This window comes from Macaca fascicularis, chromosome 18 (genome assembly GCF_037993035.2).
Source record: "Macaca fascicularis isolate 582-1 chromosome 18, T2T-MFA8v1.1".
Taxonomy (NCBI): Eukaryota; Metazoa; Chordata; class Mammalia; order Primates; family Cercopithecidae; genus Macaca; species Macaca fascicularis.
This window is the reverse complement of record NC_088392.1, coordinates 77,694,322-77,828,815: the sequence shown is the minus strand read 5'-3', so window position 1 is coordinate 77,828,815 and position 134,494 is coordinate 77,694,322. Positions and strand designations below refer to the sequence as shown.

The 134,494-nt window shown below is 41.4% G+C and overlaps 1 protein-coding gene across 8 annotated transcripts; it reads right to left on the bottom strand.

Annotated features, from left to right (window-relative positions):
- Window positions 1-16,814: 16,814 nt before the first annotated feature.
- On the bottom strand, window positions 16,815-131,635 carry TWSG1 (twisted gastrulation BMP signaling modulator 1). 8 transcript variants are annotated; one of them, XR_012427343.1, is made up of 8 exons: window positions 131,516-131,635; window positions 129,078-129,237; window positions 121,675-121,797; window positions 106,535-106,634; window positions 71,631-71,897; window positions 68,760-68,870; window positions 18,901-19,034; window positions 16,815-17,442 (listed from the first exon to the last, which is right to left on the bottom strand). XR_012427343.1 is itself a non-coding variant. In XM_074022923.1 (6 exons), the coding sequence occupies exons 2-6, from the start codon at window positions 129,198-129,200 to the stop codon at window positions 18,961-18,963; spliced, it is 675 nt and encodes a 224-aa protein (XP_073879024.1). In that variant the 5' UTR covers window positions 129,201-129,237; window positions 131,516-131,635; the 3' UTR covers window positions 18,444-18,960. The 8 variants fall into 8 exon arrangements, 6 of the variants coding, with proteins under 6 accessions (XP_073879024.1, XP_073879025.1, XP_073879023.1 ...); XR_010582960.2 differs by lacking the exon at window positions 121,675-121,797; XM_074022923.1 differs by lacking the exons at window positions 16,815-17,442; window positions 121,675-121,797 and having other exon boundaries at window positions 18,444-19,034.
- Window positions 131,636-134,494: the final 2,859 nt, after the last annotated feature.

The window sequence follows — 134,494 nt, the reverse complement described above, 5'->3', positions numbered from 1 at the left end:
AAGCCTTTCACCCAGGCTTGTTGAGTTGCTCTGCTAATGCATAGCGAAGGCTGGAAACAGGGCTTCAGCAGTCTTCGTGTTTTCTGAAATGTGGCAGTTTATGAGGGGAGAGGTGGGACTTGGAATAGACGACCCTTCCCTGTCCCTGGCATTCCTACGTGCAGCACTCTCTGTGGCTCCTCGTTGCCTATTTAGATTGGCAGCTGCTGTCCATCTTGCTCTCTGCTCCCACATCAGCTTTCCTCAAAGCGGGCGGTAAATCTGTCTCTAGTACTCTGCGCTTCCTACCCAGTAAAGTTCAACCCCTGGGGCCTTACATTCATTTAGGGGCCTCCCACAAGTGGATACGGCATGGTCTCACATAGCCATTGGTCTTTGACTTTCGGAAAAGCCTTCTCATGGCCCGTTTCGCAATACAACAGTCTTCTCTGACCAGTGGGTTGGGCAGGTGAGCATGGCAGTGACAATTCTTTGCCTGTGACAGCACTGATTCGGCCAAGGGACAGGCATTGATCCACGCTGGGCCTTATGGAGGCCTTGCCTGAAATTGCTATATGGACGCAAGAGGGGGGCAGAGGGAGTTTTCTACTGAGGCAATTGCTGATGGACGTGTTTCTTGCAACCGAGTGGCCTAGCCAAACGTGAGGGTGGGAAAGAGAAGAAAGGGGAAATGGAAAGGGAGAAAGAGCTGGCAGAATGTAGACCGTGGTTTCATTTGGAGGCATGGTTTGTGCAGCTTTTTAAGTGCTGTGAGCACGTGAGCCTAAGTAAGTGGGCCCACTGATTGATTGATTTATTATTTGGAACCAATGTGTGTGGATATAGAATATATTTGTTGGCTGCCACCTGAGCATTTATTCCTCCCATTTAAGCCAGGCAACGTAACCATTCCCTCTAGCAGCAGAGATGGTCACAAGCCCAGTCAGAAACAATGAACCCACAAAGACTTGGGCTGGAACTTCCAGTAAACGGTAGCTTCCTTGCTTCTCTAGCATGGTGTAAGTATATGACGCCTGGAAATGTGGCAACCGTTTTCCTCCTATAAGGGGAAACCCTAGAAGGATGAGAGTTTAGAGGGAAGGCAACATGTAGAGCCTAGGGTTGAAGTCAGTACTGTCAAATGAACGCGGGAAAGATGGAGAAGAACCTTGTGTTTGGTGGCATGGTTTGAGCTGCAGTGTCAAACCTCACCTGTTTGATTATATGGACTATCCTATAGACTATTCGGGATTGTGAGCAAGGCCATCTTACAGACTATCCAGAATTGTGAACCACAAATTTCCTGTATTGTTTAAGCCAGTTCATATTAAAATTCTAAAAGTCCTAACTAAATCAGTTGGATTTCTTTTATATGACACTGAAAGGTCCTAACTAATACAGGTTCCTACGTAAAAAAACTTTGCAAGGGACTTTCAGCTATGGCTGTGTGGCATAGTCAGCAATTCTCTGCACACAAAACCAGTATAAAACTGGATAAATTGGCAAAAACAACCATTTCAGAGCACTGGATATCAAACAAATACAGAAAACAATTTGAGAAACATCTGTGCTTCAAAAACAGCTAGAACTTCTAGCAGGAACAGTGGATATCTGTGGCCTTCTGACCTGAGGCTGCTTCTCTCCCACCCTGTTGCACCAGAACTGCAGTTTTGCCAGTGTGGGTAGGAACAGCCAAGAAAACTAGCAGCTTTGTTGCCCAAGGGATGGACTTAATTTGTGGTGGGTGGTCAAAAACCCAAGGCTTTGCCAACTAAAAGTGACAAACTCATATGGAAATGAACAGGGCAAACCCACAGCTGTGCTTACCTGAGGTTACAGTCCCAGGTGGGGCAAATGGCAAGCCACTCAAAAATCTAACAGGGAGATTTTAGAAATAAGAGTCATTGAAGAATTATGGTTACACCACTGCACTCCAGCCTGTACTTTTTAACTCTGGAAATAACATTCTTTTTTATAGAGTCTACTTCCCCACAGAACTACTCTATTTGTTAATTACATCTCCACACATCTCTGACTGATTGGGAAACTATGCATCTGCCTAGGGTTGACCCAAGAGACCTGTTGAAAAGTAAAAGCAAAAGGAGACTTGAGAACTGGTGGCAACTGTGAATGTATTCCCTAATCCACACACAGATCCATTAGCAGAGGGAAGAAGACTCCCAAATCAAGGTGTTTGAGTGCAACCACTGCCAAATCATTGACTCTCCACAGCTATGCAAACACAGGGACAAAGCCCAGAAAGTCAGGGTAAAAATAAAAATGTGAATTTAAAAACAGAGCAAAGATACCAGCAGCCACAGGCCATATAGAGACAGATTTTAAATCTGTGTAAATCTAGGAAGATAAATTAAAAAAAAATAAAATAAAACTAAGAAAAATCAAACATCTAGAATTGCTGCAATATATAAAATATCTGCTTTTCAGCGGTGGCTCAAGCCTGTAATCCCAGCACTTTGGGAGGCCGAGACGGGTGGATCACGAGGTCAGGAGATCGAGACCATCCTGGCTAACACGGTGAAACCCCATCTCTACTAAAAAATACAAAAAACTAGCCGGGCGAAGTGGCGGGCGCCTGTAGTCCCAGCTACTTGGGAGGCTGAGGCAGGAGAATGGCGTGAACCCGGGAGGCGGAGCTTGCAGTGAGCTGAGATCCGGCCACTGCACTCCAGCCTGGGCGACAGAGCATGACTCCGTCTCAAAAAAAAAAAAAAAAAATCTGCTTTTCAACCAACAATCATGGTTTATGCAAAGAAACAGTGTCACCCACTCTGAGGAAGAAAATAGCAACCAATAGAAACAGACCCATTGGGCTCAGATACTGGATTCAGAAGCAAACTCTTGAAAGTAGCTCTTACAATTATTTTTTTAAAATTAAACATTTTTCAAAGAAAGGAAAATATAATGATAATTCTTTAACATATAAAGGATATCAATAGGGAAATGATTCTATAAAAAATGAAATTTCTAGAGTTGAAAAATACAGTAAGAGAAATATAAATTGTATTACATAATCTCAGTGAAAGATTTGAGATGGCAAAAAAAAGTGTACTTGAAGATAGAGAAATTATCCTATTCAAAAAACAGAAAAATGAAGCAAAAGAAGAAATATAATGACACATCCATAAAAGAGAGGATATTTTTAGCAATGACCCAGACTCAAGGACATAGACTGTAGCTTTAAATAGAAGAAGAAAAAACAGGGAATGTAAACTAGTACAACCACTATGGAAAACAGTATGGAGTTTCCTTAAACAACTAAAAGTAGAACTACCATTTAATCCAACAATCCCACTACTGGGTATCCATGCAAAGGAAAAGAAGTCATTATATGAAAAACACATGTACACACATGTTTATAGCAGCACAATTTGCAATTTGAAAGATATAGAACCAACCTGGGTGTCCATCAATCAATGAGTGGGTAAAGAAAATGTTATATACACACACACACACATACACACACACACACACCATGGAATACTACACAGCCATAAAAAGGAATGAAATAATGTCTTTTGCAGCAACTTGGGTGAAGCTGGAGGCCATTATTCTAAGTGAAGCAACTCAGGCATGGAAAACCAATACCGTGTGTTCTCACTTGTACGTGAGAGCTAAGCTATGAGAATGCAAAGGCATAATAATGATATAGTGGACTTTGGGGACTTGGGGTGGGGCAGGGAAAAAGGTTAGGAGGAGGGTGAGGGATAAAAGACTACATATTGGGTATAGTGTACACTGCTCAGGATATAGGTGCATGAAAATGTCAGAAATTACCACTAGAGAACTTACCCATGTAACCAGAAACCACTTGTACCCCCAAAACTATTGAAATAAAATAAAAATTATTTAAAAAAGAATATCTACATGAAGAAAACATGCAAACAAACAAAAATCTTAAAATTTTACCTGCTTATAGATAACCATTAATAATAGCTTGGTATATCTCTCCGCCTTTGGCGTGTGTATGTATATTTTTGAGCATAACATTTTAGTTTACTTCATTTGCTAAAACTAATGAAAACTGAATTTGGATTATTGAGACAAAAATCAACTGCAGAAAAGCACTAATTTTACGAAAATAAATATTGGTAGGGTCGTGGGGGTTTTTTATTTTTTATTTTTTTATTTTTTTTAGTGTTTTAGGTTTTTTGTTTGTTTGTTTTGTTTTGCTATGTGATGTTTGGGAACTACCACTTAATGAATTTGACAGATGAAGTTTGAACATATGGGTAGGGAAATAAGCCAATGATTTGAATTACTTATCTATACAGAATAAATAGTTTTAAGATTTAAGACCATATGAAATAAACTGGTTAAACTAGAAAAAAGAAAAAATGGTATTAATGAGAGAAAGAGCATGGTAGCACTTTTTATATTAGAGATCATAGGTAAATATCAGCTGTTATAATTTTTATTAAATATCAAACATCAACCGGGCATGGGTGACTCACGCCTGTAATCCCGGCAGTTTGGGAGGCCAAGGCAGACAGATCACCTGGGGTCGGGAGTTCGAGATCAGCTTGACCAACATGGAGAAACCCTGTCTCTAACCCTGTCTATGTATTTGCAGTCTCTAAAAAATACAAAATTAGCTGGGCATGGTGGCACATGCCTGTAATGCCAGCTACTCGAGAGGCTGAGGCAGGAGAATTGCTTGAACCCGGGAGGCGGAGGTTGCAGTGAGCTGAGATCGTGCTATTGCACTCCAGCCTGGGCAACAAGAGCAAAACTCCACCTCAAAAAAAAAAAAAAAAAAAAAAATCAAACATCATTTTACCAGAAAACGAAACAAATTATTGCATAATAGAGAATCATGAACCAAAATCAACTGTATTTACCTAATAAAGTTCTGGTTGGCAGTTAAAATAATAATAAGAGAAAGAGAGAGAGAAGAGCCTCAGAGACCTGTAAAATTATGTCAGATATCCCAACATACATGAAATGAGAGTTCTAGAAAGATAGGAGATGGAAAAAAGAGGGCCAGAATTTTTTGAAATAATAATGCTAAAAGTCCCCAAATTTGATTAAAAAAAAAAAAAACACCTACAAATACGAGAAGTTCAAATGAACACAAAGTAAGATAAACACAAAGAAAACTGCACCTAGATACATCATAGTCAAACTGCTGAAAGCCAAGGACAAAAGAAAATCCTGAAAGTGGCAAAAGAAAAATGAGTCATCGGGGGAAAAACAATGTGACATAGAGCTGACTTCTCATGAGCAACACAGGAGATCATAAGGCATTGAAATGATATATTTAAGATGCTAAGTGAGGGAGAAACTGTCAACCAAGAATTCTGTATCCAATGAAACTGTCCTTCAAAAAGGAAAGTGAAATAAAGACATTCCCAGAAAAACAAACCTGAGAGAATTTGTTAGTAGCAAACCTGCCCTCCAAGAAATATTAAAGGACGTTCTTCAGAGTGAAAAGAAATTACAGGAGAGTGTAACTCTGATATGTAGAAAAGAATGAAGATGAGAAATTTTAAAAATATGTAAAAAAGGCTATACACACAATTTTCTTAATTTCTTTTAAAAATATGATTAAAGCAATAATTTTATACTATATTGTTGATATTATATAAATGCAATATATATGACAGTGATAGCACAAAATAAGGGGAGGAAATGGTACTATATCAGAGCAAATTGGCTATAGTTTACTGAAATTAAGTTAGTATTAGCCTGAAAGAGATTGTGTTAAGTTAAAGATACAAGTCTCGGTTCATTTGGTGCAACTATAACAAAATACTACAGATTACATAATTTATAATGAGTAGAAATTATTCTCGCAGTTCTGGCATCTGGAAAGTCCAAGATCAAGGTGCCAGCATCAGTCAAGGGCCTTCTTATTGCATCATTACATGACAGATGGCAGAAGAGCAAGAGAGAAGAAAGACCTTGCCCTTCAACTTCTAACTCTTTTATAAGGGTCCTGAAACCACCTTTGCAAAAAATTATAGTAGTGAGAAAATTATGACTGTGAAAGAGATCTGACCTAACCAATTCCATCTTGCCTTTAACCTCCAAACTGCCCCTGATTATTCCTGGGCATGAGCTAAGCTAACTTTGGGAGAAATTTAGTTTATAGTTTAAATGATAATAGCCCCTTCCAAAACCAAATTGCCTTTGTAAAACTAATAAAAATCCACCAGGTTAGGAGGATGAGAGGAGCCTAAATTCTGCTAAGATATACACATAGTTAAATGATTACTGGCCATTATTCCGGAGATCACAAGACTTACAGCTTCCCCAATTACTAGAACCTAAGATTGGCCTTTTTGAGATGTCTTTTCAGGCTTTTGCATTTCTGATGACTGGATGGCCTCATCTGAACCAGTGGCTCTTCTGAGGCCCCCACCCAAAACTGGACTCAGCACTTTAGGACCATTTTCCACATCCCTACAATTGCATCCCCAACCAATTGGCAGCACCCATTCTGTAGCCACTGCCTGCCAAACTATCCTTGAAAAACCCTAGACTCTGAATTTTGAAGGAGGGTGGGACAGATTTGAGTAATAATAAAACTCTGGTCTCCTGTTTAGCCAAATCTATGTGTATTAAATTCTGCATTGCAATTCCCCTATCTTGTTAATTAGGCTCTATCTGGGCAGTGGGCACAATGAATCCTTTAAGCAGTTATAGCTCTCATCTTATCCATGAGGGCTCCACATTCTTGACTTAATTACCTTTTGTTTGTTTGTTTTGAGACAGAGTCTCATTCTGTCACCCAGGCTGGTGTGCAGTGGCTACTCACTGCAGCCTGCGCTTCCCAGGTTCAAGCAATTCTCATGCCTCAGCCTCCCGAGTAGCTGGGATTACAGGTGTACATCAGCACGTCTGGCTAATTTTTGTATTATTTTTTTAGTAGAGATAGGGTTTCACCATGTTGGCCAGGCTGGTCTTGAACTCCTGACCTCAAGTGATCTGCCTGCCTCAGCCTTCCAAAGTCCAGGGATTACAGACATGCACCACCGCACCCAGTCTCTTAATTACCTCTTAATAGTATCACTTTGGGAATTAGGTTTTAACCTACAAATTTTGGAGGAGACACAAACATTCAAACCATAGTACACATTGTATTCCTTAGAATAACCAATAAAAAAGTAATTTAAACTATTTTAGGTGAAATAAATAAATGCAAAACTGTTAAGTAAAATTAAGTAATTTTTTAATGAGATGATGCCTTATTCTGTCACCCAGGCTGGAGTACAGGGGCATAAACATAGCTCACTGTAATGTTGAACTTCTGGGCTCAAGCAATTCTCCCACCTCAACATTATGAGTAGCTAGGACCACGAGTATGCACCACCATATCCAGCTAATTTTTTAAATTATTTCAGAGATTGGGTCTCACTATGTTACCCAGGCTGGTCTTGAACTCTTGGCCTCAAGTGATCCTTCCACCTCAGCTTTGTGAGCAGTTGGGATTACAGGCAAATTAAGTAAAGTTAAAATGTTAAAAATATAGCTAAGAAATCAACAAATGAATTAAAAGTGTACACTAAGCTGGGCACAGTGGTGTGTGGCTATAGTCCTAGCTACTAGGGAGGCTGAGGCAGGAGGATTACTTGAGCCTAGGAGTTTGAGGCCAGTCTGGGCAATCTGGGCAATATGCAAAATCCCATCTCTAAACAAAGAAACAAACAAACCAGAAAAGGAGGAACAGAGGAACTCAACAACAACAAAAAACAAGCAATTCAATTAAAAAACAGACAAAGGACATGAATAGACATTTCTCCAAAGAATATATACAAATGATAAATAAACACATGAAAATATGCTAAACATTATTAGTCATTAGGGAAATGTAGTTCAAAACCACAATGACATACCACCATATATTCATTAGGATGGCCACTATTTAAAAAAAAAGAAAGAAAGAAAGAAAGAAAATACAAGTGTTGCCGAGGATGTGGAAAAATTGGAAACTCTGTGCACTTCTGGAGAGAATGTCAAATGGTGCAGCTGCTATAGAAGACAGTATAATGGTGCCTTTAAAAATTAAAAATAGAATTAGCATGTGATCCAGGCATTCCATTTCCGAGCTTATACCCAAAAGAATTTAAATGAGGAACTTGAAGAAATATTTGTACACCCATGTTCATAGCAGTATTATTTGCAATAGTCTAAATATGGAAGTAACCCATGTCCATCAGTGAACAAATGGGTAAGTAGAATGTGGTAAAGAGATACAAAAGAATATTATTCAGCCTTGAAAAGAAGGAAATTCTGACACACGCTACAGTATGGATGGGCTTTGAGGGCATTATGTTTAGAGAAATAAGCCAGTCACAAAATGACAAACACTTTATGATTACACTTAGATAAGGCTACTAGAGAAGTCAGATTCATGGAGATAGAAAGTAGAATGGTGGTTACCTGGGGCTGTGCACAGGAGAGAATTGGAACTTATTATTTAATGTGTATAAAGTTTCCATTTTGCAAGAAAAGAGAAATTAATGGTTGCACAACAATGTGAATGTACTGAACTGTACACTTTAAAATGGTTAAGATGGCAAATTTTATGTTCTGTGTATTATGCCACAATCAAAAACAGTAATAATAAAAAGGAGGAACAAAGAAACAAGAAAGAAAAGACATACAGAAAACAAACTTCAAAATAGCAAGTGTAAATCAAACTATGTCAGTAATTACATTAAATGTAAATGGACTAAACTTTGCAATCAAAAGGAAAAGACTGCCAAGCTGGATTCAAAACCAAAAGCAAGTCCCACTATAGATTGTCTAAAAGAGACATACTCTAGATTTAAAGACACTCATCATTTGAAAGAAATAAGATGGAAACAGATATACTGTGCAAGTAGTGATCACAAGAAAGTTGAATCAGCTTTTAACAACACACAAAATATACTTCAAGACACTGTACCCAGCCAATCATTTTTTTTTTTTTTTTTTTTTTTGAGACAGAGTTTCACTCTTGTTGCCCAGGCTGGAGTGCAATGGCACAATCTTGGCTCACCACAACTGCCGCCTCCCAGGTTGAAGCAATTCTCCTGCCTCAGCCTCCTGAGTAGCTGGGATTACAGGCATGCATCACCATGCCTGGCTAATTTTGTATTTTTAGTAGAGATGGGGTTTCTCCATGTTGGTCAGGCTGGTCTCGAACTCCCGACCTCACGTGATGTGCCCACCTCGGCTTCCCAAAGTGTTTCTGGCCAATCATATATTTTTTAACCTTGGCTAGGTCGTTTGCAAAAATGGTGTTAATGCTAACTACTTTTTAAGGTTGTTCTGGCACTTGGAAATAATATGAACCAAGGCAATGAAGTGGAGTCTCATAATCAAATAGACCTTGGGTTGCGTCTGGAATTTGCCACTTACCGGTTACAGGTGACCTTGAGTAAATTTTTAAAACTCTCTAAGGTCTGTGGCCTGGCTGGATTGAACAAGGCCTATGATAGTATAATTTGCAAAGAGTTGTTTACTGGAGCATAGACATTCTGGTTCACTGCTCTATGTGTGGTTCTGGCTCTGCCTGCAACATGTAGATATGCTATTTGTGACTCAGCCAAAAACATTCACTTTAGTTCCCAATCTTTCTAAAACACTTAATAGTTTTATTTAGTAATCTTTTCAAATAGATATTAGGTTGCTGCTCCTCTCTCCCTTCCCATTTTCTCCTTTTCCATTCATACCTAGCACAGAGCTTTCCAAACAGGAGAAGAGATGTCAGTCTTTATTTAAGGAATGCAGTGTTTCAGTCCTGTTGGATTCAGCTATGCTTGTGGAGACGTGTCTTGAATGACTAAATTTTTAGTTTTCAAGTAAAGCAATCAGGTATTTCATCTTTTTTACTGAAGTTGAAGCACAAAGAAAAGAGCCTTAACCAAAACAGGGCTTTGAAGTTTGCCATTAAAAGGATTTCCTTATAGTGGCTATTGCAGGCTTTTAAAATGATAGGCTTTTAAAACCACAGTGGGTTATCACTCCTTAGGAATTTTATGTGTGAGTCTAATTACGAGAAAAGATGATCAATTGAAATATCCTTCAATATTGTTGAAGTCTTTGATTTAAGTGGCAGTATCTGGCAAATGAAGGATGCGAAATGTCCTGCTAGTGAACATCTCAGAGTTCCTTTGTTAAGTAGTTTAAGTTGTGAAGTAGGAGCTGCAGGGTTCTAGAAGCTGAGGCAGTAGCTAAAACCTAACATGGTTGGTGGAACTGTAAATTGGTGTAGGCTTCCTAGAGAGAAATTTAGGATATCTAACAAAATTTTAAATATACACGGATCCAAAAATGTAGTCTAAGGTTATAATAGGACAAGTGTGGCATGCACAGGAATATTTAGACTATTGTTATTTTTAAAAATGAAAGCTTCATCAACAAGGGCTTGAGTAAGTCAATTAAAATATATCTATTGCAGTAGAATACTGTGTGTAGTTTTTAAAAGACAGATTTTTAATTTTTGCATGAATCATATTTCTGACATACAGCAAACAGCAAAGTGTTCATTATCTGGATGGAATATGTATGAGAACATGTTCCTGTCTCTATTGTTTGAACTATTGATGAAAGTGATGCAATATGAGGGAAGAAAACAATGATGGCTTCCGTTTGGAAGGGAAAAATCGGCTGTGATTTTTATTTTCTGCTGAGGAAACAGAATAAAGAATAGAATATTGGGCTAAAAAGATCTATGATCATCCAATCCAATTTCCTCACATAGGATATAAATAGTAGGACACTTTTCCTAACAAAAATTCTGTATTTAAAATATAAGTAGTAATTTATTTTCCCAAAACTGTTGCTGAGAACTGTGATATGAAATAAATTATATTTTTCCCCAAGGAAAAATATAATAATTTATTTCATCATTAAAAATATTACAGATATAGCCAAAATGATTTTTATAAATTAAAAAATACAATATGCAAAAAATATAATAGTATCAGAAATTGAAGTATCTAGCCTTGCACAATAATAATATATAATACATGTTCATAATGTAATAAAATTTCATTGATTTATCAGAATTTCGGTGGTGTTAGGGGATGATTTGTATGAATCATGTTACTTATAAACTTGTCCATGATAACTTTAAAAGATACTTTCTTTTTTATTAGTAAAGTTTTATGTAGCAAATGGACATACTTGAAATATTCCTTTTCTACCAAGCTTGAAATCTTTCCATCCTCTTTCATTTCTCTCCCTTCTCTGTCTCTTTCTTGCCTGGCAGACACCTCTGAATTTACAGCTTATTGAAAAGAATTGAAAAGACTGACAAACTTAGCTTTGAGGGCTATTTCCCAACCTTATTTTCATTAACAAACTCCTTTCACAGTACAGTATCTCTAACCCCATTCGAATTTTTATATGCCTTTTTCTCCAGTATTTTATTATGAAAATTTTCACATACATAGAAAAGTTGAAAGAGTTGCACAGTGATATACCCAATCATTAAATTCTACAATTGTCAATATGCTGTTCTGTTTGTTTCATCACCTTTCTCTATCCATGTACCCATCCATTCATCAATTCATCTTATTTTATTTATTATTATTAATATTTTTGAGGCAGAGTCTCGCTCTTATCACCCAGGCTGGAGTGCAGTGGCACGATCTTGGCTCACTGCAACCTCTGCCTCCAGGGTTTAAGCGATTCTCCTGCCTCAGACTCCCGAGTACCTGGGATTCAGGTGCCTGCCACCACGCCTGGCTAATCTTTGTATTTTTTAGTAGAGATGGGGGTTTCACCATGTTGGCCAGGTTGGTCTCAAACTCCTGACCTCAGGTGATCTACCCTCCTCAGCCTCGTAATTTATCTTATTTTTTAATGCATTTCAAAGTAAGTTGCAAAACTGGCTCACATCTGTAATCCCAGCTACTCATGAGTCTGAGGTGGGAGAATCCCTTGAAGTCAGGAGTTTGAGATCAGCACCTGGGCAACGTAGTGAGACTATCTCTACAAAAAAAAAAAAAAAAAAAAAAAAAAAAAAAAAAAAAGGACAAGGTGGCATGTGCCTGGAGTCCCAGGTACTCGAGAGGCTGAGCTGGGAGGATCACTTGAACTCAGGAGTTTAAAACTGCAGCAAACCGTGGTCATGCCACTGCACTCCAGCCTGGGCAACAAAGCAAGAGCCCATCTCTAAAAATATGAAAAATAAAAGAAAGAAAGTTGCAGACCTGAGTACACTATATCCCTAAACACTTCAGCTTGCAAATACTTATCTAGATCATTGTATTTTTATAGTGTTGTTTTATTTCAAAGTAAAACACATACAGTGACATAGACAGATATTAACTGCACCATTCTATGAGTCTTTAAAAATGCAAAACTCCACCCAACCCCTATCTGGAAAACATTTCATTACCCAAGAAGATTCCTTTGTGCCCTTTCCTAATCAGTCCCCAGCTTTGCCCATACGAAGAAATAACTACTGTCCTAATTTTTATACCATAGATTAGTTGTGCCTATTCTAGAACTTTACGTAAGTGCAATCACACAGCACTGTTTTATGTAAGGCTTCTTTTGCTCAGCCTGTTTTTGAGATTCATTCATGTTTTGTGTTTCAGCAGTTCAGATCTGATTTTGTTTTATTATTTAAAATTTTTTTAACTTAATTTTTTTTTTTTTTAAGATAAGATCTTGCTCTGTCATCCAGGCTGGAGGGGAGGAGCACAATCATAGCTCATTGCAGCCTCAACCTTCCTGCTTCAGCATCCTGAGTAGCTGGGACTATAGTTGCATACTGCCATGCCCAGCTAATTAAAATAATTTTTTGTTGTTGAGACGGGGTCTCACTGTGTTACCCAGGCTTGTCTCAAACTCGTGACCTCAAGCAATCCTCCTGCCTCAGCCTCCCAAAGCACTGAGATTACAGGTGTGTGCCACTGTGTCTGGCCAGTTCATTCCTTTGTCTGTTTTTGAGACAGGGTTTCACTCTGCTGCCCAGGCTGGAGTGCTGTGGCATGATCACGGCTTACTGCCGCCTTGACCTCTCCAGGCTCAGGTGATCCTCCGACCTCAGCCTCCTGAGTAACTGGGACTATAGGCATGCACCACCATGCCTGGCTAATTTTTGTATATTTTTAGAAACAAGATTTCACCATGTTGCCCAGGTTGGTCTCCATAGTTCATTCCTTTTTATGGCTGAGTGGTATTACATCATTGAAGTATGGCACAACTCATTTGATCTCTTCTCCAGTTGATGGACATTTGTTGTTTCCACTTTAGGGCTGTCAGAAGACAAAATTACAATAACTTAGTTTAAAGATTGAATTGGCTTTTATTTGCCATCCTGGAATCAGGCAACACCTCATTCTATAAAGTGGAATGAGTGTTTCAATGAGCTGAGTGGAGGTATTGACTTTATAGGCAGGAAAGGGCTAAAGAAGGCAGAAGCAAAGAAAAAAAGCAGATGGGTCTTTTCAGTTACTTTCCTTGTAGTACTAAACAGAGTGAAATTCCTTATTACACTGACTCAAGTTGCCTGGAATCTCCTGATTTTTAGGAAAACTCGCCCATGTCAATGTTCAGTTTGATTACGTGGCAGTTAGTACAAGTGACTTCATTCTGGTTTGATCTAGTCTCCTGGGGCCCAGTGCAGGAGGCTAGTCCAAAACAATGGCCTCCCATAAACCTTGTTTAACAGGACAATTAGGAAAGAAGCTGCTACAAACGTGTCAAGAACTACGCAGGGTCTGAATGTTACCCTATTTGCAAGATTACAAATTAGCCTGCTGCAATTTCATGGATGCTGGCAGATAACACAAGACTCCTGAGTGAGTGACAGTTTTCTTACAGCAATAGCAGTGGCCACAGTTACGGGAATTTGTGAGAGTTCCCCCTAAGCTCCCGTTTCCACAGGGTGACAGGCAGAGAGCCAAGTGACATCTGCATACAGTTACGCAGGTGTTACCAGAGAGGAACCGTGAGCTTAAGGATTCCTAATCTTTTATAATTGCCCTGGAGGGCGACATTATTGTTATCTTCCCAGGCTGTTCTCTGTGCAAACATACAGATACCTCAGAAAAAGGCAGCCCATTACTTCTGCTCACAACATGTGTAAAACACCAGAGACCTACAGAGAATTGTCTCCTGACAGAACATTCTTGTACAAATCTTTTTGTGAACATCTGTTTTTATTCCTCTTGAGTAAGATCCTAAGAGTAGTCCTAGCTACTTGGAAGGCTGGGGCGAGATTGCTTAAGCCGGGAATTCAAAGTTACAGTGAGCTATGAGCTACGATCACACCGCCGCACTCTAGCCTGGGCTACAGAGTGAGAATCTGTCTCAAGCGTAGATAACCCCTCATAGAGATGTTTATTGAACCTTTCCAGTGGTCATAAGTTTCACAAAAAGTCTGAGGTGTGACTAGCTACACGTTTTACCAGAAAAGCTTGTGGCAGTGGTTCATACCTGTTATCTATTAATAGCAACCCAGGAGGCTTAGGTGGGAGGATCACTTGAGCCCAGGAGGCCAAGACTTCAGTGAGGAATGATCGTGTCACTGCACTCCAGCCTGGGAGATAGAGCGAGACACTATCTTAAAATATATATTTAAAATATATATAAAATATATATAAAATATATATTTAAAAATATATAATATATATTATATATTTTTTACAAATATACAATTTTTTCCTGGAGGACTGTGGCAGGGTTCCACCATCTTGCAGCTGCCTGAGACATGGATTCTGTTTTTAAGTCCTTATTAAACGTTTCTTTCTGAGAAAATGGAATTGTCAGCCTCTTTCTTTGACCTGTCAGCTCCCTCAATCTTTGGGAGCAGGTTTGCACAGCCCGGCTTACTGCAGAACATTTGGTGAACTAGCCAGGAACTGAGATCAAGAAATGGGCGAAGGCACCGAAGCATCTTGTGGGGAGGCCCCAGGGTCAAACATTTTAGATGCTTGCAGACTATGGCGTGAGTACAGGGATGCTCCCAAATGCTGGCAGGCTTAGAATGACCTTTAGCCAAGAGCCACGTACCCCACTGTGGCAAGGGAGGGCAGAAAGGGGCAAGCAGCTCTGCAGTGGGGCAGCCACCTCCGTGGACAGAATGGAAGCCCAGCTAGCAGCAGAAGCAAAAGTAAAAGAACTTGAAGAGGATGCCAGGCATGGTGGCTCTCACCTGTAATCCCAGCACTCTTGGAGGCCAAGGAGGGAGGATTGCTTGAGCCCAGGAGTTTGGGGCTACACTGAGCCGTGATTATGCCACTGCAGTCCAGCCTGGGCAACAGAGCAACACCCTGTCTCTAAAACAAGAAATTTTAAAAATTAATTAATTAATGAACTCAGTGATCAGAACTCAGCTTAATTAAAAGCTGGTATTATGGTTGTGTTGTGTGGGGGGGAAAAAAGCTGATTTTTTTTATTTCTTATTTTTTTTAGACAGAGTCTTACTCTGTTGCCCAGGCTGGAGTAGAGTGTCACTATCGTGGTTCTCTGCAGTCCTGATCTCTGGGCTCAGGAAATCCTCCCGCCTCAGCCTCCCGTTGTATTTGGCAGTGCAGGAACATATTACCACACCCAGCTAATTTTAAAAACTTTTTGTGAAGACGAAGTCTCACTATGTTGCTCAGGCTGGTCCTGAACTCCCAGGCTCAAGTGGTGGTACCTCTGCCTCAGCCTTCCAAAGTGTTGGGATTACAGGTGTAAGCCACCACACCCAGCTTTCTTCTCTTTTTGCATCCTCTGTCTGAGAATTTGTTTTCAGTTGACTGAGCATCCCCCCTTTTAAAACAATTTATATGTTTGGTCCCTCTGTGTGGTGCCTTTCTTGTTGGTATGACTTTTGCCTTTTGGAAAGCTTGAAATTGCCCCAGTTTGGCTCCTCTAAGACTTAGTTTTCAATTTCCTTCCACTCCGCTCCTCCTTCATTTGCTATCTTCAAGACCACGTGAAGGAATCTAGAGAAGACTTCTAGCAACCCTGAGACCCCTTAAGAACATAGAAAAAGGTGTCACACATCCCCTTTTGGGGGTCTTCTGCCTTCCATATGGAGTCCCAAGAGTTGAGGGGAGGTTTCTCTTGGGTCTAGAGCTCTGTTCTCTTTGCAGTGATGTTGGATATAAAACACTCCAGGAATAAATGCTTGGTGCTGCAAAGTAAAACCAGCACTCAGGCAAAAGTTTAATCCTCTCAGCAAGGCAATTTACTTCTGCAGAAGGGTGTCACTCACGTCAATCAAGATCACAAGTGCACACAGAACAAAGGACACCAGGGGATTTTTATGCGTAATGCAGTCCCTGTCCCTGTGCCACAGCCACATGGGCTGGGGTCGGACTGCACAATTTGAGCTGACCTGATTGGCTACTTGTACATATTTTCCTAAATATAGCAGGGGAGGGGGACGTGAGGTACAGAGGTGGATTGAGTGAGACGTGCAGTTTCGGGGGAACAATGGGTACAGGTAACCAAGGGAACAGATGTGAGTTACTGATTAGAGCTGATGTGAAAGGGAAGGCTGTTTACGGTGAGTAGGGGCAAGGAAGAACAAGAACGTTGAGTTTGAGAACAAAGTGTAGGGAAGTCAACAGGCTAAACCCTTTGAAGAGAAACTCAGAAAGATTTATTGTTTCTTATGAGTCAGTTCTCTGGTCTCTTTAGCTTTGGGAGTACCAGGGATGCCTTTGTGCTATGAGAGAACATGATCTTTGGGTGTGCAGTGGCTGAAAAGTCACCAGTGAGGGCTGCAGTTTTGGAGGTTTATAATGAGTGGTTATGACTGCAGGGGGCTATTCGTTTCTCTGCATGTTTAGATAAGAAAAGCATGACTTGGACACCTAGAGGCTACGTATCTTAGTCGATTTTGCATTGCAATAAAATAATCACCTGAGGCTGGGTCGCTTACATAGAAAATAGGTTTATTTCACTTACAGTTTTGCAGGCTGTCCAAGAAGCATTGTGCTGGCATCTGCTTCTGGTGAGGGCCCCAGAAAGCTTCCACTCATGGCAGAAAGTGAAGGGGAGCAGGAGAGAGAAAGGAAAAGAGGGAGGGAGGTGCCGGCTTCTTTCACAGTCAGTTCTTTCTGGAACTAAGAGTGAGAACTCACTTTTGAGAGAATGGCACCAAGCCATTCATGAGGGATCTGCCCCTGGATTCCAAATGCCTTCTACCAGGCCTCACCTCCAACTTGGGGGATCAAATTTCAACATGAGATTTCGAGGGGACAACTATCCATTCTATAGCACTATGGAAACACTTGCCACCAAGGGACAAGACTCCCATGGGGGATGGGCTGATCACAGAATGGGCTGCTTGGCGCTGACTTGCCCACCAGCCTCAGGGGAATGTCCATGCAATGAGGTGCACTATGGAAGCATTGCACTGCCCAGGCCTGTGCTGTTTCCCTCTTCAGGGGAATGTGAAAAGAGACACAAAGTGAGCACGTGCTGTTGGGAAAATGGTACCGATACACTTCCTCTATGCAGGGTTTCCACAAACCTTCAATTTGCAAAAGATGGTGGTGTCTGTGAAGCACAGATAAACAACAAAAGTTGAAGGTTTGTTCAAAGCAAAGTGAAGCAAAATAAAACGAGGTCTGCTTGTTATAAGATTCATAAACGAAAACCCAGAGAGCTCTGCTCCAGTCACTATTGCTACTAACAACCTACCCCAAAACACAGTGGTTTAAAAGAGCAAGAATCATCTCATTAGCTCACAGATCTGTGTTTGGGGCTGAGTTTTATTGGGGGCGCTCCTCTTGGATCCGCGTGGTGTCAACGGAAACAGATTGAAGGCTGAAACTGATTAAACTCTTCTTAACTCTCCTTGTGATAGTAAAACTCTGTTTTCTATACTCACTGCCTCTGACTTTCTCCTGCCCTGTTCTCCTTTTAAAATTATTTTTAATGATTCATTTTGAAATAATTCCAAGCATAGAGAAAATTTGCCAGAAAGGTGAAAAGACTCCCATCCTCCCCAGTTATTAGTACAATTAATAATAACAGATTCCCCAGTTATTAGTGCAGCCACTATGGAGAACAGTATGAAACTTCCTTAGAAAACTACAAATAGAACTACCCATACCCACCAATCCCACTGCCACCCATTTACCCAAAGGAAAGGAAGTCAGTGTATCAAAGAGGCATCTGTGCCCCTGTGTTTATTGCAGCAGTAATCATAATAACCTGGATGTGGAATCAAACCAGGTGTCCAACAACAGATGAATGCATAAAGAAAATGTGGTGTATTTACACAATGCAATGCTATTCAGCCATAAAAAAGCGTGAAATCCTGTCATTCATGGCAACATGGATGGAACTGGAGGACGTTATGTTAAGGGAAATAAGGCAGGAACAGAAGGTTAAACACCACATGTTTTCGCTCATATGTGGAAGCTAGAAAAAGTTGATCTTGGTTGGGCACGGTGGCTCACGCCTGTAATACCAGCACTTTGGGACCCTGAGGCAGGAGGATCCTTTGAGTCCAGGAGTTCAAGACCAGCCTGGGTAACATAGCAAGAATCCTGTTTCTATCAAAAAAAATTTTTTTTATTTCATAGAAGTAAAAAATAGAACAGAGGTTACTAGAGGCTGAGAAGGGTATGGGGAAGGGGGGATAGAGAGAGATTTGTCCAAGTATACAAAATTACAGTGAGATAGGAGGAATGAGTTTTAGTGTTCCATACCACTGTAGTATGACTGTAGTTACAAATAATACATAGTTTCAAATAGCTAGAAGGAGGATATTGAATGTTCCCAACACAAAAAAATGATAAATGTTTGAGATCATGGATCTTCTAATTACCCTAATCTGAGCACTACATATTATATATATCAAAACATCACTATGTATCCCATAAATATGTACAATTATTATTCAATTGAAAAAATAAAGTTAACATAAAAAACCTTTTAAAAGTTATGTTTACACTACACTGTAGTCTACTAAGTGTGCGATAACATTATGTCTAAAAAAGTACATACCTTAATTTTAAAATATTGCTAAAAAATGCTGACACAGAGATGACAAGTGAGCATATGTTGTTAGAAAAATGGTGCTGATAGACTTGATTTATGCAGGGTTGCCACAAACCTCCAATTTGTGAAAAATGCAGTACCTGTGAAGGGCAATAAAGCAAAACACAATAAAATGAGGTATGCCTGTATAAGAGAGAAATTAAGTATAATGACACAAAAAACATTTTAATAGCTATTTTATAATTTTCATAATTATTTTATATTTCATAAACCCATTGTTATAAGCCCAAATTTGACTTTTAAAATGTAACAGCTGATATATGCCATGTTCTTTGGTTAAAATTAATTAGGCAAGAAAAACATAACAATGTGATGTTATCTAGCTGTGTTTGTTATGTTTTGATCCTTTAGAATAAGATATTCTAATTAGTCTGATTAGACTGATTAGTATAGCCTGATTTGAATAGTCATGCTCTAGGAAGACTAAGAATGAAAAAAAGTTTAATTAAGAACAAATTAAGTAGTCATTACTTTGTTGATTCTTGTCTAATTATAATATATAATTGAATCTCTCACCTAAATTAGCATTTCTTTCCTTCTTTCTCTTTCTCTCTTTCTTCTTCTTTTTTTTTTTTCGGGGGGGAGACATAGGGTCTCACTCTGTCACCAGGCTGACGTGCAATGGTTCAATCAACAGCTTACTTCAGCCTCAACCTCCTGAGCTCAAGCAATCCTCCTGCCTCAGCCTCCTGAGTAGCTAAGACTATAAGGCACATGCCACCATGTCTGGCTTAAACTAGCATTTCTAACTAAAGAATTTGTTCATTTGTAAACAACATTAGAAACAAAAAAGATATGCAAATAATTGAAGAATCATTAGGAGTTAAACATGTACTTTTGAAAGTTTGACATTGGAAATATCTAAAATCATGAAATATGTAATAGGCTAAAATTTAAAAATCTATGCTTTAATAAATATCAAGGATACGAACAAATTTGCTTATCCAGAAGTTGATCTAGATTCAAAAGATAGGAGATACAATGCCAATATAAAGTTTTTCTGTCATTTTATACTACTTTCCTGTTTATTTTTTAAAAGTTGCTTAATATACATTTTCTCATTTGTCCCTTTAAAACCTGTATCTTGAAAACAATAATTCATTTGTCGTTTTGAAATAGCAGGCATCTCAGCTATTATATTTATTATTATTATTACTTTTTTTTTTTTTTGAAACAGAGTCACCCAGGCTGAAGTGCAGTGGTGCGATCTGGGCTCACTGCAACCTCCACCTCCCAGATTCAAACGATTCTCTGCCTCAGCCTCCCAAGTAGCTGGGACTACAGGTGCATGTCACCATGCCCAGCTAATTTTTGTATTTTTAGTAGAGACGGGGTTTTGCCATGTTGGTCAGGCTGGTCTCAAACTCCTGACCTCAGGTGATCTGCCTGCCTCTGCCTCCCAAAATGCTGGGATTACAGGTGTGTGCCACCACACCTGGCCATTTATCTTATTATTGAATGAAATTTACATCCTCATGAAATACTATTTTAGTTATCTTAGCAATTTCTGGGACTTTTGATGCATTAATGAGTTTGTTACCTTACTAGCTACAGAATGTTGTGACATGCAGTGGTAGAAAGTCAGGGGTAAGGTCCCCGATTGCAAAGCTACTAGTCCACTAGATATAAGATAATCTTTTCTGTCAGAGAACCTTATCAATGGAAAAACGACTTGACCACCAAAACGTCTCTGCTACCAACACAGCAGCCCTTAATGAAGGATAGCCTTGAGGCATAGTCGTTGGCTAGACAGCAAATATGAGCAATTAAGGACCCCTGGATATACAAGAAATAAACTGCAAAAACGAAAATACTAAGGTAGACAAACAGACAAACTGTTTTTTGTAGGAAAAAGTGGTAAGTCAGGGTTTTCTATTATATCAATTTTAAATTATTTTCAATTTAAAATGCCATATATAGCCAACCTATCAATTGAATGAGAAAGCAAAATTAGGATATTTGTACACGTCCAAGAACTTAGAAAGTATAGCACCCACACATTCGTTTTTAGGAAGATTTTGAGGATGTATATATTAGTGAAATATGTAGACAGCCAAGAGAAAGGAAGATATGGGATACAACAAAGATTTAAACTGACCTAGAAGCCTATTAAGAAGAAGACATGCTTCTTTTTCAAATCAGATAAAACAAAGGCACTTAGAGGCCGGGTGTGGAGGCTCATGTCTGTAATCGCAGTACTTCGGGACGCTGAGGCCAGTGGATCACTTGAGGTCAGGAGTTTTGAGACCAGCCTGACCAACATGGTGAGAACCCCTCCTCTCATCTTTACTAAAAATACAAAAATACTCAGGTGTGGTGGTGCATGCCTGTAGTCTCAGCTACTCGGGAGGCTGAGGCAGGAGAATTGCTTGAACCCAGGAGGCGAAGGTTGTAGTTAGCCAAGATCGTGCCACTCTATTCCATCCTGGGTACCAGAGTGAGACTCCATCTCCATTTCAAAAAAAAAAAAAAAAAAAAAGCAAAAGGCAATTAGAAATGCCAAGCAAAACAGAAGATTGTACAGGATAGTCCTGATTCAAACATGAAACATGCTAAAATGTAATTGTAACATTTTGAGCAATTGATAGTGTTTTAGAAGAGAGTATTTTTTGCCCATGATTCTAGAACTTCTTTCAGTTGACACTGGAGTGCTGACATTGACCATATAGAGGAGGAAACAGAATCTTAGCATATTTTTTAAAAGCTCTCTGATTAATAATACCTACATATTATTATAATGTGCATGCTATTTAATGGTTTTCAACTTTAAAAAGTCAACCAATAGACAATTCACAGAAGACTTAATACTGGAACCCAAGTTGCAGAGAATCTTATATCCTGGATTGGCAAGGAATATTGTATAAAGTTAATGGATCACGAAATAGAGGCTTAAGTGTTTCATTTCAAATTACAAAGATTAAAAAAAAGAAAAAGACATAAGCAAAATAATAATAAAAATTGAGAGGAGAAAGGCAATAGTATGGGTTAAATCCTCATCTTTTAGAGCAGGGACTTGTTAGATGTTATCCATCTAATCTAAAAATAGTAGTATGGAAATATAAAATTTAGAATCCTGAAGGTAATGATCAAGAGAACAAAATATAGAAAAATGATTGCCTATGAGGGTAGGCCTAGGGTGGGAAGGAGACATAGACTTTTCATCACAAACCCTGCTATACTCTGATTTTTTTACTTTTTATTTTTTTCATTGCTCATCAGCTGACTTTAAGCTGTACTCTTTTTTAAAAGTAATTTACATATATCATGTTGATACAAATTTGTTTAAATGAGAAAAAATTTAGATGGAAATGTATTTGCATGATGGCATCAGAAAATAGACCAAAGCAGCTATTTCAAATGCTTGCAATTTTTGGTTTTAGAAAACCTGGTTGGCTTATTTTTGTAATTTTTCAGTTTTGTTTCTAAATGAGGAGCTAGAGAAGATCTCAAACTGCTATTGGTGCTATTGGTTGTCATTTGTTCAGAAATCATACATTGTGAGTACAGATCTTCTTTTCTTTGTAAGTAAAAAGCCAAATTGATTTTTTTTTTTTTTACTATATAGTAGTATTTTCTCTTTTAACATCAATGTTTGAAGAACCAGAGATAGTTTGATATGCTATGTAAGAATTATGACCAGATAAATATATGGTATAGATCTAGTGGAAAATATCTTGACAGGAACTTGAAAAATTATCATTTTTGTGTTCCTTGTTAAATTGTTTGTGATTGAACAAAGCATTCCTTATGCTTCCCCACTTTTAAAAAATTGTGGTCAAATATATGTAACATTAAAATTAGCCATTTTAACCATTTTTAAGCATACAGATAGTGGCATTAAGTACATTCACATTCTTGTGCTACCATCACCACCAGACATTGCCAGAACTTTTTTATCTTCCCCAGCTGAAACCCTGCACCCATTAAATAACTTCCCACTGCCCCTGCCTTACTCCTGTGACCACGCCTCTACTTTCTGTCTCTATGAATTTGACTACTGTAGGTATCCAATGTAAGTGGAATCATACAATATTTGTTTTTTTGTGTCTGGCTTATTTCACCTAGTATAATTCAAGTCTCCTTTATGTTGTAACATGTCAGAATTTCATTCCTTTTAAAGATGATTTCATGATATGTACATACTACTTTTCTTTTGTCTTTTTTTTTTTTTTTTTTCTTTTTGTGGAGAACGGGGTCTCGCTATATTACCCAGGCAGGTCTCGAACTCCTGGGCTCAAGCTATCCTCCCGCCTCTGCCTCCCTGAGAGCTGGGATTACAGGCGTGAGCCACCGCGCCCGGCCCATACTACTTTTCATTTACTCATTTATCAATGAACGTTTGGGTTATTTCCAAAGGCTGTTGTGAACATTGGTGCATAAATATCTGTTTGAGTTTCTGCTTTAAATTCTTCTGGGTATATACCCAGAAGTGGAACTGCTGGATCGTATGGTAATTCTATGTTTGACTTTCTTTTTTTTTTTTTTTTTTTTGAGACGGAGTCTCGCTCTGTCGCCCAGGCTGGAGTGAGTGGCGCAATCTCGGCTCACTGCAAGCTCCGCCTCCCGGGTTCACGCCATTCTCCGGCCTCAGCCTCCCGAGTAGCTGGGACTACAGGCGCCCGCCACTGCGCCCGGCTAATTTTTTCTATTTTTAGTAGAGACGGGGTTTCACCATGGTCTCGATCTCCTGACCTTGTGATCCGCCCGCCTCGGCCTTCCAAAGTGCTGGGATTACAGGCGTGAGCCACCGCGCCCGGCCGACTTTCTTTTTTGAGATGGAATTTCACTCTTGCCACCCAGGTTGGAGTGCAATGGTGTGATCTTGGATCACCTGAACCTCTGCCTCCCAGTTCAGGTGATTCTCCTGTCTCAGCCTTCTGAGTAGCTGGGACTACAGGCATGCACCACCATGCCTGGCTAATTTTGTATTTTTAGTAGAGATGGGGTTTTGCCATGTTGGGCAGGCTGATCTCCAACTCCTGACCTCAGGTGATCCGCCCGCCTCAGCCTCCCAAAGTCCTGGGATTACAGGTGTGAGCCACTGCGTCCTGCCTGTTTGACTTTTTTGAGCAACCAACATCTTGTCTCCCATAGTGACTGCACCACTTTACATTCCCACCAACAGTGCACAAGGGTTCCAACTCTCCACATCCTCACCAACACTTGTTATTTGCTGTATTTTTAAGAAAGAATAGTCATCCTAATGAGTGTGGAGCGGTATCTAATTTGGTTTCGCTTTGCATTTCCCTAATGATGAGTCCTGTGCTTATTGACCATTTGCTTTTTGTTTTGTTTTGTTTTGTTTTTGAGAGTCTTGCTCTGTTGCCCAGGCTAGAGTACAGTGGCATGATCTCGGCTCACTGCAACCTCCACCTCCTGGGTTCCAGTCATTCTTGTGCCTCAGCCTCCCGAGTAGCTGAGATTCAGGTGCCTCCCGCCACTCCCAGCTAATTTTTGTATTTCTAGTACAGATGGGGTTTCATCATGTTGGTCAGGTTGCTCTTGAACCCCCTGACCTCAAGTAATCCACCCACCTCGTCCCCCAAAGTGCTGGGATTATAGGTGTGAGCCACCGTGCCTGGTATTTATTGGCCATTTGTATATCTTCTTTGGAGAAAGGTCTATTCAAGTCCCTTGACCATTTTTAAATTGGGTTGTTTCAGGTTTTTGTTTTTGTTGTTGAGTTGCAGGAGTTATTTATATATTCTATATGTTCATCCTATAGCAGACACATGACTTGAAAATATATTTTCCTATCTGGTGGGTTGCCTTTTCACTCCACTTCTCACTTTGAGCAGTAGGGTTTTGCTGTTGTTTTTTGTTTATTTTGAGACAGGGTCTTTCTCTGTCACCCAGCCTGGAGTGCAGTGGTGTGATCATGACTTACTGCAGCCTCCACCTCCCTGGGCTCAGATGATCCTCTACCTCAGCCTCCTAAGTAGTTGGAACTACAGGTGTGCACCACCATGCCCAGCTAATTTCTCTATTTTTTTGTAGAGATGGGGTTTCATCATGTTCCCCAGGCCGGGAGCAGTAGTTTTATATAAATTAAACCTTATAGGCCAGGCGCGGTGGCTCAAGCCTGTAATCCCAGCACTTTGGGAGGCCGAGACGGGTGGATCACGAGGTCAGGAGATAGAGACCATCCTGGCTAATATGGTGAAACCCCGTCTCTACTAAAAAATACAAAAAACTAGCCGGGCATGGTGGCGGGCGCCTGTAGTCCCAGCTACTTGGGAGGCTGAGGCAGGAGAATGGCGTATACCCGGGAGTCAGAGCTTGCAGTGAGCTGAGATCCGGCCACTGCACTCCAGCCTGGGCGACAGAGCGAGACTCCGTCTCAAAAAACAAAAACAAAAACAAAAACAAAAAACCTTATAAAATTAAGGGTAAAACAATGAAGAACTGTGTAATAGTCCACCCAGCAAATAAGCCCACTAACAGGAGTAACTAATATTTGAACTGGGTCATCTGATCCAATTATTGGAAAAGCATTTGGTGGGGCTCAAACTTTCTGTTTTAGGGTTGAAAAAAAAATTTTTTTTTTTTTTTGTGAGATGGAGTCTACTCGCATTGTTGCCTAGGCTGGAGTGCAATGGCGTGATCTCGGCACACTGCAACCTCTGCTTCCTGGGTTCAAGCGAGTCTCCTGCCTCAGCCTCCCAAGTAGCTGGGATTATGGGCACCCTTCACCATGGCCACCTAATTTTTTTTTTGTATTTTTTAGTAGAGACGAAGTTTCACTATGTTGGCCAGGCTAGTTTTGAACTCCTGACCTCATGATTCACCCGCCTCGGCCTCCCAAAGTGCTGGGAAATTTTTTAAAAGTAATTACTGCATTATTTTTAACAGTTGGGGCTGGGTGCAATGGCTCATGCTTGTAAACCCAGTGCTTTGGGAGGCTAACATGGGAGGACCAGTTGAAGCCAGGAGTTTGAGACCAGCCTGGGCAATATAGCAAAACCCTGTCTCTACAAAAAAAAAAAAAAGCTTTTTAATTAGCCAGACATAGCAGTGTACACCTACAGTCTCAGCCACTAGGGAGGTTGAGGTGGGAGGACTGCTTAATGCCAGGAGTTTGAGGCTGCAGTGAGCTATGATTGTGCCACTGCGCTGCAGCCTAGGGGAAAGAGTGAGACTCTGTCTTTAAAAAACTGGAATAAAAACAATGACCGTTCTATTGTCATCAAGTATATGCCCTTTAGCCCTCTGTTGGGGTAAATAAAGCCCTGCTCTATTAAATAAATAAATAAATAAATAAATAAATAAATAAATAAATAAAGCTCCAATAAACCTGATTGCCAAAGTCACTGCTTTGAAATCATCCCAGGACTCACCAGGAGCGCCCTCTTCAGGACTGGGAAATCCTGCTCGAAAATTCTCAGGCTTCCCCTTTCCCCCAGATGAGCCATTCCCCCTGGATAGCTCTATCACCCTATAGTGGGGAGGAGAATTTGAAATTCAGTTTTACAGTAGTCAATATTAAATAGTGAAATTCAGAAAATAGGATGAAAGTGTAGAGTTTAGTGCAAAGCTTGAGGATAGCCACCCGGTAAATGCAGACTCCAGATGAATAGGGTCAGCATTTTAAAGTAGAGATGTTGGCTGGGCGTAGTGGCTCATGTCTGTAATCCCAAGGCTTTGGGAGGCCAAGGCGGGAGGATCACTCGAGGCCAAGAGTTTGAGACCAGCCTGGGCAACATACTGAGACCCCATTACTAAAAAAAGTAAAAAAAAATTAGCCAGGCATGGTGGCACGTGCCTGTGGTCTCAGCAGCTACTCAGGGGGCTGAACCAGGAGGATCACTTGAGCCCACGAGTTCAAGGTTATAGTGAGCTATGATGGCACCACTGTACTCCAGCCTCGGTGACAGAGCAAGACCCTGTATCTAAAATAAATAAATAAATAAATAAAGTGGAGAAGCTAATGTCTCCCTTATATAGGCAGAGACAGAAAAGTTTTAGCAGGATTGTAACATTTTTTATACAAGATCAGAGCATATATTACAGCAATTTGATTGACTACAGATTGCTACATTCCAAAGAAGATGATTTCTTTGTGAGGAGGGGTAATGGTCTGAGGGGCCCTGATTCTGGTGCTACCTGGTCTTCCTAATTATTTACAGGAAAAAAGGCAGAAGTTGCAGCTGCATCACGTAACTTAGACCACATAGCCACATTCTTCTCAAGGCTCAGAATAATTTAAGGTTCTAATAGCTTTAAGTTTGCATGATTTAATTTCACACAATTTAAAAATGACATCAGCCCTTCTTCCAAGAGAATTACACTTTGTGAAATCCCCTCTGTGCTAACTTTAGAAAAATTCAAATTTTGACTCAGTATCTGGCTCACAGGGTCTCCCATCCACGAGGCAAGCCACGGCACTTGTGTGGCCATGAAAACAGAGCCGGGACCACGAAAGACACATCTACTCGGCTTCCTGTCTTTGACCCTGCTCCAACATTCATGGCATTGTCAAACTTTATTAACTTATAAAAGCTAACTAACTACTAAGGAAATTCAGCGCTGCCCTAGGAAAAGCAAATTGCCAGTTATTTTGATATCAGAAGCTGTTTGATAGTTCTGTGAAAGGAAAGCCCAACTGTGATCTTAGGGAAATTAATTTTAAGAAACATAATTTTCAAAGGTGATAATTATTTTTCAATAATATTGCTGACCATTGACATCTGAAATAGGCTTTTGGGTTTTTTGTGTTTGTTTTTTGTGTTTTGCCTTTCACAAAGATTATTTCGACATTTTTGCTTCTGGGAATTTCTTTCTTGGCAACACATATAAAAGCATTAAACTGGATGAAGTTGACATTCTCAGCATTTGAAGTTTGTCTTTGATTCCTTCAAAAAAGAGAGCAAATGACATAAAAGGGAAGAGGAAGGCCATTTAACATCATTAAACCTTCTTTGAAAGTTTAATAGGCTTGTGCAATGGAAAACTAAAATGAAACAAAAGTATTTTTCAAAATGATGGAATTTGGGGATCTCCACTCAACATTCCCCAATCTCTCCTTTGCAGAGATGCAGGGGCTGAGGACATGCAGGTTGCTCCCCCAGGACATGGGCTGGTTAGTAGGAAAGGGGGTTTTAGAGGCAAGCTCCAGCAGGTCACTGCAAGTCTGGGTGAGTGGTCTCACCGAAGGCCTCACTCTCCCTAGCCCTCCCCATCCTTTACACAGACTGCTTCTTAATCCTAAATCCGCTGCAGGAAACAAAGGAGCACCACCAACAGCCTTTTGTTTCTTTCTCTCTTTTTTTTTTTGAGATGGTGGCTCCCTCTGTCACCCAGGCTGGAGTGCAGTGGCCAGATCTTGGCTCACTGCAACCTCCACTCCCAAGGTTCAAGTGATTCTCCTGCCTCAGCCTCCCCAGTAGCTGGGAAACGCCACCATGCCGTAATTTTTGTATTTTTAGTAGAGACAGGATTTCACCATGTTGGCCAGGCTGGTCTCAAACTCTGACATCATGTGATGTGCTGGTCTTGGCCTCCCAAAGTGTTGAGATTATAGGCGTGTAATCCCACCATGCCCGGCCCACCAACAGCCTTCTTTTTTTTTTTAAAGACAGGGTCTCACTCTGTCACCCAGGCTGGAGTACAGTGGAGCAATCCTGGCTCACTGCAACCTCTGCCACCCGGGTTCAAGCGATTCTCCTGCCTTAGCCTCCCGAGTAGCTGGGATTACAGGTGCGTACCACCATGCCCAGCTAATTTTTGTATTTTTAGCAGAGATGGGGTTTCACCATTTTGGCCAGGCTGGTCTCTAACTCCTGGCCTCAAGTGAGCCGCCTGCCTGGGCCTCCCAAAGTGTTGGGATTACAGGCGTGAGCCACCGCGCCCCGCGGAGCCTTCTAATTATGAAAGATAGGCAGCTTTCCTTTAAAAAAATCCAAGATGGCTCTACATCTAGCAATGTGAAATGCTGTAGTCTATTAAGGGCAAAAGCAAGTCACAGAAAAATAACAGGATTCCATTTACAGTTTTTAAAAATTATATATCTGTGTATATACATAGTTTAAAAAAAAAAATGAAATCATGCCATCAACCTAAAGAGGAAACTCAGAGAGACAGACTCGGAAACAAATGAGCTCATTTGGGACTATGCAAGGGATTGCAATCTGTGGAAGCGTGTGCCATGATGGCTCATAAGGTTTAAAAGACAGAAGTCCACGCACGCTGCTTTGAAACAAGACTGTCAGGTCACAGAAGCTCGCTGCAGGAACTGTCGTCTGTTTGTTGGTGGAGGCGACCGTTGCCAGGTCACTATCCTGTGCTGGTGGCGGATCTGGAATACCGCAGCCTCCACAAGTCCTTGTAACCAGTCTTGATGTGGGTCTACGTGCAGGAACATCTTGAGATGGGTCCCGTGGCGAGCATGTGGGCGTGAGGGCTTTTCATGGCCTCCCTGCAACTCCATTTTGCTAGAGTTTAGAGTTTGACCTAAGTGACCCCGTTTCGGTACCAGCAACTTTCATAACACACCCCACCCCTCCTACTTTTTGTTTGTTTGTTTTTTTGACAGAGTCTCACTCCGTTGCCCAGGCTGGAGTCCAGTGGTGCAATCTAGGCTCCCTGCAACCTCTGCCTCTGGGGTTCAAACGAGCCTCCTGCCTCCGGCTCCCGAGTAGCTGGGATTACAGGCTCCCGACATGACGCCAGGCTAATTTTTGTATTTTTCGTAGAGACGGGGGTTTCATCATTTTGGCCAGGCTGGTCTCGAACTCCTGACCTCAGTGATCCGCCTGCCTCAGCCTCCCAAAGTGCTGTGATTACAGGTGTGGGCCACCACGCCCGGCCTGTAACCCCTTTTTAAGGGCAGCTTCTTCCCACCCCTAAGGCAGGTCCGGGCCCATTTCACTGTCCTCTGCTGGGGAACGCTGCTCTGCGCTGGGTCCTCCCTGTTTCCAGAGAGTGGGCTGCCCCTTCGCCGTGCAGGCCTGGCTGAGGCTGGGCCCGCTTTCTCCTGACAGCTGCAGCCCCCGGGGCTCCCCAGACAAAGGCAGTTACACAAAGACACAAAGGAAGGCTTAGAAGAGTCCACGTCCTTGCTAACCCTGAGCTGCAAAAGATAGGTCCTAAAGCTGGAGCTGTTCCCTGGGAGGGAGGCCTCTGTCTGAGCTGCTCACATCCTCCTCACTGTCCCCAAAGCTGCCTGCCTGCAGCCTCTCTGCTTGCCCGCCGGCCGCCAGCCACTAGGCTGCACCTCCCCCTCTACAGACTCATGCTTGGATTTCCCGCTCTGCCTGCGGTATCTATGGGACCCCTTCAGTTTGTAAACCTGGGCCTCCTTTTCCACTCTAGAAATTCTCCAGCATAAAATCTGTGCTCTTGGGGAATGAGAAGGAGAGGTCTTCCTAGGAGTGCAGGGGTGGGGTGGAGCCGAGCTGGGGCGGGAGGTCTTCCATCTGTTGAATCTATAAATACTCTGAGAGACGTCTGGGAGGGGAAGGAGATGGAAAGAAGGCGTGATGAAGGGGCTTTCACTTTTTGCTCCATGTATTTCTGCCTTGCTGCATTTTTTTTTTTTTACAATCAGCATGAATTCATGCTTTACTTGTGTAATGATAAAAGGGAAAGAGATGCCTGGCTTGCTGAAATGAGTCGTGGGCTTATGTGTACATTTTCACTTGCCTTCTGCTTTTCATGGACCAGGGATCGTCTCTGAAGTGAGGCCGCCGGAGGAAGTTATGCAAGACGATGTCAAGGAAGCTGCAGCAGGCCGAGGGTGTTCTCCAGCTTGGTGATGTTTGTGCCCTAGATGATGAAGTTCAGAGGCAGTTTGTCTTCAGAAGCACTTCATATAAATACATTGTATCAGTCCGTTCTTGCATTGTTATAAAGAACTACCTGAGACTGGGTAATTTATAGAGAAAAGAGGTTTAACTGGCTCATGGTTCTGCAGGCTGTACAGGAGGCATGGCTGGGGAGGCCTCAGGAAACTTAAAATCATGCTGGAAGGTGAAGGGGAAACAAGCATGCATTACATGACTGGAGCAGGAGGAAGAAAGAGAAGCGGGAGGTGCTACACACTTTTAACCAACCAGATCTCGAGAGAACTCACTAGCAAGGGGGAAGTCCACTCCCATGATCCAATCACCTCCCACCAGGCCCATCCTCCAACATTGGGTATTATAATTAGGCCGCAGTGGCTCCCGCCTGTAATCCCAACACTCTGGAAGGCCCGAGGTGGGTGGATCACTTGAGGTCAGGAGTTCAAGACCACCCTGGCCAACATGGTGAAACTCCGTCTCCACTAAAAATACAAAAATTAGCCAGGCATGGTGGCACATGCCTGTAGTCCCAGCTACTTGGGAGGCTGAGGCAGGAGAATTGCTTGAACCAGGGAGGCAGAGGTTGCAGTGAGCTGAGATCACCCCACTGCACTCCAGCCTGGGTGACAGAGCAAGGCTCCATCTTAAGAAAAAAAAAGAAAAAAAAGAATTAGACATGAGATTTAGGCGGGGACACAAATCCAAACCATAGCATACATATATAAGGAAAGCACCCAGATCAACTTAGTCTTACCGGCTGTGAAATTCTATGAAGCTCAACAGTGATAAAAAGTATCTGCTCACAATTGAAATCTGGCTAACAGAGGCAAAGGAGTTTATAACGGATATGAGACCAACTCATATTACAAATGAAAACATCTTTGTATATGGGACTCTTTTTTTTTTTTTTGAGACAGAGTCTTGCACTGTCGCCCGGGCTGGAGTGCAGTGGCATGATCTCGGCTCACTGCAACCTCCACCTCCCTGGTTCAAGCAATTCTCCTGCCTCAGCCTCCCGAGTAGCTGGGATTACAGGTGCTCCCCCACCACACCCAGCTAATTTTTTGTATTTTTAGTAGAGATGAGGTTTCACTATGTTGGCCAGGCTGATCTCAAACTCCTGACCTTGTGATCCACCTGCCTCAGCCTCCCAAAGTTCTGGGATTACGGGTGTGAGCCACCATGCCCAGCCAGAATTTGTTAATTAAAAAAATAATAATAGGCTTGGTGCAGTGGCTCATGCCTGTAATTCCACCACTTTGGGAGGCTGAGGCAGGAGGATTGCTTAAGGTCAGGAATTGGAGATTAGCCTGGGCAACACAGCAAGACCTAATCTCTTCAAGAAAATTGAGAATTAGCCAGGCGTGGTAGCACATGCCTGTAGTCCCAGCTACTCAGGAGGCTGAGGTGGGAGGCTGGCTTGAGCTCAGGAGTTTGAAGCTAAAGTGAGCTATGATTGTGCCATTGCACTCCAGCCTGGGCAACAGAGAGAGACTGTATCTCAGAAAAAAAAAAAAAAAAAAGGAAGAAAGAAAGAAAAAAAAGAAAGAAAGAAAAAGAAAGGAAAGAAAGAAAAAAGCAAACAAAAATACTTTCATTATATGACTGGAATGTTGAAAGAGAATCAGTTTTCTAAATAAATAATTCATATAATTCATTGGGAGGCCACTAGCGTGAGGAGGCTCCAGCACCCTGGCTTCCTAGTAAGCAAACAAAACCCACCTCAGTGTCAACGGTTGTATTCTAGGCCAATCGGAACTAACTTCTAACTAGGGACTTTGACTGGATGGATTTCTTTGCCCTGCTTCTGCATTCATGTTGTAAAAACCCCAGTGTCCCTCTGGTGGTGCCTCAAGCTACTTGAGGTCTGGTGCTGCCCAGTTCATGAATCTGTCTGCTCAAGAAACTCTTTAAAATTTTAATGTGCCTTAGTTTGTATTGTAACAGAGTGATATGGATTAAGGAAAAGAAACCTTATAAAATAGATGATTAGTGAAATGTTGGATATGAAGCAGAGATGATCACCCTTGCTGCTGAAACCATGAGCTATGTAAAAGTATGCATAGCACTTTTTTTCTTTTTTTTTTTTGAGATGGAGTCTCGCTCTGTCACCCTGGCTGGAGTGCAGTGGCGTAATCTCGACTCACTGCAAGCTCCGCCTCCCGGGTTCACACCATTCTCCTGCCTCAGCCTCCGGAGTAGCTGGGACTACAGGCTTCTACCACCATGCCCAGCTAATTTTTTTTTTTTTGTATTTTTAGTAGAGACGGGGTTTCACCGTGTTCATAGCACATTTTAAAATTAATTACTGCTTGTTAATACAGGTTATCACTTATCCAAAATGCTAGAGAGCAGAAGTGTATGGAATTTTGGAAATTTTTGGATTTTGAAATCTTTGCACACGCATAATGATATAGATATTGGGGATGCAATATCTAAACACAAACCTTATTTCTGCTTCACATACAGCTTATACACATAGACTGAAGATAATTTTATACGCTATTTTAAAATGATGTTGTGCATGAAATGAAGTTTTATTTTATTACCCTTTGTGGGCATGCTTGCCTGGGGGAATCTGGGAATAAGTGAACATATCTATTGCAGCTGAGGGGCTGGGAAGGTCTTTTTCCCCTTGGGGCCACTGAATAAACTGGTTTGTGTGCCTGTGTTTCACTGAGACCCTTCACATGAGATCAGGTGTGGAATTTTCCACTTGTGGCATTAGGTCGGCGCTCTAAAAGTTTCAGATTTTGGAGCATTTCCAATTTCAGATTTTCAGATTAGGGAGGCTCAACCTGGAGAGCAACATTTGAAAAAAAAAAAAAAAGAAAAGTGTTCCTTAAGGAGTGTGAACCTAGAAAGTACATATTGTACCTGCGCTTGATAGTTTAGTGAAATCAAATGCAGAGAAAATCACTAATCTCCTTGTAAATAAAACCAGTTAATTTTTAAAAAAATGCCTAAAGTTATGATTTGCAAATATGGACACTTTCATTATTTTATCAGACTTTGTCCAAAAAAGTGAGTATCTGTGTATATGGTACTTACATGGGCAGAGTTAAGACAACCGAGATCTGAGTCAGTTTGCCTTTTTTAAAATGTCCTAGTCATTATAGCTTCATACCTTGATACAAGTGACCTTTCTAATAGTGGCTCATGAGCAGTTAAGTTATAATAGCAACAGTCAAATTCCCTGGGCTAGGAATGTAAAATGAATCCAATATGTTTAGAGGTGGAAGCTTCTAAAAAAGAGCAATCTGCTGTCCTCCTGTTGTTCGCCATCTTGTCAGTCATCCTCGTTTGCTCAAAGTACCCACATTGTTCTGCATTCCTGAGTTTTTGGATGTTCCAGGGACCGGTCGTTATTTAGAGCAATGTTCTAGTGTTCGTCATGCAAATGTGGTTTTGCTTTAAACATGAATTCAATGTGTTTGCCGCTTCGCAGATGCCTTGATTGTTCATCATACAAACCTAGCTCTGAGGACCTCATGAATTGTGAAATGGGTAATGCTTTTAAAACAAAGGAGCTTGTTATTTTGTTCTCCTACTTTGAACATTATTTTTTTGGCATTTGCCAATGTCCAAGTAATTTCCCAGCTGTTGAATGGAGTTCTACTTCTTAACCCACAAATTTGCAACTTGAAACGATGCTTGACTCAAGGGCTTCTGAAACTAACACAGTTTGAGGTTGGCATTGCATAATAATCACTTGCCCTACATATTTGGTACCAGGTTTTGGATATTTTTGGCTACCTCTGACAACCAGAGTAATTGTTCTGTGTATGTCTTTCATTTGGCACATGAAAAGGTACAGATCCTGCCTGGAGACATGTGGAATCTTTTTGAGGGAGTGAAATATTCCCAGAGCACTAACAGTCAGAGGCTTACTGAATTCAAGCCATGGCATTCCAACCCATGCAACTGTGCATGGGCCAAGAGTGTGGCCCGGCACACCGAGCTTTGACTGCCCGCCCGATGCAAACAGCTCTCCACTGCTTCATTCTCTGGTGCATGTAGTTCATCGCCTCAAACACAATTCTCTGGTGTTAACAACACACTGGTACTAGTGATGTTAGATTCAAAAATAACTAGCAGACAATTAACATGTCCAGGCAATCTTGCATCATGGGGAGTGGTAGGACTGGCTGAGCTTTGTATCGATGTGTGATTCATGCTGTCATGGTACGATCTGTATTTTTGCATATTTCCCTTCAAAAAAAATCTGACAAATCCCATTTCAAAAAGAGACTCTTACTCCCCTGGCTGAGGATCACTGCTTTAGGAAGCAACAGGGAAAATCTAGAAGCATCTGAAGGGGAGAGAAGAAAGGAAGAGGAGGCCCCAAATGTGAGTTTCCTGCTTTCTCAAGTGAGTGAAATTCTGACGGACATGGTCTTCCAACAGAAAATCATTAGGTTCAAACCGACTGTTTTAAAATAAACATTACTAAATGCTTTGCCATATAAATGCTGGTAAACACATAAATGTCTCATTAGAATCCTGCTAAACTTCCTTCAAGGGAAACAGAATCAATATTTAGCAGCTGGCAAATTGCCAAAAATTCCTATTCATTTCCCCTTGAGAGAACATGCCTTTCAGAGCCCTTATCCCACCATCAGAGAAGCCTCTGATACAGGCGGTGCCCAGGATACCACCAGATAGGCCAGTGACGCAGCCTTCTGTGAGGAAGCACGTCAGTCGGTCCACCTGGCTGCTCTTTCCATCTCTCTCAAGCCTTCTGTCCTCCGTCTCAGCCATGTGAACAGGGCGTTCTGGAGTAAACACACAGCAAACCACCACAAGCCGGGGAGGCTGCGCACCCACCCTCGTCTGCCTCTTTGCGATTTTAAGAGGTTGTTGTCTGTTGGGCCTCCGTCTCCTTGTCTGTCAAGCGAGGAGTTGATGAGTAGTGCCTCTCAGTCTCATACACTGAGGAACTCCAGTGGCAGAAGTGAGTTTCACCCAACTCAAGGGTCTAGATAGCCTTGCCAACAGTGGGAATGTTTCTTTCAAGACTTACATTTTTAGTTTTAGAATTTATGAGAATCTAACATTCTATTCTGTAACATACCTGTGTTTACTTAAATATTAAAATAATGTCTTGCCAAGTGGGGTGGCTCACACCTGTAATCCTGACACTTTGGGAGGCCGAAGCAGGAGGATCGCTTGAGTCCAGGAGTTCAAGACCAGCTTGAGGCACATAGTGAGACCTCATCTCTGCAAAAAGTTTTAAAAAATTAGTAGAGTGTGGTGGCACACACCTGTAGCCCTAGCTACTTGGGAGTCTAAGGTGGGAGGATCACTTGAACTCAGGAGTCTGAGGCTGCAATGCACTATGATTACACCACTGTACTCCAGCCTGGATGACAGAGTGAGACCTTGTCTTAAAAATAAAATAAAATAAAATAAAATAAAATAAAATAAAATAGTCTTAAATCACTTCTCATGAAATAAAGGTAAAACGCTATATTCTTCTTGTACCTTTGAGAACTGCCTAGCTTCTTCCCATGAGCCTGGGTACACGTACCTCAGTTTAAGTAGCACGACTTGGGTCTGGGCCACCAGCAAGGTGCTTCCCGTAGTGTCACACTGTGACAGGTGGGCTTGGCTGAATGCTGGCCCCACAAAGTTGTCCAGATCCTAATCTCCTATGAATATGACCTTGTGTAGAAAAGGGACTTGGCAGATGTCATTAAATTCAGTGTCTTGAGATGTGGAGATCAGCCTGGATTAGCTGTATGGACCCTATGTAATCACCAAGGCCCTTCTAAGAGGGACACAGAGGAGTCAGGGTTGGAGGAGCAGCAAACAGAGACTGGAGTGATGCACTTTGAAGGCCAAGGAAGGGGCTATGCGCCAAGGAATGTGACAGCTACCGGAAGCGGGAAAAGGCAGAGAACAGATTCTCCCGTCAGCACTTCCAGGAAGAACCTGCCCTACTGACACCTTGACCTTAGTCCAGTGAGACTGACTTCAGACTTCTGGGCCTCCTGGACTGTTAGATTATAAGCTTGTGCTTTTTTAAGCCATCAGGTTTGTGATGCTGATTTGCTACAGCAGAAACAGGAAATGAATACAAATGATATAAAAACCCAGCTTATTTCAGCAGTTTTTCCCAGTGCCAGAAATCCTTATTCATAGATTCATTTTTTTTTTTTTTTCGCATTGCTAAGTAAATCAGAACAGTAGCTGCTTTTGTTCGGGCATGCAGGTATACAAGACCATTTTCTCCCTCAGAGACACACTGCTGGGTGCGCGTTTGAAGCCTACTCTCCTGTTAATGGAGTGACATCTTACACTTTTTCTCTAAAGGAAGAGTCCATGAGACAAAAGGAGTGCACAAACAATGGTCCCTACTCAGTCAATACACCCAGGCAGCTCTGGCCCGGAGGGTCTGTCTTGGCTCAGACTTGGTCAAGGAAGAGCAGAAGATCCCCACGTGATATCTGCCAGAAGTCTCTCTCAGTCTTAACCGGCTTTGTCACTCTGCAGGAGTTAAGGGGCCAACTTCCGACTCCAGTCTCACCTCCAGTTTCTCACACTAATTTCTCTTGCAAGAATTTGACTGATTAATCCTAGGGAACTTTTCATTTTCATTATCGTGACACAATTTCCTTCCTTCCTTCCTCCCTCCCTCCCTTCCTTCCTTCCTCCCTCCCTCCCTTCCTTCCTTCCTCCCTCCCTCCCTCCCTTCCTCCCTCCCTTCCTTCCTTGCTTCCTCCCTCCCTCCCTCCCTCCCTCCTTTCCTTCCTTGCTTCCTCCCTCCCTCCCTCCCTCCCTCCCTTCCTTCCTCCCTCCCTTCCTTCCTTCCTCCCTCCCTCCCTCCCTTCCTTGCTTCCTCCCTCCCTCCCTCCCTCCCTTCCTTCCTTCCTCCCTCCCTCCCTCCCTTCCTTGCTTCCTCCCTCCCTCCCTCCCTTCCTCCCTCCCTCCCTCCCTTCCTCCCTCCCTTCCTTCCTTGCTTCCTCCCTTCCTCCCTCCCTTCCTTGCTTACTCCCTCCCTTCCTTCCTCCCTCCCTCCCTTCCTTCCTCCCTCCCTCCCTTCCTTCCTCCCTCCCTTCCTTCCTCCCTCCCTCCCTTCCTCCCTTCCTTCCTTCCTCCCTCCCTCCCTTCCTTGCTTCCTCCCTCCCTCCCTCCCTTCCTTCCTCCCTCCCTCCCTTCCTTCCTTGCTTCCTCCCTCCCTTCCTTGCTTCCTCCCTCCCTCCCTCCCTTCCTCCCTCCCTTCCTTCCTTCCTCCCTCCCTTCCTTGCTTTCTCCCTCCCTCCCTCCCTTCCTTCCTTCCTCCCTCCCTTCCTTCCTTGCTTCCTCCCTCCCTCCCTCCCTTCCTTGCTTACTCCCTCCCTCCCTTCCTTCCTCCCTCCCTCCCTTCCTTCCTCCCTCCCTTCCTTCCTCCCTCCCTTCCTTCCTCCCTCCCTCCCTTCCTTCCTCCCTCCCTTCCTTCCTCCCTCCCTTCCTTCCTCCCTTCCTTGCTTCCTCCCTCCCTCCCTTCCTTCCTCCCTCCTTCCCTTCCTCCCTCCCTCCCTTCCTTCCTTGCTTCCTCCCTCCCTCCCTCCCTCCCTCCCTTCCTTCTTTCCTTTCTTTCTTTTTGTTTTGAGATGAAGTCTCTGTCGCCCAGGCAGGAGCGCAGTGGCACAATCTCGGCTCACTGCAATCTCCACCTCCTGGGTTCAAGTGATTCTCCTGCCTCAGCCTCCCAAGTAGCTGGGGGAATACAGGCACCCACCACCATGCCCAGCTAATTTTTTGTACTTTATTATAGAGACAGGGCTTCACCATGTTAGCCAGGATGGTCTCAATTTCCTGACCTTGTGATTTGCCTACCTCAGCCTCCCAAAGTGCTGGGATTACAGGCATGAGCCACTGTGCCTAGCCTATGGTGACACAATTTTCTTTTTTTTTTTTTTTTGAGACGGAGTCTCGCTCTGTCGCCCAGGCTGGAGTGCAGTGGCCAGATCTCAGCTCACTGCAAGCTCCGCCTCCCGGGTTCCCGCCATTCTCCTGCCTCAGCCTCCCGAGTAGCTGGGACCACAGGCGCCGCCACCTCGCCCGGCTAATTTTTTGTGTTTTTAGTAGAGACGGGGTTTCACCGTGTTAGCCAGGATGGTCTCGATCTCCTGACCTTGTGATCCGCCCGTCTCGGCCTCCCAAAGTGCTGGGATTACAGGCTTGAGCCACCGCGCCCGGCCTGGTGACACAATTTTCAAGCAAAAGGTGAAATCAAGCAAATGTTTGCAGTTTATGACTAACCATTTTAACTGTACTTTTAAACAAATTAAATGTTTATTATTTAAATTTTTCACTATGAAACATTTCAAACATATTCCAAAATAGACAGAGTGGTATAAGGAACCCCCATGCACCCATGACCCAGGTTCTACAATGATCAATACGTGGCTGATCCTGTCTCCCCCACCCATAGTCGTTCATTGGAGCATGTGAAAGCAAGTCCCAGACATCATATCATTTCCTAAGTAAAGAGTTAAGTGATTATTTCAAAGAATAGGTAATACGAACAGAAAGTACAAAATTCACAAGGTGGAAAGAAAAGTAAGAAGTAAGTCTTGCTGCTTCCTTTTCCTCCTCTGCAGAGGCATGACCAGTTTCTAACCAGTTCTTTTAACGAGGCACCTCTTTGTTCCAAACAAAGGAAATTTCTCCTAAGAAATCAGCATCTGAATTGACAGACTGAGCTATTGCTTTGGTGAGAATTGTGATTGATTGGATTAGACACCAAGCACATTGTAGAGCAATTCATATTTGTGAGTTAATTGATCCAGAGCTACTAAAGATGGGTGTTACTCAAAACTCAGTTTTTAAAGCTTTACTTTGCACCACTCTTATCTGGGCCATGCATAGAATGTCAGAATGGGAAGGGATCTTAGCACCAATCTAGACAAGATCTGAGAGGCAAGAGGATTGAGGCCAGGGAGGTCAAGGTGGTGGCAGGGACAGGATTAGAACTTCCTCCATCCAGTGCCCTGTCCACCATGTTTGCTAAATTATTGCAACAGCCTGTCCACATGGGATCACACGTGCCCATCAGATGCATTATCATTACCTGTAATAGAGGGCAGATGCTGCATCTTCTTAAATTTGCCCTTGGAGAAGGAGTCCTTATGGTGCTTGACAGAGCAGCCAATAGTGTTTTACATGCCAGAGCTGGCCATAGAAAATTCTTCCCAGGACTCAAGACATTCTTGAACAGACCCACTCCATAAGATGTTGCAAAGATCCCACAATGGACTTGTCAGGCCTCTGAGCCCAAGCTAAGCCATCATAACCCCTGTGACCTGCACATATACATTCAGATGGCCTAGAGCAACTGAAGAACCACAAAAGATGACATTCCACTATTGTGATTTGTTCCTGCCCCACCCCAACTAATCAATTGACCTTGTGACTTCCCCCCGCCACTCCCGCTGACAATGAGTCTCATGATCTCCCCACTCTGCACCTTGTGACCCCCGCCCCTGCCCTCAAGAGATAACCACCGTAAATACTGTAAAATTTATTTATTACAGTAAATAAATTTAACTGTAATTTTCCATTACCTACCCAAATCCTATAAAACTGCCCCACCCCATCTCCCTTTGCTGACTCTCTTTTCGAGCTCAGCCCCCCTGCCCCCAAGTGAAATAAACAACCTGTTGCTCACACAAAGTCTGTTGGTGGACTCTCTTCATAAGGACACACGTGACATTTGGTGCCAAAGACCTGGGACAGGAGGACTCCTTTGAGAGACTGGTCCCCTGTCCTTGCCCTCACTCCGTGAGGAGATCCACCTATGACCTTGGGTCCTCAGACCAACCAGCCCAATGAACATTTCGCCAATTTCAAATCAGGTAAGCAGTCTTTTCACTGTCTTCCCCAGCCTCTCTTGCTATCTTTCAATCTCCCAGTCCTTCCAATTCCAGGTTTTTTTCCCTCTCTAGTAGAGACAAAAGAGACACATTTTATCTGTGGACCCAAAACTCTGGCACCAGTCATGGACTCGGGAAGACAGTCTTCCCTTGGTGTTTAATCACTGCAGGGATGCCTGCCTGATTATTCACCCACATTTCAGAGGTGTCTGATCACCGCGGGGATGCCTGCCTTGATCCTTGACTTTGGTGGCAAGTACCACCTCCCCTGGGTGGCAAGTACCACCCCCTCTCTCCATGTCTCTACACTCTCTTTTTTCTAAACTTACCCTTTTACTATGGGCAACCTTCTGCCCTCCAGTCCTCCTTCTTCTTCCTTAGTCTGTGTTCTAAAATCTAAAAAAATTAAAAACTCTTCAACTCTCACCTGACCTAAAACCTAAGCATCTTATTTTCTTCTGCAATACCACTTGGCCCCAATACAAACTCGACAATGGCTCCAAATAGCAAGAAAATGGCACTTTTGATTTCTCCATCCTATAAGATCTAGATAATTTTGTTGAAAAATGGGCAAATGGTCTGAGGTGCCTAACGTCCAGTCATTCTTTTACACATTGGTTCCTCCCTAGTCTCTGTTTCCAGTGTGACTCATCCCAAATCTTTCGTCTTTCTCTCCTGTCTGTTCCTTCAGTCTCCACCCCAAGCTCTGAGTCCTTTGAATCCTCCTTTTCTACGAACCCATCTGACCTCTCCCCTCTTCCCCTGGCTGCTCCTCGCCAGGCCGAGCCAGGTCCCAATTCTTCCTCAGCCTCTGCTCGCCCACCCTATAATCCTCCTATCACCTCCCCTCCTCACACCCAGTCTGGCTTACAGTTTTGTTCTGCAACTAGCCCTCCCCTACCTGCCCAACAATTTCCTCTTAGAGAGGTGGCTGGAGCTGAAGGCATAGTCAAGGTTAATGTTCCTTTTTCTTTAGCTGACCTCTCCCAAATCAGTTAGCGTTTAGGCTCTTTTTCATCAAATATAAAAACCCAGCCCAGTTCATGGCCCGTTTGGCAACAACCCTTAGACACTTTCCTGCCCTAGACCCAGAGGTGCCAGAAGGCCGTCTTATTCTCAATATGCATTTTATTACCCAATCTTCTCCTGACATTAGAAAAAGCTCCAAAAATTAGATTCCGGCCCTCAAACCCCACAACAAGACTTAATTAACCTCGCTTTCAAGGTGTACAATAATAAAGAGGAGGCAGCCAAGTGGCAACATATTTCTGAGTTGCAGTTACTTGCCTCAGCTGTGAGAGAAACCCCAGCCACATCTCCAGCACACAAGAACTTCAAAACACCTGAACCACAGTGGCCAGGCATTCCTCCAGGACCTCCTCCCCCAGGATCTTGCTTCAAGTGCCAGAAATCTGGCCACTGGGCCAAGGAATGCCCGCAGCCCAGGATTCCTCCTAAACCATGTCCCATCTGTGTGGGATCCCACTGGAAATTGGTCCTGCCTGGCAGCCACTCCCAGAGCCCCTAGAGCTCTGGCCCAAGGCTCTCTGACTGACTCCTTCCCAGATCTGCTTGGCTTAGCAGCTGAAGATTGACACTGTCCGATCGCCTTGGAGGCCACCTAGATCATCACGGATGCCAAGCTTCAGGTAACTCTCACAGTGAAGGGTAAGTACCTTTTTAATCAATACAGGGGCTACCCACTCCACATTACCTTCTTTTCAAGGGCCTGTTTCCCTTGCCCCCATAACTGTTGTGGGTATTGATGGCCAGCCTTCTAAGCCTCTTAAAACTCCCAAACTTTGGTGCCAACTTGGACAACATTCTTTTATGTACTCCTTTTTAGTTATCCCCACCTCCTATTAGGTCAAGATGTTTTAACAAAATTATCCGCTATCCTATTTCTGGACTACAGCCACATCTCATTGCTGCCCTTCTCCCCAACCCAAGCCTCCTTTGCATCTTCCTCTTGTATCCCCCAACCTTATCCAACATGTATGGGACACCTCTACTCCCTCCCTGGCAACCAATCACACACCCATTGCTATCCCATTAAAACCTAATCACCCTTACCGCACTCAAGGCCAGTATCCCATCCCACAGCAGGCTTTAAGGGGACTAAAGCCTCTTATCACCTGCCTGCTAAAGCATGGGCTTCCAAAGCCTATAAACTGTCCTTACAATTCCCCCATTTTACCTGTCCAAAAACCAGACAAGTCTTACAGGTTAGTTCAGCATCTGTGCCTTATCAATCAAATTGTTTTGCCTATCCACCCTGTGGTGCCCAATCCGTACACTGTTTTATCCTCAATACCTTCCTCCACAACTCGCTATTCCACTCTTGATCTTAAAGATGCTTTTTTCACTATTCCCCTGCACCCGTCGTCCCAGCCTCTCTTTGCTTTTACTTGGACTAACCCTGATACCCATCAGTCCCGGCAGCTTACCTGGGCTGTACTGCTGCAAGGCTTCAGGGACAGCCCTCATTACTTCAGTCAAGCTCTTTCTCATGATTTACTTTCTTTCTACCTCTCTGCTTCTCACCTTATTCAATATATTGATGACCTTCTACTTTGTAGTCCCTCCTTTGAATCTTCTCAACAAGACACCCTTCTACTCCTTCAACATTTATTCTCCAAGGAATATCATGTATCCCCCTCCAAAGCTTAAATTTCTTCTCTATCCATTACCTAAACACACATACTCCCCCTGCCGATTGTGTCCGGCTGATCCTCAAACCCTAACCCCTTCTACAAAGCAACAACTCCTTTCCTTCCTGGGCATGGTTGGATATTTTCACCTTTGGATACCTGGATTTCCATCCTAACAAAACCATTATATAAACTCACAAAGGAAAACCAAGCTGACCCCATAGATCCTAAATCCTTTCCCCACTCCTCTTTCTGTTCCTTAAAAGCAGCTCTAGAGACTGCTCTCATACTAGCTCTTCCTGACTCGTCCCAACCTTTTTCATTACACACAGCCAAAGTGCAGGGCTGTGCAGTCGGAATTCTTACACAAGGACCGGGACCACGTCCTGTAGCCTTTTTGTCCGAACAACTTGACTTTACTGTTTTAGGCTGGCCCTCATGTCTGTGTACAGGGGCTGCTGCTGCTCTAATACTTTTAGAGGCCCTCAAAATCACAAACTATGCTCAACTCACTCTCTACAGTTCTCATAACTTTCAAAATCTATTTTCTTCCTCACACCTGAGGCATATACTTTCTGGCCCCCCACTCCCCACCCCCAGCTCCTTCAGTTGTACTCACTCTTTGTTGAGTCTCCCACAATTACCATTGTTCCTGGCCCGGACTTCAATCCAGCCTCCCGCATTATTCCCTGATACCACACCTGACCTCCATGACTGTATCTCTCTGATCCACCTGACATTCACTCCATTTCCCCATATTTCCTTCTTTCCTGGTCCTCACCCTGATCACACTTGGTTTATTGATGGCAGTTCCAACAGGCCTAATCACTACTCACCAGCAAAGGCAGCCTATGCTATAGTATCTTCCACATCTATCATTGAGGCTACCGCTCTGCCCCACTCCATCACCTCCCAGCAAGCCGAACTCATTGTCTTAACTCGAGCCTCACTCTTGCAAAAGGACTACGTGTCAATATTTATACTGACTCTAAATATGCCTTCATATCCTGCACCGCCATGCTGTTATATGGACTGAAAGAGGTTTCCTCACTATGCAAGGGTCCTCCATCATTAATACCTCTTTAATAAAAACTCTTCTCAAGGCCACTTTACTTCCAAAGGAAGCTGGAGTCATTCACTGCAAAGGCCATCAAAGGGCCTCAGACCCCACTGCTCAAGGTAACATTTATGCTGATAAGACAGCTAAAGAAGCAGCCATTATTCCTATTTCTGTCCTCATGGCCAGTTTTTCTCCTTCCCATCAGTCACTCCTACTTACTCTCCCACTGAAGTTTCCATCTATCAATCCCTCCCTACTCAAGGCAAATAGTTCTTGGACCAAGGAAAATTCCTCCTTCCAGCCTCACAGGCTCATTCCATTCTATCGTCCTTTCATAACCTGTTCCATGTGGGTTACAAGCCACTAGCCCACCTCTTAGAACCTCTCATTTCCTTTAAGACATTTGTCCTGCATTTCACTCCATCCTTGGCTACCTTCTCCTTGTTCTTTGGACTCTCCTTCCCAGCCCCCCTTCTTGTTTACTTATACCCAACCCCTGAATAACAATGAAAGGTTGTTTGTAGACACTATGCACTTTCTCATATACTTTAAAAATCGAACCTCCCCCTCTGCCCAGTTGCCCCATCAATCCCCATTACAACCTCTAACGACTGCTGCCCTCACTGGATCCCTGAGTCTGGGTGTAAGACATCTCTTTTGGTGCTCCCTCTCATCTTTTCACTTTACATTTCCAGTTTTGCCTTACACAAGGTCTCTTCCTCCGTGGCTACTCCACCTACATGTGTCTACCTACTAAATGGACAGGCACATGTCACTAGTTTTCCTTACCCCCAAAAATCAATTTGCAAATGGGACCAAACAGCTTCCTGTTCCCCTCATGTCACCAACACTTCACTACTCTTTTGTTTTGTTTTGTTTTTATTAATATAAGAAGACAGGAATAGGCCTTGACTTACTGCTGAAAAAGGAGGACTATGCATATTTCTAAATGAAGAGTGTTGTTTTTACCTAAATCAATCTGGCCTGGTATAAGACAACATAAAAAACTGGAGGATAGAGCCCAGAAGCTCGCCAACCAAGCAAATAATTACACTGAACTCCCTTGGGCACTCTCTAATTGGATGTCCTGAGTCCTCCCAATTCTTAGTCCTTTAATACCTGTTTTTCTCTTTCTTGTTAGATATGAGTTCTAAATTTCTTTTCAAAGAATTAATATATCAGTATGTTCAATTCTTTGCCTTCTACTTTTAAACTTAACTTCCTTATAAAGCAACCTTTTTTGATTACTACAAAACCACATCCAGGCCACCACCAATCATTCTATAAGACAAATGCTCCTTCTAATAACCCCACAGTGTCACCCCTTACCACAAAATCTTTCTTCAGTTTAATCTTTCCCACTCTAAGTTCCCACGCTGCCCCTAATCCCACTTGAAGCAGCCCTGAGAAACATCACCAATTATCTCTCCATACCACCCCCAAAAATTTTCACTGCCCCAACACTTCACCACTATTTTGTTTTCTTTTTCTTATTAATGTAAGAAGACAGGAATGTCAGGCCTCTGAGCCCAAGGTAAGCCATCATAACCCCTGTGACCTGCACGTATACATCCAGATGGCCTGGAGCGACTGAAGAACCACAAAAGATGACATTCCACTATTTTGATTTGTTCCTGCCCCACCCCAACTAATCAATTTACCTTGTGATATTCCCCCCACCACCCTCACCCCCACCCCAGACAATGAGTCTCATGATCTACCCACTCTTCACCTTGTGATCCCCATCCCTGCCCTCAAGAGATAACCACCTTTCATTTTCCATTACCTACCCAAATCCCATAAAACTGCTCCACCTCTATCTCCCTTTGCTGACTCTCTTTCCGGGCTCAGCCCACTTGCACCCAAGTGAAATAAACAGCCTTGTTGCTTACACAAAGCCTGTTGGTGGACTCTCTTCACATGGACGCATGTGACAGGACTCTGCTCTAAGCTGCTCACGGGGGACAGGCTGCCTTCTACTCAGGAGGCATTTGGGCAGCGCTGCAGTTTATAAGGCGCCTTCACATCTAACAGTTCATGTGTTCCTCCTCCTTTAGGGTGAATATTTATAACCCTCATTGTGCATAAAATAAATGAGATTCAGGCATCCCAAGTGACCAGCCCAAGGACCTGCAGTCACTAGGAGCAGAGCTAGGACTTAAATGATGGTCTGGCCCCAAGCCCAGAGCTCCTCCTCACAGAATAACTGGTCAAGTATAAACCAGGCAAATGTCCCTATTTAATGTGAATATTTAAAATTGGACCACTCTTTTGGAAGCTCATAAGCACAGTATGTGTTCGTCCTGATACCAATTTTAATTTAGTAATTTTGGAAAGGGCATTTCAGGCAGAGGGGATAAGCCGGGTGTGTGTGGAGTTACAAGCAGTTTACATATCTGGAGCATGAAATGGGAGTCAGGCAGGGGTGGGAGAGAAGCTCAAGGGTGGCCAGGATCCAGGGGTTTGCATATCCTGAGAAGAGCTTGGATTTTACACGCTTGGGAGGAGATGAGAAGTGACTGAGGATTACTTTTAAGCGAGGAATAATATGACAATACTTGCATTTTACAAAGGTCACTGGGGTAACTGTGAGGACGATGGATGGAAAGTGCCAAGCACAGAGGCGGAAGGACCCGCTAGGTGGCTGTGTATGAGTCAGGGAGCCATGGGGAGAAAGTGGGGTATGAGGGAAGGGAGCGAAGGGAACCCTGGCCCAAGGTCTCTGCCTACTAGAGAGTCCACAGGAAAGACAGATTTATGTACATCTACACCTAATCTCACAGTGCTAATTAGCAGATGAAGCATTGCTTTCTGGTCTAATTTTTTTATTGAAAAAAAATGTTAAGAGATAATGAACATACAACAAAATGCACAGGTATTAAGTGTGTAGCCCAATGGATTTTGACAATTGTGTAACCTGTGTAACCACCAGGATGTGACACATTAAAGTGCTTTTGGCTGACAGCTAACTCCAGGTAGGGACACTACGAGAAGGGAACTTTTTCTTTTTCTTTTTTTTTTTTTGCCATGTACCTAAGGCCCATCGCTATGGAACAATGCCAGCATTTCACCTTCTGATATCCTCATCTTCTCCAATCTCTGGTGGGACCCTGGAGAAATTATGAAAGAAGAAAGGGCAGGAATAAAGATGGACTGAACACCAGTGTAAACTGTATGCCAGTGGTTATGAGTACCGTGGCCATAACCTCCCAGCCTCATAGCCAGACAATGACATGGGAACAAATGGCTTCATTCTGTGGGTGGAGAAGGTGAGCCTCGGAGGTCATTTGTGTTGTCAGGCAAAGCCAAAAAAGTGACTTACTGACCACCAAGAACGAACAGCTAGAGCTCAAACTACAATGGACATTTCTTAGAAACTCCTAATTCCAAATGTGTTCATTCCAGGCAAGGATGTTGGACATAGTGACAGAGTAGCATTGGCCACATTCAATGAGAAGAGCCATCAGGACAGAGGCCAGCCCTGTGGCTGGAGCTTGGTCAGGTCAACAGAGGTCAGAGGGAGAGACCAGCACACAGTTCTCAGGAACACCACTGTGCTCTGGGAGGCTCAAGGGACAGACAGTGCCTCCACAAGAGGCCTGGATCCAGGACTCTTGAGGGCCTGGGGCTCCCCAAGTGAAGGTCCTTGGGTGCAAGACTGGGGTAACACTGATGCCCCTCTCGGCTGCAGCCGCCACTGAAACACGCTTTGGGAGCAGATGTTTGAAGCCACAGGAGTGTGATCTGTGCCATTGTAGGCATGATGTGTCAAAAATGTGTTTTGAAAGGCCCATATGTCTTGACAGCCCCGTGAGATGGTTCAGTAGAGATGCAGGGTCATCTTCACTTGAGTTATACCAAAGTGCTCAGAGTTTCTGTTTGGTTTTTTTATTTTGATGACAGATTTGCTATTTAAAAAATGACACAGAATGGCCGGGCACAGTGGCTCATGCCTGTAATCTCAGCACTTTGGGAGGCCAAGGCAGGGAGATCACAAGGTCAGGAGTTCGAGACCAGCCTGGCCAACACGGCAAAACTCCGTCTCTACTAAAAATACAAAAATTAGCCAGGCGTGGTGGCAGGCACCTGTAGTCCCAGCTACAGGGGAGGCTGAGGCAGGAGAATCACTTGAACCTGGGAGGCAGAGGTTGCAGTGAGCTGAGATTACACCACTGCACTCCAGCCTGAGCAACAGAGCGAGACTCCATAAAAAAAAAAGGCCACAGAACAAATAAAACTGTGTTATGCTTCATGCTTTTTGGTGGTTCATTTCATGTTCTTTTGACAGTTCCAGTATGTTTCTGCTATTGAAAAATTGTGTTTGCCTCGCTGCTAGAACTCACCAAGGGCCTGCTGGATGGGCAAGAAAAGCCCAAGGCAGGGGTCAGGCGGGCTCCCAGGAAGGCGGTGGACTTGAAGGTTTCATTCGACTCTGCAGCGGGTTTCTGTGCCGGATGACATTCTTTCAGTAAGGTTGGCAGCAAATTGAACTTCACTATGGTGATGATAGCTTTCCAGAGATTTGGGTACCTTGCAAGGAAATCCTATAAAGTTCTAATAATACTATGAGAATGCTCACAATATATTGTCAAGTTAAAAAAAAAAGTAAGTTACAATATAGCATTGCAGTTAGATCCACTTTTGGAAGAAAGAGTATATAGTCACCTTTGTATACAGAAAACAAAACAAAACAAAAAAAAGGCTAAGGAAGGCCAGATGCAGTGGTTCACGCCTGTAATCCCAGCACTTTGGAAAGCCCAGGTGGGCAGATCACTTGAGGAGTGATCTGGAGAAGCTCAAGACCAGCCTGGGCAACATGGTGAAATCCTGTCTCTACAAAAAATACAAAAAATCACCTGTAGTCGCAGCTGCTTGTGAGGCTGAGGTGGGAGGATCACTTGAGTTCAAGGGGGTGGAGGTTACAATGAGTCGAGATTGCGCCACTGCCCTTCAGCCTGGGTGACAGAAAGACCCTGTCTCAAAAAAAAAAAAAAAAAAAAAAAAAAGGGCTAGAGAAATATTATAGTACTTAAGGTTTTATGGCTGTAATGAACTAACAGAGACTCACTGAAATTCCTCAAGAATGGAGAGGCTCATTGAGGGAAAACACCTGCATAATGATAAGGAAAAGCCACAAATAGTCAGGACTGAGGATTACTCTGGAATCGAGGCAGGTCTAGAGGCCTCAGAAGGAGCCTGTGTGATGGCTTTGCTCTGCCCTGTGGCTGACCAGCTCCCTCACCTCCTTTCTGGATTGTTTCTCTTGCTTGCAGCTTCTACTTAGATTTTCTTCCCTTCACAATTTTGGCCTGCACAGGACCTGGCAGGGCCACCTCGGCCCTCCCAGTGCAACTGGAATCTTTTAGCTGAGTTCCTGCTGCTGGTCTCGTCATTCTCCCAGGGGCTTCTGGTTCCAACACCCACAAGGGAATATCCATGGCCCACCTGTGTTTGTGCCCAGCCTCATGAGCAGCCCAGGCTATGGGCTCTCCTGGGACACCTGTGCTCCCGGCCCAATTAGCCAGGCAGTGTGGGTTACTCGGTCTTAGCCTGGCAGTGCCGGTGGCCTGGAAGCGGGGGTGGAGCACCTTAAAAGAAAGAGCTGGCAGCGTCCCCACCGTGAGTAATAAAGATAAGAAACACAACGAAAGCCTGAATGGTAGAAGAGGATGCAGTTCCATGCTGGTGAACAGGGGTGCCCCAGCTTGTACAGCCAGAGGTTGTCTGTGCCTGGCCCAGAGCAGAGCCTACCCTGCCTGCTAGGCCTGCCTGCTCACTGCTCCTGGTTCCCAGCAGAAATATCTGGATTTGCCAAATGATTAAATCATGGGTGGTTGTTTTTCAGTCCATCTTATAGACCCTTATCATGGGGAGAATCAAGCATTAAATGAAAATAGTTTTCTCCTTTCCCCACCTTCAGTAGAAGTTTTTCTTTTTATTTGGAAATCAAAGAGAGGGCCAGGTGCAGTGGCTCATGCCTGTAATCCTAGCACTTTGGGAGGCCAAAGCAGGTGGATTGCCTGAGCTCAGGAGTTCAAGACCAGCCTAGGCAATAATGCAAACTCTGTCTCTAATAAAAATATAAAAAAATCAGCCAGGCATGGTAGCAGACACCGGTAATCCCAGCTGTTCAGGAGGTTGAGGCACTTGAATTGCTTGAACCTGGGAGGCAGAGGTTGCAGTGAGTCGAGATCATGCCACGGCAGTCCAGCTGCTTGGGCGACAGAGCGAGACTCTGTTTCTTTAAAAAAAAAAAAAAAAAAAAAGAGCATTCAAAGAGAGGACAAGGAGAGTCTCAGATAAAGGCAGGGACGCCAGGAGCTCCTTGGGGGTGCGAAGGGCCCTCCTTCACGGACACTCCTCCATCCGCCAGAGAAGGCAGCAGCTCTGCTGTCTGAATTTTGTCTTCAGAATGGCTGAACACCTGCACTGCTTGAATTTCATTCAAGATTCCTAGTCAGTCGGAATGTGTTCTTTCGAGAGGTCAGATTAGTTTCTGGAGCCTCAGAGCATGAACACGCCTGGCACCCTGCCACTGGCCCCAGGGGTGGCCGGCGTGGCGGTGCTCTGGGCGCTGTTGGAATGAGCTCTTTTGTCCTACGGTCTGTGCTTGTGTAGAATGGGTCCTCAGAGGAAATCTGGTGTGTCTGTTCAGTACAGTCACAAAAGGGAGACTTGTAAACACTCTGATAGACAAGTTCGCTTTAATAAATTAACAGTCACGTTTAGATGATTACATGGCTGAGGCTCCCTCCTCCTCATCCGGGGAGTGCTGGCCCTGGCGAACCTATGGGACTCTGTATAGCTGGCAACTGCAAGGAAATTCCAAGTCGGGAATGTAATGGAGGCCCTGTGATTGGGGGCAGGAGGCACAGGGGACAGAGGAAAGCCGTGCAGAGCAGCCGTTTCACACTTTAGAAACGTGGCAACAGATGAGAGCTGTTTGTTAGTGTGTTTTATGTGATTAAAATACACTCTTCAAAACTATTCTCATGTAATTTAAAAACCAAGGCTTCGAGCTCCTTGCTGGTATTCTTATTGGTTCTGACTAGTTTAAGGAAGCTGGAATGCAGCCGTTTGAATGCTATGAACTGAATTTGCACTCTTGAACTCCTCCATAAGGAAAAAGAAGGAAATTCCATGGTAGAAGAAGGCACAAACTATAGGATTATCTGTCCTGAAATTTTCCTGCACCAACCTAAGCCCCTCTGTGGAAACTATTTGGTAGAGTTTGAGAACTGAATCTGTCGTTGTCCATCCAAAACGTGATAGATCAGCAGCAGTGCGAGTTTCCAGTTAGGGCAACAGCATTTTGTTCCCATAGCGGGCTAACATTTCCATTAGAAACTGTGAGTATCTAGACCTTCATATGAACCCATTTTCTGGGCACTGATAACCAAGGTGCTGCCAAATTGTGAGGACCTTTCTTTCAGAAGTCCCCTCCTCTTTTTTTTTTTTTTTTTTTTTTTTCTGAGACAGTCTAACTCTGTCGCCCAGGCTGGAGTGCAGGACATGATCTCGACTCACTGCAACCTCCAGGTTCCACCTCTCAGGTTCAAGTGATTCTCAAGCCTCACCCTCCCGAGGAGCTGGGATTACAGGTCCTGGAGCCACCACGCCCCGCTAATTTTTGTATTTTTAGTAGAAACGGGGTTTTGCCATGTCGGCCAGGCTGGGCTCGAACTCCTGGCCTCAAGTCATCCATCTGCCTCAGCCTCCCAAAGTGCTGGCATTACAGGTGTGAGCCCCTGTACCTGGCCAAGAAGCCGCTTTCTCTTTGGAGGGTCTCCCCAGCAGCATCAGGCGCCTCTCCTTCCAGCTCCCGTGGAACCCCTATCCTGGCCCTTCACACAGCCGTCCTGGTTTTCAATGCCATTCTCTCCCTTTTCACCTGATTTTTTTTTTAAGAAAAAAGTTTCAAGATAAAAGTGTCTTTTTAGTTTAAACGTTTACTTTTTGAAATGGTAGTACATTCTCACGGCTCAAAATTCAAAGCTACAGGCCAGATGCAGTGGCTCATGCCTATAATCCCAGCACTTCGGGAGGCCAAGGCGGGCGGATCACTTGAGGTCAGGGGTTTGAGACCAGCCTGGCCAACATGGTGAAATCCTGTCTCTACTAAAAATACAAAAATTATCTGGGCGCAGTGGCATGTGCCTGTAATCCCAGTTACTGGGGAGGATGAGGCAGGAGAATCACTTGAATCCAGGAGGTGGAGGCTGCAGTGAGCCAAGATTACACCACTGCACGCCAGCTTGGGTGACAAAGCGAGACTCCATCTCAAAAAAAAAAAAAAAAAAATCAAAGCTACAAAAGGCTGCACAGTGCAAAGTCTCTTCCTACGCCTGTCTCTCAGCCCCCGTTTTCCCTCCCTGGAGGCAGCCAGTGTTTTTATTTTCTTGTGAATTCTTCCAGGTATCTTACTTGCATACAAGCAAATATGCACACATTTTTTTCTCTTTTTCTTGTTTTAAACAAATGCCAGACTATATGTGTACATACTTCTGAAGCTTATATTTTTCTGTTAACAGTATTTCTTAGAGACAATTTCTATCAGTCCATCATATTCCATTATAAGAATGTATATAATTTTATTAGCTACCATGGTTGGACATTAGGTCCAAAATTTTGCCGTGGCCGGGAGTGGTGTCTCATGCCTGTAACCTTAGTACTTTGGGAGGCCGACATGGGTGGATTACCTAAGGTCAGGCATTTGAGACCAGTCTGGCCAACGTGGTGAAACCCCGTCTCTACTAAAAATACAAAAAAATTTTAGCCAGGTGTGGTGGCGCATGCCTGTAATCCCAGGAGGCTGAGGCACGAGAATCGCTTGAACCCGGGAGGTGGAGGTTGCAGTGAGCCAAGATCATGCCACCGCACTCCAGCCTGAGTGACAAGAGCGAAACTCCATCTCAGAAAAAAAAAACAACAACGAAATTTTGCCATGACGATGCTGTAATGGATCATTTCTCACAGTGTAAGATGAATCTACAGGATCAGCTCCTAGACTTGAAACAGGTCAATGCATAAGTGCCAAGGCACCCCTCTCCCCACAGAGGCTGTGGAAAATTACATTCCCAAGAACGCTGGGACCGATTCCCACAACCTCCCCTAGGTCAGGCGTTATTTGATGATTGCCAATTTGACAGATGAGAAATGTTGATCATTGTCAGTTTGATAGATGAAAAATGGTATCTTCATCTTCTTATTTTGTGTCCCTATTCTAATTTAGAGTTCTCACATTTTGAGAAAAGTGGAGAATCTTCTTATGTGTTTAATGGCCATTGGCGTTTCCTGGTCTGTGACTAGTCTATTTTTATAAATCAGGTTGTTCTTTATTTTACTGACTTATCAAGAATATATTGTACAAGTTCTCATTTGTCATTTGCATTGTTTAGGGTGTGTTTTTCATTCCCAAATTAAAATTTTAGTTTTATAGTCAAATGTATCAATCTTCTCTAAAAGCTAATAAATGGTTTTAGATTTTTTTAAATTGTAATTCGAAAGGCCTTTCCCACATAGAGACTAAAAACATTTTCTCTTTTTTGGGTATTTTGTAGTTTAATTTTTTGCATTTCAATCTTTGATTGATACGAGATTTATGTTGGTACAAGGTGTGAGGTATGATTCCCGCTTTATTCTCTTCCAGGTGGTTACCCAGTCTTTCCCACATTTATGTAATTACATTTCCCACTTGTGTGCAGGACCACTTTTATCTTATACCTCATGTTTTATGCATTCAGAACTATTTCTAGACTTACCTCTACCATAAATATGGCTGTTCATATGAATTACTATAGCATTTATAACATGTTTTAATATCCCTCTCCTGATTTTAAATGCATTTTGTAAGCGATTTATTATTAGTTGGTGTTCTTTTGGATGCAACAACAGAAATAGATTCTTAAGCAAGAAAACACATTTCATTGGAAGATTGTTGGGGGAAATCTAAGAATCAAATTGGGGAGGACAAACAGCAGCTCAGCTCCAGAGAATCTGTTGGTAGAACACTTCTCCAGAATGGTGTCATTAAGTGACTGGGCTCCTGGGTAACTGTCTTCAAGTTACACATTCTTGAGACAGAGATGAGCTGTTTTGGCTTAGGTCAAGTGAATGTCTTGATCCCAGCTGTGCTGGGATGCAGGGTTGTTACAGCATAGAAGAGGTCACTGAGAGGTCACAGTGAGAAGGAAGTTGCTCCAGCTAATGTCTACTACACACTTGGATTCTTGCCACCCTTCTCTGAATTTCTGACGCTGCTAATATATAATATGTTTATGTTGAAAAGTAAATGTTCAGATGTCCCTAGCATTTCAGCAGGCTAGATTGCTGGGAAAAGTTCCAGATAAAAAATAATAAGAAATGCTGACAAAATATAACCAAATATATATATATATATATGCATTTTGTAAAAAAATATATATATATGCATTTTGTAAATATATATAGATATATAGGGTTTTGCTCTATTGCCCAGGATGCAGTGCAGTGGCATCATCATAGCTCACTGCAGCCCCAAATACCTGGAATCAAGCAGTCTTCCCACCTTAGCCTCCTGAATAGCTAGGACTACAAGGCATGTGCAACCACACCTGGTTAATTTTATTTTTTCTAGAGATGGTGTCTCATTATGTTGTCCAGACTAGTCTTAAACTCATGGACTCAAGTGATCCTCATGTCTCACTCTCCAAAAGTGCTGGGACTATAGGCATGGCATGAGCCATCTCACCCAGCCCCAAACCTTTTTCTTTTTTTTAAAATATGAAGCTGGGCTTATAAATAATTAAGGAAATTCCCCAGATTAAGAAAAGAAAGAAGTCTAATGCCAAAGCTGAAAGTCACAATGACACTCTTATGAGGCACTGGCCTGTGGAAGATAGAGATTGTTGTTTAGAGGCCTTCTCTCATCTCCCATGGAGCTGAGACTCTTGATAAAAGGGTGGACTGGAAAAAATTCTCTTTCTGACAATAGTAGAATAAATGACAAATAACTGTGTTGGTCTGGCCCTGAATAGGTCTGGCCCTGAATAGGGCAAATGTCTCCCTGAAAGTTCATGATCATGAAAGTTCATGCCGTCATGCTATTCTGGAGTTCAAAAATATATCCTACCAATTTATACTGACTCCTATAAACTGAGAAATTTAACATCAAGGGTTTCTGGGCTAGTAACCCCCTGGAACAGCTGTAGAAGCAAACAAAAATCCTCCTAAAAACTATATATCCACAGCCCAAGTCCCCTAGAAATCACCCAGACAAAGCCCCGCTGAGCACGAGCTTACACTCCAAAAGTATAAAACGTGTGGAAATAGGCTACCATACATGAACTAGAAATTAAAACTTTAGTCACTGGAGTCAAAGACATCAGAATGTCACTCTGCCAAAGTCTTTAGCTACTATAAAATCATCTCTGGGTATCATTACTGCCTTAGTGACTGCCCATTTCATTTGACCACCAACTCATAAACAAGCATTTACCATGCTGAGAGAGCCTCAGAATAAAACTGTCCCACTGATAAAACATTTAGAAATGCCCACAGTTTCCTGTCAGTAATTGTCTGTACCCCACAACCAGTCTAGGCACAGTCTTCCAATATATGCTTTACTCCTCAAACACAAATAGGCACAGATTTTAAAAGTTTAATTACCAACACCCTAATTGACTCTCTCAAAAACAACAACAACGACAATAACAACAACAACAACAACAACAAAAACCCAAACCGGAAGAAGAATCTAGTAGCAGTATCCAGAAGAAAATCTCTGCAAAAATCCAGTAGAAAAATCCACTTAAATAAGGGACAAATTCAAATAGTTAAAAAAACACAGAACATAATCTTGGACTTGATCCAAAGGCAGTGAATACATGATTAGACTCACATCAAATAGAAGAAACATTAAACACAGCTTCTTGTATTCTATACTGAGAAATTAAAAATCAGTAATCCTTTTTCATAGGTTCCCTGAATCTCAAGTATTGGATCTGATAGAGTTCTTACATTTTTTGGTTGTCCATTTTTAGTACCTAGTACGTATCTGGATAAAGGACATAAAAAACTGGCTGGGTGTGGTGGCTCACGCCTGTAATCCCAACACTTTGGGAGACTGAGGCGGGTGGATCACCTGAGGTCAGGAGTTTGAGACTAGCCTGGCCAACATGGAAAACCCCATCTCTACTAAAAATACAAAATTAACTGGGCGTGGTGGCGCATGCCTGTAATCCCAGCTACTCAGGAGGCTGAGGCTCGAGAATCACTTGAACCTGGGAGTTGGAGGTCGTGGTGAACCAAGATCGCGCCATTGCACTCCAGCCTAGGCAACAAGAGTGAAACTCCGTCTCAAACAAACAAACTAACAAAGCTATAGCAAATTATTATTGCATTACTCATTTATGAATTATGAATAGTTTGGAATAATAGTACAACATAGCAATCGAGGAATAAATCATTGTTTATGGATATTTATCATGCCCTTTATTAAAACTCAAAATACATTTTTTATCCTAAGAAAATATGTTACAGACTTGAGATTCAAACTGGCCTTCATAGACGTTCTTTTCATATTTTAGCTAAAAGAATACTTGTTCTTTTTTTGTCTTTTTTTTTTTTCTGAGACATGGTCTAACTGTCGCCCAGGCTGGTGTGCAGTGACATGATCACTGCTCACTGCAGCCTCAACCTTCCATGCTCAAGTGATCCTCCTGCCTCAGCCTCCTAAGTAACTGGGACTACAGATGTGCACCACCACATCCAGTTAATCTTTTATTTTTTGTAGAGACATAGTCCCACTATGTTGCCCAGGCTGGTCATAAACTCCTGGGCTCAAGTGATCCTCCTGCCTCGACCTCCCAAAGTGCTGGGATTACAAGCATGAGCCACTGAACCTGGCCAGGACTACATCTTGACTGATTTACTAGATTACATTAGTAAGAATTTTTAACATGTCAGACCAGAAAAAAATTGTGGGGCCTCAGATGAAGAATATTTAAATATTTTTAGCATGTGGATTTCCAGTTGTTCTAGTTTGTGTAGAAGTGGGTTTCTAAAGAGAACATTTAATAAAGCTGAAACTTTTTCGGAAGCATACCTAGTGAAGACCTTTAGCTTTTACCTGTGCTTTATCCTAAGCCCTTTTTCTGCTAATGTCTGTATTTCTTTTGGGGATCTACTACTCCCCAACGGTGTCCACATGACTTGGGAGGATTGACTTCCAGTCTGGGCCAGTGAGAGTCTTATCTGGGACTTCTGGCTATCTGGATAGTGATGATCTATTCCTGCTGAGATTGACACGTGAGCCTGGTGGAGTGGAGGGCTCTCTGAGAATGTGCAGTGCAGAGTACCAAAGAGCTACAAGCAAGAGGCCATTTCTTGCACTTGGACTTGCCTAAAGCCATGGTATCCCAAGGCTTTTCAGATATCTGAGACTTCTCCCTGGTATTTTCTATTGTTTTTTCACTTGAGCTACTTTAAATTTGATTTCTGTCATTTGTAACCAAACCTCCTCTATAAGAATACTAAAGGGAGTTCTTTAGGCTGAAATAAAAGGACACTAGACAGTAACCCAAATCCACATGAACAAGTAAAGAGCACTCATAAAGGTAGCTAACGAGATAAATATAAAAGACAGTATCAATATATTTTTTGTTTGTAACTCTTTTTTCCCCACCTATCTGATTTAAAAGACAACTGCATAAAGCAGTAATTGTAAGTTTATGTGATGGGCACACAAAGCATAAAGATGTAACTTGTAAGACAATAACATCACAAAGGAGGAGAGAGGAAATAGAGAGACATAGAAACAAAGTTCCTGCATACAACTGAAATTAAATGGCATTAATCAAAACTAGATTGTTAAGATGTTAATCATAATCCTCAGGGCAACTGCTCAGAAAATAACTTATAAGAATATATAGTAAAAGAAATGACAAGAGAAAAAGGTACATGACAAAATAGGTCTTTAATGTAAAAAAGAAAGGGTCAGTAAAGGAGAAATAGAAAAAAGACAAATGACAAATAGCAAACACAAAGCAAAATAGCAGATATAAATCCTTCCTTATCAATAATTACATTAAAAGTAAATGGATTAAAATTTCTGTAATTAAAAGGCAGAGATTTGTAGCATGGATTAAAAAATATGATGCAACCATATGGTACCCACAAGAGACACACTTTAGAGTCAAAGCTATAAATAGGTTAAAAGTAAGAAGATATAAAAAGACATACCATGCAAAGAGTAAACAAAAGACAGCTGGAGTGGCTATACTAATATCAAACAAAATAGTTTTTAAGGTACTAATTGCTACTAGAGACAAAGATATTTTATAATTATAAAAGGGTCATTCATCAAGAAGATTTTATATGCACCTAACAAGAGCTCCAGAATATATTAAGCAAAAACTGACATAATTGAAGGGAGAAATAGACAATACAACAATAATAGTTGGAAACTGCAACACCCAATTGTCAATAATGTATAGAACAACTAGACAGGAGATCAATAAGATAAGTGATGAAATGTGTTAACATGGTATAAGTCCTCTAGATCTGTGCTGTCTACTAGCCACACGTGGCTACTGAGCACTTGAAATGTAGCTAGTCCAAATTTGGATGTGCTGTTCAACATACACCAATTTCAAATACTTAATGCCAAAACAAAAGAATGTAAAATGTACCATTGGTAATTTTTATATAAGTTATATGCTAAATTGCTGATTTGGATATATTGGGTTAAAGAAAATATATCAATCAAATTAATTCTACATGTTTCTTTTTACTTTTTTAATGTGGCTACTAGAAAATTTTAAATTACATATATGATTCACAAGTCTGCAGGTCCTGCAAGACTACTTCAGAAACCAGAGAGAAGAGTCTGTGGCCTATGATTTTAATATGGAAAAATCTCAAGGCTGAGCGCTCTTGTTCAGGGACGAGAGTCACTGCAGACTAATCAACGAAGTTTCAACAAACTGGTCCAGTCATGGATTGTATATGGTTTTCGGCTGAAAAGAAATAATTTATTTCACCTTCAAATAGCACAGAGAAACTAGAGAATATTGATCTTCTCTAGAGAAATTCAGCCAAAGAGAAAAATGTAACTGCATTAAATGAGAAACTCTATTACACAGATAAAAAGACCACTATTAACATGTGAAGTTATCCAGCTCCTATATACGTCTTCAAAACCAAGAACCTCAGAAATTGCTATTAGCTAACTTCATCTAGATTTTAAGTCATGCCCCTTTTGATAATCACAAAACCTCATCCTTCTTTACTTGCCACTCTGTCTAGAATCAGTGCTTTTCTAGCTGTGCCAGGGGCTGCCTCTGCACTTTCAAGCTGGACATACAACGTCATTCTGGTGTGGGTATATACAGCCAAGTAAACAGGCAATTACAACATGGAGTGATAAACACTATGAATGGGAAGTGTTTAGGATGCTATAGGCACCCATGCATAGTGGAGATGGCTTGGGCCAATCATTCTCCCCTTCTTCATTCTCTCCTTACTAACAATCCTGAATTTTATTCAGGTGCTAATTCCTTGTCACTCCTGCAAATAGTGGTGGCGAGACACAGGCAATTGTTGTTGGATGGGCTTCCTGAAGGCTGACTTGGCTTGGAGGTATATAATTTTTACACTAATCTCCTTCTTCTTCTTGGAAAACAAATATGATGGTTGGGGCTCCAGAAGGCATCTTGAGACCATGAGACAAATATTAGGACAGCAGAGCAAAAGGAAAGCCTATTTCCTGGTGACAACGTAGAGCCCCCATTCCAGATCTGGTCTATGTATTTTCAGACTTCAAGTTATGTGAGAACAGTCTCTAGTTGTTCAAGCTACAATTACTTCAGGTCTCTAATATTAGCCATTAAAAAATGAAGGGACCAAATAAGGGTGGAAGGGGAGACTAGGAAAGCTAGGCCTGTGGTCTGCCATGACAAACTCCTGAGAATAAAGGCCCCTGGAAATCCTTAATGGAAACAGGCTTCCATAGAAAGACCTAAACGTTGTGGCCACTAGTTAGGCAAAGCCATCTGAGATGACTCAAATTCTGTATGGTATTATTGTAGAACAGTTGTATGATCCTTAGAACAGGAAAAAAAATGCAAGAGTCCATTAGATTCAAAGTTCTTGAACCTGATATTCAAAAGAGACTTATTTCCATATTGAGAATTTCACCAAAGGGTACTTAAGAGAAAAAGACAAAAATGTATCTTTTACTTTTTAGATGGAGTCTCGCTCTGTTGCCCAGACTGGAGGGCAATGGCGTGTCTCGGCTCACTGCACTCTGCCTTCCAGGTTCAAGTGATTCTCTCACCTCAGCCTCCTGAGTAGCTGGGATTACAGGCACCTGCCATCGTGTCTGGCAAATTTTTGTATTTTTGTAGAGATGGTTTCACCATGTTGGCCACGCTGGTCCTGAACTCCTGACCTCAAGAGATCCGCCCACCTCAGCCTCCCAAAGTGCTGGGATTACAGGCGTGAGCCACCGCGCCCAGCTGAAAAAGACAAAAATGTAATCTTAAGAACCAAAGACGTGCAAAATCCAATCCACTCACTGACCTGGGTGAAAAGGGCAGACTTCTCTGAGAAGTTGGGAAGACGTAGGTAATGTGTATCACTTGGAACTGAGAACAACTTCTCCCTAATCCTGATGCTTCCTTCCTGGGTAGGAAATCACTTAGTGCACCACGGGCCTTTCTCTGCCTTTCTACTCACTCTGCCTCTGAGCAGAGAAACAACGTGACCGGCAAATTTGGGAAGAAAACTGGGCATACTCTTCATCTTGGTAGTAAACTATTGGTAAAGAACATGAATTTTGCGCTGCTTGTCCAGGGGCAGGCCCTTCTTGACTTATGTTTTGGGGGGTGTCTGGCTAAATGTTGGCTAAGTCTTGTCCTCTAATCTGGCCTCCCTCTGTTTCCAAGTTCTCTGGCACCTATTTTACTGAGGCCATAGAAACTTCTGTGACCTGTTTTGCTTAACCAGAACCTGTTTTTCAATCATGGAATGATTTGGAGGATCTGGGATAAAAGAGACTCAAAACTACATCATTAGTACTATTGTGTTAAGAATGGGCTTATTTGAATATTTTAGAGGATTTGGCTTATTAGAACACAACCTCACAACTCCAATTTAAAATTGGTAAGTGTGAAATTGAATGAGAGTTGATTCTAAGTTGAAATCTTCTTGTGTATGTACAGTATTGGAAATTTCATCAGGTTCACCTTAATAGTGAGTATATTAGCTGTTGAAGTACTCAGCAAATACTGAACGAGGGCCCTGTAAAAATGATTATTAGATATATAGTTAGGCTGCTAGAAGAAATATTTGTAAGCTGTTTTTAAAAATTTATGGAAGACCTAAGTTTGATTTTATAAATTAAATACATTAAAAATTAATTTTAAAAATGAACATTAGTTTCTGTGTAGTGTCTTCTGCGAATAAAATTTGCCCTCAAGGACACCAAAAAAATTCACATCATCATGCATGGTCTTCTTGCTAGGTTGCTAAAGAAGTCCCTTAGTCTCCCACAAAGCCTGCATGGGTCAGCAGTCTAAAAACAGCCTCAGCCACATGGCTAAAGGTGTATTTGCAATACTACGAATGGCCCAGTGGAAACCTGGACACCAGGTTGAAGTGTAGGAAGCAGAAGTGTAAGGTAATGATGAAGTTAGGATGCTGCTGAGGAATGCCCTGGGGTCAAAGGCTACGCCATTGTGAGCCACTCAGTGAAAGGTGTGAGCAATGGGCACAGAGGGACAAGTGTCTCAGATTGATAAAACCATACTTAGAGGGGGACAAACGGTGGCTCCAGGGGATGGCCACCTGGACTGCTGAGATGGGCCTGGTGGTGAGCAGGGGCATGCTGCCTGGCCCTGAGAGGTCTGCTGCACAGTTGGCACTTACTTGTCTGAGGGCACTGAGGAGCCACTGTTGAAAGCAGATATAGGCTAAGACTTGCCATCACTCATCCACAGAAGAGCTGGTGCCTTTGAGTGTGAGACATTAGGTGCTGGAGAGCTGTGTTTAGGGCAGTGACAAACCAAAGAAACAAGGTCCCTGCCCTCAAGGGTCCCACAGTCTGAGAGGAGAATGCATGATAAACAAGTAACCGATGAATACTTTTGGAGAGGTGTCTGCCATTAAAGAAAGCGGACGAATGGGATGGCGGAGTGGGGAGGGGCTGCTCCTTTAGAAGGGGTCAGAGGGCCAGGCACAGTGGCTCATGCCTGTAATCCCAGCATTTTGGGAGGTTGAGGCGGGTGGATCACCTGAACTCAGGAGTTTGAGACCAGCCTGGCCAACGTGGCAAAACCCCGTCTCTGCCAAAAATACAAAAAATTCACCAGGCATTGTGGTGTGCACCTGTGATCCCAGCTACTTGTGAGGCTGAGGTGAGGAGGATCGCTTGAGCCAGGGGGGCGAAGACTGCAGTGAGCCAAAATGGTGCCACTGCACTCCAGCCTGGGTGACAGAGGGAGACCCCACCTCAAAAAACAACAACAACAAAAAAAGGGAGGTCAGAGCAAGAAGCCACAATCTGCACAAAAAGCAGGTCTAGCAGGGAACACTCCTGCGACAGCCTGAGGGTGGAGAGAGAGGGTGGCACGAGCTTGGCCTGCTGAGGGGGAAGTCAGCACTGACGGGAGTGGGTATAAGACATGAGACAGGAAGGGGAGATGCCAGCCGAGGCTGTGAGTCAAGGAGTCTTGGGACACAAATGCAGTCCACAAACCCAGTACTGCAACGCATCCTGTCTCGTGGTTTTCTTGGAATCAAGTAAAATCTGACTCTGAGCCTCATCCCATCCAACACTGGCCAGGAGTGAGGCTCTGTCATCCATCTCGGGACTCACAGAACCCTGGCGGCAGGTCTGGGGGGCTTTGGACAATGAGGGCTGGGCTGCTAATATTTCTAAGTAGAAACCCCTGGAAAGAGGCAACAGCAGGCTCGGGTTCCCCGTGAGCCACGGGCCGAGAGCGCTGGTCTCCACAATCAGGTGACCTGGGCCTCTGCAAACTCTTCTGGCCCCTCTCTCAGGCCCTCAAAGTCCTCGTTCTCTCCACTCCCCTAGCAGGACACCCCGGAAGCAGGGAGGCTACAGGTAAACAAAAGACAGGTTCTCTGACCTTGCTCGACATCCTAGTGGGTAACTCACACCCTTCCGAGGCAGAGAAGCGCAACGGTCTTGCTATTTGCCTAGAACTGGGGGATGGAAGCAGTAATTACTAACACACATATTCTAGAAAGATTGCGCTAGCTGCAGAGGGAAGTACATAAGTTAGACGGGCAGGAAACACATTTCTGCCATAAAGATATTTAGCCGGTGACTGTGCCTAACTTCAGGGGCTACCTTCAGCCCAGTGAGGGAAGTCCTGTCTCCTTGACTGGCGGGGCACCTGCACTCTCCAGGCGTCATTCGGTGAGTGACAGCGCGGACTCTAGGCTTCCCAGCACTACTGAGCGGGGGCAGAATTCTTTTCCTCTTTGCATCTGCACGGAGAATTCTCATCTCAAAAGCCAAACCTTGGAGTTGTTGCTGACCCCACACTTCAAGCAGACTTTAAAATAAAAAGAGGTAGAACACATTTACTTTTTTTTTAATTGAGACGGAGTTTCACTCTTGTCGCCTAGGCTGGAGTGCAGGGGCGCAATCTCAACTCACTGCAACCTTCTCTTCCCAGCTTCAAGCGATTCTCCTGCCTCAGCCTACCAAATAGCTGGGATTACAGGCACGCGAAACCACACCCGGCTAATTTTTTGTATTTTTTAGTAGAGACGGGGTTTCACCACGTTGGCCAGGCTGGTCTCGAACTCCTAACCTCAGGTGATCTGCCCGCCTTCGCCTCCCAAAGTGCTGGGATTACAAGCATGAGCCACTGCGACCGGTCCACATTTACTTTTTACTGGTTAAAGCTCAAAGGTTGAAGAGCTGTAATGGCTAACACCCACTCACCAATGGCGTGTCTGCCTGGCTTACTGAGCTCAGTGCCCGCCAGGTCTGGAGCAGCCCTATGGGGCCGGATGCACCATGTTGTCTGCAATGTCTCCTGGAGCCTCGGGCTTGGATGCCTCCCCTCCCAGCTCAGCTTCACTCTCTCTGACTGTCCACAGGACTAGCTGCCGTGTGGACACCTTCAGCAGAAGTACATCTTTCCTGGTCAAACGTTCTCTCTGTCCTTGACATTCATTCTACCTTCCAAATGCCGCAGCTCCTTTCTTAAGTCACTCAGGCTGTCCTCTTGAGTTCTTCCCCTCTCTAGATCCTCCAGGCACCAGGCTGCCAAAACACGGACTCTGAAATGAGGTGGATTTGGCCATGGCAGCACAGCTCACGGTTCCCAATTCTAACAGTATCCTGTGGGAGAGCTGAGAAGGTTTTTCTCTACCTTGACCCTTCTGCAACTCCTTGCAACCTTTAGATCATTCTTGTAAAGCTGGTTGGCATCCGAAGGCCCACAGAGCAAGCAGAATAGTAAAGTATTCATTTAAAAGGTTCCCCCATATTGGAATAAAGCATATGAAAAAGTAGACAGCAAAATGTTCAAAAATCTGTTCTGAGAGAATTTGTAGAGACATCCTGAGAAAAAGAACATTGTTTGTTGATTGCTTTTTTTTTTTTTTTTAAGACAGGGTCTTGCTCTGTCACCCAGGCGTAAGTGCAGTGGCACAATCACGGCTCACTGCAGCTTCCACCTCCCTGGGCTGAAGTGATCCTCCCACCTCAGCCTCTAGAGTAGGTGGGACTACACATCACTGTGTCTGGAGTTGGCTCCTGCTGTGGGTTCTTAATCTTGCTGACTTCAATAATGGAGCCACAGACCTTCGCGGTGAGCATTACAGCTCTTAAAGATGGCAGAGACCCAAAGAGTGAGTGGTAGCAGGGTTTATTGTGAAGAGCAAAGGACAGAACTTTCACAGCATGGAAGGGGACCCAAGCTGGCTGCTGCTGTGGGCTGGGGTGGCCAGCTTTTATTCCCTTATTGGCCCCTCCCATGTTCAGGTTTCTGTCCTATGAGCGCCCTTTTTTCAATCCTCTCTGCGATTGGCTACTTTTAGTATCCTGCTGATTGGTGCATTTTACAGAGCACTGATTAGTGCATTTTACAACCCTCTTGCTAGCTACAGAGCACTGATTGGTGCATTTCACAGAGCACTGATTGGTGCATTTTACAATCCTCTTGCTAGCTACAGCGCACTGATTGGTGCATTTTACAATCCTCTTGTAAGACAGAAAAGTTATCCAAGTCCCCACTTGACCCAGGAAGTGCAGGTGGCTTCACCTTTCATCACAACACCCGGATAATTTTTTAATTTTTTAGAGACAAGGTTTCACCATGTTGTCCAGGCTGGTCTTGAACTCCTGAGCTCAAGCGATTTACCCACCTCAGCCTCCCAAAGTGCCACTGCACCCTGACCGCTGATCCCTTAAACACTATCTTCTTTAGACAGAAATGTCAAATTTATGTCTATGCTGAAGTTAACAAAAAATATGACTCACACTCATTTCGATTTTTTATTAAAATACTTTTTTGTTTATAGGGACAACCAAAGAAAAATACACAATTTTATATGTTGTAGATCATATAAAATACAATAAACATAAACTCTTGGGAATGCAGAATAGATTTCAAAAATCTTAAAAGAAGCTTTCATAAAAATAAACTTTAGAAATGTGGCTTAGATTTACTGCATTTTTTCAGAAAACTTTCTTTTCTCCGTTTGAATGCTACCCTGATTATAAATAATTGTTCAAATATTCTAACGTCTTATCAATTTTGCTTTCTGGAATTTTAGAAATCACATGTCTAAATGAAGACCTCTTTTTATACCACCCTACATAAACACAGAATAGATTTTATTTAAATTATCATTTGATTTGGCACTATTGTAAATACAGTTTTAGTAATAATTAAATGTTATGGGGGAAAAACTAACAGAAAAACCTGTTAACAAGCACAAGTCTTACTATAAGAAAGGATCTTTTATATATGGCTTTTATGATACCCACTGATTTAAAATCTAGTGCTTTTAAAATCTGGTTACAAGAAAAGCAATAATCTAATTTTTTATTAAAAAAGAAAAAAGAATTTTTACCAAAACTTCAGTATAGAAGTTAATGTGCTTAGCATGGTAATAGAGGATCTAACTTTTAACCAGGCTATCAACTTCTTGAATATTTACTTTCAATTTGGAAAAAATATTGTTATTCAGAACCTGAAATACATTATAAAACTGGAAATGGAATCTTTTAGGTGAATTCTTTCTTTCAACCCCTCATAAATCTGAAAAAATAAGCCAAATTTGAAGGCAAAAGATCATTACATTTAGGGATCATTTCTAATGAGCGAAATCAAGGTAAGAAAAATCAATGAAAACAATGTGGTTTAAGAAAGCATCCTCCTAATGTAGGGGGTGGGAAACAGATATTACATTTTAAAATTTAATAATAAAGACCTAAAAAATGATAAACGCAGTTTTAAAATATTTGTTGTCATCATTAAGAAAACTTAGGCATGTTGCCAACACACACACAAACATCACTCCACTCACAGTAGGAAATGACTGAAAAACAGCAGAGTTGAACTGCAGCAGGAGGCTGCAGATTCCTTGCAGCTTTCTGTGTAAAGTTCAAGGATACTTTCAGCTCTACAGGTGCTCATGAAGGGGAGCTAAGTATTTTCAAGGCACTTTTAAACGAGGCATTCTAGGTAAAAGGAAGAAAAGGAGATCCTAATGTTTTCCTACCAAAAAATATATCCATGAGCTAAATCTCAACTTTTCAAAAGGCTAAAATATCTTGAATATTAATTAGAGTTATTTGAAAGAGCAGAAAAGGTATTAAGACTTTAATTTATAATAGTTGATCATAATATTACAAATGATCTTTTAACTAACTGCTATTCAGATCATGAATAACACAAAATGTATCCAAGAGCGTTACCTATTTTTATATACTAAAATATGTAGATGTACAAAGAGGTATTCCTAAAAAGTTGCTTATAGTTCAGATATACACTAGAGCAATTAGTAATTTGGTAAAATTAAGAGTCTGTAATATAAACATTTGTGTTTTAGATTCATGCTTAAAGATTGAGATTTTATTACTATGAAGGGCACATAGTATCTTTATTGAAACAGTTCTTGAAACATTATACAAAATGTTGGCTAAATTCTGTAGCCTATCTGGAGTGAACATCATCTTGAATAGAGATTTTAAAATTTCATAATCTTAACCTCCCACGATATGATTATACTTGTTTAAAAAGACCATTATATCCAGATATAAACTTAACAAATGAAATATTACAAAATATGAACGTAGATGGTTTTAAGTTTATTTCCCTTTATAATTCCCAGCATTTTCACCCTGCCCTGTTCATACCAGTAAATTCTCTTCAATTCCTGTCCCATCACCCGTCTGCTGGAAAACACTGCTTTGTCTTGGCTAAGGCTGCAGGAGTTCAGTCTCGCACTGGCTCAGCCTCCCCTTTCAGCGACACCATTTCCCTACCAGGGTACAAGCTGTTTCCTGGTGCTCTAGGTGGAGTCTGATTTGGCATTCGTTCCCCATCCCTAGTGCTCTTTAAGCTGGTACCTTAAGTCACAGAAATGCTTTTGCTTGCTCATTATTTACCCTAGCAGTGCATTTAATGCAATTTCATAGGTACACCCTGACAATCTTGGTAAAGATTCTTCATCACTGCCTATGTCAGCACTTTGGGCAGGGGAAATAGAAGAGAATAGGAAACTTTCTCTAAAGTTTTGTCAACACATGTATTATAGAATGGATTCTACTATATAAGAGTTCTCAGTTATAAAATATGGTAAGCATTTACCTTTTAAAACCAACATAAAAGGGAAGAAATTAAGCTTTTTATGATGATATTTTTATATGAGTTATCAGAGTGGTATATCAAATATCTACTCTATTTATAAAATGGATAAAACAAGGCACAAAGAGGAATGATGTGCAACTATAAAAACTCTGTGCTAAGAGTTGCACATGAAGAAATCATAACTCACATCAACAGCTTCTGCTAACACTGCAAAAACCTTTTGGAATGCTAAAGGAAAACCACATCAGGCTTCATGTTAAAAACCTCAGATCTTTCAAGAAATTCTCTGTACACCTGCTTCTCATATGACCAAAGTTGTATATGTATTCAAAGGAAAGGGCTTATTGCTAGGGGCAATACAATCAGTAAGAACAGTTATATAATTAAACACATCACTGGCTATGTCATATTTTAAAAGAAACTTATTCCAAAGTCTTTACAACTTAACTTACCGGGATTCTGATACAACCAACAGACTTACAGAATAACTTTTTATACCTATTCTTTTACTAAGTTGCTTTGGTTTGCATTTGTCTTCCTTCTTTAAAACATGCAGTTCATACATTTGACAGTTTTACTACCATAGTCAATACATTCTGGACCAATGCACTCACAGCAGGCATTATGAAACCAGCGATATTTGGATGCTCCCATGGACTCACAGGATATTTTACACTGATGTATGGACATGCAGTCATCAAAATAAACCACAGTACACATGTGTTCTGAAAAACAAAAATTTAAGATTTCAGGGCAAGAAAAAAGGAAAACAAAAAAAAAGCTTTATTACCTAGTTGAATATTAATAGTTATTTATCTTAGTTCTCTTACTGCTGGTCTGTACATGACAAAGATGAGGTGCAGGAAAAAAGATCTTCATTAATTAATTATGTTGAGAAGGAAGTCAGATTCTCTCACTCTAACTGAAGAAGGCAAAGGGCTTCCTTAGCTTCTTTTATTAAATTTCAGGCTTTGTTCTAAAGGTTGGTTTATTGGGCTTAAAAACATTTGCTATATTATACAGCTGTACTTTTAAACTGGGCATTTCCTTTTTTTTTTTTTTTTTTTTGAGACGGAGTCTCACTCTGTCGCCCAGGCTGGAGTGCAGTGGTGCGATCTTGGCTCACTGTAGCCTCCACCTCCCAGGTTCAAGTGATTCTCTGCCTCAGCCTCCTGAGTAGCTGGGATTTACAGCCATACACCGCCACACCCGGCTAATTTTTATATTTTCAGTAGAGGAATCAGAGAATCCACAGAACTAAGTAGAAAATGATAGATACATAAGCTAAAAACAGACAACAAATAGAACTGCAAATGCAGGCCAGGCATGGTAGCTCAAGTCTGTAATCCCAACACTTTGGGAGGCCGAGGCAGGTGGATCACCTGAGGCCAGGAGTTTGCAACCAGCCTGGCCAACATGGTGAAACCCTGTCTCTACTAAAAATACAAAAAATTAACCAGGCATGATGGCAGGTGCCTGTAACCCCAGCTACTCGGGAGGCTGAGGCAGGAGAATCACTGGAACCTGGGAAGTGGAGGTTGTAGTGAGCCGAGATTGCGCCATTGCACTCCAGCCTGGGCAACAAGAGTGAAACTCTGTCTCAAAAAACAAACAAACAAACTGCAAATGCAGGAGGAGCAGCAGGAAGAGGCTAACTCTATCTGGGGGAAGAGGTGCCCAGGAAAGATGTCACAGAGAAAAAACTTTAGCTGTGTCTTGAAGATAGCTGGAGTTTCCAGGAATTAGCTTCTTGCTAATTGCTTCATAAATGTATATAATCTTTGAACAAAACTTATGAATTATTATTTAATATCTATTATGTTGATTATTTACATTTTAATAATGGAGAAAATGATAAAAAATATTATTGCATTCCATACGTTTCTAATGTTTTCCAAAATCTAGCATTTGTTTTACAAAGTACTTTAACCTAAAAGGCAGTAAGAATTCTTATACTGTCATTTAACAGAATCTGTTTTGCTTTTACTATTAATGTCCAAAGCTCACACGGTTTTTTGTTGTTTTTTTTTTTGAGATGGAGTTTTGCTCTAGTTGCCCAGGCTGGAGTGCAATGGTACGATCTCAGCTCGCCGCAACCTCCACCTCCCGGGCTCAAGCGATTCTCCTGCCTCGGCCTCCCAAGTAGCTGGGATTACAGGCATACGCTACCACACCCAGCTAATTTTGTATTTCTAGTAGAGACGAGGTTTCTCCATGTTGGTCAGGCTGGTCTTGAACTCCCGACCTCAGGTTATCCGCCCGCCTCGGCCTCCCAAAGTGCTGGGATTACAGGCGTGAGCCACTGCACCCGGCCCACACTGTTTTATATAGGTAGGAATGTAATGGAGGGCACAAGTAATAGTCAAGTAAGAGTCCAAATTATACTATTTATACATAATTCACCTCATAGTTTAAGAAATAATTCCAATTTTTCATAAGTGCTTTATGCTTCCACAGTAAAATATGGTGACTTTTATCAAAAATATCAAAGATTTTATAAAAGTCACATGCTTTTTACATTCCAAAATTATGATATGCCCTATCTTCACTAATAAATGCTCTTAAATATGCTTCTGTAATTTGTATAAGTTATTTTCTCATTTAATTCCTTTTCTGAACAACAGCACTCATTTGCAGAGAACTGGCTGGGGTTAGTTTATGCCTGGAAATGAGATGTCTGGAATACCAACTTGCTTATAAAGAAATTTAGCTAATGACTTTGGCATCATTTTGGTACGTCTGCTATTATAAAAATCTGACTTCATGGGATACTCTGAACGTTACCTGACAATGAGCAATATCATATTAGAGAAGCAGCACTGTTGTTATCTTATGAAGAGAATAAAGCCTAAGACAAATAAATACCAGAATTAGGAACAATTATCTATTTTCCAGTACAGTATAGCCTCTGCTGCCAGGAGTATGGAGGAATTTTGACAATATGCTGACATGCCTCTTTATCTTTTTTTTTGGCGAGACAGAGTCTTGCTCTGCCACACAGGCTGGAGTGCAGTGGTGCGATCTCGGTTCACAGCAACCTCCGACTCTCAGGTTCAAGCAATTCTCCTGCCTCAGCCTCCCTAAGTAGGTGGGACTACAGGCTCCCGCCACCACGGCCGGCTAATTTTTGTATTCTTAGTAGAGACGGGGTTTCACCATGTTGGCCAGGCTGGTCTTGAACTCTTAACCTCGTGATCCACCTGCCTCAGCCTCCCAAAGTGCTGGGATTACAGGCATGAGCCACCACACCTGGTCGACATGCCTCTTTATCTACTCAGGGATCGGAGATATTTTTTTTTCTCTTATCCTTCTGGCATGTGGAAGGATATGATGGGATCAGGGTTATTGAGTCTAGAATTTATGTGAGATGATACAAATTCAAAACCAAAAAGCTGCTCCAAAAGATGGTCTTATATAGGTTTTCTAGATTGACGGACAGACCACATGAGGGGGCAGAATGGAAAAAGTCAACTGTTGGCAGTTACCTTTGTCACTGGAATAAGGCGCGTGAACATTATTGCTGGGAACAGACACATTCTGGTGGTGTGGCTGGTTCACAGTTTCTAAAAATGAAACCAGATTCTCATGATGTGAAAGTTCTTCTGCAACAGGGAAAGAAACGATGTTCCAATTCAGCTGAGTATCTCCTTCTGTGAGTGCCCGGAAGAGAGAAGGGATCGGTTCATGCAGCTCCTCCACTGTGCTCTTTGAAGTTGGAGGTGTGTCACTATAATTTCGAGGATTACACATACCTGGGTTGGGGGTAATATCATAAGATTTTGTTAGTCACTGCCTTGCAATCACAGCTGTAACACATTAAATTATGTAACTTCTAGGATTACATGTAGATATTTTCCTAGCTTTTTTTTTTTTTTTTTTTGCTAGGTGAGCCTAAATGATGATATCCTACCCCAGTAGCTTCAAGCATACTGAACGCTTAGATCTTGTTTTTAAAATACCTAATAGGAACCAGAGCTCCTTGGAGGAAAGACTGATTTGAAGGCTGGGTCAGGAAAGTGCAAAATGAGCCAGGAACACATTTGTGCCAGAAAGTAAGGAAGTGCACCATGAACGATGGGGCATGCTGAAGAGACACAGGAGGCCAACTGAAGGGGCTCCTACTGGCTAATAGACAATTTGAGCATTAAAATAATAATGAACTGAGCGCATTGGCTCACGCCTATAATCCCAGCACTTAGGAGGCCAGCCCAGGAGTTTGATACCAGCTTAGGCAACATAGCAAACATCATCTCTACAAAAATTAAAAAAGATTAGCTGGGTGTGGTGGTACATGCCTGTAGGCCCATCTACTTGGGAGGCTGAGGCGGGAGGATTTCTTGAGCCCAGGAGATAAGGCTGCAGTAAGCTATCACTGTACCACTGGACTCTAGCCTGGGCAACCCCATGTCAATCAATCAATCAATCAATCAATCAAAATGGATTACCATCTTGTAAACAAAACAAGAATCAATGAGCTCTTTCTTTTTTTCTTCTTTTCTTTTTTTTTTTTTTTTTTTTGAGACAGAATCTCGCTCTGTTGCCCAGGCTGGAGTGTAGTGGCGGGATCTCGGCTCACTGCAAGCTCCGCCTCCGAGGTTCACGCCATTCTCCTGCCTCAGCCTCCTGAGTAGCTGGGACTACAGGCGTCCGCCACCACCCCGGCTAATTTTTTTGTATTTTTTAGTGGAGACGGGGTATCACCGTGTTAGCCAGGATTGTCTTGATCTCCTGACCTTGTGATCCGCCCGCCTCAGCCTCCCAAAGTGCTGGGATTACAGGCGTGAGCCACCGCGCCTGGCAATGAGTTTTTATATACAAATAAATACAAGAGAAGGGAATGATATTCCTTACCAACTGATAAACATAGAAGAAAGGAAACAGAAAATCACCATTTGGCACTCTCACAGGGGTTTGATTCGGATGGGAGTAGTCAATGGCTATTAAGTCTGGTGGGTGACTGTTAGATAAGAACATGCTGATGTATTCTGGGAAAGCTCTCCACAAAATACTAATCACTTACAAAAGGTCATTAATAATGACTTTAATGTGGAGAAGTCTGGCGGGCACCAATATGATCAGAAGATCAAAGTTAACATCACCAGTGATGGGAGGTGGTAATGTTGCCACGAATGTGTGACGTAAGTCTGGTCACAAGTAAACATCAGGTACATCAAGGCTGAGGGAAATCCTGTGCCATTGTGCCAAACAGCCTAGTTGGGAATGCAAGGGAAAAGTTCTTGAAGGAAATGGAAAGTGTTACTCTTAACACACAAATGCTGAGAAAGTGAAACAGCCTTACTGCTGATATGGAGAAAGTTTGAGTGGTCTGGATAGATTAAACCAGCCAAAATATTCCCTTAAAGTTCAATCCAGAGCAAGGGCCTCTCTTCAATTATCTGAGGGCTGAGAGAGGTAAGGACACTGCAGAAGAAAAGTCTGAAGCTGGCAGAGGTTGGTTCATGAGGTTTAAGGAAAGAAGCCATCTCTATAACATAAAAGTGCAAAGCGAAGCCGCAAGTGCTGATGTACAAACTGCAGCAGGTTATTCAGAAGATCTAGCTAAGTCATTGGTGAAGGTGGCTACACCAAACAACAGATTTTCAATGTAGATGAAACAACCTTCTATTGCAAGACGATGCTATCTAGGACTATCCTAGCTAGAAAGAAATCAATGCCTGGTTTCAAAAGCTTCAAAGAACAGGCCCACTATCTTGCTGGGAGTTAATGCAGCTGGTAACTTTGGGTTGAAGCCAATGCTAATTTACCATTCCAAAAACCCTAGGGCACCCATAAGATTTATGCTAAATCTACCCTGCCTGTGCCCTAGAAATGGAACAATAAAGCCTGGATGACAGCATATTTGTTTATAGCATGGTTTATTGAATATTTTAAGTCTACTGTTGAGACCTACTTTTCAGAAAAACTGATTCCTTTCAAATATTACTGCTCGCTGACACTGTACCTGGTCACCCAAGAGCTCTGATGAAGACGTACAAGGAGATTAATGTTGCTTTCATGCTTGCTAACACAGCAGATGTTCTGAAACCCAAGGTTGAGGGAGTCATTTCAACTTGCAAGTCTCATTATCTCAGAAATATATATTGTAAGGTTATAGCTGCCATAGATTCCTCTGATGGATCTGGGCAAACTAAATTGAAAGCCTTCTGGAAAGGATTCACCATTCTAGATGCCATTAGGAACATTCATGATTCATGGGAGGAGGTCAAATTATCAACTTTATCAGAGTTTAGAAGAGAAGTTGAGTACAACACTCATGGATGACTTTGAGGGGTTCAAGACTTCAGTGGAGAAAATTACTGAAAATGTAGTGGAAATAGCAAGATAACTAGAATTAGAAGTGTGGCCTGAGGATGTGACTGAATTATTGCAATCTCATTAAAAAACCTGAACAAATGAGGAGTTGCTTCTTATGGATATGAGCAAAGCAAGTGTTTCTTGAGATGGAATCTACTCCAAGTGAAAATGCTGTAAACATTGTTGAAATGACAACAAAGGATTTAGAATATTATGTAAACCTAGTTGTTAAAGCAGTGCGGGGTTTCAGGACTGACTCCAATTTTTAACTTTTATTTACTGAGAGAGAGTCTTACTCTTCACCCAAGCTGGAGTGTAGTGGCACAATCACAACTCACTGCAGTCAGTACTGAACTCCTGGACTCAAGGGGATCCTCCCACCTGAGTCTCCCAAGTAACTAGATCTAGAGGTGTGCACCACCATGCCCAGCTAATTTTTTCCATTTTTTGTAGAGATGGGGGTCTCACTATGATGTCCAGGCTCATCTCAAACTCTGGCCTGCAGCTATCCTCCTGTCTCAGATTTCCAAAGCTCTGGGTTTATAGACATGAGCCACTGCATCCGGCCTAATTTTGAAAGAAGTTCTACTGTGGGTAAATACTATCAAATAGCATGATGTGCAACAGAGAAATATTTCATGAAAGGAAGAGTCAACTGATGCAACAAACTTCAGTGTTATCATATTTTAAGACACTGCCAGCCAGTGTGATGGCTCATGCCTATAATCTCAGCATTTTGGGGGACCAAGGCTGGAGGATTGCTTGAGGCCAGGAAATTGAGACCAGTCTAGGCAACATAGTGAGACTCCATCTCTATTTAAAAAAAGAAGAAAGAGGGCTGGGCATGGTGGCTCACACCTGTAATTCCAGCACTTTGAGAGGCCGATGCGGGTGGATCACGAGGTCAGGAGATTGAGACCATCCTGGCTAACACGGTGAAACCCTGTCTCTACTAAAAATACAAAAAATTAGCTGGGCATGATGGTGGGTGCCTGTAGTCCCTGCTACTTGGGAGGCTGAGGCAGGAGAATGGCGTGAATCTGAGAGGCGGAGGTTGCAGCGAGCCGAGATTGTGCCACTGCACTCCAGCCTGGGCGACAGAGCGAGATTCCGTCTTGGGAAAAAAAAAAAAAAAAAAAAGAAGAAAGAAACTGTCACAGCCACTCCAACCTTCAGCAACCACCAGCCTGATCAATTAGCAGCCATTAAGATGGAGGCAAGAGCCTCCACCAGCAAAAAGATTACAACTGCCTGAAGGCTTAGATGATTTTTTGCATTTTTTAACAATGAAGTATTTTGTATTTAAGGTGTGTATTTTTTAAGACACAATACAATTGCACACTTAATAAACTACAGTATAGTGTAAAATAACTTTTATATGCACTGGGAAACCAAAGTATTTGCGTGACTCACTTCATTGAGACCGTCGCTTTACTGCAGTGATCTGGAACCAAAGCAGCAATATCTCCGTGGGGTGTGGCTATACTTCTGAAAGCTAAATTATGTTTCATTTTTGTGTTGCATCTATTAGGTGTAAGATGGAGTTTCACTTCTTCCTCAGATTAAAAGTTTAAAAAGTTAAGCCAGGCCGGGCGCGGTGGCTCAAGCCTGTAATCCCAGCACTTTGGGAGGCCGAGACGGGCGGATCACGAGGTCAGGAGATCGAGACCATCCTGGCTAACACGGTGAAACCCCGTCTCTACTAAAAAATACAAAAAACTAGCCGGGCGCGGTGGCGGGCGCCTGTAGTCCCAACTACTCGGGAGGCTGAGGCAGGAGAATGGCGTGAACCCGGGAGGCGGAGCTTGCAGTGAGCTGAGATCCGGCCACTGCACTCCAGCCTGGGCGGCAGAGCGAGACTCCGTCTCAAAAAAAAAAAAAAAAAAAAAAAAAGAAATTTCAGCCAGGCACGGTGGCACGCATCCCAGTCACTTGGGAGGCTGAGGCAGGAAGACTGACAGAACCCAAAAGTTCCAGGCCAGCCTGGGTAACTCGTATGACCCTGTCTCTAAAAAACAAACAAATAAATAAATGAAACTTCAGTGCTCATTATCAGAGATTTCATTCTATCAAAAAAATGTGTGGGGAGTTTTGTGCATTTAACAAATTTAGGACAAAAACATTCGTAATTTAAATCTCAATATACTGCATTAAAACTAGTAAACCTGATGTCCCTGATTTGCTGATAAAGATACTAAGGTCTTTTCCACTTTCCCTAGCCAACTTCTCCAAATTCTATATTGACAAACTTGATAACCATATTCTGTGGCAAATTCACAATGCAGCCTAGTCTCATACATTGAAAAGATACATTGAAAGAGTTGAAAACAGTACAAGTTTTCTCATACACTGAAAGAGTTGAAAACCAGTACAAGTAGTTACCTTAACATAATCCTATGAAAATTGTTCATGACAGAACAGGTAGTATGGTAGGACTTCCTTGTTCAATGTCATATTGTCAGAGGACAATACTTCTGATTTTGAGATAAAGTGAACTTTTCCTTGAACTTCATAAAACAATGAAAACCATGTTACATTTCACATGGCATGACCTAAGAGATGTTCTTGCCAAGAAATATTAAACCTGAATCTAACCATTTTCTTATACTTAGCTTCAAATTACTAGAAATACAGAGGGGCAGAGGAACAAGTTAAAGGATACCACGGGGAGCAGTCAAATCCTGAATGTGGGCTATTCTATAGGTCAACTGATACAGTTCCTTCATTGGCAAGTAGCATGACAGAAATGGAAGGAGGGTCAATCTGGATGAAAACGCAACAAGCAAACTCAATACAAGAATTGTGAATTAATTTGAACAAGTGAACTGTGAAAACACATTTTTGAAACATCTGGAGAAACCTGATCATGAACTGAATTTTAGATTTCACCAAGAACTTATTGTTAATTTTGTTATGTGTTATAACAGCATTATGATTAGAAAAAGTCAATGTCCACCTTTTTTTAGAGATTGACACTGAAGGAAAGTAGGGGTAAAAAGTATTTGATGTCTGCAATTTGCTTTTTTTTTTTTTTTTTTTTGAGACAGAGTTTTACTCTTGTTGTCCAGGCTAGAGTCCAATGGCACAATCTCAGCTCACTGCAACCTCTGCCTCCTGGGTTCAAGTGATTCTCCTGCTTCAGCCTCCCAAGTAGCTAGGACTACAGGCACCCACCACCACATTCAGCTAATATTTTTTTGTAGTTTTAGTAGAGATGAGGTTTTGCCATTTTGACTAGGCTGGTCTCGAATTCCTGGCCTCAGGTGATCTGCCCAGCTTGGCCTCCCAAAGCGCTGGGATTATGCATGAGCCATTGCGCCCAACCTGCAATTTGCTTTTAAATACTTCAGCAAAGAAAGAAAAAAGGATGAGGCGAATGTGGCATATTCTGGACCACTGCTGAACCTGCGTGAGGAATACATAGTTCATTATGCTCTTTGCTCCACTTCTGTGTATATTTCAATATTTTTATAATAAAAAATTAACTGCCAAATTTAATTCCTTTATGGAGAATTATTTTCTTGTTCAGTTTTCTTTTTTCTTGGCATTTCTATGCTTGGAATTTTCTTTCTGTGTACCACACAATAATGTTTCAGCATATCTTGAAAACTTATTCTGCTTCTCAATGATATGCTGAATCCAGTTTCTTTTTTCTCTTTATTTACTGCTTCAGTCAGGACGCTTCATCCCAGGCCTCCTGTGTGATTATCATTCTGCAGCTATCCTTAACTGAACTCCGGTTAAAGCTATTGCTTCCTTCAACCCATGTTGTTATCTTTCTTGGTTTTCTATCCTGTTTTGTTTGATTGATCTCTATTAATTCTTTTAGAAATGGTAGGTGAGAAGTAAACTTAGAGTTATTATTTGTCTAAAAATGTTTCTATTTTACATCCACATTCCTGATAATTTGACAGGTCAAAATAATTTTCCCACCAACCAGTTAAGTCACTGGCCCAGTGATACTGATGAGAAGGCTGATGGCAGTGTGATTTTTAACTTCTTGTAGACGAACCCTATTATTCTTTCTGAAATCTTTTAGAATATTTTTTAACCTAGACGTTGTAAAATTTTGAGGATGTGGCACGTGTAGGTTTTTTTTCACTCATCTCACTCAGCATTCTGTAGGCTCTTTCAACCTAAGGTCTCACTGTTTTTTTTTCTCAGCTTTGGTAATTTTTCTTCTATTATTTGATAATTTCTTCCCTCCTTCTTTTTTTAAAAAATTCTTCTGGAGTGTTATATTCCCTGTTATATTTTATTACCTGCCTGTTTTCACTATATTCTATGACACTCCAATAATATTTTCAGACTCTCTGATTATTTTTCTAATTGATTTTTTTTTTTTTTTTTTTTTTTGAGATGGAATCTCGCTCTGGCGCCCAGGCTAGAGTGCTCACTGCCAGCTCCGCCTCCTGGGTGCAAGCAATTCTCCTGCCTCAGCCTCTGAATAGCTGGGATTACAGGTACCCACTACCATGCCCGCCTAATTTTTATATTTTTAGTAGAAATGAGGTTTCACCATGTTGGCCAGGCTGGTCTCAAACTCCTGACCTCAGGTGATCCGCCTGCCTGTTTCTCCCAAAATGCTGGAATTACAGGTGTGAGCCACCACGCCCGGCCTTTTTTTTTTTTTTTTTTTTTTTTTTGACAGATTCTCTCTCTGTTGCTCAGGCTTCAATGGCATGATCTCAGCTCACTGAATCCTCCGCCTCCCCAGATCAAGCGATTCTCCTGTCTCAGCCTCCAGAGCAGCTGGGACTACAGGCATGCGCCACCACGCCCAGCTAATTTTTGTATTTTTAGTAGAGTTGGGGTTTCGCCATATTGGTCAGGCTGGTCTCAAACTCCTGACCTCAGGTGATCCACCCGCCTCGGCCTCCCAAAATGCTGGGATTACAGGCGTGAGCCACCATGCCTGGCCCCAGTTGAACTTTAAATCTGCAAAAGTTTTCTTGTTCTGATTGTTTTTCATAATATAGACATGACATTTTGTTAACTTTTTCTAAAAGATCACAATCGGTTTTTAAAAGATTTCTTTTATATCCTAAATATTTCCTCCATGGTCTGCTCTTCATTCTTTCTTTTAAGGTACACTTACTCTGTTTTTCTTTCACATCTAGTCATCAGGCTGACGACGCCTTTCCTCCCTGCAATGCCTGAATGAGGAGGCCTTGCCTGGGTACCAACAACACATTAGTGGCCCGACTACTTTTCAGCTAGTTGCCTTCAATTTCTCTAGAGAGAAATTCTCCAATTTCTTTTTCCTAGAGAAACTTCTTAATTACTTGGAACTTTTTCTGATGAATGGAGGACGGAATCGGTTATCAAATCATACAGCTGTTCTACAGACGGATCTTCAAATAATCTTGCTATTTTCAAATTCATTTCTCACTCCCACACTCCACAAAGCTGCAACTGGAGCCTCTTTGGGGTTTAGCTGGGACGTCACTCCTACTCTCACCATAACCCCCTTTTATGCAATTTGTTTTGGTGTTCCTTCCAATCTGTTTACTAAAGAGCAAGCACATCTGGGCCGGGCGTGGTGGCTCATGCCTGTAATCCCAGCACTTTGGGAGGCCGAGGCAGGTGGATCACCTGAGATCAGGAGTTCAAGACCAGCCTGGCCAACACAGTGAAATCCCATCTCTACTAAAAATACAAAAATTAGCCAGGCATGGTGGCATGTGCCTGTATGTAGTCCCAGCTACTCGGGAAACTGAGGCAAGAGAATAGCTTGAACCCAGGAGGCGGAGTGAGCCAAGGCTGAGCCACTGCACTCCAGCCTGGGCGATAGAGCAAGACTTTGTCTCAGGAAAAAAAAAAAAAAAAAAAAGGGAAAGCACTTCTATCTTTCCTTTTAGATATCTGATGCAAACTCAAATTACAATCGCTCCTTTTATTTCTCTTTGTTTGTAGAGTTATTTCCAATTTTATTCCTTTATTTCATTTTACTGGCATCCTAAGTGGAAGGGAAGAAAATATGTGAATTTAGACCATGATATTGAACCAGAAGTCACATTTACTTGAAGGAGTTGGGAAATGTGATCAACCACTACCTGCATATCAATCTACTCATCTTTTTTTTTTTTTTTTTTTTTTTGAGACAGAGTCTCGCTCTGTCACCCAGGCTGGAGTGCAGTGGCCGGATCTCAGCTCACTGCAAGCTCCGCCTCCCGGGTTTACGCCATTCTCTGGCCTCAGCCTCCCAAGTAGCTGGGACTACAGGCGCCCGCCACCTCGCCCGGCTAGTTTTTTTGTATTTTTTAGTAGAGACGGGGTTTCACCATGTTAGCCAGGATGGTCTCGATCTCCTGACCTCGTGATCCGCCCGTTTCGGCCTCCCAAAGTGCTGGGATTACAGGCTTGAGCCACCGTGCCCGGCCAATCTACTCATCATTGATCCATTTCTTCCAGATATTTGTATCCAACTTTCTATAGAACATCACCACTTGAGAACTTTATAGGCCCCTCAAATTCAACTGTCTCAGTCATCTTCCCTAACACACCTGGGTCTTAGGTAAGCTTATTTTGGTTCCCTGTCACAATTTATCCAGTCACATAAACAGAAACCTAGAGGTAATTCCTGGCTCCCATCAACCCTCAGTTCCCATTTCCAAACTGTCACCAAATCTAATTGAGTTTAACCTTGTAATTATTTTTCTAACGAGGCCACCTCTCTTCATCTCCTCTGCTATCATCCTAGACCAAGCCCCCATTACATTTTAACTGAACTTGGAGACACAATTGTTTAATGGATTTTAAGGTGTCTTCCATTCTCTTTAGAAAACTCCAGCTCCTTTAAAACACACATTATAGGCTGGGCGTGGTGGCTCAAGCCTGCAATCCCAGCACTTTGGGAGGCCGAGACGGGCGGATCACGAGGTCAGGAGATCGAGACCATCCTGGCTAACACGGTGAAACCCCGTCTCTACTAAAAAATACAAAAAAAACCAAAAAACAAAAAACAAAAAACTAGCTGGGTGAGGCGGGCACCTGTAGTCCCAGCTACTAGGGAGGCTGAGGCAGGAGAATGGCGTGAACCTAGGAGGCGGAGCTTGCAGTGAGCTGAGATCCGGCCACTGCACTCCAGCCTGGGCGACAGAGCGAGACTCTGTCTCAAAAACAAAAATAAATAAAATAAAATAAAAAACACACATTATTTAATGTTACCATTCCTTTTCTTTCCTTTTAGCTACTATGTTTGTATACTCAGCCACTTCCCCCCTACTTACTAATAAACTTCAATACCTGGATCGCTATCTCATTTCCACCACTGGACCCACTGTCATTCTTGACAATTTCAATATTCACATCAAAGATTCGCCCAACACTCTGGTCAAAATTTCAATTCCTTAATGACAATGATTTGTAAATCCACCCCACTTTAGCTACCTCATAGGTCAACTTTAATTCCTCACTTTTCTCAGATCTTATATCCAATTCAAACCAAACTCTGACAGTTTCCCTCCAAAATATTTCCAGAATCTGAGCTCCACCATTTCTACTGCTATCAGTAATCCTAGTCAAATCCACCATAATCTTTTATTTGAACTACTGCAACAGTCTCCTAATTTGTTTCTTCTCTTTACATTCTCAAATCTACCTTCCATATAATAGTCAGAATGATCATTTAAAAATGTAATTCAAGGCCAGGCACAGTGGCTCATGCCTGTAATCCCAGCACTTTGGGAGGCCAAGGTGGGCGGATCACGAGGTCAGGAGTTTGAGACCAGCCTGGCCAACATGGTGAAACCCCATCTCTATTAAAAATACAAAAATTAGTTGGGTGTGGTGGTGCACACCTGTAATTCCAGCCCCTTGGGAGCCTGAGGCAGGAGAATCGTTTGAACCTGGGAGGCGGAGTTTGCAGTGGCCAAGATCACACCTCTGCACTCCAGCCTGGGTGACAGAGCAGGACTCTGTCTCAAAAAAAGAAAAAAAAAGTAATTCAGATGTCACCACCATACACTCTCCAGTGAGTTTCCATTATACTTAGGATATAATCCAAATTCCCTTCCATGGTCTCCAAGACCTGGTCCTGACCTACCTCTCTCACTCATCTTTCTCTACTCTTCCCCTTGTTTATGAACATCTAGCCATACTGGTCTTTGTGTTCTTCAAACTTGTATATTTAGTCATTGTATGTAAGACATATTTTGATATTAAGTGGTTCACCTCAACCTTTTTGCTATTTGTTACCTAAAGTTGCTGACAGAGTTTGCTGGGGAGAGCCTCTTTTTATTTCCTTTTTTTTTTTTTTTCTTTTTCTAGCCTCTCTTAATTTATTATTTTTCCAATAGACTTTTTTTTTTTTTTTTTTTTTTTTGAGATGGAGTCTTGCTCTGTCACCCAGGCTGGAGTGCAGAGGCATGATCTCAGCTCACTGCAACCTCTGCCTCCTGGTTTCAAGCAATTCTCCTGCCTTAGACTCCTAAGTAGCTGCGATTACAGGCACCCACTGCCATGCCCCGCTAATTTTTTTATTTTTAGTAGAGACAGGTTTTCACCATGTTGGCCAGGCGAGCTCCTGACTTCAGGTGATCTGCCCGCCTCGGACTCCCAAAGTGCTGGGATTACAGGCGTGAGTCACCGCACCCAGCCTGTTTTTTTGAGACAGAGTCTCGCTCTGTCACCCAGGCTGCAGTGCAGTGACACGATATCAGTTCACTGCAACCTCCGCTTCCTGGGATCAAGCGATTCTCCTGTCTCAGTCTCTCGAGTACCTGGGACTACAGGTGTGCGCCACCACGCCTGGCTAATTTTTGTATTTTTAGTAGAGACAGGGTTTCATCATGTTGGCCAAGCTGGTCTTGAACTCCTGGCCTCAAGTGATCTGCCTGCCTTGGCCTCCCAAAGTGCTGGGATTACAGGTGTGAGCCACCGCGCCCAATCACCATGCCCAGCCTCCTCTTGTTTTTTCTAAATATGGTTAACTTTCCCAAAAGTGAGAACTTTCCAGTGATGAGGAAAAGAGGAAACCAAAGCTGAGATGTATGGTTCATGTAAGTGCTTTCTGTAAATGACAAAAAAAACCCAAAAATATTATTGAAAGATATCTTTTGATGCAAATAAATATAGTTATTCTAAAGGTATCTTAGAGTTTTTAAAAGATAAAGATATCTTAGAGTTATTCTAACGGTATCGTAGAGTTTTAAGCACAACTATGTTAAAACGTGTGGATAAGCACAATGAGGTTTTTGGTGGTGCTAGCAATGTTCTGGTTTTCCGTATGGATGCTAGTAACAGGGATGTGTAAAGGCCAGGTAAATTTATTTTGCTGTACGCTTGTGGGGTATACTTTCTAGATGTATATTTCAAAAATAGGTTCAAAAATACATACCTCTTTACTAGCTGTATTATAAACAACTTGAGGAAGAGCAACTAGGGGTATAAAGGGAGGCATTTCATTATAAACACCTTCTTGGCATTGCTTGAATTTACTATGTTCAAGGATATGTTTAAGTAGTCATTTTAGTTTGTAAATTATATTTCGAAGAGAAATACATATATGTTAATAGTAGTAGATGCTAGATGGCTTTCTTTTCTACATTTTTGAAAAATTTAACATAATGCTTGAACCTTAAGTAATCTACCTAGGTATGCAAAATTATTACTTCATGAGTTTTAAAATACTGAATATATTAATACGATACTCCAGATACATAATTATTGGATGAGGCTATTAAAAATGCTCTTTTCTTTTCCAATTACATAGCTGTGTGAGGCTGTATTTTCTTTATATACTTCAACCATTACAACACATCACAAAAGACTGAATTTTTCAGAGTGTAGAGGGGTCCTGAGATTTAAAAAAAAAAGTTTGAGAACAGTTGCATTAAAAGAACAGATGGCAGGAGACTAGCCATAATAAGTAGCTAGATCGCTATGGCAAAATGTGCCGGCAGTTACCCAGAAAAGCTGATGGGATTCACAGCATCTGAGCAAATAGACCTCATTGTGAGAGGGGTTCGAGAGTACAGAGAAGTCTTCATTGCTGGCACTTAGTTTCCTCAGCATGAATACAGGGAGTAAATCAATCTCCAGAGGGTGTGTATAGTTTTTAAAAAGAACCAAATCAACAGTGTAATTGTCTTTTTCTGAAAGCAGAACAACTATTATTTTGAAACTACAGATTACAAAAGAAAGAAACAATTTGGCTGATGATATTAGAAGACACAGTGAAGCCAAAAGGACACTGCTGAGACAAATAATGACTGACACTGAAAAATGAGGGCATGACATTGTCTAGGGCAGCTTTCCTTAATCTTTTAAAACCTGGGCTCTGTTTTGATAAACATAAAAATCTCACTACCATCTGTCCTCTCTCAAATTGTCATATTTATACGCTGCCTCTAAATGAAGACTCAATGTGTAAAGCCAAGTGTAGTTCAGCTGAGGCAATTTCATAAAGAGCCACAAAAATGCAGTCTAAGTATGCAGTTCTCAGGCAATCTGGCTGAATCCAAAGAGAAAATCTAAGTTCACAGACTACAGCTTTGTCCTCAGTCCCAGTTACCTTTCTGGAGATTATGAAAAATCAGTAGTTGTAAATAACTATTTATTAAAACCAACATCATTACTAGCTCAAGAGTAATAGTTATGCTACAGATGAAAGCTACTGTGCATATGATGTGATTTTAGAATGATAACCACCTTCACCTTCATCTTCACAAGAAGCTGAATAATGTATAACATCAAGAAGCCGTGTAACATACTGGATCACGGAGCACGGACCCTTGAAGCAATACTGCATGGCTGGAACTCTGGCTTTCCTCCATACTAGTTATTCGACCTTAGGAGGTCACCTAGTTCTGGACACAGTTTCCTCATGTGTGGAACAGATGAGGGAAAATAACACTCTCACACTCTTTAGGTTTGTTGTTAGGACTGAATGAAGTAATACATGGAGAGTGCTTGCCACACACAAGATGCTATAAAAGCATTAGCTATTATTAAGTTTCACAAAATATTCCATGACTGACTAGATCAAATCCAATTTAGACGTTGCTACCCTGACATTTTAAAGAATTAAAAATTGTTTTACTAGACAAAATTCTCTAATGAGTCACACAGTATACAGGGAATGCCTGATGTTAAGAAACCAGGATCTTTTTTTCTCTTCAGGATATCTTTAATCAAAGAAGCATCAAGTTTTAAAAGACTACAATCAATTCACTCCATAGTACAGTCTCATATGAGTTTCTCATTAAAGACAAAGTAATACCATGTTTATGGGTAGGAAGAATCAATATTAAAGCTTCATCAATTCTCTACAAATTGATCTATAGATTCAAGGCACTTCTAATAAAAATACTAAGAAGTTTCTTTTTTCAAACAAGTCTCTTTATTCTACAATAGGATACATGGATAGATGTATTTCTTTTATATAGAATTGTCCATTATAGTTTTTTCCTCTGGGATCTATTTTTTCAAAACATTTTCACTTTATTTTAGGTTCAGGGGTACTTGTGCAGGTTATATAGGTAAACTTGTTTGCTATACAGATTATTTCATCACCTGGATACTAAACATAGTACCCAATAGTGTTTTTCCAAACCTCTCCCTCCTCCCCACCCCCACCCTCAAGTAGGCCCCAGTGTCTGTTGTCCCCCTCTTTCTGTCCATGTGTTCTCATTATTTAGCTCCCACTTATAAATGAGACCATGGGGCCTTTGGTTTTCTATTTCTGTGATACTTTGCTACAGGTAACAGTAATGGCTTCCAGTTCCATCCATGTTTCTGCAAAGGACAAGATCTCATTCTTTTCTCTGGCTGCATAGTATTCCATGGTGTGTATGTACCATTTTCTTCATCCAGTCTACATGGATGGGGATTTAGGTTGATTCCATGTCTTTGCTATTGTGAATAGTGCTGAAATGAACATACGTGTCTTTAAGGTAGAATGATTTATATTTCTTTGGGTATATACCGAGTAGTGGGACTGCTGGGTCAAATGGTAGTTCTATTTTTAGTTCTTTGAGGAATGTGCTTTCCACAATGGTTGAACTAATTTACACACCCACCAGCAGTATATAAGTGTTCCCTTTTCTCCGCAACTTCGCCAGCATCTGCTATTTTTTGACTTTTTAATATAACAGTCACTCTGACTGGCGTGAGATAGTATCTCGTTGTGGTTTTGATTTGCATTTATCTAATGATTAGTGATATTGAGCATTTTTTCATTTCCCAGGCTCAAGTGATCCTTCAGCCTCTGCCTCCCTAGTAGGTAGGAATACAGGTGTGAGCCACAATGCCCATTTTTTTTTTTTTTTTTTTTTTGGTATTTTTTTGTAGAGATGGGGTTTTGTGAAGTTGCCCAGGCTGGTCTCAAACTCCTAAACTCAGTGATCCACCCATCTGATCCACCCATCTCGGCCTCCCAAGGTGCTGGGATTACAGGTGTGAGCCACCACACCTGGCTAGTATGACCATTTAAATGATATCGATTCTTCCTATCCAAGAGCATAGAATGTTCTTCCATTTGTTTTTGTCATCTCTGATTTCTTTGACAAGTGTTTTGTAATTCTCACTGTAGAGATCTTTTATCTCACTGGTTAAGTGTGTTCCTAGGTATTTTATTCTTTTTGTGACTGTGAATGGGATTGAGTTCCTGATTTGGCTCTCAGCATGGGTGCTAGTTAGTGTACAAAAACGCTACTGATCTTTGTACATTGATTTTGTACCCCGAAACTTTGCTGAAGCTACTTATCAGTTCAAGGAGCTTTTGGGCAGAGACTATGGGGTTTTCTAGATATAGAATCGTGTTGTCTACAAACAGGGATAGTTTGACTTCCTCTCTTCCTATTTGGATACATTTTATTCCTTTCTCTTGCCTCACTGCTCTGGCCAGGACTTCCAATACTATATTGAATAGGAGTGGTGAGAGAGGGCATCCTTGTCTTGTTTTTGTGTATTCTGGGTAACAATCCTTTTTCAGATACAACTTTTGTAAATATTTTCTCCCAGTCTGTGGCTGAACTTTTCATTTTCTTTACAGTATCTTTTGCAGAGTAGACATTTTTAATTTTAATGAAGTTTGGCTTATCAGTTCTTTCTCTCATGTTATATCTAAAAAGTCACTGCCAGGCTCACGCCTGTAATGCCAGCACTTTGGGAGGCCAAGTGGATCACTTGAGCTTAAGAGTTCAAGACCAGCCTGGGCAACATGGCAAAACCCCATCTCTACAAAAAATACAAAAATTAGCCAGGCGTGGTGGCACATGCCTGTAGTCCTAGCTATTTGGGAGGTTGAGGTGGTAGATGGCTTGAGCCTGGTAGGTCAAAGCTACAGTGAGCTGAGATCACGCTACTGCACTCCAGCCTGGGCAACAGAGTGGAGACCCCGTCTCAAACAAAACCCCACAAATTAAAAGTCACTGCCAAATCCAAGGTCATTTAGATTTTCTCTTATGTTATCTTCTAGGAGTTTCACAGTATTGTGTTTACATTTATTTAGGTCTGTGATCTACTTTGAGTTAATTTTTGTGAAACAGATTTGTGTATAGATTCATATTTTGCATGTGGATGGCCAGTTGTTCCAGCACCATTTGTTAAAAAGACTATCTTTAGGCCAGGCACGGTGGCTCATGCCTGTAATCCCAGCACTTTGGAAGGCTGAGGCGGGTGGATCACTTGAAGTCAGGAGTTTGAGACCTGCCTGGCCAACATGGTGAAACCCTGTCTCTATTAAAAATACAAAAATTAGCTGGGTGTGGTGGTGCAGGCCTGTAATCCCAGCTACTCCGGAGGCTGAGGCAGGAAAATTGCTTGAACCCGGGAGGTGGAGGCTGCAGTGAGCTGAGGTCACACCACTGCACACCAGCCTGGGCAACAGAGCAAGACTCTGTTTCAAAAAAAAAAAAAAAGAAAAAAAACCAGACTATCTTTGCTCCATTGTATTACCTTTGCTCCTTTGTCAAGATCATTTGACTACAGTCATCCCTTGATAGATCTGTGGGGGACTGGATCCAGGACCCCCCAGGAAACACCAAAATTCACAGATGCTCGTCTGTTATATAAAGTGGTATAGTATTTGCATATAACCTACCTACGCACAGCCTCGTGAATACTTGAAATAATCTCTAGATTACTTATCTACATAATGTAGTATAAACATACTGTTATGTAACATGTAAATAGTTGTTATACTTTATTGTTAAACGAATGATGACAAGAAAAAAAATTCTGTACATGTTCAGTACAGACATAACCATCATAGGCCTAATACATTTTTTTTTTTTTCTTTTTGGAGACAGGGTCTTGCTCTGTCGCTCAGACTGGAATGCAGTGGGGTAATCTCAGCTCACTGAAACCTCCACCTCCTAGGCTCAAGCAATCCTCCCACCTTAGCCTCCCGAGTAGCTGGGACTACAGATGTGTGCCACCGTGCCTGGCTAATTTTTTTATTTTTTGAAGAGATGGGGTTTTGTCATGTTACCTAGGCTGGTCACAAACTTCTGGGTTCAAGCAATCCACTCTCCTCGGCCTCTCAAAGGGGTGAGATAATAGGCGTGAGCCACCGTGTCAAGCCCTAACTACATTTTTGGTCTGCAGTTGGCTAAATCCAAGAATACAAAACCCAAAGATATACAGGGCCAGCCGTAAATTTATGTGGGTCAGTTTCTGGGCTATTACGTTCCTTTCATCTATTTGTCTATTTTTTTTTGCCATTACCACAGTCTTAATTACTGTAGCTTTATAGTAAGTCTTAAAGTCCAGTAGTATCAGTCCTACAACTTTCTTCTCTCCTTCAATATTGTGTTGGCTATTCTGTGTCTTTTGCCTTTCCATATAAACTGTAGAATCTGTTTGTCAATATCCATAAGATAAATTGCTAGGATTTTTATTGCGATTGCACTAAATCTATAGACGAAGGTCGGGTGCAGTGGCTTATGCCTGTAATCCCAGCACTTCGGGAGGCTGAGGTGGGGGGATCATTTGAGGTCAGGAGTTCGAAGTCAGCCTGGTCAACATGGTGAAACCCTGTCTCTAATAAAAATACAAAAAAACTAGCTGGGCATGATGGCAGGTGCCTATAATCCCAGATACTTGGGAGGCTATGGCAGGAGAATTGCTTGAACCCGGGAGGCAGAGGTTGCAGTGAGCTGAGATCATGCCACTTTACTCCAGCTTCGGTGAAAGAGTGAGACTCCGTCTAAGAAAAAAAAAATCTATAGAGGAAGGTGGGAAGAACTGACATCTTGACAGTATTGAATCTTCCTATCCATGAACATAGAACATCCTCCATTTATTTGATTCTTTGATTTCATTCATTGTAGTTTTCTTCATACAGATCTCGTGCACGTTTTGTTAGATTTATACCTAAGTATTTGGGGGTGCTAATATAAATAATATTGTGTTTTCAATTTCAAATTCTACTGTTCATTGCTGGTATGTAGAACAGCAATTGCTTTTTATATATTAACCTTATATCCTGCAACTTTAGTGTAATTGCTTATTCATTTCAGGAGTTTTTTGGTCAGTTCTTTCAGATTTTCTACATAGACAATCATGTCATCTTCATAAAACAAAGATAGTTTTATTTCTTCCTTCCTAGTCTGTACACCGTTTATTTCCTTTCCTTGTATTACTGCATTAGCTAGGACTTCCAGTATGACGGTGAAAAGCAGTGATAAGAGGGGACATCCTTGCCTTGTTCCTGACTATAGTGGGAAAGCTTCTGGTTTCTTACCATTAAGTTTGATGTTAGCTGTAAGTTTCTTGAAGATATTCTTTACCAAGTTGAGAAAGTTTCCCTCTAGTCCTAGCTTGCTAAGAGTTGTTTGTTGTTGTTGTTTTTATCATGAACGGGTGTTGGATTTTATTAAATGCTTTTTCTGCATCTATTGATATAATCATGTGATTTTTTTTTCTTTTTTAACTTGTTGATGTGATAGATTACATTGCTTGATTTTTTTTTTTTTTTTTTTGAGACAGAGTCTCGCTCTGTCACCCAGGCTGGAGTGCAGTGGCACAATCTTGGCTCACTGCAACCTCTGCCTCCCGGGTTCATGCCATTCTCCTGCCTCAGCCTCCCGAGTAGCTGGGACTACAGGCGCCCGCCACCATGCCCAGCTAATTTTTTGTATTTTTAGTAGAGACGGGGTTTCACCGTGTTAGCCAGGATGGTCTCGATCTCCCAACCTCGTGATCTGCCCGCCTCGGCCTCCCAAAGTGCTGGCATTACAGGTGTGAGCCACCACACCCGGCCCACGTTGCTTGATTTTTAAATGTTGAACCAGCATGGCATACTTGGGATATATCCCACTTGCTCATAGTGTAAATTTATTTTTATACATTGCTGTATTTGATTTGCTACTATTTTGTTGAGAGTTTGCCTCTATGTTCATGAGAGGCGTTGGTCTGTAGTTTTCTTGTAATATCTTTGTCTGATTCGGGTGTTAGGACAATGCTGACCTTACGTTGAGAGTTTGCCTCTATGTTCATGAGAGGCGTTGGTCTGTAGTTTTCTTGTGATATCTTTGTCTGATTTGGGTATTAGGACAATGCTCCTTACAGAATGAGTTGGGAAGAATTCTTTCTGCTTCTGTCTTCTGAAAGACACTATAGAGTCTTAGTATTTTTTCCTTAAATGTTTGGTAGAATTTACTAGTAAACCCGTTGGGCCTGGTACTTTCTATTTTACAAGGTTATTTGCAATTGATTCAATTTATTTAAAAAACAGAGGTTTGAAGTCTTGTGTGACTTTCTTCTTGTGTGAGTTTTGGCAGATTGTGTCCTTTGAGGAATTGGTGCATTTCGCCTAGGTTATCAAATCGGTGGGCAAAGAATTTTCATAGTATTCTTTTATTGTCCTTTTTAATGTCCATGGGATCTATAGGGATGTTCTCGCTTTCATTTCTGCTATTAGTAATTTGTGTCCTCTCTTTTTCTTAACCTAGTTAGAAGATTATTGATTTTATTGAGTTGTTTCAAAAAATCAGCTTTTGGTTTGGCTGATTTTCTCTATTGAGTTCCTATTTTCAATTTCATTGATTTCTACTCTAATTTTTATTACTTCTTTTCTTCTGTTTACTTTGGATTGAGTTTGCTTTTTCTTTTTCTAGTTTTCTAAAGTTGAAGTTTAGATTATTTTTAGATCTTTTGTCTTTTCTAATAACATTCCAGTGTTATAAATTCCCCTTAAGCACTGCTTTAACTGCATCCCGCAAATTTTGATGTTTTCATTTTTTATTTAGTACAAAAGGTTTAAATTTTCTTGAGATTTCTTCTTTCATCCCTGTGTTTAGAAGTGTGTTGGCCGGGCGCGGTGGCTCAAGCCTGTAATCCCAGCACTTTGGGAGGCCGAGACGGGCGGATCACGAGGTCAGGAGATCGAGACCATCCTGGCTAACACGGTGAAACCCCATCTCTACTAAAAAATATAAAAAACTAGCCGGGCGAGGTGGCGGGCGCCTGTAGTCCCAGCTACTCGGGAGACTGAGGCAGGAGAATGGCGTGAACCCGGGAGGCGGAGCTTGCAGTGAGCTGAGATCCGGCCACTGCACTCCAGCCTGGGCGACAGAGCGAGACTCCGTCTCAAAAAAAAAAAAAAAAAAAAAAAAAAAAAAAGAAGTGTGTTGCTTAATCTTCACATATTTTGGGATTTTCCAATTATCTTTCTGTTATTGATTTTTTATTTAATTCCATTGTAGTCTGAGAGCAGACATGGTAGAATTTCTATTCTTCTAAATTTGCTAAGGTGTGTTTTATGGTTCAGAATGTGATCTATCTTGGTGAATGTTTCACATAGGCTTGAGAAAAAGCTTACATGCTTGAGTATTCTGCTGTCGTGGGATGAAACAGTCAATAGATATCCACTGTATTCAGCTGATTAATGGTGTTTTTTAGTTCAAACATGTCCCTATGGATTCTCTGCCTTCTGGGTTGAGGGGGGTTGAAGTCTTCAACTATAAGAGTGGATTTCTGCTGCAGTTCTGTTAGTTTTTGCCTCACATAATTTTGTTTTTGTTTTATTTTGAGACAGTCTCACTCTGTTACTCAGGTTGGACAGTACAGTGGCACAATCTCAGCTCACTGCAGCCTCTGCCTCTCAGGCTCAAGTAGTTCTCATGTCTCAGCCTCCCAAGTAGCTGGGATTATAGGCATGCACCACTATGCCCAGCTAATTTTTGTATGTTTTTTTTTTTTTTTTTGTAGAGACAGGGTTTCGCCATGTTGACCAGGTTGGTCTTGAACTCCTGCCCTCAAGTGATCCACCTGCCTCAGCCTCCCAAAGTGCTGGGATTACAAGCACGAGCCACTGCACCTGGCCCTGCCTTACACAGTTTAATGCTCTGTTGTTAGGTACATACACATTAAAGATTGTTATTTCTTTTTGGAGAATTGACCCCTTTATCACTATGTAGTGTCCCTCTTTACCTCTGATAACTTTCCTTGCTGTGAAGTCTTCTCTGTCAGAAATTAATATAGCTGTTCTCACTTAACATTTGATTAGTGTTAGCATGGTATATCTTTCTCCATCCATTCACTTTTAATCTATATGTCTGTATATTTAAAGTGGGTTTCTTGTAGATAACATACAATAGGGTCTTGTTTTTTGATCCACTCATAATCTCTTTTAATTGCTGCATTTAGACCACTGATACTCAAAATGATTACTAATATAACTGGATTAATATCTATCATATTTGTTACTATCTTCTATTTGTTGCTCTTGTCTTTTGTTCCTATTTTTGTCTTCTACTCTTTTCCTGCCTTTTTGGTTTTAATTGAGCATTTTATTTGATTCCATTTTCTCTTCTTTTTTAAGCTTCTACTTTTTTTAGTGGTTGTCCTGGAGTTTGCAATATACATTTACAATAAATCAAGTTCACATTTGATAAGACTATATCACTTCATGGGTAGTGTGAGTACCTTATAATGACAAAATAATCCTAATTCCTCCCTCCTGTCCATGTATCATTGTTTTCATTCATTTCACTTATAATAAGCAAACATAAGCATATATTATATATGTATATATAATATACATACAGTAGTTGCCCCTTATCTGCAGTTTTTCCAGTTTCAATTACCTGTGGTTGACTATCATCTGAAAGCATGAAGATATTTTGAGACACAGGGAGAGAGAGACAGGGACCACATTCACATAACTTTTATTACCGTATTATTGTTATAAATTGTTCTTATTCTTAGTTATTGTTAATCTCTTATTATGCCTAATTTATAAATTAAACTGTATCATAGGAATGTATGTATAGGAAAAAGCATAGTATTTATAGGGTTTGGTACTATCTGTGGTTTCAGGAATTCATTGTGGGCCCCGGAATGTATCTCCCACAGATAAGGGGGGAACTACTGTATATAATGTATATACATAGGCACACATAATTAAATACAGTGTTGCTATTATTTTGAACAAGCTGTCATCTGTTAGATCAATTAAAAATAAAAACGTTGGCCAGGTGTGACGGCTCATGCCTGTAATCCCAGTACTTTGGGAGGCCAAGGAGGGCGGATCACAAGGTTAGGAGTTTGAGACCTGTCTGGCCAACACAGTGAAACCCTGTCTGTACAAAAAATACAAAAAATTAGCTGAGTGTGGTGGTGTGCGCCTGTAACCCCAGTTACTCAGGACGCTGAGGCAGGAGAATCGCGTGAACCCGGGAGGCGGAGGTTGCAGTGAGCCCAAATTGTGCCATTGCACTCCAGCCCAGGTGACAGCGTGAGACTCTGTCTCAAGAAAAAAAAAAAAAAAAAAAGAATACAAATGTTTCACTTTATCTTCACTTATTCTTGGTGTGTTCATTGCTACTGGGGTAGGACTTCTTTCTAAACTGTCTTCTAAAAAGGCAGATAATATTTAGGAAATATACTACAAGCAACCTCAAAGTTCGTTTTAGGATAAGGAAGGCAAACTATGTATATAAGTGATTTATAGGCTGGGCACGGTGGCTCACACCTGTAATCCCAGCACTTTGGGAGGCCAAGGCGGGGCAGATCACGAGGTCAGGAGTTTGAGACCAGCTTGGCCAACATGGTGAAACCCTGTCTCTACTAAAAATACAAAAATTAGCCAGGCATGGTGGCATGCACCTGTAGTCCTAGCTACTCGGGAGGCTGAGGCAGGGGAATGGTTTGAACCCGGGAGGTAGAGGTTGCAGTGAGCTGAGATTATGCCATTGCACTCCAGCCTGGGTGACAAGGCAAGACCCCATCTCAAAAAAAAAAGAAAAAAAAAAAGTGATTTCTAAAATCCTTTAAATTAATGCAGTTTCCTTGCTTTGGCTGAGACTTATATTTGAGGCCATATGCAAATACTAAAAAACAAAAATTCACTTCTAAATATTCATAATGTAACCCCAAACCTGCTTTTGTGGCAACTTAAGGGACTTTTATAAGCAATTTTAAAGTATAGGGTCAATCTGTCATTTCCAAAAGTGAGGGAAGTCAGATCAGTCTAATAGGCCCAACGGGTATCACACAAAAGGGAATTTCTTTTTTAAGTTTAATCTGGAGTAAAGGTACTGCTATTCAATATCTCAGGGAAACACCTCAGAGTTAAGTTATTATTATTCCATTTTGGCTACTTAGAGTAAAATCCCCTTAACTTAAAAAATGCACAATTACCTAACATAGCTTTTCTGGGGGGAAACAGTTATTGAAATTGTTCCTGAATATTATGCTATGGCTCATATTTTTTTTTTTTTTTTTTTTTTTTTTTTTTGAGACGGAGTCTCGCTCTTTCGCCCAGGCTGGAGTGCAGTGGCCGGACCTCAGCTCACTGCAAGCTCCGCCTCCCGGGTTTACGCCATTCTCCTGCCTCAGCCTCCCGAGTAGCTGGGACTACAGGCGCCCACCACCTCGCCCAGCTAGTTTTTTGTATTTTTAGTAGAGACGGGGTTTCACCATATTAGCCAGGATGGTCTCGATCTCCTGACCTCGTGATCCGCCCGTCTCGGCCTCCCAAAGTGCTGGGATTACAGGCTTGAGCCACCGCGCCCGGCCCTATGGCTCATATTTTATACAACTCACAAGTTTTGACAGGCTCAGAGCAGGAAAGGATACTTAAATGAATGTCCCTGAAGAAAATTCACTCTAAGGAAGAAACTACTGTTACTAGTAGAAAACATCTGTGGCTGGACTTAATTTTGGAATTAGGTCCTGTGCTATTTGACCCAATGGATAAATTACATTCAGTTTTGGTTTTCTGAATCAATGCATCAGTTTTAAAAGTAAATTCTGAATAGGCGTAAATGACTCTAGTCTTTGGTGTCTTTAAGTACTTATCGGGTAACAATTGCAAACATCTAGACCAAACAAACATCTTTGGCAAAATAAAACCCTACAAAAAAGCACATAAAGCATTATCCTTTGGCATACAAATTCTAGTATATGTATTCAGTGAAATTCAACACTGACAATGGTTGAATTTGGGAGGGGATTGGAAAGTGATCATGATGTATCTAAAACGAGATAGAGGTTAAAGCTCCATGACATTGGTCTGGACAATGATTTTTTTTTTTTTTGAGATGGTGTCTTGCTCTGTTGCCAGGTTAGAGTGCAGTGGCACGATCTCGGCTCACTGCAACCTTCACCTCCCGGGTTCAAGCAATTCTCCTGCCTCAGCCTCCCAAATAGCTGGGACTACAGGCGCATGCCACCACACTCGGCTAATTTTTGTATTTTTAGTAGAGACGGGGTTTCACCATGTTGGCCAGGATGGTCTCGATCTCTTGACCTCATGATCCGCCCACCTCAGCCTCCCAAAGTGCTAGGATTACAGATGTGAGCCACTGCGCCTGGCTGGACAATGATTTTTTTGGACATGAATCCAAAAGCACAGGGAACAAAAGCAAAAATAGACAAATGGAATTACATCAAAGTAAAAAGCTTCTGCACAGTCAAGGAAACAATCAATAGAATGAAGAGACAATCTACAGAATGGGAAAAAATATTTGCAAACCATACATTTGATAAGCAGTTAATATAAAAAATATGTAACGAACTCAGGGGGCTGGGCATGGTGGCTTATGCCTGTAATCCCAGTGCTTTGGGAGGCTGAGGTGGGAAGATCACTTGAGGCCAGGAGCTTGAGATGAGCCTGGGCAGCATAGTGAGATCCCATTGCTACAAAAATTAAAAAGTAAGCTGGGTATGGTGGTGCACACACTCCAGCCTGTGCAATGGAACAAGACCCTGTCTCAAAGCAAAAAAAGGAACTCAAACAACCTAACAGTGAGAAAGCAAATAATCCAATGTTAAAAAATGGGCAAAGGGCCCAGGCGTGGTGGCTCATGCCTGTAATCCCAGCACTTTGGGAGGGCGAGGTGGGAGTATCATGAGGTCAGGAGTTTGAGACCAGCCTGGCCAACATGATGAAACCCCATCTCTGCTAAAAATACAAAAATTAGCCAGGCATGGCGGCAGGCACCTGTAATCCTAACTACTCGGGAGGCTGAGGCATGAGAATTGCTTGAACCTGGGAGGCAGAGAGGGCAGTGAGCCAAGATCGCACCATTACATCCAGCCTGGTTGACAGAGCAAGACTCCAACCCCCCAAAAAAAAAAAAAAAAAAAGGGCGAAGGATCAGAAGAGACATTTCTCAAAAGAAGATGTACAAATTGCTAACAGACATATGCTGTATATGTAAAAATGCTCAAAATCACTAATCACCAAGCGATACAATTTATTTTATTTTATTTATTTATTTATTTATTTATTGAGACACAGTCTCACTCTGTTGCCCAGGCTGGAGTGCAATGGCACAATCTTGGCTGACTGCAAACTCCGCCTCCTGGGTTCAAGTGATTCTTGTGCCTCAGCCTCCTGAGTAGCTGGGATTACAAGCGTGCGCCACCATGCTCGGCTAATTATTACTATTATTTTTTTTGAGACAGAATCTTGCTCTTGTTGCCCAGGCTGGAGTGCAGTTGCATGATCTCAGCTCACTGCAACTTTCACCTCCCAGGCTCAAGCGATTCTCCTGCCTCAGCCTCCCGAGTAGCTGGGACTACAGGCATGTGCCACCATGCCCAGCTAATTTTTGTATTTTTAGTAGAGATGGAGTTATACCATGTTCACCAGGTTGGTCTCAAACTCCTCACCTCAGGTGATCTGCCCTCCTTGGCCTCCCAAAGTGCTGGGATTACAGGCGTGAGCCATCGTGCCCGGCCAATTTTTGTATTTTTAATAGAGATGGAGTTTCACTGCGTTGGCCAGCCTGATCTTGAACTCCTGACTTCAAATGATCCACCTGCCTCAGCCTCCCAAAGTGCTGGAATTACAGACGTGAGGCACTGCGCCCAGCCCAAAGCAATACAAATTAAAACCACAATAATGGCCAGGGGCGATGGCCCACGCCTGTAACCCCAGCACTTTGGGAGGCCAAGGCGGGTCAGGAGTTCAAGACCAACCTGGCCAAGATGGTGAAACCCTATCTCTACTAAAAATACAAAAAAATTAGCCAGGCATGGTGGCAGGCACCTGTAATCTCAGCTAGGTGGGAGGCTGAGGCAGAGAATTGCTTGAATAAGGGAAGTGGAGGTTGCAGTGAGCCGAAATCATGCCACTGCACTCCAGCCTGGGCAACAGAGTGAGGATCCATCTCAAAAACAAAACAAAAGAAAACAAAAAGACACCACAATAAGATATTACCTCATACCTTTTAGAAGGGCCACTATAAAAAAGATGAAAGGCAACAAGTGTTGGAGAGGGCATGGAGAAAAGGGAATCCTTGCACACTGTTGGTGGGAATGTAAATGAGTACAACCATTATGGAGAACAGTATGGAAGTTCCTAAAAAAATTAAAAATAGAACTAGCTCAGTATGTCAAAGAGATATTTGCATTCCCATGTGCCCTGCAGCATTCTTCACAATAGTCAAGATAGAGATCAATCTAATTGTCCAAAAATGGATAAGGAAAATGTGGTATATATGCACAATGTGGTATATTTTATATATACAATATAAAATACAATTCCGCTTTATATACAATGGAATACTATTCTGCCTTAAAAAAAGAAGGAAATCCTGTCAGTGGTCCCCAGCCTTTCTGGCAATAGGACTGGTTTCAGGATGAAACTGCTCCACCTTGGATCATCAGGCATTAGATTCTCATAAGGAGCATGCAACCGAGACCCCTTGCATGTGCAGTTCACAATAGGGTTCAAGCTCCTGTGAGAATCCAATGCTGCCGCGGACCTGACAGGAGACGGAGCTCAGGCGGTGATGCTCGCTTGCCTGGTGTTCACCTCCTGCTGTGTGGCCCGGTTCCTAAGAGGTGGTGGACTGCTACTGGTCCATGGCTCAGGGGTTGGGGGCCCCGATTTACAACAACATGGATGAACCTGGAGGACATCATTAAGTAAAATAAGCCAGACACAGAAAGGCAAATACCGCATGATTTCACTTATATGTGGAATCTAAAAAAGTTGAACTCATAAGAAGTAGCAAGCAGAATGGCTACCAGGAGCTGAGGAAAAGGGGAGGTGTCCATCAAAGAATGCAAAATTTCAGTTAGATAGAAAGAATAAATTCAAGAGATCTATTGTATAATATGGTGACTATAGCTAATAACAATGTATTGTATTCTTGAAAATTGCTGACTGGGCACAGTGGCTCACACCTGTAATCCCAGCACTTTTGGGAAGCCAAGGTGGGAGGACTGCTTGAGCCCAGGAGTTCAAGACCAGTCTGGATAACACATTGACACCCCCTCTCTACAAAAAATTTTAAAATTAGCCAGGCGAGGTAGCATAGTCCCAGCTACTCGGGAGGCTGAGGTGGGAGGAACACTTGAGCTCAGGAGGTTGAGGCTACAGTGAGCTGTGACAGCATCACTGCACTTCACCCTGGGTGACAGAGACCCTATCTCAAGAAAAAATAAAAAAGAAAATTGCTAAGAGAGTAGATTTTAAGTGTTCTCACCATACACAGAAGAGGTGAGGTAATGCATGCTCATTAGCTCTATGCAGCCATTCCACAATGTATACATATTTCAAAACAACCTGTTGCACTGGGTAAATATATACAATTTTTATTTGTCAATTCAAATTAATAATAGTAAATGTTGTATCTAAATAATTTGCATAGCTTTTCTTAAAACAAAAAACAGAAAATTTGAACTCCTAGCACCTATTTATTCCTTAATATTAGAAAAGTAACATGTGTTAAGAGTGAAGCAAGACAGAAATCCATTCTGGGCAGGAACCGACGGATCTACCTGGATCTGACCTGAGATATGAGAGAGTCATAACGAAAAGCCTGAATGTTCCAAAAGGAAGATGCCAAGACCCATCAAGGAACTGTGGCGCTGAGTTCAAAGTCAGAGTTCAAAGCATTTGCCTAACAAAGAGCAGGATTAAAGAAAAAACATGTGATCCATTAGGTGGTACAGCCTGTCCCAGGGTTGCGTTCCCAGTGCAGAGCTGTCTGATCCTGTTTTCCTGGGTTTTGCAGGCACTGTGCCTATTGCCTGACACCACCCACCTTTTCTGGTTCTTTCCCTGTACCCCTTTCTTCCATTCACCAGAGCGACATCTAGGATCTATGAGCTGGTGTGGCAAAATGAGCCAAGTTGTGGTTGCTAAGCAGGTTTTCAGCAGGCTTCCCAGCCTCGGTCTTGGAGCTTATGATGCTTCCAATTTATTAAGTACAATAAATGATCTTGGTACGACAAAGAATCTGCTATTTCTAGATCAACATTATACAAACAGTGCACCACTGAATTATAGTGTTCCATGACATGCTAAACAGGTGGTTCAAGATGAAAACGTTCATGCTTGCCATGTTTTAATTCATTGGCACAAGTTATTAATTTTTTCTTTTAATTGTTTTGAAACAGGGTCTTGATCTGTTGCCCAGGCCGGAGTGCAGGGGTACAATTATAGCTCACTACAGCCTCAAACTCCTGGGCTCAAGTGATCCTCCTGTCTCAGCCCTCCAAGTAGCTAGGACTACAAGCATGCATTACTATGCCCAGTGAATTTTTTGTTTTTATTTCGTAGAGACAGAGTCTCCCTATGTTGCCCAGGCTGATCTTGAATTCCTGGGCTCATGCAATCCTCCCACCTAGGCCTCCCAAAGTGCTGGGATTACAGGTGTAAGCCTCTGCGCCCAGCCTAGTTTTTTTCTTCTTCTTTCTTTTTATCTTTTTCTCTTTTTTTTTTTTTGAGATAAAGTCTCACTCTGCCACCTAGGCTGGAGTGCAGTGGCTCAGACATGGCTCAGTACAGCCTCAATCTCCTGGCCTCAAGCGATTCTCCTGCCACAGCCCCTGCTCCTGCTCAAGTAGCTGGGACTACAGGCACATGCCACACATGCCCAGCTAAATTTTATATTTTTTGTAGACAGGGGTTTTGCCATATTGCCCAGGTTGGTCTCAAACTCAAGTGATCCATCTGCCTTGGCCTCCCAGAGTGCTGGGGTTATAGGTATGAGTCACTGCACCCAGGCAATTTTTTTTTTTTTTTTTTTTTTTTATAATTTAACCATAGAATTCAACATTTATTTATTTATTTAAAAAAAATTTTTAGAGATAGGGTCTTACTCTGTTGCCCAGGCTGGAGTGCTGTGGTGCAATGAGAGCTCACTGCAGCCTTGACCTCCTGGGCTTAAGTAATCCTCCTGCCTTAACCTCCCAAGTAGCTGGGACCATATGTGCATGCCACCACACCTAACTAATTAAATTTTATTTTGTGTAAAGATGGGGTCTCCTTATGTTGCCTAGGCTGGTCACGAACTCCTGGGCTCAAGTGATCCTCCTGCTGTGGCCTCCCAAAGTGCTGGAATTACAGGCATGAGCCATCATGATCAGGCAGAATCCAACTTTTAATGCACATTAAACATGAATCGAAGTTATAATGTCTTAATGGCATTAAAGAGTCTATTATTAAATCATTCATCATTTCATGCTTTTCTAAAATGTATTTTAAGCTACTATGTAGTAATGTAGGATTCCATTTACATTATACAGAAAAATTCCAGCGAATAACTGCAGAAGTAATGATAAAAATAGAAAATCATTGTTCTATAACTTTTTTTTCTTTTCTTTTTTCTTTCTTTCTTTTTTTTTTTGAGACAGAGTCTCGCTCTGTTGCCCAGACTGGAGTGCAGTGGTATGATCTCAGCTCACTGCAACTTCTGCCTCCTGGGTTCAAGCAATTCTCCTGCATCAGCCTCCCTAGTAGCTGGGATTACAGATGCCCACCACCACACCTGGCTAAGTTTTGCAGTTTTAGTAGCGACAGGGTTTCGTCATGTTGGCTAGGCCGGTCTCGAACTCCTGACTTAAGGTGATCTCCCCAACTTGGCCTCCCAAAGTGCTGGGATTACAGGCATGACCCACCATGGCTGGCGGTTTTACAACTTCTAATGAAGTAGCTGACTTAGGCAATGGTCATCAACGAAGGGTGAAATCACCAGGTGAAAGGCTGATGAGGCCCTTTATCACCAAGGGATCAGACTCTTTCACCATCAGAACTCATGGGATCAATTTTAGCATTACTAAAAGCAGGACGTCTGGATATTGTTTGACTTCGTGTACACTATACCACTGTTCCCTCCTCCCCAAAACTGAGCCTCAATCTAATCAAGCCTTTATATCTAACTTCCAGCCTACAGGAAATAGAGAAGACCAACTAACATGTTAAATAACCAAAAGAAGCAATCAGCCAAATCCAGAATGTGGTTTATTTTGAAGAAACCAATCATGACTAGTTTCTTCAAAAAGCCAGTAGAATATTAAAGGATGGGAGAAACGGGGAGGAGAAACTGTTTTAGAATAAAAAAAACTTAAGAAATCTAACAACCAAATACAGTGAGTAATCCTTTTTGGATCTTGATTTGAGAAAAACAACTGTCAAAAACATTTAGTCTTCAGTGAAATCTAAGTATGATCTGAGTGGTATTAGACAATATTAAAGAAGTACTGTTAAATGACTAGGTGCGGTGGCTCACGCATGTAATCCCAGCACTTTGGGAGGCTGAAGAGGGCAGATCACTTGAGGTCAGGAGTTCTAGACCAGCCTGGCCAACATGGTGAAATCTCGTCTGTACAAAACATACAAAAAATTATCTGGGTATGGTGGCGTTTGTTTGTAGTCCCAGCTCCCTGGGAGGCTAAGGCAGGAGAATCACTTGAACCCAGGAGGCGGAGGTTGCAGTGAGCCGAGAACGCGCCAGTGCACTCCAGCCTGGGCGAAAGAGCAAAACTCTGCCTCAAAAATAAAGATAAAAATAAAATAAAGATGTGCTGTTAATTACATTACAGTAATGAGTAAGAATACTCTTTTTTTGAGATGTATAAGTAAAGTACATCGGGGTAATAGTGAAACGATTTACTTTATAATACCCAAGCAAAACAAAAAGGTTGTGGGGAAAAACAGACACATACCAACAGATGAATGGATGAAACAAGTCTGGCAATGTATTAACGACTGTTGAAGCAGGTAGGACGTACAGCAGATCACTGTACTCTCTATTTTTGTGTACATTTGGAAAAGTAAAAATAGTAAAACAAGAAAAAAGGGCTTGTGGGTGGAGATCTGGGATCCAAAACCCACAGGATTTGAGGAATATGTTGGAGAGCAACGATGAAAATGAACTATGGTAGTTATTCTTACCTTAAGAAACAATCAGAAAAGGGAAGCCCTTATACAAGGGAGCCACAGGAGAAAGCTTCCTAGAGAAAGTGTGTGCTGAAGTCCACAGAATGAGAGAGGAAAGGAAGGCTGCATTCTAATTTGGGTTCTCTTAGAGGTCTGTGCCCCACCCATGAAAAGTATGGGGACTATTTCAACTTAGGAAGGAAGAGCAGCCGCAGGTTTGCAAAGGACATTAAGAGAGCCTAATTTGGAAGAGAGCTGCCTATAAGGAGGAGGACTGCTATATAAATAGAACTGGAATATCTCAATTTTATCCTACAAAGTGGCAAGATTAACTTAATTTAAAATGAAAGATAAAGTTACATTATGAGCTTAATCAAAGTTTAAAACTGGACATCCAGCCCTTAAAGGTAAGTAAGCTTTTTTTTTTTTTTTTTCAATGAGAACTAGCCTGGAAGCATATCAGTTGCTTCTAAAATTGTAGAGATATAAGCATGTATAATTATTCTTTCTCAGTGGAAAAAAATGCAGAACTCTCTTCCTAAAAGAAGACACTGAACAGCACTGTCATCATGGTGTGATGGTTAAGACACACACATATATAACACACATACACTCACATGCATACACTCGCACAAACACTCTCACACATATACGTGCACATTATTTTAGGCAATGCTATCAATAAAAGTTCATTTGTGTATTTTGGCATCCATGTTTAAGTTAAATTCTTACGTGTGAGGCTGGGCACACTGGTTCATGCCTGTGATCCCAGCACTTTAGGAGGCGGAGGCGGGTGGATCACTTGAGCCCAGGAGTTTGAGACCAGCCTGGGCAACATGGCGAAACCCTGGCACCACCAAAACTACAAAAATCAGCTGGGTGTTGTGGTTCATTCCTGCAGTCCCACCTACTTGGGAGGCTGAGGCAGGAGGACTGCTTGAGCCCAGAAGGTTGAGCCTGCAGTGAGCCATGATCACGCCACTGCACTCCAGCCTAGGCAACATAGCAAGACCCTGTCTCAAAAAAAAGTCTTTTGTGTGTATATCAGAGATTAAGATGGCTATTTTCTCTTTTTTACTTTCATTGTACATATTAAATTAATAAACAGTTAATGCCCTAAAATAATTCAAAGCCAGCTGTTAGAGATACCAAGAGGAATATAAGAGGACAGAGGAAAAGATACTTGTGCCCCCATGCTCTCAGAATTCACTACAAAACACTAAAGAAAAACAAGAAATGGAAACACTAACTCTATGTGTGGAGAAGCTAAGAGCTAAAGGTACCTGACTTAGCAGAGTCTCCACACAGGCCACGTGCCCCACGGAACCCTGAGGAGACTCAGGAGCTGGAGGTGCCAGTGTGGCAGAGGCAAGCCTATTCTGTGGGGTAGTTACACCTTCAGGCCCCTGTCTCTTCTTCCACAACTGGAGGAAAGGAGAGAGTTATTCTTTAGAGAAATTAAGCCAAAGAGGCCCTGGACTGGGAATGCCAAAAATGGCAAAGGATAGAGATGAGTATGGGAAAAAAACAAGGAAAGTAAATAAAAGTATGCTCACTGTTCACTGTGACCTCACCCCTCAGGTTCCCAGAACATTTGCAGCCTGGCAGACTGCCCCTTACCCCAGCCTCAACCCCAGCAGGAAACCGGGAAATCTTTCTCTAGAAAAAATGTGCAACCCTAAGGGGAAAGATCTATAGACATGAAATAAGAGGGCTCGTCAGTGAAAAAGGCAGTTTATCCTCCAACCACCTTTTAGTGAGGCAAACTAGATTCCATGCCCTGTCCATGGATTAGGTACTCCCAGTCCGCTTTGGAGTACCTAAATTGTACAAAGGAATAGACAGCCAAGGGTCACCAGACACCTGAGAAAATGGAAACCATGCAAGGAGTAGAAGGAAAAAACTCAACAGCAACCACAAAACTGTGTAATTAAGAATTCCAGAAAGATAAGAAAAATATATTACATAAAGAACAAGAACAGTATGTTCCTTCAAAAAGGACAATCAGAGAAGGGCTCTTGGAAATTAAAAAAGGAAGTAAAAATTTAAAAAATTAATACAAGGGTGAAAAGGTTAGGAAAACTCTCAAGAAGTACACCCAAAATACAGGAAGACAGATAATGGGATAACTCATTTAATTAATTAGTGCTGACCTTATTATGCATCCCATGAATATATATCACTAATTCATTAGAGTGATTCTTAAAGTAAATACTGATTTCACTAGAAGGAGTGATGAAATCACATTAGGAAGATAAAGAGATAACAGAACTAAATGCGTGTCTACCATAAGAGGAAGTCAACTGATAGTTTCTAACATCAAAGAATCAAGAGAGTAGTATAGGGTTATTATTCAGAATTCTGGAAGAAGTGCAATGCTGAAAAGTTGTAAGTGGTAGTCTCTGGGCATAGGATCAAAGGCTTGGAAAGAAGTGAGATGGGATTGTTTTAGTACTATGTGCCTTAAAAACTATATGCATATAGCCTATTTTGATAAAGGATAATGTAAAAAACATCAATATGACTATATTCCTGTTCTGAAGGAGTTTATACTCAGTTGAAAAAAACATGCAAAACAACGATTATAGGAGCGTGCAATAAATGATCTCTTAGAAGCACAGAGGATCGTCTATCTCAGTCAAATAAGGAAGGTTTCCAAGGAATGGGGATACTTGACCTGGGGTTTTAAAGGTTGAAAATGAGTTAACTGGTCAGAGAAGGGCTGACAGGTGTTTCTTCCGACACACGTAAGTTTTCTTTCTAACACACAAATGATAGCATTCTATAAACATAATTTTGAACCTGGCTTTTTTTACTTAACACATCTTGGGAATGTTTCTTCTTATAAAACCTACTTCTTATTAAAAACAAAATAGGCCGGGCGCGGTGGCTCAAGCCTGTAATCCCAGCACTTTGGGAGGCCAAGGCGGGTGGATCACGAGGTCAGGAGATCGAGACCATCCTGGCTAACATGGTGAAACCCCGTCTCTACTAAAAATACAAAAAAACTAGCCGGGCGTGGTGGCGGGCGCCTGTAGTCCCAGCTACTCGGAGGCTGAGGCGGGAGAATGGCGTGAACCCGGGAGGTAGAGCTTGCAGTGAGCCGAGATCGCGCCACTGCACTCCAGCCTGGGCGACAGAGTGAGACTCCGTCTCAAAAAACAACAACAACAACAACAACAAAACAAACAAACAAACAAAAAAAATAAAATGCTGCTGCTTATAAAAAATTCAACAGTATAAAAACTTTCAAAATAAAAAGTTAAAAATTCTGCCTTGGCCCCCCACTCCTACTTCCCAAGGATAAGCACTTTTAAATACATGTATAGGTAAATACTACTGAATACAACTGAATGTAAAAATACAACGTTCTGTATGTTTACTGTATCTCCCACACATACTTGTTTATACATATAAACTACATTTATATTCCTCAAAGTCTCTTAAAAACAAGGATTCTGTGATAAGAAATATTAAGAAGTTTCCCTTGTATCAACTTACCGACACAGTCACAGCACTCGTCCCAAAGGGCCCCGAGACACAGCATGCACTCCTTACAGCAGGAGCAATTGCCTTCGCCCGGCCGGCACTGGCAGAGCTCCTAGAAACAAGGCAGATGTTAAACTTCAAATTCCAAATAACGATATAGAAAACTGTTACTTTTTAAGCAAAAAACCCTGCCATATTTGCATTTACAGTAATGTATTCTTGACATAATTTTTTATTCAACATTATTAACTATTCATCAGAACATAAATATCTACAATGTCACATAGATTTTTTTTTGGACACATTCAGTGAACATACTTTGAATGCTTTAACCATATTTTGCAATAAGGAAAATATTTTATTTTATAACCCATTACTTGACTACCCACACCACCTCAACGAATAATTCAGTACAAGAACCAAAACTGCTTCTCAGCTATTATACTCATTGCCCAAATTTAAACAAATAGCCAACTTGTAGGGTTTCTCAATATGTAAAATGTGAGTAAAAGAAATTCGGAAATTCTATTTTTATTGTTCCATGATACAGAAAACAGTGTGCTCGGTATGGTAGATTATTTACAAAGAAGGTGGCAATTATTTCCCTCTCTAGGTCTCCCCTCTTTGCAATGCAGCTTCACAGTTCCTCTGATCAAGGGACAGGGTCAATTTCTAGACCTCTTGAATTTAGGTGATCCTGAGATTCACTCTGGTCAACAGGGTTTGGTGGATATGACATTATGTCACTTCTGAGTTCAGGCCTCAAGAAGCCTTGAGTGCATCCACTGCTTCTCTTAGGACTTTGCCCAGCTGCCATGTGAAGCCAGGATATGGCCATGTGGACAAGTCAGTCCACCTGGGGCCATCCTAGATCAGCCAGCTTCCAATAAACCAGCAGCTGCCAACAGACACGGGAATAAGGCTAGAAAACCACCCAGCCGATCCAGGCTCAAACTGTCAACCCACAGAAACAAGAGCTAAATAAATGGCTATTGTTTTAACCCACTAAACGTTAGGGTGGTTTGTCACTCCACAAGAGCTAAGATAGCTTGCTCTGTACATGAAGTTCTAAAGTAATTCCTTTAGCACTTGCCCCTGCCCTCCCCTTGCCATCAGATTGCCACTCCTGAATAGACCCAACTGAAATGGAAATTCCGCAACCACCACTGATTACTCGCTTTCCTTGGTTTAAAATACCACATATATTTATAAGAAAAACATTAATATTTTATTATTTTGGTGGAAATAACTTATGACAAAACTGATTTTACTCTCAGGCTTAGAAGGAATTTCACAGGTCAACAAAACCATCTTTCTATGTAACAGCTGAATCGCTTCTATAATGTTCCATCAACATATGGCCATTGCAGCCCACAGCTGACAAGGAATTTAATAACCCAAAATAGCCGGTCCCAATCTTATAAAGTTTTAAGTGTTTTGTTTTGTTGAACTGAAGCCTGATTCCCAGAAGCCAGGTCCTTAAGACCTCCCTCCTCCAAATATAATTTCTCTTCAACAAAGCCATTCTAATTTTTCATGGCACCTGCCCTGGACAGTTTGGAACGTCTGCCCTGCTTGGCTGCCACCTGCCTTTGATTGCCACCCTGCCTGTCTGCAGCTCTGTTTTGAACTATATGACCTTTTTTCTCCCTGGCTACAAATAATTGGAACAGAGGTAAAAAACAGACTGTAGCTGGTCAATCAGATTGTCTTCTAAGATTTTGGAAGTAAGACACAGATAACTGTCAATCTCTGTTAGGAACTTGAACTAGGGGATGATACAAAGCTGAGGCTGGGGAGGCCATTTCAAAATAAGAGGTAAAAAATTATCCTGTGGCCCCCCCATTCCTATTTTCCAAAGATAAGCACTATGACATTCATGGTCACAAGGAGAAAAGAAGGGAGGGAAGAAGCCATTCTGATTCCTAATAATGCTCCAGTTCTTGGTTCTAGTGCCAACTGCACTTCCTGTTCTTAGAGATACTGTTATTAGTTGGAAATATTCTTCATTGAGATATTCTTACCAATTGGAATAGGCTTTAGTTATTTCCAACCAAAAAAGCCCTGTTTAAAACAAAATGATTTCTATTTTTATTCCCCCACGTCCTCATTTTAGATCAAATACTCCCATGGTTTCTTCACTTGTTCCCCATGACATGATGTTAACCCTGCCATTAGCTTTGTCATTAGGTGAAAGTGTGGTAATCCTAAATCATCATCATCCCTATCCCCCTCCTCCTCTCCTCTTCCTTATGGCATAATGTAACTAGCCAAGAAGGAGAGAATCCTGCTTACCTCCTTGATTGTGAACACTAGTTTTTAAAATTAAATAAGCCTAAAATTTGTTTGTTTGGGATAGCAATATGCTGTCAGCAACTGTGGTACTTTCAAACCATTCCAACAAATCATTTCAGTAAGATTTTAAAAATCTGAGACCTAATGGAATGCTATTGATATGCATGTTTTTAAAAATTAACTAGTGCAATGTAACTATTATTTCTCATTTCTATACCGCAATACTGTGCTTTTAAAATGTAAACACAGGTCATAATATTTTATCCCTATTAAATATTTCTACACTGTTGGAGTCAGCCCATTATTCTAATATGACATTTTTTGCAGCACGGATTTTAATTCCTTGGGTTTTGTTGTTGTCTGTCTCCAAAAGTCCCCTCGCTAATTATACAGCACTTTCTTTTTTTTTTTTTTTTTTTTTTTTTGAGACGGAGTCTCGCTCTGTCGCCCAGGCTGGGGTGCAGTGGCTGGATCTCAGCTCACTGCAAGCTCTGCCTCCCGGGTTCACGCCATTCTCCTGCCTCAGCCTCCCGAGTAGCTGGGACTACAGGCGCCCGCCACCTCGCCCAGCTAGTTTTTTGTATTTTTTAGTAGAGACGGGGTTTCACCGTGTTAGCCAGGATGGTCTCGATCTCCTGACCTCGTGATCCGCCCGTCTCGGCCTCCCAAAGTGCTGGGATTACAGGCGTGAGCCACCGCGCCCGGCCATATACAGCACTTTCAAGAATCAACACTTGTGCTATTTTCTAACTATTAGTTTGATATAAGCGTATATGTGTGACCTAATATATGCACATTGTAATATTTTAGTAATGCAGAATTTTGTACACTCAGGCTGCATTCATGTGACATAGACATTAGGTAACTTTGCTGGGCCTATAAGAAAGAGAGGGACTGAAAGGGCAGGGACTTAATAAGTATAGCTGCTTCATCACAAAACTGGTAATGCCTGATTCAGACAAGCTCCAACTTAGCTGGCAATCTAGAAAAACAGAATTGCCAAAGCTATACTTTGTCTTTGGAGTAAGAGAACATTTTCTGAGTACATACTTTTTAGAAATAGCATCAGACAAGAATACTAACAATCTTTTTTTTTTTTTTTAGATTTATAAAGGTTAGCACTTAGTCACAAGAAACAAAGTTTTTAAAAAAAATTTAATTTACATTATGTGTATAAAATATCCTTTTACTATCTTAGTTGCTTATACAGGTTGAGTATTCCTTATCTGAAATGCTGGGTACCAAAACTGTTTTGGATTTTGAGTTTATTTGGATTTTGTAATATTTGCATTATACCAGCTGAGCATCCCGTATCCAAAAATCTAAAGCCTTTCAATGAGCATTTCCTTTGATGTCATGTCGATGCTCAGAAAGTTTCCGATTTGGGAGCATTCTGGAGTTCAGATTTTTGGATTTGGAATGCTCAACCTGTATTTACATTATTGACTAAACTAACTCAGGAGAAACAAACTAGAAAAGTAACAAATTTATTCAAAGTCTCTCCTTTTTCGGCAGCTTCCAAATGGTAGCTTGCTAAATGAATTACTGTATATTATGTCAAATAAGTTTTAAAAATGAACGTCAATGTAATGGCTTCCATTAGAGAAATCTGAGTCTGTGAGGCATTCATTATGCCTTTTACTGTCAGGTATTTGTGAAGTGTTTTAAACTAGAATGAAAAGGTGGGTGAGACTGAGATTACTGTGAACAAACGTTGTTTTAACAAAATGTTGTTAAAAACATTAACAAATGTAGTTTTAACAAACGTTAAAACAGCCTATTTAAAAGTTGCTTGAACTTGCCCAGGTTATCTAGTTCTTTAGATTAAATGTATTTCACACCCTCTTAATAGATGCCTGTCCTGCACTTTTACTGCTTTACAATTTAGTGATAGAATACAATGTGAAAAGCTATGGTAGGGAGAAACAAGAGGGAAATGACAGAGATAAGCTTTCATTACTGTACTATTAAAGAGACAAAAATTCAGTTTAAGACTTTAATGGTAAAAACTACTATTAAAACTTGTTGGACACCAAACAACAATATCCTGGCTAATATTTTTCTTTCTTTCTACCTTACTACAGAAAAGACTAAAAAATCTTTGTCTTAATAAAGCAGAAGTTTAATCACCATAAATTAAGAAATGTTCATAACTCGAGTAAATGAGCCTCCACATACACCAAATACTCTCTATTCTTCATAACTCACATCAGCATTCTTTTTAGGAGATTGGCAAATAAGAAAAACAAGCTCCTCAAACCGACCTTTTGAAAACAAGAGTTTGTGGCTGGGCGCGGTGGCTCACGCCTATAATCCCAGCACTTTGGGAGGCCGAGGCGGGCGGATCACAGGGTCAGGAAATCGAGACCATCCTGGCTAACAGGGTGATACCCCGTCTCTACTAAAAAAAAAAAAAATACAAAAAAACTAGCCGGGCGCGGTGGCGGCGCCTGTAGTCCCAGCTACTCGGGAGGCTGAGGCAGGAGAAAGGCGTGAACCGACAGGCGGAGCTTGCAGTGAGCCGCGATCGGGCCACTGCACTCCAGCCTGGGCAACAAAGCAAGACTCCCTCTCAAAAAAAAAAAGAAAAGAAAAGAAAAGAAAACTTTACCCCTAGCTGTTTCAGTTATAAGAATACATGTCTTCTTCTTTTTTTTTTTTTTTTTTTTTTTGAGACGGAGTCTGGCTCTGCCGCCCAGGCTGGAGTGCAGTGGCCGGATCTCAGCTCACTGCAAGCTCCGCCTCCCGGGTTCACGCCATTCTCCTGCCTCAGCCGCCGAGTAGCTGGGACTACAGGCGCCGCCACCTCGCCCGGCTAGTTTTTTGTATTTTTTAGTAGAGACGGGGTTTCACCGAAGAATACACGTCTTCTATAACAAGAAAGGCTAAAGTCAAGATAAAAAGAAAGGTTTACCAAAATTTTTAAAGTATTTATTTAATTATATAAGACTTTGGAAAATATCTACTAGAATAGAAAGAACGAACCCTAAATTCCTCCCCCTTTGGTAAATTCCTATGCATGTCTAACAAAATGATGATTATATACTACCTTGATCTAAAAAAAATAGCATTTCTCTACCATAAAAATCTGTCAACATAATTTAATCAGTGCGTAATAGTACATCAATGTGCCAAAATTCAGAAACAGTGATTAAATTCTTAATCCTTTCCACACCTTGTCCACTTTCTCATTTTTTATCACCTTCATAAACTTTATCAGTTTCTATTTTACTATTATTTTAAGTCTCCACTCCTTAAACAGAAAATATGGTAGAGCTGAAATTTAGAATTTTCTCTTTGGACTGGGTTATTTATATATTTTACTAACCTCACTATGACTAAATTTGGGTTCTGCTCAGTTGAATGGAACATGTGATCAAAACTAAACACCAAGTTCCCTGAAGTCAAAAATAAAGACTGACTCAATGCTTCCAATTATTTACTGCCACCACCTCCCCCAAAGTCTTTAAATGGGTTCTATTTAACCCTTACAGGCACTGTGCTATTTTATATGCATTGTCTTGAATCTCATAAAGATGCAGGTCGTTATTATGCTTATTTTTTAAATGAAGTCACGAAATTTATACAACTTCATTCAATTAGTGGCTAGAATTTGACCCCAGTTATGGTTAGGTATTCCTGTTTTTTAAACACTAAAATGAGAATATAAAAGTTATTTTTCATTAAGTTAACATTTTAATAATTATAGTTATTACTCTCTTAGAAAGAATAAGCCTATAATTAAACTTAGATAATTCTTTAGGTTGTTTAATCAAAGGCATTATTGTATCTTTCACTCTCAGTACCTGAATACAATTAGAAATGCCACTGCCCAAGTTTAATCATTGTTTGTAAGGTAAAATTGGAATCATTGGCTAAGAGTTGCAAAACCAGTGACTTGGAATGCAATACTTAATATTTTTTGTTGTCGCTTCAGCTGGTTAATGACTGTATCTTCTGCTTCCCTAGTCTGCAAGTCACAGAGAAAGTGTGGTTGCTCCTCATGTGCAGAAGAGAAGGCTGAGAATGAGTGGTTTCATGATTTCTGTGAGTTCACACAACTACGGCTTTGAAACAAGGTCTTCTGACTCAAGGCTCTTTCTACTACCATTGCTCTTGCATGTTAGAGGCGAGGTAATATGGAATAAGACATGTTCTATGTGTAAATAACTACGCTAGATGTTCTTAAAAGTTTGGTAGACACATTGTTCAATAATTTTATGATGGAAAAAAATTAAAACTTTACACTAAACGGAAAACTGAAATTTACATTTGAGTTACTCTTTATTGACCAGCATGAGTATTTAGAGAGAATTTGGCAAACTGTTTTAAAAGTTTATATGAAATCAAAGTCTGGCAGGATGAAAAGTTTGATGGAAAAAATCTAATCATTGAAAATATATTTTACTACATTTATATTGAGGAAAACCTTCAATATGACAGAGAATTTCAAAATTTTAAATGCCAGAAGACAGACACAATCATCTTTAGAGAAGAATCTTATTCCATATACAGTCATGCTTTATCTCTTAAGGATAGGGATACGCTCTGAAAAATGTGTCTTTAGGCAATTCGGTTGTTATATGAATATCAGTGTATACCTACACAAACCTACATGGTAGAGCCCGCTGTAATGCTAGGCTATACGGTGTGGCCTATCGCTCCTAGGCTGCAAAGCTGTACAGCATGTTACTGTCCTGAATACTGTAAAATTATAACACAACGGTAAATATTTGCATGTTTAAACATAGAAAAGGTACAATAAAAATACAGTATTATAATCTTATGTGACCACCATCATACATGTTGTCTGCCATTGACCAAAATGTTGTTACGCAGTGCCATGACTATACAACTGATGTTCTGGTGAAATACTAATTCTTTATGCAAAATAAGTTGAGGGGGAGGATATTTATCCAAGACTAAGATTAGACTTTAAGAGTTAACATTTATTATACGAACTCCCAAATTTCTAGGCCAGAAATGGAAACTAACAACTTGAGGAAGAATCTTATTTATATTGACTCTTAGTTACTGATAAATATTTTCATTCTTGTTGCAAAGATCTGAGAGATGTGTTAACCCTGTTGCTATAATAAAACAAGGAAACGTCATTGAAAACAACATTATATTCTAGTAAAGATAGCAAATGACTTGGACTTACAAGATCTGGTTTTAAGCCCATAAGCTGTTTGTAACCCTGAGTCTTGGTTTCCCAGTCATGAAAAAGGAATGGTGTTCCTGGATTTTCCCTTACAAACTTTGGGATCCCAATGAGATAACGAGTATCAAAATGCTCTGGTGACCCAGCAATCCCATTCCTAGGTATTTACTCAAGAAATATTAAAACATAGGTCCATAAAAAGACCCATATGGGAAAGTATCAACATCATTCGTAATTACTGAAAACTGGAAACCATGCAAGGTCCAACAACCAGTGGGATAAACAAATTGCAGTACATCCACACAACGCAATCCTACTCATCAATAAAAAGGAAAGAACTACCAAACACACACAATAATATGGCTGAATCTCAAAGCCTTATACTGAATGAAAGAAGCTAGACAGAACAAAAGGCTATGTACTGTATGACTCCTTTTATATAGGGAAAAAAAATCAAATCAGTGGTTGCCAGGGGCTGAGGCTAGGGAAAAAGCTAGGTCCAGCTACAAAGGGGCACAAGGGAATGTTTTAGGGTGATGAAAAATATTCTCTATCTTGATTGTGGTAGTAGTTACATGAGTATATGTTTGCCAAAAATCATAAAACTGTACATCTAAAAAGAGTGAACAGGCCGGGAGCAGTGGCTCATGCCTATAATCCCAGCATTCTGGAAGGCCAAGGTGGGTGGATTGCTTGAGCTCAGGAGTTTGAGACCAGCCTGGCCAACATAGCAAAACCCCAACTCTACTAAAAAAATACAAAATTAGCCAGGGGTGGTGGTGTGTGCCTGTAATCCCAGCTACTTAGGAGGCTGAGGCAGAAGAATCTCTTGAACTCAGGAGGCAGAGGTTGCAGTGAGCTGAGATGGAGCCACTGTACTCCAGCCTGGGTGACAAAGCGAGACTCCATCTCAAAAAACAAAAATAACAAAACAACAACAACAAAAAAACCCAGCATGGTACATCGGGGTTTCTCCATAAATTTTGAAGAAATAAACCTAAGTTGAAAAATATAAAGCATTAAGTTGGTATTAAGCAATGCAGAAGACAGTTCTAACTCTGAAAATATATTGCTTTAATTTACTTTTAACCTAAAACTGAAATTTTCTAACCGAACACAATGTTTTTCAAAGAAACATAAAATAATGCTAGTGAATATGTAAAATACAACAATTGTATATACCATAAAATTGCTAAAAATCGTCTAAACAGAGAATAAAAACCAGAAGGAGCTATATCAAAATAGTAAGAGTAGTATGTGTTTGAATAATAGGACTAAGAATGTTTTACTCTTTTTTTCTACTTCTCTGTATTTTCTGAATTTGGGGGTAGAAAATATATTTTTATAATAGCAAATAAACATTTAATTTATTGGATATTATGACTTCTTAAGATCCAGTTTAATTAACGTTTGAACAATTACAAAAGATATTCAAAAACACAAACTGAGGTTCTTAAATTAAGGAAACTAAGTATTTATAATATCTTGAGCTAAAAAACAGAAATGTAGGAATAAATCTAATGAAGTATTTACTTGCATATTGTGTAAGCATAAGTAATCAATGAAGCATTATATTATACCTATGCTGACACTACTTTTACTTAGGTCAAATGAGTATTTAAAAATAAATAAATAAAACAAAATATCTTCAATTCGCCTGTATTCAAAAGAATAAACAATTATAATTAGATTGGGTTATAACAAACCTGCTTTGCCATATTAATACTCTTTAAGGAGGGCATCACATGAATCTTCAAACCCAGGAAAGAAATATCAACCCAACCTCATTAGCATGTTGTTCTTTATCAATTCTGATTGGTAAAGTTTTGTCCTGAAAATAACATACACTTAAATGAATCAGTACTGAAAAGAGTACTTATTTTTGGCTAAATAAGTCAGCATACAAGTTCAAATATATATATCAATTATCAAAATATATCAAATACTGCCTAGCGCCTCTTTCGCACATAAACCTAGTAACAAAAATTTAGATGCTAATCCTACTTGCTGTACAAGTGCCCTAATGAACTTCTTTAAAAGAATCCAGCTGGAGTGAGTTGGGAGTAGGTACAGAGACTGACCACATGTTGATCACTGTTGAGGCTGAGTAATGTGTAGATGGGGGGGTTATTTTACAATTTTCCTACTTATGTATGTGTGAAAATGTCCGTGTGTCCCAATGAAATCCTCGTTTTGTTTTAACAGTGCAACAGGTGAAACAACCAGTGAAAATAAATTTTAATCTCCATTTATATATCAGCAGCTACTATAACTGTATTAAACATTTGGAGGGGAACAATGATTTATTCTTCCTTTAAATTATATCAGGCCTAATTCATTACCTTTGAACATTAATTTCAGAGATTTTCACGTGGTGTTAACTGAAGCAAAACAGGACAAAAATAGGTTAGTGCCACAACTTTTTTTTTTTTTTTTTTTTTTTTTTTTGAGATGGAGTCTCACTCTGTTGCTCAGGCTGGAGTGCAGTGGTGTGATCTCAGCTCACTGCAAACTCCGCCTCCTGGGTTCAAGCGATTCTCCTGCCTCAGCCTCCTGAGTAGCTGGGATTACAGGTGTGTGCCACCATGCTCGGCTAATTTTTGTATTTTTAGTAGAGACGGGGTTTCACCATGTTGGTCAGGTTGTTCTCGAACTCCTGACCTTGTGACTCGTCCACTTCAGCCTCCCAAAGTACTGGGATTACAGGCATGAGCCACCGCGTCCAGCCACCAAAGTACTGGGATTACAGGCATGAGCCACCGCGTCCAGCCATAGCACCACAACTTTTAAGAGCAGGAAAATGGGATGAAGAGGAAAGAAACAATTTAGGAAAATAATGTTCACAAGAGAGAAAAGAAAACATTTTACATTGCAAACCAAAATATTACTAGTACACTAACAAATCAAGATAACTATAGCAAGAGACTAAAGTAGAATCTAATTTGCACTGATAAAAAAAGAAGAGAAAGTTAATTCTTTAATTTACTGAATTAAGGAAGCCCTAAACTTATCTGAACTACTGATATTTTTAACTTAAGACAAAATATACTTTTAAAAGCTGGAATTATTAATGAGAAGTAAACTATTTTAAAATTCCAACTTATTTCAGAAAACTTAAGATTTATTTAATAACTAAATCAATTTTTAGAATAAAAAAGCAGATTGTCAATTTAGCACATAAAAGCGCGAAATAAATGTTCAGATAACAAAGTACTAAAATGATACATTAATTATCTCTGAACCCAATGTTGAATATTCTCATGAAATACAATGTTTATATCATCCTAAAAACTATCATAAATATTAGCCAAAGTACTCACAAGTTAATATAGGGTTTTTTCACTCTTGATACAAAATGGGACTTGAGATTTCTAGGATATAGCATAATATTGATCCAAATTTTAAAAATTATTTTCACAAAAGCAGCAGGGGAAAGTAGTAAAGATCTTCTTAAAGGAAAATCCCATATTACCAAATTTATTTTTTCCTGAAACAGGATAGCTAAACCCCTCATTATATGAGCACGGAAGTACACCAAGATGACAGTTTTACTTTCTTGATGTTTAAAGTTAGATTTCTTTCCTGTTAGAAGCACAAAATAAATATTTACATAGGGACCACCCTTAGGCACAGCAACTTGTAGGAGTGGCAAGAATGACTGTACTGCTTTGCAACCATGCTGGTAAAAAATATTTACATAACAGCTTCCAGGGAAAAATTTTCATACTTAGTTATAAGTGCAGAGGATGCAATATAAACAAATGTTCTAATTTATCCTCATAGTACATCAGTTCAACATTACAAATGTTGTTCAAACGAAACCAATTTAAAAAAAAGAAATCTAAATTCCGTCTACAAGGAAAGTAATATCTTTTTATAAACTTTTATAGCATTGCATCTTTGTCTTTCTTAAAGTACTTATCTTCCACCTTATTGTATTCATTTCTGTACATCTTCTGCAAGTTTAAGGAGAAAAGCAGCTCTCATTATCTAAAATGTCAATGTGCCTTGTACTTTGCTAATATGAAAGTGGAATTTCATAACTCAGTATGTTGGAATGGAAAGCAAAGCCCCAACAATGTTTAACCTTTTCGGGTTCACCAACTGCTGTGAGAACCTCTTGATAGCTGTGGACCTTCTCCCCAGAAAACGATGCACAGGCAGTTTTGAATATAATCCTGGGGATCTCCTGAATACAATCTGGGGGATCTCCCTTAAGAGGTCCAGGGCCCCAGTTAACAATCACTGGCACATGAAATACCAAGAGCCAAACCATTCTTCAACTAAAGAGAACAGGGATAAAAAGAGGATGTTCAAGTTCAGGTTTCTATCAGATCAGTTAGGCTACTCACACAATAGACCAAAAAGACAAGAACTAGACATCTACTGACCATCTACTGACCATCTACTCACCTCCAATCACAACAAGAAAATCAGCCAATCGAAATAAACAAATAACCAACAACTCTCTTCAGAAAGATGATTAGCCTCACAGCAGAGAACACATTCCAACATCAAGGCCTTCCTTATCTCCAAGTGTTCTCTGCTCTAAGTCCAGTCTGTAAGTCCTATCTAAACACATGGATCTCCCAACCAGGTTTTATTGCCTCATTCTTAACTATATATGGACAACCAAAGAATGCTATACATTTGAAGAAATCCTGACACATAAAGACATAAAAGAAAAAAAGATCTCAAAAGAGACCTCCTCCACCAGCAAAAAAAACTTCCAATAAGTATCCTCCAAGACATTGAAGAAAATAATGCATCCAAAACAAGTAAATAATGTTAATAGGAAAAATTAACAAGCAATAAATAAGAGCTATTGAAATGTAAAAGTTATTGCTAAAATTAAACAATTCAATAGAAAGAGTCCAAAGGTAAAGTCAGGAAATTTCCCAGAATATAGTGTAAGAAGGTATGATGGGATAGAAAAGAGCTAATACACTATATACAAGCAATGAACAATCCAAAAATGAAATTAAGAGAACAATTCCACTAACAACAGCATCAAAAAGAATAAAATACTTATGAACAAGTTTAACAAAAGAAATGTAATACATACACAGAAAACTACAAAATATTGTTGAATGAAAGAAAATCCAAATAAAAGGAAAGGCATACATGTTCATGAAACAAAGACATAATACTGCTAAGATGGCAACACAGTACTCCCCAAATTGATCTACAGATTCAATGCAATCCCTATTAAATCTTAGCTGGCAATACCAAAGCCACAATTCATGAAAGAAATAAATGATAAGCTGGACTTTATAGAAATTTTAAACTTCTGCTCTGCAAAAAAATATTCTCCAAAGAATCAGATGACAAGTCATAGACCAGGAGAAAATATCTGCAAAAGACTTTTCTGATAAAGGACTGCTATACAAAACATACATACAGAGACCTCAACAATAAAAAAAGTAAACAACCCAATTAAAAAATGGGCCAGAGATTCTTAACAGACACCTCACCAAAAAAGGTATACAAATGGCAAATAAGTATAAGATGCTCCCCATCATATGTCATTAGAGAATTGCAAATTAAAATAATGTGATACCACTATATACCTATTTAGATGGTGAAAATCCAAAACACTGAAAACACCAAATGCTGGTGAGGATGTGGAGCAATAGCAACTCTCATTCACTGCTGGTAGGAATGCAAAATGGTACAGCCACTTTGAAAGACAGTGGCAATTTCTTACAAAACTAAACATAGTCCTACCCTACAAAGCTGCAATTGCACTCCTTAGTATTTAGCCAAATGAAGTGAAAACTTATGCCCACACAAAACCTGCACATGGATGGTTATGGCAGCTTTATGTTATTTTATAGGGACAGGGTCTCACTTGGTTATCCAGGCTGGAGTGCAGCAGTGTGATTATAACCTACTGTAGTCTTGAACTCATGGGCTCAAGCCATCCTCCTACCATGGCCTCCCAGGTAGCTAGGACTACAGGTGCACGCCACCACTCCAGATGGCTTTTTTTGGTAGAGATGGGGATCTCACTATGATCTTGAATTCCCAGCCTCAAGGGACCCTCCTGCCTTGGCCTCCTAAAGCAGTGGGATTACAGGCCTGAACCACCATGCCTGGCTAAGCTTTATTCATAGACACTAAATCTTAGAAGCAATCAAGATGTCCTTCAATAAGTGAATGGATAAACGAACTCTGGTACATCCATACTAATCAGTGAGTGAAATATTAATCAGTGAGTACATTCATACAGTGGGATATTATTAGGCAACAATAAGTGATAAAAAGAAATGCATTATCAAGCCATGAAAAGACATAAAGGAAACTTAAATGTATACTCCTAAGTGAAAGAAGCCCCCTTTAAAAGGCTACATTCTGTATGATTCCAACTATATGTCACTGTGGAAAAGGCAAAACTATAGAGACAGTAGAAAAGATCTGTGGATGCTAGGGGACTGGCAGGAGGTAGGGAGGGATGAATAGGTTAGCTTATGGGGATTTTTAGAGCAATGAAACTATTCTGAATGATGCTGTAATGGTAGACACAAGACATTATACATTTGTCAAAACCCATAAAAAGGTAAAATACAGAGTTAATGCTAATGCAAAGTATAGATTTTAGTTAATAATAGCATATCAATATTGGTTCATCAATAGTAACAGTATACCACACTGATGCAAGATGTTAATAACAGAAGAAACTGTGGACATGTAGGGGGAATGGGTATATGGGAACCTTTTATACTCTCTGCTCAATTTTTCCGTAAACCTAAAACTTTTCCAAAAAATAAAGTCTACATATTTTTAAAATCCCAGCTGGCTTTATTGCAGAAATTGACAAGTAGATTTAAAATTCACATGAAAATGTAAGGGACCCAGAAGAGCCTAAGCAATCTTGGAAAAGAACAAAGTTGAACTTAGACTTCCTAATTTCAAAACATACTACAAAACTATGTAATCAAGACAATGTGGTACAAACATAAAAACAGAGATAGAAACCAATAGAATAGAACTAACAGTCCATAAATAAACCATTTATGGTCAAATGGTTTTGAACAAGGGTGGTGCTATAATTCAGTGGGGGAGAAATGGTGCTGGGACAAGTAGATATCCACACACAAAATAATAAAGTTGGATCCCTGCTTCACTGCAGGCTCGAACTCCTGGGCTAAAGTGATCTTCCCACCTCCACCTCCCAAAGTGCTGGGATTACAGGTACATGCCACCACACCTGGCCTAAAACTACAAAATTCTTAGAGGAAAATAGACAAGTAAATATTTATGACTTTGGCTTAGGTAATGGTTTCCTAGATACAACACCAAAAGCACAAGTAACAAAAGAATAAAACAGAAACATCGGATGTCATTAAAATGTAAAACTTTTATGATACAAATGATACATAATAGTTGAAAAGACAACCCATAGAATGAGAGAAAATATTTGCAAATCATGTATCTGACAAGGGACTTGAACCCAGAATATATAAAGAATTCTTACAACTCAACAATAAAAAGACAAGCCAATTTTAAAATGAGCATAGGTTCTGGGTTAGGCGTGGTGGCTCACACCTGCAATTCCAGTGCTTTGAGAGGCCAAGGCAGGATGATTACCTGAGACCAAGAGTTCAAGACCAGCCTGGGCAATATAGTGAGACCCCCATCCTTATAAACAATTTAAAAATTTTAAAAATTAGCCAAGTGTGATGGCACATACCTGTAGTCCCAGCTACTCAGGAGGCTGAGGCAGGAGGATCGTGTTAGCCCAGGAGTTCAAGGCTGCAGTGAGCTATGATAGAGCAACTGCACTCCAGCCTGGGCAACAGAGCGAGATTCTTGTCTAAAACAAACACACACAAAAAAGAGCACTGGTTTTCAATAGGTATTTCCCCAAAGATACACAATAAGCTAACCAGACATGGTGGTGCATGCCTATAGTCCCAGCTACTTGGGAGGCTGAGGTGGGAGGATTGCTTGAGTCCAGGAGGTTGAGGTTGCAGTGAGCCGTGATTGCACCACTGCACTCCAGTCTGGGTGACAGAGCAAGATCCTGTCTCAAAAAAAAAAAAAAAAATACATACACACACACACACACACACACACAGAGCACATGAAAAGATGCTCAACATCATTAGCTATTAGGGAAATGCAAATCATAACCACTCCACAAAGGTGCTACAATAAAAAGGAAAGACAAGTGTTGGTGAGGCTATAGGGAAATTAGAACCCTCATACACAGCTGGTGGGAATGTAAAACAGTGCAGCCACTTTAGAAAACACTTCAGCAGTTCCTCAAAATGTTAAACACAGAGTTGCCATATGGCCCAGCAATTCCAGTCCTAGGTATATACGAAAGACAAATTAAGAGATACATCCAGGGCTGTCTGTAGCAGCTCACACCTGTAACCCCAGAACTTTGTAGGGCCAAGGCAGGAGGATCACTGGAGGACAAGAGTTCAAGACCAAGCTGGGCAACATAATGAGATCCTGTCTCCACACAAATTTTCTATTTTTTTAATTAGCCAGGTATGGTGGCACACACCTGTAGTCCTAGCTACTTGGGAGGCCAAGGTGAGAGGATCGTTTGAGCCCAGGTGTTCAAGGTTACAGTGAACAATGATTGCACCACTGCCTGTGGTGCAAACAAATCTGTGTAACATAGTTTGTCTCTTAAAAAACAAAGATACATCCACACACTAAAACTTGAATATTCATAGCAGTATTATCTACCATAGCCAAAAATACAAATAACTCAAATATCTACCAACCAATAAATGGATAAATAAAATGTGGTATGCCCATTCGGTGGAATATTATTTGACCAAAGAATGAAATACTGAATATGTTACAACACACAGGAACCATGAAAACATTATGCTCAATGAAAGAAGTCAGACACAAAAGACAATGTATGATTCCATTCATATTAAACATCCAGAACAAGCATGTAGAGGGAAAGTAAACTGCCTCGGGTTTGCGGGGAGAGAGAATAGGCAATGACTTCTAAAGGGCATGGAGTTTCCTTCTAAGGTAATGAAAATGTTCTAAAATTAGATTGTGGTGATGGTTGCACAAGTCTGTCGATATGCCAAAACCACTGAATTGTACCCCTAAATGGGTAAATTTTGTAATATGTGAATCATATATCTCAATAAAACTTTTTAAAAAAAGATCTAACAGAGAATCCATCTTAGATAAGAGTTCCAGAAAGAAAGGAGGACATTATATATAATTATATATTATATAAAAATATATATTACATAAAACATATATATTATATATGTATGTATGTTAGGTCAAGGGATATATATATATATAGATATATATATACACACACACATATACACATAACACAAGGCATTTCCTAGTCTTTGGCTCAAAACTGATCCCCAAAAGACTCACAAGATACCAAACGCAATGAATGAAAAGACCAACACTAGACTCAACAGTTTAAATTCCGTAATACCAAGGCTAATGAGATGATACCAAAAGTTTCCAGAGAGAAGATATAACAAAGTTACCTACAGAGAATAAGAAATGGGCCGGGCGCGGTGGCTCAAGCCTGTAATCCCAGCACTTTGGGAGGCTGAGACGGGCGGATCACGAGGTCAGGAGATCGAGACCATCCTGGCTAATACGGTGAAACCCCGTCTCCACTAAAAATACAAAAAAAAACTAGCCGGGCGAGGTGGTGGACACCTGTAGTCCCAGCTACTCGGGAGGCTGAGGCAGGAGAATGGCATGAACCCGGGAGGCGGAGCTTGCAGTGAGCTGAGATCCGGCCACTGCACTCCAGCCTGGCCGACAGAGCGAGACTCCGTCTCAAAAAAAAAAAAAAAAAAAGGAAATGGACTGGCATCGGACTTCTTATTGGCAATATGGAATACTATTAGATAATAGAGAAATGTCTCCAAAGTTCTGAGGGAAAAGAATTTAACATAGAATTCTGTATTCAGGCAAACCATCAGTCAGGTAAAAAGTGAGAATAAATACATTTTCAAGATATGCAGGACCCAGAAAGCTTACTTCCCACACAAGCTTTCTTAGGAAGTTACCTGAGGGCATGTTGGGACAAAATGAGAGTTACTGTTAAAAACAACAAGTTATGAAATCCAAGAAACAGTGGAACCAACTTGGGAAAGTAATGATGGAAAGTCACCATAAGACAGCTTGCATCAGACCTAGATTGCAATCCGTTAAGTATGGAAACATCAAGACTGAAGGCTCCATTTGGGAGGAAAAATACATTAAATACTTAAAACAATATAAGGTGTTAATGATTGATGACACAAGGTGAAGAAAGATAATTAGAAACTCAAGAAAAAATCATTCAAGAAGGGAAATATAATCATAGTACCTATGTGACTATACAGTCAACAGTCAACAATATATAATCATTATAACATAAACATGGTTTATTGTCAGTTTCAGAATATACCTGTAAATAAAGCATAGAAGATTCAAATACAGTTACAAAACAGAGAAATAAGGTTAGTAATTACCGATAGTGCACTCACGGGCCAGGCATTGCTCTAAATACTTTATACCTAATCCTCACAATACTCGCACAGTATGGTTATTATCCCTACTTTATAGATGAGGAAATTGAGGCATTGAGAGATTAACTAACTTGCCCAAGGTCATACAACCAGTAAATGGCAGAACTGGATCCAAATTCAGATAGCCTGGTTCCAGAGTTCATGCTCTTAACCATTATACTATGCAGCCTCTCAGAATACAGATATTATCAACCTTGACAATATAAAAGTAAAAGTACAGGTAACACTCCATTCGCCACAGATTTTGATGCAGCCCATCAGAATTCCAAAAGTAGCCCATCAGAATGCCAAAAGTAGAAAATTTTGAGGGCAGTACTCATAAATGCAAGGGAAAGAACTGATTTCTCTGCTTTCTATGATGTTAATCATGGTAGATTCACATGATCTCCCAAGACTGGAGCCCAAACAAACCCTCTCTTCGATTCCCTAAAGAAATGCACTGTTCTTAAAACTCACTTATAGTCTGTCTCATTGCTAATAATAATAATAAAATAAACTTTAAAAGGAAAGAAGGAGACTATTAATATTCTCCACTTACATCAGGAATAAAGAGATAATATCTCCAGTTGATAGAACAGAATAGAAAACCTTAAATATACTGAAGAAATTGAAAAAATAAACAAGAGATAAACTCAAAACTGTGATACAAGTGTGTCAGCGCAGGAGTGGGAAGAAGAACATGATGAGCTATGACCTTATCTGTTACAGCAGAAAGGCAATTTTAGATATATAACATCTAAAACTGATAAATCAAGAAATAGTAGTACAAGCATATTATTTAGGCACATGGCTAAAAATTACTAACAGAAGTAAAAATATAAGCAGTTAGATTAAAAGTGTTTTTCCCAGGGTAATAGAATGAGTAAGGAGAATTAGATCAAGGGATTCATTTTTTCACCATGTATCCTTCTAATAATTTAATAATTTATTACTCTGATGAAAAAAAGAGAACATTTGACACATACTAGTTGGTTTCTTTCTTTAAAACTGCCTAGAACTAGAAGAAAATTTTGAGCTCACCTAGCCAGTCAACTCACTTTACAGTTTAAATGTGGCAGAGTATATTTTCCACAGATGGCCACACCATTCTATCCCATCCACATGTTCAGCTTACAACATGACACTGTCACTCCTCCAACAGAGGTGGGGCCTATGTTCCCTCCTCTTAAATCCAAGTGGACCCGCAGCAGAGATCATATATCAGGACCACAGAAACACACACATACACACATAGATAGAGTGAAAGGGAGAGAGGGAGGGAGATGGGGATAGAGAAGGGAAGAAGGGGAGGAGAAGTCAGGAAAAGACGTATACCCGAAGAATCTTCCTAGCCCAGGTTTTAGACTTTATCAGTGAGCCTTCAGATTGTCAATGTCCAATACAGTGGCCACTAGTCATATGCAGCTATGCAGTTAATGAAATTAAAATTGAATTAAATTTAAAATCAGATTTTCAGTCATACTAGTCACATTTCAAGTACTTGGTAGCCACGTACGGCTAGATTCTACTGCATTGCACAGGGTAGACGTAGATCTTTTCCATTATCGCAGAAAGCTCTGTCTATAGTGCTGTTTCAGATACTTCCACTCCCACCACTAGCCGCCCTGCTAATGCCACATGGAACAGAGATGAACTCTTCCACAGAGCCCTGCTCAGAATGCAAATTCGTGAGCAAAATAAATGTTGTTTCCACCCACCGGTTTTTGGGGTGGTTTGCCACACAGCCATAGAAAGAGGAACACACGGAAACTAAAGCTCAGAACGTGAAATAATCTGCTAGAGTTTGGGAGTCCACAAAACCAGGTGAAGAGTGGAACTAATCACATTTCATTTCAACACTCAATAAATGTTTGTGAATAAACAAACAGGAAAATTCTCAATATTTGAGCCCTAGATCTTTTCTAACCCCAAGTAGTCTGTCATCCACCAGGAAAGTTTATCTGCTACTCCAGAAAAAAGTTTGATGTTTCCTGGCTCTGAAGGAACAGGAATCTCAGAAATGTCAGCATCCATGAATTTGTGACTGAATATGTATCCTAGCTTATTTTGTTTACTAGAATCACCATTTGCGTTAGGTGGCGCTACATTTGCTTTTCCGGTTTTTTTACACTGATATAGCACTCTTTACATTTTGAAGTATTTTGTTTAAGTCTTATAATTTTTTTTTGAGACACAGTCTTGCTCTGTTGCCCAGGTGGGAGTACAGTGGCGCGACCTCAGCTCACTGCAACCTCTGCCTCCTGGGTTCAAGTGATTCTCCTGTCTCAGCCTCCCAAGTAGTTGGGATTACAAGCATGGGCTGCCATGCCTGGCTAATTTTTGTAATTGTAATTTTTAAAATTTTTTTAACTGACCAGGCATGGTGGCTCACACCTGTAATCCCAGCACTTGGGAGGCTGAGGTGGCAGATCGCTTGAGCTCAGAAGTTTGAGACTAGCATTGGCAACATGGCAAAACCCCGTCTCTACCAAAAATAGAAAATAAACCAGCCAGGCATGGTGCCACATGCCCGCAGTCCTAGCTACTCCAGAGGCTGAGATGGGAGGATCGCTGGAGCCTGGGAGGTCAAGGCTGTAGTAAGCTGTAATAGAGCCAAAAAAATTTTAAAGAGTCAAACAAACAAAAAACCTTTGCAAGTATCTACCCATATTAACCAAAAGCTTTCTCTTTTAAATACTCCCTTTAAAAGCAAGGTATTTTAAATAAAGTACACTTTTTTTTCTTTTTTTTGAGACAAGGTCTTGCTCTATCACCAGGCTTCAGTGCAGTGGCACATTCATAGCTCACCGCAGCCTCAACCTCCTGGGCTCAAATGATCCTCCTGCCTCAGCCTCCCAAGTAGCTGAGACTACAGGTGTACATGAACATGCCCAGCTAATTTTTAAAGATCATTTGTTGTAGAGACAGGGTCTCACTGTGATTCCCAGGCTGGTCTGAAACTCCTGGGCTCAAGCAATCCTCTTGCCTCAATCTCTCAAAGTGCTGGGATTACGAGGCATGAGCCACTGTGCCTGGCCAAAGTACAATTTTTAATTACTTGAACTAATGCAAGTTATAGAGTTGAAGAGTAAAGAATATAATTTGGAATTAAAGAGAATCTCCATCTAAACATGAATATAGCAAATGTTATGAGACTTTATTTTGAATAATGAATAATGAAGCTACATTGAAACAACCTGGGAGATACCACAGACTCCTCATCTGACCATAGCACAAAACTGGGCTTCATGTGCAGACACAAAATTTCCAGCCAACACAAGCCTAAGCAGGCGTGCCTTATTAAGATTTCCACATACAAAATTAGGTGATTAAAGAATTAGTGTTAATTTTTAAACTGTACAGTTGCTCTAATAGCTATGTTGGTAAAGAGTTCTCTTTTAGAGATACATATTAGAATTATCAACAAAACAGTATCAAGGGATTTGCTTGAAATTAAAACAGAGCTGGGAGTGGATAGTGAAGGAGGGTATAGATGAAACAAGAGTAGCTGTGAGGTAGTGACTGCAGTAACTACTCATGGATGGTTCATTATATTCTTCTCCTTTTATACCTGAAAATGTCCACAGCAAGAAAGTTGAAAACTGAACAACAAACAGACTTCCCTAGTTCAATGTTTTGGTTTGAAATGCAAAGTTAGGGTTATCAGAGTATGAAACGGGGGCAAATAAAATTCCAACTATTAGCGCGAAGGACCAAAATGTCAGAAATAAGCACAAAATGTTTCTGATGTATAAAAACAACTGTCACTCCAGCACATACACACAGTTAGTCTCGAGTGAAGGTTACAGTCATGTTAGCTGACTCACACTTTACATAGAATGCTAATGTGTGTGGTTACTGAATTTCTGAGTGCACAGCCAGCAACTAGAAGGGAAGCTAATCAGGAGTTCAATACCAGCCTGGTAACTGAGCCGCATCACTTACTCTTACTTTTCTCCCCAGAAAAATGACCGTGGTGGCTACATTAAGAGGCCTGCCTTGATGATTGGAAAAGATATAACTGCGAAGTATCTTGGAAACAGATTGTCCAATCCCAGCCAACGACTTGCCTGCAACATTGTGGGAGACCCTGAGCCAGAGTCCCCTGGCTAAACTGCTCCCAGATTCCAGGCCCTCAGAAACTGCATGAAATAATACATGTTTATTGCACTAAGTTGCTATGTTTTGGGGTAATTTGTTACATAGCAATAGAAAACTAATACATCGTACTTAGGGTAACAATTTATTATTTGATCAGCTAATTTTTTTTCTAAATACAGTCATTGAACATCTTTGCTATGTTAATTAGATTACACAAGGGAACCCCTTAAATCATCTGAATAGAGTGCTCATCACCTTGTAATGACATGTTTATACAACAGGATATTATACTCAGTATTGAACTTCTTGAATCTAACCTTGCTACATATATGATTGCTGTGAGGGTAAAAATCCAGACCTGTGGGTCATGATTCAGTACCTGAGGCCCTGACCCAACACTCATACCCTATATCTGTATATAAACATAATGTTTCTGCTCTACAATATAGTTCAATATTAATAAAAGTACTCTTAGTCCTACCTGAATAAGGCATTTGCTCACATCACTAGCACAGAGTGCTTTGTTACAGCTCAGTGATGCTGGAAGCCATGTCAGGAACATCAGGATGGCTAGAGTAAGCACAGCAACATAGTGTAACTTCATGTTTCTTCAAAGAAGATGATCAGTAACTCCCAGGAAGCTAAACAAACAAACAAACAAACAAACATAACTTTAATTCAAAGGCAAGTGCTAGGGTAAAAACAAATATAGAAATGAAAAACAAAACATAAACTAAGACTCACTGTTTGTGTCAATAGACTTTTTCTTTCTTTTTTAGAGTCTTGCTCTGTTGCCCAGGCTGAAGTACAGTGGTGCGATCACAGCCCACTGCAGCCTTCAATTCCTGGGTTCAAGTGATTCTCCCACCTCAGCCTCCCAGTTATCTGAGACTACAGACAATACCACCATGCCTGGTCTTCAAAAAACTTTTGAGTGATCATTTAAAGATCATTCTCAATGAAAGATTATATAAACATTTAAAAATAAACAGTAATTTTATATAATAATGGCTTCATAGCAATCTTCGAGGACCTAGAACACTACAGTTCCTCAGACTATCCAGAAATGGTGACTATGAAAGTAGAGTGAGTATATCTAAACCCTCAGTAACCTGAGAATACATCAGGCAAATAGCTAGTTTCAATACTGCACTGCTACTATTCAACTTTAGTTTTAGCTCCATTATTCAACTTTAAGACCATATAAAACTATTAATATTGTATTATAATTTTAAGATATTTAATTTTCATTCTTAGAATCAAAACAAAATTTTAAATGGAAATTATTCTAGGGTTTAGACAGAATAGAGCAGCTCAAAGCAAGAAGTAGTCCACAGAGTCACTTCTTAAATAATTGAGCAAATAACAAAAGGCAGTATAAATTATTAATTGCATTAAGAAGTCTGGGTAATTATTAGACTGTGAAGATATTCTTTTTTTGTTTTTGTTTTCTGAGACGGAGTCTCTCTCCGTTGCCCATGCTGGAGTGCAGTAGCGCAATCTCTGCTCACTGCAACCTCCGCCTCCCAGGTTCATGCGATTCTCCTGTCTCAGCCTCCTGAGTAGCTGGGATCACAGGCGCCTATTACCACGCGCAGCTAATTTTTGTATTTTTAGTAGAGACGGGGTTTCACCATATTGGCCAGGCTGGTCTCAAACTCCTGACCTCAGGTGATCCACCCGCCTCGGCCTCCCAAAGTGCTGGGACTACAGGGGTGAGCCACAGCGGCCGGCCAAGATATTCTTTTAATTCTATTAGTATCATGCATTCTTCAGAGTTACTAAGAAGATACTATAGTTCAAAAAGAAGAAGGACAAAAGACTAGCACAAATACAGTTTGACAGGAGCCAAACAGTATACATAGTTATTAAACTTTAAATACGGGAAGATATAATTTCTTCAGGTTAAAACACCTCCCTATCAAACATAATAAATTAAAATAAATGACTACTGACATAAGAGGGATAAATAGTGAGTTTATGGGGGCATTTATGATTACTCTAAACTTTTATTCTAAGTGTTACAAAGTACATTAAAGGAAAAACAATAAAAGAGTGAAAAGAATAAAGGGCTTTGGGCCTGGTATGAGTCAATTTTGAAAGAGAAAGCCCTGGTGATCATTACTGAGGCTCACAAAGCATTCCCTAAAGACCGTTAGTAACCTAATTTCCTAATGTATTTAACGCCGCATACCAAATAGGATGATTTCTGGAGCAACCAGTACATATACGCAGGGGCCAAATAAGGTTATTTGAAAACTAATTGTCGTGGAACTAGTTTTCATCCTACAACCACGAAAACTGGGATTTTCTCCCTCCCCCAACTTTTACTGTTGTCTTAAGAAATGTTCCACAAATTCATCTTACTCCCCAGATTTCACTGGAAAAAGTATTCAAGTAACTACGGCCATGTCCAAATCAGGTAACAGAATTAAAGGACTTATCTTTTCCTAAGGAGTTAGAAACCATCACGTATCAAAATTGTTTCGCATACATCACGCCCAGTTTCTCGTTAAGGGAGATGGCACTGACAGCAACCAGGGCAGAGCAGAGCCTCTGTGGAGCGGTGCCAGGGCCCCGAAGGCTCCGGACGCCCCGCGAGGCAGAGGCCGGCGGCGGCGCGGGGGACCCGGCACCCGCAACCACCCCCACCCCGGCTCGGCCGACGCGGGCTGCGGAGGACGCGGGCCGGCCCAGAGATGGTCTGGACCGAGGAGGCGCAGAGATGCTGCCGGCTCCAGGCGTCCGGCCTGTGCGCCCGCGCCCAGCACCCCCACTCTGTCCTCCGCGCAGCCGGGCCCAGGCTTCTCCCGGCCCCCGCGAAGCTCGCCGCGGCCCCGGGCCTCGAGAGGGCGGAGCTCGGCGCCCGGCCCCTTCCCGGCCAAGAGGCTGCACAATCCCCCAGCCGCTGCCGCTTACCGTGCGCCGCGGTCCCGCGAAGTCACCCACCCCTGGATCTCCGCCGGGTCGGCCGAGCCCGGAGCGCGCTGCGGCGGCTTTGAGTGAGAGGCCAGGCCGCGCCTCCGCCGTCCCCTCCGCGCAGCGCCCGCGAGCCTCGGGCACCTTAAAGAGACAGGCCCGCCCGCCGCCCTCCTCCCGGCTCCTGGCTCCGAGCCCCAGCTCCCCTCTTCCCCTCCGCCCTCGCTGGGGTCCACAGCCGCCAGCTCCCGCCAGGAGGCGTCTCTCACTCCCGCGGCGCTCCTGTCAGCGCGCACGCCCCCATCTCGGCCCCGCCCACTCCCCCGCCCCTCCCACAGCCCCGCCCCCTCCGCGCCCCCGGTTTCGCCCCTCCCTCGTGCCACGCCTCCACCGCGATCTCCCGCCCGCTGTCCCCCGGAGGCCACGCCCCCAGGCGCACCCACCCTGGCTGCCCAGCGCGATGTCCCTTCGCGCTTCTCCGCACCGGGATCCCCAGTCCCTCAGGTTCCGACAGACCCTCCTGTCAGGCCCGTTCTCCGGGCCCCTCAGTTGCAGTGTTAAGATTAACAGCGACTCACGATTAAAGCCTTGTGATGCGCTAGCCACTACGCTGAGGATATGCCGTGTAGTAAAATTCCTCAGCACTCCTCACAGCCGCCCTGTAAGGAAGCGGCCATGGCCGGGTTCTAGGGATGCAAAGCCGAGCGGGGCGCTGAGCAGCCTAGCGCGTCGCCGAGGAGAGCTGGCATGTGAACCCTTGTCGTTTGCCGTCAGAGGTAGGATTTGTATAAAATGAGAGTTTCCTAGATCTGCCTCAGACCTACCGAATACGGATCTCCGAGGATAAAGCTTTCGGAACTTCGTTCACCAATGCGTTAAAACTTGCCGGGCTGGCGCTGAGCTCTGCATCCGGACTCGAGAGGAGGGGGCGCCGCGGATCCGGGCGCGGAGGTCGCGCAGCCTAGGTAGAAGGTGCGCGGTTAGCACGTAGGTTAAAAACATTGAGAATGACACTCAGTTCTTTCCCACAACTCTGGGTTGCTTCTTCTTTTTTTTTTTTTTATTTCTTTTGAGACAAGGTCTCACCAGGTTGGAGGGCAGTGACGACATCAGGGCTCGCTGCAGCCTCCACCTCCCAGGCTCAAGCAATCCTCCCGCCTCAGCCTCTACAGGCGTGCACCACCACGCCCGGCTAATATTTTATTTTTTTGTAGACATGGGGTCTCGCTATGTTTCCCAGGCTGGTTTCAAATTTCGGGGTTCAAGCGATCCACTCACCACGGCCTCCTAAATCGTTGGGATGACAGGTGTAAACCATAGTGCCCGGCCAGAATTTGCTTTTTAAAGAAGATGCCAGGGTGATTAAGTTAGAGCGCACTAGACTAGACCGTCCGCGGGGCACCTTCCCTTGGAAATAATGACCTAGTGTCAAACCCTTATATAAGCTAGTAAGTCGTAAATGCCTACCACCCCACTTTGTTGATTGGAAGGAAACAGAAAGAATGAAAACAGCTGATTGGCTGAGGGGTGGATTGCATTACTGATACTAGCCCACTTTTGTACAATAAATATAGGTTTTAAAAATCATCCCTGAAAATTATCCTGGAGAAATGATTAAGGGTATACCCAAATTTAAGGATAAGATTCTTATTCTTGGCATTACATACTAGTTAAGTGAATTAGGAAACTTCCGATCAATGCACTAATTCAGCCATTAAAAAATGATACTGCAGATCAGAGGTTCTCAAACGTTTTGGTCTCGGAATCCCTTTACACTCTTGAAAATTATGGAGCATGCCAAAGAGGTTTTGTGTATGTGTGCTACATCTGTTAATACTTTCAAAATTAAAACAATTTTTACATATTCATTATTTCATTTAAAAATAAACCCATTATATGGTAACAAATATTTTATGAAAAGTAAGTATATATTTTAAAACAGTAGGAAGAACAGCGTGGTTTTACATTTTTGCTATTGCCTTTAATATCAAACTTAATAGCCACTGTTTTTATATCTGCTTCTGTATTCAAACTGTTGCAGTATCATGTATTATGTAGTCTCTACTTAGTATTATGTAGTCTCTCTAGTAGAGAGAATGAGAGAGAAAAAGTCAAATAATGCCTTAGAATTAAAATTAAAATAGTTTTGAGCTCACAACCCCCTGAAAATGTCTTAGGACCCCTCCCTAGCAGCCCCAGATCACACTATGACAACTAGAGTTGCAGACGAATATTGCAACTAGAGATATTCATGATACATAAAAAATGTTAAAGTACCGCATAGTGTTTGAATAATTAATTTTGTTGTTGTTTGTTTTTGAGACGAAGTCTTGTACTGTCACCCGGATGGGAGTGCAACGGCGTCATCTCGGCTCACTGCAACTTCCGCCTCCAGAGTTCATGAGATTCTTCTGCCTCAGCCTCCCCAGTAGCTGGGATTACAGGTGCACACCACCATGCCCGACTAATTTTTTTGTATTTTTAGTAGAGACAGGGTTTCACTATGTTGGCCAGGCTGGTCTCGAACCCCTGACCTGGTGATCTGCCCGCCTCGGCCTCCCAAAGTGCTGGGATTACAGGCGCAAGCCACCACACCCGGACTAGAGTTATTTTTAAAGTGCTGGAAAGATAATGATGGTGTTAGTGATTATCTCAGTGAGCTGGAGTGTTGTCTGTTGTTAATGATGTTTTTTTCTTTTTGCTTGTCTGCATTTTCTGATGTCTTTGCCTGTATTAATTTGATAATAAGAAAAGTAAGAGTTATTTTTAATTTAAATTAAAGATCCTCTTTGATAGGACCTGGAAGGTCAAACGGTAGTTGAGCCCTCAGGTGAATATCAAGTGGTTCTGGATCTCAAATGGTTGGCCATTTGGGAATCTGGGAGCCACGGGGGTCACTGCAGTGGCTATTTTATTTTACCAGAAGACTTTCTGATCATTGCAAGTGAGTCTGACAACAACATGATAGACCTCCTTGTA

What these genes read in the sequence shown, in the direction of transcription:
- TWSG1 (XM_074022922.1), bottom strand. Translation starts at nt 129,200, where the DNA reads ATGAAGTTACACTATGTTGCTGTGCTTACTCTAGCCATCCTGATGTTC. An exon ending in CGAGTGCTGTGACTGTGTCG is followed by an intron (nt 71,898 to 106,534) that starts GTAAGTTGATAC and finishes CCCCCAACCCAG; the next exon opens with GTATGTGTAATCCTCGAAAT. An exon ending in GCCTTATTCCAGTGACAAAG is followed by an intron (nt 68,871 to 71,630) that starts GTAACTGCCAAC and finishes TTTGTTTTTCAG; the next exon opens with AACACATGTGTACTGTGGTT.